The sequence below is a fragment of the Mesocricetus auratus genome, unplaced genomic scaffold (genome assembly GCF_017639785.1).
Source record: "Mesocricetus auratus isolate SY011 unplaced genomic scaffold, BCM_Maur_2.0 Super-Scaffold_100676, whole genome shotgun sequence".
In the NCBI taxonomy this organism is placed as follows: Eukaryota; Metazoa; Chordata; class Mammalia; order Rodentia; family Cricetidae; genus Mesocricetus; species Mesocricetus auratus.
Window position 1 is genome coordinate 115,982,123 of NW_024429266.1, and position 121,896 is coordinate 116,104,018.

Genomic DNA, 121,896 nt, shown 5'->3' on the forward strand with positions numbered 1-121,896 from the left:
TTTCTTAGTTTAGTAGCCTACTTCCTTTCAGTAAGAGTAACAACATTGCCTGCTGTATATGTAGCATGGCTTATTTCTCATCTTACTTACTGGAGAACATATCAGCTCCTTGCAAGCATTGGCACTTAGGAACATAGCTGCTATATACAATTGTGTGTACATTTTTTTTTCTTTTTCTTTTTTTTTGGTTTTTCGAGACAGGGTTTCTCTATGGCTTTGGAGGCTGTCCTGGAACTAGCTCTTGTAGACCAGGCTGGCCTCGAACTCACAGAGATCCGCCTGCCTCTGCCTCCCGAGTGCTGGGATTAAAGGCGTGCGCCACCAACGCCCGGCTGTGTGTACATTTTTTAAATGAGCCTAAAAGTTCTCAATTCACTTGGCTGAATACCAAGTTGCACAATGGCTGGGCTATATGGTAAGAAACTTTTTCGTTTTGTGAGAAGCTGCCAACGTGTCTTCCAAAGTGGCTGTGACATTTTGCATCCCTACCAGCAGTGAGCGGCCGTTCCTGTTGCTCCACACCCTTGCCAGTGTTTGGTGCTGTCAGTGTTCTGGCTTTTGAGCACCCTGAGCAGCGTCTCCTTGATTTAATGTGCCTTTCCCTGATGACGGATAGTGTGGACCTTCTTTTCATATGCTTATGGGTTTGTCGTCTGTACATATTTGTAGTCAAGTATCTCTGAAGGTCTTTGGTCTATTTTCCAATCAAGCCGTATAATTTCTTACTGTTGAATTTTAAGTGTTCTCTGCACATTTGGGGGGTAATAACATCTTATCAGATACATATTTTACAAATACTTTCTCAACCATGGCTTGTCTTTCATTCTCTTGACAGCATCTTTTGCAGAGCAGAAACTTTTAATTTTACTGAAGTCCATTAAAATTCTTTCTTCCATGGCCCCCGCGTTTGGTATTGTATCTAAAAGTCATTGCCACGCTCAAGGTCATTGAGGTTTTCTCCTAATATCCTTCAAGAGTTTTACAGCTTCGTGTTTTATAATGCTGTGATTTCAACGGAGATAAAATATGCACAAATACGTTCTCTGAAGTTGATTTATAATTCCAAAAGATAAGAAACAATCCAGCTATCCAAGAGCTGGCGATGGTTAAATTACAGAACAGAGTCAAGCAGGTCCATATATCTCTAATGGGTTCAGAAAATAACAAACCCCAAAGCTAACGCAAAGTCCATTTCTTGACCCCCCCCCCCACTCCTGTTTTTTAGTACAGTGACACAGTCTCACAAGTCCAACTCAGTGAAAGAAACTGAGTTAAAATGTACTGCCAATGCCGGGCGTTGGTGGCGCACGCCTTTAATCCCAGCACTCGGGAGGCAGAGGCAGGAGGATCTCTGTGAGTTCGAGGCCAGCCTGGTCTACAGAGCGATTTCCAGGACAGCCTCCAAAGCCACAGAGAAATCCTGTCTCGAAAAACCAAAAAAAAAAAAAAAGAAAAAAAATGTACTGCCAGTGTTTTGCTCAGGTGGAGAGGCCACCAATGCCCACAGCTGTCCTCTGGCCAATCATCTTTTCCTGCGTTACCTGTGGAGAAGAGACGTGGGGAGTCAATGTGAATTCCAGCAAGAGGCTGCTCTTCCTGGGTGTAAGGACTTGGGCATTACGCTGGCCTGCCCCGGACACATGGCAGATTGTACTCAGGCAGTACCCTGGTCAGCCCAGGGTTCCTTGACTACTAGTCTGCACGCAGGCGCAAAGGACCCCTTTAAAAGACAAACCCCGCCCACTTACACTCTCTTTCCCTCTTTCCTGCAGTTCCCCTGGGGCAGACAGGATTTTTCCCGTCTCACTCTTCCCTTCTGTCCTCTCTCTGTCTCTGTGTCTCTTTTCCTCTTTCCTCTTTCCCCCTTCTAATAAAACTTCTCACTTAGGCTCTCTGTCTGCCTGGAATGTTTGACCCCCACCTCGGTCACCCTCGCCTGCCATGGAATCCGCTAAGGTTCCCCTCGCACTGTGTCAGAACACTGGGCAGACTGGCAGTGTGTGCAGGGAACTGTGACATACTTCGGGGTGTGGGGATGCTCTGATGACCACACCTGATGCCCACCTTGGCTGAGAACACCAGTTCCTCCATGAGTAGGTCTTATGGGGGACTGCCCTTGAGCACAGCTCAGCTCAGCATCTCCCAGAGAGAGACCACCTGCTTCCATCCATCTCTAATGAGGTCCCTACCTGACTTAACAAGACACCAGCGCTATCCACACTCTTCCTGGAGTCTTTACAAATCTTTGTTTTGAAAGCCCTGGAGAAAAAGGAAGGTGCCTCCTAACATCCTTTTTGTGTTTGATGGGGAGCCTGTCCAGCATCCTCTGTGCTCCCCTACTTTCCTACACAAAGAAAAGGTGATCTTTACAATTCCTCTAATTAACAGTTTGTTTTCATTCTCAATATCTGGTGGTTGATTTAGTTTCAGGTCCGTGGGGATTTACACTACCTGGATTAAAGGGGAGCAGCTGGAAGGTGGCCGCGGTGTCTGCAGTTTCTTCTCTCCCTCTAATTGGTAGCGGCACGCGGTGTAACAAGGTGAGTCTAATTCCATTCTGCTGAGGGAGGAGGAAAGTTTAGGTTTTATTATCTTCCCAAGACTATCTAGCACATTGGTGGTGTTTTTTTTAATATTATAAAAATAAGAAAAGTCCTAGTTTCTTCTCATTCCTGAGATATAATTATGTGGGGGTTATCCACTGAGGAAGGTTATCCACTTGCTCCAGGGTCCACTTTGGCCTGTTTTATCTGGCACAGTACAGGCTTGCCACCCTATCTTCCAACATCTACAGAGCCTCAGCTCCGATAGACAGCTGTCCGACTGGCTCACATGTGCTGGGCCTACACAGCGGTTTCCTCCACCTCTGGATGTTTGAGTTTCACTTCTCCACGAAGCTTCACCAGCCCAGCCCAGGCCAGCAGGCTGCTCATTTGCTATGGAATTCTTCTACACAGTGGCATGACACTGCGCTGTTGGGACTAATTCTACGGGTGTGGCCACTGCTGCATGGATGGCAAGCTTTGCATTGTCACAGGCACAGGCTGTTAAAACAGCCATGAGGTATCCTGGACACTCCTGACCTGCCAGTTAGAAGGCAGCTAGTTCTAACCTCAATGGCGGGCAATTTGATAGCATGAATCCTAAAATTTCAATATCTTGTGGGCTCTTTGGCCCTCCCCCATCACACATCTAGAAGTTCTCGGAGGAAAAAAATGTGAAGGAATGTTCACTGGGAGTTTTAATTCCTTCTAAGTGTTGGAAGTAATCCAAATGCCCAAGAGTAGGAAGATGGCTAAACAAATTATAAAATAGCCATACAAAAGGCTATTCTATAAGCATTAAAATATTATAAAATTATATTTGATGACAGAAAAGATTCAGGTTACATTAAGTAAGAGAAAAAAACCTTCACATTAATGGTAAATTTAACTTTTAATCATCTATCTCCAGCTTATAAGAGCTAAAAACGGAAACAGATAAGTCATAAAATTAGGAGGCAGAGTTCTTTTGATGGTAATGGTCCTTTCCCACATGTCAGATGGGAGAAAATTAAATATAGATAATGTACTGGGTAGTTTTATGTCAACTTGACACAAGCTAAAGTCATCTGAGAGGAGGGAGCCTCCGTTAAGAAAATGTCTGCATTAGATCAGGCTGTAAAGCATTTTCTTAATTATCAGGAGGGCCCAGCTCATGACGGGTGGGGCCACTCCTGGGCTGGTGGTCCTAGGTTCTATAAGAAAGCAGGCTGAGCAAGTCATGGGGAGTAAGCCAGTAAGCAGCACTCCTCCATGGCCTCTTTGTCAGCTCCTTCCTCCAGTTTCCTGTTCAAGTTCCTGTCCTGACTTCCTCCAAGGACAGCCTAAGATGTGGAAGTGGAAGTGAAATTAACCCTTTCCTCCCCAACTTGCGTTTGGTCATGGTGTTCCATCATATCAGTAGTCAGCCTAAGATAAATGAAGGAAAGGGAAATTTGTCTAGATGTGTCTGTCTACCCCTGAAACACAACGAGCATTCTGGCAGGCCTTCCCTGTTCTTGTCGTCTCTGTTGCTGTGACAGATCACCCTGACACAAAGCAACATAGGTGAGGAAAGGTTTTAGATGGCTTAAAATTCCAGGCCCATCAATAGGGGTTGTCAAGATGCGATCTCAAGCAGCCATAGCAAGTCACGCCCACAGTTAGGAGCACAGGAGAGAATTGGTGTGCCCTTGCTTGGTGCTCTTGCTCAACTAACTTTCTTTTTAACTAACTCAATGATTTACTGGAATGTTTGAGTCTGGGCTCTAACTCACGGAGGTCAGGGACTGCCTCTGCCTCCCACTACTGGGATTAAAGGTGTGTGCCACCACATCCTCAAGTTTGGAGTCCAGCCCATGAACTGGTGCCACCTCCATTCAGGGTGTGTAACACAATCTCCCACAGATTCGCAATTTGCCCACAGGACAACCTGACCTGGACAATCCCCCATCCAGACTTTTCCCAGGCGACTCTGGGTCGCATCAAGCTAACAGTCAAAACCAACCTACTCTCCATGTTTCTCCAGGTACATTCTTGATAAAAGCCGAATGGTGTATTGTACTTTTTACCCTCACCCCAAAATGTGTTTAATTTACTTAATCTGCCCTTCTCCTTGTATGATGTTATTGCTGTGCGTTTTATTGTAGAGATGTTATAAATGCCACAAATCAAATCCACTTGCTGTTTGTTTGCATCTCCCACATTCTGTTCCCTGCTCTCCGTTCCTTCTTTATCTCCCACTGGGGTCTTTAACCATTTCCCTTTTATGTAAAGAACATGCTTTAGTATTTTCTTTAATGAAGGTCTACTGGTGATAAAGTCATCATTTAGGGGTTAGAATGTGCATATCTACCCTACATGGGGGCGGTATTTTATTGGGTATAGGATATTTGAACAGTTCTCTTCTGATGTTCAAGGTCTGGGTTTCTCTAGTCCTTCTTGACCTTGTGGCTCAATATCTTTCATCAGTTTTTGAAAACTTTCATCTACTGTCTCTTTTATGTTGATTCTTCTCAGTCTCTCTTTTCTACTTTAGGGATTCCAGTTGTGTGTTAGGTTAGATCTCTGCCGCGGGGTTAGAGATTCAGCCTGGGGTAGAGCCCTGGATTCGATCCTTAACTCTGGGGGTGGGGAAGATCTCTTTGAATCTCTATTTCTCATTCTTTTGGCTTTTCCATCATTCAGGTTCATTGATCTTCTAATTAGTTATGTCTGATCTTCTATTAGATCCACTCAATGAGGTGTTTTATTTTGTTTTTTGAGATAGGATCTTAACTATGAGGAACTCTATGTAGGTCAGGCTAGCCTCAAATTCAGAGACACATGTACCTCTGCCTCCCAGTGATAAGATCAAAGATACATACTTGCAGATCTGGCTCAATGAGTTCTCTACTTAGTGACTAAACTTTTCAGTTTCCCCATTTGACTTTTCCCTACTGAAATCACCTCAATATTATCTATTAGCATATATAACATGATTAAGTTGTATCAGCGCCTTTGCTGTCTGAATTCCCTATGGCTCTGTTGTTTCTTAGGATTTTCATTTGTGGTTGCTTGGGTTTGGTTTTTGTTTGTTTGTTGGTTTTTCCTTGTGTGCCTGGAAAGCTTGGTTTGCTTGGATGCCTAAACTGGCTATAGAGAGTAGTAAAAATAGGTTAGGAAGATGTCACCATTCCTATGGGAAGGCTTGATCTTTGCCTCTGGAAGACAGGTGAAATCTCAGTTGTTCAAATCAGGGAATGAGAAGACTGGATTGGGTCCTTTTGAAAGTTAGTTTACTTCTGGTTCATCATGACTCCAGACCAGGAGGTTTAGCGGCATCGCCATGAATCACTGAAGCACTAGACTCCAGACTCTAGTTCCTCCTGCCCTCCAAAGCTGCCAGAGCCCACTTCCCTTCTCAGTCCCTAGAGTCTCTTCTGGATTCTGCAGAAACACTCCTAATTTCATTGGCTTTCTAAGACTCTATTTGTATCTTCTCCCAAATTGTAACCTGTTAATTCCTGTCTGACTTAGTAGACATTTTTACACATCGTTTTGTCCAGCTTTTCTAATTATCCTCAACAGGTAAGTTGATCAAACAGTCCCAGTCTATACCACAGAAAACAGAAACCCGTCACCTATCCTGAAATTCAGGGTTTTTTTCTTTTCTTTTTCTTTTTTTGAGACAGGGTTTCCTTGTGTAACAGCCTTGACTGTCACTCTGTAGACCTGGGTGGCCTCACAGAGATCTGCCTGCCTCTGCCTCCCAAGTGCTGGCATTAAAGGCGTGGGCCACTACTGCCAGGCCTGAAATTCAGTTGTAAGGGGTCCTGTGACATCAGTTCTTACTCTCCAATAGTTCACCACTGTTTCTTATCATTACCATTGTGTTGGTTCTTCTTTCTTCCTTTGACTCTCAATAGAATCACCAGGTACTACTGCAGGCAAGCGGGGCTGCCTGGGACAGATGGTGGTAGATTATATCTCCCATGTTTTAGCCACCTAGAGCCCGAATTACTGGTTCAAAATCAACCTGGCAAATGAGGCTCAAGATATTCCTGAAACTTCTCAGAAGGCAGGCTACTCAGCTTCTTCCTCCTTGAGGGATGAAAGCCCATAGTGGGTCATACCTGATGTAATTCCAACACCAGGGAAAAGAAAAATATGATCTACAGTTCCACACACCAAAGCCCCAGGATACTCTGGAAAGCAAAGCTACTGATGTTAATAATTAATACCAGCATTTATCAATGCCTTTAAATATTCAAATTTAACATAAATAATTGTGATTAATATTTTAATCTGCCTCTTGCTCTTCCCTCACTCTTTCTGGCAAGGGCTGTAGCTACTAGCCTTCTGTCAAGGACTCACATAATCTCGTTGCTAGCATTGAATTTCTCAGCTAGAAAAAGGACCTAATATTTCTTTTTCAAAGGTCAAGCCTATCACGGTTATTATTTTTCTATTTGAGCTGGTTTAAGAGTTGGAGGAGAGAGGCTAGGATGGCATTCTCTAACAGTGTTTCCCTCCACAGGGCTCCGATGAACAGAACCGGGTCCTGGCAGGAGTTAAGGCAGCCTGTCAATGCCTCTGTCCTGCTTCTTGGAGGGTAGGGCATTGTGGGCTGTTGAAGGACAGAGCTTTGTGGGCTTTTGCTGCCTAATGGTGTATCAGATGCACTGGGTTTTCTGCACCATAATGCCCATGTGAGTTAGTGACATTTGGGCACCTGCTTGACTCATGGGTACCAAAAAGCTTTCACAGAACCAGGAGTATGTAGGCCTGACAGCCAGGCTGGGACTCGGACCAGTGCCTTACTCAGCCATCGTTAGAGAAGCTTCCTTTTGCAGTAGATAGGAACTAACGTAGAGACCCATAACTAGAATAACACGCAGAGAGTGAGGAACCTTAGAGCACTCAGTCCTAAGTGGAGTATCCTCATCAAACCCCTCCCCTTGGGGACCCCACTGACATGCTCTAAGTACAACATCAAGAAACATGATTCAAAGTTGAGAGCTTCTGACAGACGACAGTAAATTCAGGCTTGGACATTTGTACAAACTTCTAAGCACACCTTTTTCTCCCACCTCAAAGTTCATGACTACCTTTTCCTACCTGATCTTTGGGGGAAACATTAAGATCTTAGTTTTCCTTTAAATTTGGTATTATAAATATCCCGACTTAAATCAATATAACAGCTACTCTTTAGAAGAAGTTTCTTGATATTTAAAAAGCTGCCTTCTTCCGAGCTTGCAGTGTGTGGCCACAAGCTGTCTGCCTCCAGTGACATGGCAGCTAGTGTCAGCTGAAGCTCCGTTGGCATCAGGCTCAGTTCATGGCTTTCCCAAAGCATGTCACATCCTATTCTGCCCTGTTCGATGCCCCCTTAATCAAGCATCCTTTCCTCGCAAAGGATACTCTCTGCTTTTATGTTAGTGGAATCACAGCAAAGTAAAGACAGATGCATGGAGTATTTCAGACTGTCACTTCAGCTTGCACTGAATTTTTATTAGGCCTATATTAATTTGATAGACTGTTATTTGCAAACTGTGTGGCTCTAAGTACTGAGAAAGGACTCCTTTAAACATCACACAACCACTTTATAAGGACGGCAGCAGGTGCGCCTCAAGTGCATCCAGGCTTGAGAGAGGCTGATCTCTGCCCCTGGGGACAGCTTGAGAGAGGCTGATCTCTGCCCCTGGGGACAGGTTGCTGGCAACAATAGCTAGTGTTCCCTGGGGTTCACCAGGCAGCACGGCACTGGTGAAGGAAGGTTTGTAAGCGTCTGCTTCTGCTCCTCTCACAAGCCAGGCAGTGTCTCCAGCATCCTTGTAGTTTGGGAGGAATCAGCATCCCTGGCATGCCCATCCTGGGCCAGCCAGGTCTGGTCACTAGCTTAGGACGGAAGACTTTGAGTCAGTCTGTGGCTGATGGCACTCCCAGGTTGTCAATTGCCAGGAACATTCTGTGGCTTAGTATTTCTGTCAAGGCGATCAGTTAAAAACTTCTCAAGAGCAAGAGCAGCTAGTAGAATGGGTGAGAACAGGTGTGGCAAAGGCTATAGACTCCTTTCCATAGCTTCCCAGGAGCCAGATACAAGGCTGAAGACCCCGCAAAGACTTTCCCTTCTTTCTGGTACCAAATGGAGCAGGCACTGGGCACAGGACTCCCTACCAATTAGGTCTCCTCTTCCAGAGCTGACTGCCTAGTTAGGGCTAGCCCAGTTCCATTCACACACACACACACCCCCCCACCTCCGCTGATCACCTTTTGGCCATTTCACTGCTCCTTAGTACTTCCTTCAGAAGGTAGCTTGGGAGAGGCATGATGCAAAAGTTCTCAGTCATCTTCTTGCTCATTAGCAGCTCTTACAAAAGCCTTGATGGATGGGGACCAGTAATACAGTTGGCTGAGTCTGGAGCCTCCAGCCCTGTCCTGTCCAGTGGCCTTCGAGCAAGCATTGCCAGCAATCACCAGAACATCTACTGGGTCACAGAGCACTTTAGATCTATGGACCTGGTTGAGCCTCCTCACAAGCCCTTGAGGTCTACAGGATCCCTTTCTTGCTTTATAGATCTAGAAACCAAGGCTGAAAGAGGTAAATGACTTTGGCCCAATGGTCATATGAACTTTAGCAGAAATCTGGGCCCAGGTATTTTGCTTCACCCTTCTCTCTATGTTGCTACCATTTTCATTCTCAGGTGATTCCAACCTAATGGTAGAAGAATGGAATCACAGGGAGGAAAAGAAGGAAACAGTACAAGAGTTGCAGTTGCACTAAGAATCAGTACCAGGCCCAAACCACTTCGGGGAAGCCAGAGACGTAACTGGATTGGGGAGGGTTTTGGCAGACGGAGACTGGAGGAGATCCTAGGTGGGATGGGAAAGCTGGGCAGATGGCAAAGGAAGTCAAGAGGGAGACTGCAGAAAGAGAAACAAGAGGATGGCCAGCCACGGGCAGCCTATGAGTGCAGGGCTGGGGACCCACCCTCTCCAGGAGAGGCCACTGGGTCACAAGGGGAAAGACAGGAGGAAACAACGAAGCGGGAGGGGGTGATGCTGAAAACCATGCTCACTCACCTTCAGCCATGCAGCAAGCTGTAGGAAGAGCCTGGAAGGACAGGCTCGGGTTTCCGTTATGGTGTGTCCTGGGGTCCGTAACCTTCTAGAAATGTTTGAATCCTTGAAATTCTTAAGAATTTAAAATCTTTTGGTAATTTTGAAACGTGTGTGTGTGTGTGTGTGTGTGTGTGTGCAAGTCCAGCACAACTTCCCCCAAGTCAATTCTCTTATTCTCGAGCCCAGGGGATCCAGCTCAGGCTGTCAGACTTGGCCTCAAGCATCTTTACTCACTGAGCCATCAAGATGACCCTAACTGATAACTTTTAAACAGTTTCTTCGAGGCTTCATAAACTTAGCTGTGCTACACAGTGCTGTAAGGAGTTACAACAGAGGTCCAGTGTCTTATAGATAGCAATGCAGATTTCCACCAGTTAGACTTTCTCTCCACAGGTATGTCTGTGTCTTAAAAATTCCTAAGATGAACTAGCTGTTCAGGGGCTGGGCATGGTGACACGTGCTTTAATCCAAGTCCTGGGGAGACTGAAGCAGGAGGAATCTGAGTTCAAGTCTATCCTGGGCTATGTAGCAAGACATTATTTCAAAACAATAATAGTAATAGTCACAACAACAATAATAAATGTTTCATTCACCTTTCTCTCTTTCCTCCCCTATCACAGATCTGGTAGCAAACAAATTTACAAACCTTTCAATTCCCTTGGCCCAAACTGAAGAGCCAGACAAGAGCTCTCTTCCACGTGGTGCTGGGTTTCCCCTGAGGTTTCCTATAAGCCGTGCTTACATCTATGGGTGCTTGCCCTCCACTTGGGTTCTCTACCTCCTTCTTGATGGGTGATGGTCATTGTCCAGCTCATTTGCATATCACTCAGCAAATCTTGAGTCTGGTCCTGAGCTGGCCTGTGGTGGAATGGGAGGATGTGGATTGTGTAACCCAGATCCCTGATCTTGAGAATTTGGTTTGAGAAATAGCAAGGAAGTCAGACGTCGATGTGGGCTGAAGCCACAAGGAAATGATGATGGAGAAAGTGGTGGCAAGGGCCATAGCCACAGCTACAAGGTAGCAGGAGCCCTGGGGTCACAGTCAGAGGAGAGCATGCTGGCTGTTGGTTTGTTGGTGTTAACTTGACACAAGCTAGGGTCACCTGGAAAGAGGGACCATCATCCGAGGAATAGCCTCCGTCAGGCTGGATTATAGGCAAGTCTACGGGAGCATGTTCTAGATCTGTGATTAATGTGTGAAGATCCAGCACACTACGGGCAGTGCCATCCCTGGAAAGGGGATAGTGAGTTGTCTAAGAAAGGGGGAGCAAACCAGTAAGCCGTGATTCTCCATGGTCTCTGCTACACTTCCTGCCTGGACTTCCTGTTTTGGCTTCCCCTGGTGATGGACTGTAACCTGTAAACCAAGTAAACGCTTTCCTCCTCAAGTTGCTTTAGGTCATGGTGTCTTATCACAGTACTAAAAAGTAACTGCGACAGGAGGAGAGTGGGGCAGACCCGGGGAGAAAAAATAGATACAGAAGACAGCCAATCCCTAGAGCTGCCTCAAGTCTTACTTTCTGAGTCCTGTTCAGGTCCTTGTTTAGCCCATCAGCAAATTTCTGCATCTTTAAGTTTCTGATTTTTGTTTGGTTCCCCTTACCACTCAAGTACATCCTTCCAAAGAGAAGCCTGCCAAGTCCCTAAAACTGATCGCTACATACAACACTAGCTGAACGTGGTCAGAAGCCAGCTGTCTTCAGCACCCACCCCTAAGGGGATGATAAGTATTTTTGGGTTCCCGGTAGCGGGTTTCTCTGCTGAGGAATGAACCAGATCAAATTAAACTAAAAGTCCAGGTTTAATGAGCCAAGCACTGCTGGGTGACTCTCAAGCCCCCCAGAGATGAGACGGGGGGGGGGGTGAGGGCAGGAAGGAGGAGAAATCGTATGGCTGGTCTAGGGACTCGAGCTTAAATTCTCTGTAGACACAGTTTTGAGCAGCTCCAGGGGAGGAGCCTCTACTTGGCCAGCTTTCTGGGGGAGGAGGGGGCCTGAGGCTGAGCTTCCAAGGAAACAGGAACCTTTTGGGGACTGGGCTGTATGGAAGACTCTGAACCAGCATGCTCCTAGGTGATGCCACTCCACTTGTCCCCAGATTCATGAGCAAGAGGTTTGTTGACATATAAGCAACCCTGATGTTCATCTGGAAAGAGAAAACAACAAATAAAACATCAACAACAACAAAAATCCAATGCAATGAGAGAAAATTAATAATCTGTCCAAAAAGGAGACAGCAAAGAGGTAAAATAAAGTGATGTTGCCAAGCTTTTCCCGTCCTACAGCATTAGAAAGGCAATAGAGGCAGATACTCAAATCGACCTGATCAGACTTCTGAAGGTTAAGGAACCTGGAATTCTTAAGGCAATCTTTTGTCTTTTTCTTTAGGTGTTTAAATAAATATATCCTCAGGTATCAACAAGGGTATTAAAAATGGCACTACCCCCCCAAAAAAAAGAGTGGTTTGGACTAATTTCTGTGGCTCTCAGAAGAAAATGCTAGGTTTCAGTTGCTGGTGGGTGAATCGGTGGAGCCTGGTGACCATTCTAAATCCAGGTGTGAGCATCCTGATATGCAGTTTCCAGCAAGCTGCTTTCCCCTGAAACCTCTCCTTAAAGTCCCTGGTGCATTCAAATGAGGAGGCTGACTCTTGATGAGCAACTGAATGCAAATGGTAACAACCATTTTCCTTGCAAATATTTTCCCATTCTAACTGCAGGGCATTACTCCCCCTCACCACCACCAAGAGCCCCCGTGGGGCAGAGGTAACAGTAGCTGGGGAATAAAAGACAAAGGGCATAGTGCTGCAAACAGCAAGACCAACCCTCGGTCTGACTTGAAGAAATCCAAAGTATCATCTAAAACACTAAAGCTTGGTCATCCTAAGGGAGAAATAATAACAAATGTTTTGTGTCCATGATATCTTCTAGGTTAAGCTCTCTGCGATGGCTTTTTTAGTGTAGTGTAATTTGCTAGAATTTACTGCCTGTGATACATTAGGAGCCCCCCCCAGCCCCACCCAATGCCTTTTATTGCTTCAAGTGGGTTGATCACAGCTTTCCCAACTGTAAATGACTTTAGCAACTACTTGGGACAGAAGGAAGTGAACTGGAAGACCCCAGGCCTAGAGGGTCATTTTTTACTCTCCCACTACCCTGGTGCTTGTCTTCGTAGGACACTTGAGGGAAAATCAGGCTTCACCACACCCTGGTTGGCAACCACTCATAATAAAAGCTCCCCTCTCTCCCAGAGCATTCACTACGAGGCTGACCTGTGCCACGCAATCCGTGTATTCTTCTGAGTGCCCCGTGGGCCACAACTTGCCATCACTCCTTTGTTCCTCTGCCTTTAGTAGAATGTAGGCTACAGGCCCGCTGTATATAGCCTCTGTGATGCTGAGATATGCCCCTTCTATTCAACATTTCTCCAAGACTGTTATCATGGAGGGATGCTGGATTTTGTCAAAAGTTCCTGTGTCTATGGAGGTCACCGAGATTCCTGTCCATTCATACAGCTGATAAAGTTTAGAAATGACACAGTCTTGATTGGGTTCATTTTCTTTGCCAGTGAAATAACTAAAAGGCAGGAGAAATCTGAAGTGCAACGTGTAGCAGCAACAAAATCTCAGAGAGAACCAGTAGGTAAGAAAGGTTTGCTGGGAGTGAGGAAACACATATCAGCTGACACAGAGAAAGTTACCCTCGGGAAGCAGAGGGGGTCATTGGGAAGCCAAAACAAAACAAAACAACAAAAACCCAGTCTCTTCTCACTGGCTGGCTGGTTTTAAAGTCTTGAACAGTCTCTCCCCGCCACGCCCCCCCATTTTTAGGGTTGCTCATGTTGAAGACAGATAAGATGGCTGATTGGCCTAGAACTGCTGAGTGACAAGTCCTGATCAAGCCTCGAATTTGTTGAGCCAGTCTGAGAGCAGTGGCCCTCTGGTGGGAGACAAAAGCTGCCAGCCAGGCTTTTCGTCTCCAGTCAAGAAGCTGAGGAAAAAGCTTCCATCTTTATTACCTAGCCAAGGCCCCTCTTCTTGTCCATCTGCCCATCAAAGAATCTCTCTAACACCCAATCCGGTGGTTCTCAACATTCCTAATGCTGCCGCCTTTTAATACAGCTCCTCATGTTGCAATGACCCGCAACTGTAAAATATAATTATATTCATTGCTACTTCATAACTATGATTTTCTACTGGTATGAATCATAACACCAATATCTGTGTTTCCACTGGCCTTAGGTGACCGTCTGTGAAAAGGGTCATTTAGCTCCTGGGTTGAGAACCACTGAACTGATCTCTCATAAGTATTCATGTATATTAACTTCAGAAGACAAGATGAAGCAAAGCTTCTTCGTCCTGTCACTGAGGAACTCTGTTCTTGAGCTGGGCCAGAGCAGCAGCATGCCAGGCCACGACTCTAGGCAGAGTCCACCTGGTAGCATTCAGATGCAGCAGTCACATGACAGCGAGACACTTACTAAACACCCACCATAGGCCAGAGACCACACTACCAGCCTTGCCCAGTAACTGGATACTTGGAGGGACCTTTAACAGCAGCAGCCTTATTTGTAACTCCAGGGCCACTTCCAAAGACAGGGGTGAGGCTTCCTTAGAGCTGGTAGCCCTCACACTTCTGAAGAGTGGGTCAAGCTGCCTCATCATTCCATCTACCCACGCCATCTCCAGGGCCATCAACTCATGGCCACTTTGGCTCTGGCTCTTTTTCCTAGTGATACAAAAGGAAAATGTGAAACAAAAATTTTCCAAATACAGACTTGAGGTAACAAGACCATTGTCCCTGCACTACGGGAGCTCCTATCTGCCTCATGATTGCCTGTGGTGAAGATGCGGGAGATGCCATGCATTGGGATTCCCAAGAAGGTAAGTTGCAACTTTTTTGGAAGTACTCACCTAGAGAGCTTATCCCAGACAAGGGCAGTTTATTTGTAAGAAGCAGGAATAGGCCTACAACAATCTATGGAAACCTCTCCATTAATATATATATATTGTTAGTGAAGAAATCGGCATAGGAACTGCAAAGCTATTCCCCAGCCTAGGACCTCTTCTGTGTTCCCTTGACAAGATTCTCATGACCCATTTTTCTCTAGGGGTGATTGTTACTAATAATAGAACACAAATATAGTTTGATTTTTTTTAAATTTCAAAACTCAAGGGGAGATTTTTCTTAGTTACTGATGGGAAGATTATCAATTCTAAAAATCAAGAATACAAACAGGTGACACACACCAGTAACCCCAGTACTTGTAAGGTAGAGGCAGAAAGATTTTTGAGTTCAAGGATAGCCTGTGATGAACCAGCCTGACTCCATTTTATGCTTAAAAGCTGTCTTATAGTAAAAATAAACTAGGTTCATTCCTGTTATGAGTAAACCTGTTTCTCAAGGACTGGACTATGCCCCTCCTGTAACCTTAACTGCAAATGGTTCTGTAATGCCTGTTCCAGGAAATGACAACTATGTCTTCATTTCAAAAAGTAATTGTAACCTTTTTTCAACCCTCCCTTTGTTTCAAAAGGTTGCTCTGACTACCTCATGATGAGTAACTTATCCTTGTGCTCTGCTCCTCTAACCTAGACTGTTTTGCCCACCTACCTCAGAGCTATTAAAACCTCCCTTGTCTTTCTTACAATGCTGATCTCTTGAACCCCACTTTTAGGGAAAGACATTCCATGTACACAAAAACAACCTTGCTTTAGTTAATTCCTTGCCTTAATTAATTTGGCCATGAAGATTTGGGTTGGTAGTCTTTCTCCACACATCTTTGGGATTAACACGCAGGCTACGTAGAAGACCCTGCCTCAGAAACAACAAGGAAAGAGGAAAGAGTAGTGAGGCTAACAGTACGATATATTCTAGAAATACAGGCCTTGCTACCTCAAGAAATTGCTGCCTCTTGACAGAAGCTTCAGAACCTGTGTTTCAGCTGGTCAGATTCCCTCTTCCTCCAGTCCACTCCTGCTGTGCATGCCGGGAAGGTCCGCTGGAGAGAGCAGAGGTTTGCCTGGATTTAGCACCACAGGGTCCCTGGCCTCGACTCCAAGAACAAGCATTTTTGTATAAATGTTTGTGGTCTGAGTCTGTAGTTTGCCTTTTCCATTACAATTCAGATTAATCGCCCTTTCCTTCTCAAACAATGGGAACGGAAGAAAACCCTTGTGTGTAACCAGGTAACCCTTGTGTAACTCCTGTTCCCCTCACTGCTTACAGTGAGTCAAATTAGTCTTTCCTCATCATTTTCCCATTAGCTGGGGGGTGGACGGGACCACAAGGGTTTTATTTTATATACATATTCTTTCCCCTTCCACAAGGTAATTATCTAAGATTTCCAGCCAACAAATAAAAGTAAATAAACGGCATTCTTTCCAATCTGAAACTGGCATTGGTCATTAAGTTTGAAAAAGTGACTGGGGCTCACTGAATCCTATGCAAATCAATCCTGATGAGCCCTTAACTAATCTGTTTACAAACCAGACCTGCTAGACAGGCCTCGGTGATTTTCTATCAAAGCAAAGCAGGCTCTTTATGGGCATCTGGCTGTCCCTGAATGGGCAGTTTAAACATAGACTCTTTCCTTCAAAGTAGGATCAAAGGCTTTATTACTCCTAAATGAGTGCATTGTTCCCTCACTACCGTCTTGTTTGCAATTTGTGTTTATTAACAGCACTGTCTCAGGTTTACTTTGTGAATTACTAGTTTCTGAAAACAGTATGGCAGTTTTATGAACCACAGTATGCATTTGTGGAGATTATGTAGCATATAATACACAGAATGGCCCATCAGATAGGACATTAGGCAAAGAAAATTCTCTGCAAAGATGGCAATACCTGACCATGCAGAATTCACTTAGGATTTTTTTTTAAATAAAGGAAACCATCTGGCATAACAGAGCTAACACAAGAAAAGCTCCTCAAACTGAAGGGCTAGAGTTTGATTATGCTTTTGCTTGCCTTGTAGAGAATCTTCTTTGACGTTGTGACTTCATTTCTCCCTGAGAGTCAGTCTGTAAAGCTGAACTGTAGATGAGGGGTGTTACAAGGGGAGTTCAAAGAGCAGAACCAGGTATTTCCAGGCAGAGACCAGTTGAGGGCCAGAAAAGGCAAAATTCTATCTCCTGACTAAGGGCACTCCACAAACCCTTCCCTTGTGGTCCTTTGGCTACAGTTTTCTTCTCTCTCTCTCTCTCCCTCCCTCCCTCTCTCTCTCTCTGTCTCTCTCTGTCTCTCTCTCTCTCTGTCTCTCTCTCTCTCTCTCTCTCTCTCTCTCTCTCTGTGTGTGTGTGTGTGTGTCTCTTTCTCTGTCTCTCTCCCCCTTTGTTTTGTTTTGTTGTTTTTTGAGATAGGGTTTCTCTGTGCAGCCTTGGCTGCTCTAGGGTTATAGTTTTCTTATGTGAAACACAGGCCTCCACCTCCCGCAGCCCCAACACTGAGATTAGGACCACGTCCTTCACACACACCTTCCAATTCATCGTTGGAGGATGGAGCTGCCAAGAAAATTGCATCTTTTAAGATTTGTGGTGACACAGGTATACAACAAGCTTCAGGGTGTCACTGACCTATAAAAGGAGCTAGACCAAACTGCTGTGAACAGATGTGATTCAGGGCACCCAGCCTCCAAAGGGGCAGCTTTTAATGTCGCTAGATGGAAATGGGACAGCCAGGGAAGGCCATAATCAGGGACCACGCCACTGTGCAGGAGCTATCGGTTCTTAATGCTTTCTTTTCTGACAGGGAAGCAAGCATACATTCAGCAGGATAAAGACACATTTGTCAGACCCCACGGACAGACTCATCCCAAAACCAAACGGACTGTGCTGAAAGTGTCACACCCCGCTACAGAGAGAGCAAACTCACCGTCAGTCAGTCTCTTGTCACCATCTAAGTGTCCTTGATGGCCCAGTTCTGTCATTGTGACCTGGGGGAAAATCAGACTGAATTCAAATGAAACCCATGTTTAAAAAAAAAGTATCTCTGCCTCCTCAAGACAGGCTTTGAAAGCAGGCATCTGAAGCAGAAGAGATAAAATGTTCATACCCCAAGGCACAAAAGCAACCATCAACCTGGAGATGGGATGATTCCTAGAAGCCACGAGAGGCAAATGATGGGACCAGCACTGCAGTGCCCGCTTCCCTAGCAGCTGGCTCTATCCTTCGCTCCACCTTAGTCGGCACGCTCCTGTCTACGTGAACTGTTTCCACGTCTTTGTCTAAAATACAGACTTTTCATCTCTGAGATGGGTCAACACCAGGTAAAAGCCAAATAAATGAGTTAGAATTTAACTTAGCAGAGCGCGCTTTCATTAGCACAAATAAGCCATTGGGTCTTGCTGGTCATCTTGGCTCATTAAAGGAACTAAACTAAACCAAGCAAGGAGAATGAATCATGTTTGGCACTTATAGAGAGCAGGCCTCAGGTCAGGGCTAGGGTCACTAGGAGCAGACAGACAGAGACACAAGATGAAAGGTACATTTGCTCTTAGCATCTCTGAGATTGAAACTCAAGGGGAAATTTCTGGATAGTCAAATAGTCTAAAATTACCCAGGAACGCTTCAAATTCTATCCCTCAGCGGGATGAAGTTTAAGAGGAAGAAGGCAAGAGTTAGCGAGCAGTGAACTTGTATCCTCTGCTCTGCTGAGGCAGGGGTGGGTGGGGGCTGCAGGCGCCATGGGGATGGGCATTAACTCTTTCCAGGGTATAAGGCTATCTATCTCTAATGAAGTTAGGAGAAGTCTTCCACTTCTCCTAACCCAGACATCTTTTTGTTTTAAACAAGGAGCGACAATTATGTCTAATTTCATCTGATTAAAAGGAAACTTGTGAAGATTTTTAATTTTCTGATTTGATCATTTTAATTTGAAGTTTTCAGCTCTGAAATACTGTTTCCTACTGTAGCAATATTTGTTCTAGCCTCCAACAACCCAAATGCTAAAGTATTTTAGGCATTTATCATTTTTAATAACCATGGCAAATGCCAAATTTTGTCCTTTTGAAGATAAAATGCTATACTCAAAAAGTCACAGGATTTGCATATACAGCCGAGGCCGTGAAACAGGCCCCAAACCTGCCCTTTGGTTTTACGAGTCTGGCTGCGAGGAAGGTTTCCATAGGCTCCCCTCTGCCAATGTCATTACTTTATGGAGCAGCCTGCCAGAGCACAGCTCGGAGCTAAGCCCTGTCAGGTTTATTCAAGTGGCTCAGTCTAGATGAGCCCTCCTGCCACCTCTGTACCAGGCATGACAGAGTATCATTAATAAAAATGTATCGATCTGGGAGTCTATTCCTGGCTATAAAAAAACTTCTAATAAATGAGATGGCTATATGAGCAATAAATAATATGTAACAAGACGGAGTCCAAAGACTGTCAAGAAAACATGCCTCATGTTTTCTTAAATTCTTAAGTAAGAGCATTCATAATTTTAGAGCTGAAACAGACCTTTGCAAGCAGCACAGTACTTTCCTGTAAAAAGAGAGAGCTCGGCTCCAAATCTACACAGTTCAGTAGCGACCTAGGACTGGACTTCAGGTCTCCCGTCCTCTGGTCCAGGGATAGACTTGCTGTATCCAAGGCATTTAAAAGCACTCCCTGCAGGCTGGTTACGAAGTGCTTCTGTTTTGCTCTAGTTTCCTATGAACGTTTTTGAAGGAATCTAGTTCCAGAAGTCTTTTTCCTTTTGAGGTATTCTTGAATTATTAAATGATGAATACAATTACACACTAAAAGGTCATCTTCAATCTGTCTGCTGCCAACAAGAGGCAATTCCACGCGCGCCCAGTAGGACAGACAAGCTAGTTTATGGGTCTGACACCTTGCATGGAATGTTACAAATCCTTATGATGTCCTTAAGCTCCTTCTTCAATTGAACTGAAAGATGGCTAAAAACCCTACTCGGGCTGATGACTTCCCCACCCGCTAGCCATTTGAGAATGATCCGGGTGCAGCTTCTGCAGCTGAGGCGGGCAGTAGCTGTGGCTGTTTTCCTGAGCACAGGCAGCCTTCTGGCAGCAGCCTGACTCGAGTTTATGAACATGGATAAACTTGCTGGATTCGCCTCTCCTTGCACAGCGTGGGCAGATCCTACACGCTTCTGACTGCTTAGAAAGTAAGCAGCCCATGGGCATTGAGAATGGCCAAAGAGACAGCTCGTCTGCGGCACATTCATTCTGATCAGCTCTCCCCTGTGTCAGAGTGTATGTATGGTGTCAGATAGGTAGGATAGAGTCCCCCTGACACAGACGTTAACAAGGAGCTGTGATGGGGAAATGGCTGCTTGAAGTAGCTCCGGAAAGCTATTCAGCAACAATGGCACCTTAGCTGGTTAGTCAGGAGGGAAGGGAGTGGAACTGGGCAGGCGGGTAGGGGAGAGCAGCAGGTGCGAGGGCACTAACTAGAGCGTGAGGAAGACTCAGGAAATGGCAAGTACCAGAGGAAGCAGTGCCAAGGAGGTAAAGAGCCAGAGCACCAAAGGGGCCAGCAGTAGCCCAAGCTGAAGTAGGGGACCTGCATTAGATTTCCATCTTAGAAGAACCTCTCTCAAGACAGTGCGAAGGACGAACTGAGGAAGAACCAGACCAGCAGCCAAGAAGCAGCTGGGAATCTAGAAACACATTAGTGGCTGCAGGGAAAGGGAACGCAGAACCCAAGGGACTTGAGTAAAGAGCGGAAGTACACTTTGTTTATTTTACTCTTTAGGGGCCCACCACCCAGCTCCCAAATAAATACACAAGACTTATTCTTACTTATGATTGCCCGGTCTTAGCTTGTTTCTAACCAACTTTTCTAACTTAAAAACGTCCTGTTTCTCTTTAACTATGTTTTGCCCCTGGGTTTTTACCTTTCTTTATTCTGTGTCTCTTTCCTTCTTACTGGCTGTGTGGTTGGCCTCCTTTTCTCACTCCTCCCTCTTCCTAGATTTCTCCTATTGGTTATCTCTGCTTGCCGGCCCCACCTATTTCTCTCTCCTGCTTTGCTATTGGCTATTCAGCTCTTTATTAGACCAATCAGGTATTTTAGGCAAAGCAACACAGCTTTACAGAGTTATACAAATGCAACATAAAAGAATGCAACATGTCTTTGCATCACTAAACAAATAATCCACAGCATAAACAAATGCAACATATCTTAAACTAATATTCCACAACATAAAAGTGTTCTAAACCAAGACTGTGGCGATGGCTATGTAAGCCTGACTTTACTAAAAGGTACTTTTAGGAAGTGTACAAAAGGAGAACATTTTATTTTATATAAATTCTACAAAGGTGAAACTGTTTAAAAAACCAAGAACAATTATGGGGTGTCCTGAACGCACACCTGCTGAATCTGCATCAGGCACTGGAAATTTAGGTAAGTGTGGATGGAGAAGAATGAGGCATTCTGAGATCTAATTGGAGCAAGGGCCAGGAGATGTAGCATGAATAATATAAACTCAGAGACAGATATTGAGGCTCCAGCTGAAGATCACAGAAGCAAGTGGCCAAGACACCAGAAAGCTCTAACCTTTACCAATGCTCAGACCGAAGGGGCAATCCACCGAACCTCAGATTGCATCTCTAGACTGCACTGCTTCTCACCAAATCTCAGACTGCTCCTGAGACTGCACTGAGCTCCTTATATTCTCTCTTGTGCTGGTATTAAAGGTGTGAGCTCTGTTGCTTTTAGACTGATTCGCTCCCATGTGAATCTCAAAGGCGGCCTTGAACTCACAGAGATCCATCTGCCTGTCTCCTGAGGCCTGGGATTAAAGGTGTGTGCAACCACTGTTCAGCTTCTGATCTCCAGGCAAGCTTAGATCATAAACAATATATCACCACAAGGAGAACTAGGTCTGTAAGGAAAGGTAAGGACCTCTAGGCTTTGGTATGTGATCTGAGACTCTGTGGCCCCCAAGAGCAAGGTTTTCTGAATTCCGCATTATGGACATCTTGGATAGACTAATTCTTAGGTACTACTCTGTATTGTGGGATGCTTAGCAGCGTCCTTGGCCTCTCGCCACTAAATTCTAGAAGTGTGACAACCAAAAACATCTTCAGATAGTACCTTATATTCTTGTGGGAATAGGTGTGTTCCACTTGAGAACAGATTATCAAGAAAGACATCTGCCTACACACACACACACACACACACACACACACACACACACACACATGACACACGACACACCATATTAGCAGTTAACTCCCCAGTTCCCTTCTCAATCCTTGGCAACTACTAATCTACCCCAACAAATCTCCAAGGATTTGCTTTCCTGACATTTCATGTACGAGGAAGCACAGAACATGTGACCCTGTCTTTGCATCTAGCCTCTCTCGGTTGGCGCCTTCTCAAGGCTGGTCGGTGCTGAGGCAAGTTTCAGCATTTTGCTCCTTTAATAGCCAAATAATCTCTCATTGTGCTTAGAACATACAGTGTGCTTATTACGCTCATTCCCAAGATTCTTCAAATCCTCACTAATGACCTGTAATTTGCGAAATCCAAACGGTTAATTTCCAGGCCCTGCATCACTCCACTTACCAGCAGCTTTTGAAACTGACAACTGTTACCTCAAAACAATTTTGATGCAACGTCCAGGCCCCTGCTCTTTTTCTCATCAACTGAGGGGAATTTCTACCATTTTGCCACTGTGAATGCTGCTGCCAGAAGGCTGTTACGTGCACACATTTCCATTTGGGGAGCACTGGATGAGAACATAGATGAGGTGCTGACTTGGAGTTTAACTTCAGAGGAATGTCCAAGGACTATTTCTCCAAGTGCTGGGTCCAACTGACACTCCCAGCAACAGGGCTTGAGTTTCAGCACCTTCATTCTTGTCATTGTCCTTACTCACATTTTTTACTTCCACTTAAACAGGTGTAACCCCTTTATGTACAAGACTAACAGGAGGATGAGTTGCCCGTGTCACCCTTGACTAACATTTATCGTTCATGCTGAAAACCATGTAACTAAAATTCCACTCTAGGCTCCATGGAAGGCCACTGGCAGACTGATAATCTCCTCCAGCCACTCAAGAGTCACTTAGCAAGAGTCTTCTCTTCTGTCATCACTTTCCCACTCCCATCCAAATTCGCAATCTTAGAACTAGGTCTAGCCTTTCCATCCTAATGCTGAATAAACTTCCCGTTCCGTATTCTCTGCCAGGGCCCACCCCGGTGTCATCTGCAGCAAACTAAAGAGTCATCTCTCCTCCTCACCTCTAATTCCTCTCTTCTCCCTCCTTTATGTCTAAGACTTTCTAAAGCCACTAGTGACCTCTTGCCAAATCCAAATGACTCATTTTAGTCCTTGCTCATTTAGAGTAGCTTTTGACAGGCAACCCCCACTCTCTTAAAATCCCCTTCCCTTGGCTTCCAGAATGCCCCTCCTACCTTTCTCCCTGCTTTACTGGTCCTCCGCTTCATCTTCCCGCCCACACAGGGCTCAGTCTTGACACCCACCATTCTTTTCTTACATTAGTAAGCACCTCAGCTAAGCTGACTTTTCCCTCCTGACATCTAACCTTTCTCAGAATCCTTTCCTGAAGACACAGCAATTCCTTCCCTCCTTCGACTTTCCCAGGCTATTAATCTTAGCCACCCTTGACTCTTCTGACCCCATCCTCTAGTCCGTGGCTCCACCTTTACTGTCAGGATCCAACCACTTCTTGTCTCCAACAGCACTGTCACACTCCACCCCAACTTCCACCATCTCTCATCAGCATCATCACAACACTGGCTCCCCTGTGCCCCATACTCCATACCCATGGCCCTGCACCCCATACTCTCCATGCAGCATTGACTATGAACCCTTTAAAAGTGAGGTCAGATCATGTCATTCCAATGAACAAAATCCTTCACACTCACCTTTAGGAAAGGCGATTTGCAAACTGGCACCAGCATGCCCTTCTTTGTATGGACATGCTCAAGTGCTCCCTTCCCAAGGGGACTCTGGCCTTAGCTGTGTGACTTCCTCTGCCAACATGCCAGACGATTGAAAACTGCCTGTGCATGAACTTCAGGAACATTGCTGTTACCAGGTGAAAAGGCTCAATCTAGCTTCCTGAAGGATGAGTGTCTTCTTTGAGAGAAACCAACAGCATTCCAACGGACCCAGCTCAGTGACCTTCAGCTGAGTCAGCCCCATGCAGAAGAACAATAGCCACAGTAGCCATTCTTGGAAAATAGTAACTTTATTGTATTAAGCCACTAAATATTGGGGTGGTTTGTTACCCAGCAAAGCAAACTGATACACCCATCTTTTCACTCACAAGGGAAGCCCATGTCCTGCCATAGCTGCCCCACCCCTCTTCTTGAACTATTTCACTTACAATCTTCGTACAGCCTTCCTGTATTCCTCAGGGCAGCACACTTTGTTCCTATGCTTAGACTATCTTTCCTCAAATACTCATAGGGCTTGCTCTCTGACTTCTATTTTTTATCTGTACTTAAGCATCAGTATATCATCCAAGAGAATGGATGCTAACAAATACCTCTGACACTGCCCTCTTCCACTTCCCTTCTAGTTCTCATGATCTGACACATACATTATCCTTTATTACATCTGCTCCCAAGAAAATGCTAGAATCCATAAGGGTAAGAACTTGGTCTCATTTATTACTGTATCTTTAGCACTTTCAATAGGGTCTGGTTGTTTTCTTTACCACGAGGAAAATAATAAACATAATAATATTTCCACTATCTTGGTGTCTAGGTCTATCACTATAATGTTTCTTAAGGCTAATTAGGAAATGAGGACTGTGGGAAAATGAGGACTGTGCTCCACACTGGTGCAAGTTTCATTTGACTTACCACCTAGAATTGTTCAAGCACAGAGCTGTCAAGGCTTCAGAAAGGAGGCTAGAGGCTGGTATGATGACTACCAACTCTAAGCTCTGTACCCTTTGACCTCGGCTCCTTCTTTGTTTTTTCCCCTTCCTTCATTGTAAAAAACAATTACACAAAACAAAAAGCTCCAAGAAAATGTTATCAGCATAGAAATTTATTTAAATTCAAAATAATGTGACTATAGTTAGAATAATGTAATAATTGTCTAAAGGAAATATCATCATTGGCTCTGAAACAGTCTAAAGATGTTCTGGAGTCAAAAATATGTAGTAAGAATATACAGGAAGCAGAAATACAGAAGCAAGTGTGCTGAGTGTGGAAAGCTGTAACAGGAGGGGCACACTAAGACACTGTAACAATCCAAGCAGGAAGACACTGTCAACAAGCTGTTTTACCTGTCAATCCCAGACAGTAAGTCAGTAGCCTGGAATGAGGGAATAACCCCACTTGGTTAACAGGACAAACTTCCCTCTAATTTGTCTTTGTAATTAACTTCTTTCCTTTTACCATGGATTCCATCTTGTTGACAAAGCATTTGGTTTTATTTGCACAGTGGAGTAAATAAAATATCCTGATCAAAGTGTTCAATTTTGTTGAAGGTGCTCAAGGATCAAAACTTTTAAAAAGGTCAACTGAGCTAGTTAGAGGAAACCATCAGGTACATTTGCTAAACAGATGAAAGCAGCATTATTTAAAACTGGGTGAGAAATCCCAGGGATTATTGTAATGTAGATGATCAAAAGTAGACAGACAACCTTTGATTAAACCCATCACTTAGAGACAGAAGGACAGAGTCTGGTTCCCAAGTGTCCAGAGGGCACATCAGAAGGTCTCCTCCTCCCTCAGATACTGGAACACAGACGAGAAGTCTTTCTTTGAGTAGCCCTTGGCACACATCATCCTGTATATCTGGTGGGCCAGGCTTCCTAGAAGAATTGGGCTCTTGGTGCTGGTGGCAGAGTCTTGAGCCAGTCCCAGATCCTAAATCAAACAGGCAGGAAGAAGCTCGTTAAGAGTGGTGGAAAGATGCAATTTGGAATTGGGCTGCCTATTGCTAAGGGGAGGAGGAAAGAAGGAAGAATAGAATCTGAAAAAAAAAAAAAGATTCTTACGTGCACTATGTGTGTGAGTGTACGTACGTTTTTTCTCTTTTGATGCTGAGGATCAAACCAAGTGCTTCATACAATGGTAGGCAAGCATGTTATCACTGAGCCACACGTCAACCCATATTATTTTATTAAGTGCTTTCGAATAGCTGGAAAAATGCTACAACGTTCCTGATTTCTCAATCTCCATACTCCTGTCCTCTAGCAAACAGGATTATATAAAAATGTTTTTCAAACCAGGTGTGTTGGCACATGCCTTTAATCCCAGCATTCAGTAGGCAGAGGGAGGTGGATCTCTTGAGTTTGAGGCCAATCTGATCTACAGTGTGAGTTTAAGACAGCCAGGGCTACACAGAGAAACCCTACCTCAAAAAACAAAAAGATGTTTTTCAAATGTGGAAGCCTGTATGATTGCCATAAAAAGTATTTTCTAATATGGTCTTGAATAGAGTGATAACATGACAGCTGCAGCCTGCACAGATTCAGTCTACTGAAAAAGACACTCAAGAGGGACTAGTATTAGTTGGGAGCAATACCACCACTATGGGAGCCCAGGAAGCATAGTCTAGGATGCTGGGTAAAGCCTTCCAGAACAAAAAGATGGTTGAGCACAGAGCTGAAAGATAGGTGTTAGTCAGGTAAAAGCATTGGGTGTTGACGGAACAGCAGCAGAGAAGAATAATCCTGACAGAGAATAGTCAGTAGAAAGGTTGGAAATAAGGGAGAAAGAACAATGACTTCAACATGGCTAAAGCAGAGAGAGGAGCAGAACAGGCAGGGAAAGGAGCAAAGGCCAAATCATCAAGGCCTTGTCAGACAAGCTGCAGAAAGGACACTAACCTACAAGTAGCTGCGAGCTATGAAAGGCGGTACCAGAAGTGACACGCTCAGGTTTTCCATTCTAGCCTACTCTCATCATCATGTGGGAAGTGTGTGGAGAGGATCAGGAGGCTCAGCGGGGGAGTCTGGTGGTGTATGCAGATGAGGTTCTGCCATGGTATTGGTGGAGGAAGAAAAAGGATCAGAATGAGTTCAAGACACACTCAGGAAGTAGAGTGGACCAAAGTCCTGGGGAACTCATGAGAGCAGGACAAGCACTGCATTTGAGTGACTGTTATACAACTGTAACGGGGTGGAGGGTGGTGAGCACTATGGGAAACTGGAAAAATTTCTATAGTTGAGATGACAAATGAAATGAGGGCTGTGAGTTGCCTTTTAAATGACTTATTTACACATAAATCCCTATGTACACTTAAAGCAGGAAGATATATTTCAAACCCATGTATATATAACACAAATGTATTAACAACCAGGAAATCCCACTGCTCCCATTCTAAGGAGCTGGTAAGTTAGGGCAAATTTATGATGAAGAGCAAAATTTTACTAGCTTACGTCATACACAAACCCAAGTCCCAGAGACAAATCTCAGCCTGTCCTTGCTCAGAAATAAAATGAACAAAGTAAAGTTGGTTTTTTGTTTGTTTGGTTTGGTTTGGTTTTGGTTTTTCGAGACAGGGTTTCTCTATATTGCTTTGGAGGCTGTCCTGGAACTCGCTCTGTAGACCAGGCTGACCTCAAACTCACAGAGATCCACCTGCCTCACCTCCAGAGTGCTGGAACTAAAGGCATGTACCACCAACACCCGGCACTTTTTTTTTTAAATCAAAGGCAAATTTACACTGTTTTTTACTGGGAAACTGACTCACTATTGTAACAGTTTTGCCTTCTAGGACAGGAACATGCTTTGTTGAAAGGTATGTCTCTCTCTCTCTCTCTCTCTCTCTCTCTCTGTGTGTGTGTGAGATGGTGGGGATTAGACTAGCAAATATTTCTTCTCTCCTTCCCAGTTAATCTCTGCATTTACCTTACCTTCGCCATGAGTGTTGTTCCAAATCCACCTTGATAGTTATTAGATGAGGGGACTCCATCCATCACCCCAGGTACAGGATTATAAGTGTCACTGGACCAACACCGGCCTGAGCTCATATTCAGGATTTTAGCCAACAATTTTGGGTCAAGCCCTGACCTGTCAAAGGTCAAAAGAAAACATTAAATGTCAGAATGTACAAGCCATGCATGACTTACAAGTGAGGACATTCCACCTTTTTGTTCATCACTATAAATCTAAAGCCCACACAGAACTGGGAGGCAGGAGAGTCACTGGCAAATGAGAGCCATCTTGGGACACAGAATGTCAGACCAACCTGGGCTACAGAGTTGGAGCCTACTTCAGAAATCCAAAATAAAGGATGGGAGTGGTGGAGCACACCTTTAGTCCCAGCACTCTGGAGGGAGAATCAGGCAGATCTCTGTGAGTTCAAGGCCAGCCTGCTCTACACAATGATTACCAGGATAGCCAAGGTTACATAGAGAGAACCTCTCTCAAACTCCCAAACAAACCCCCAACAAAAACAAAAACAAAAACCCAACAACAAAACACCATCCTTAAAATCAAAGCCAAGTGAACTATCCAAGCTTCAACTATATATTAAGAGTTGTTGATTAAAGCCAGGCAGTGGTGGCACATACCTCTGATCCCAGCACTCAGCAGGCAGAGATAGGCAGATCTCTATGAGTTTGAGGCCAGCCTCGTCTATAAGAAGAGTTTCAGAACAATAAGGGCCACACAGAGAGACCCTGTCTCAAAAAACATAACTAAAAAATTCCCAAAAACAACAACAAAGAGAGCTGTCAATTAACAAGGTTGGGAAAACCTGCACTGTTACAATAAAGAGGAGAAACACACAACATCACCAGTGTGTGTGGTTTCTCACATTCATGGGTTCTGTCATCTTTCAGATATTACTGCTTTGTCACTTATGAACTTTAAATCAACCTGATAATCTAAATTCTACCCTCACATCCAAACAATCTATTTCAGAAAGGAATACTGACAACTCTGGAAAGTCACAGCAGTCTGGTTAGAGGCATTCTTATGTATGGTTTATTCCTTTGGTTTTTATGAGAGTCAATGCAAGAGATGTAAAATATGCCTAAGAGAAGTTGTCTTTACAAAAGACAGTATTTCCTGCTGCACACATTTCCTTATTTATTAAGCCTTCATTAGATAATCTTGCTTATGAAGCAAGTCTGCCCAGAGTGGTGACATATGCTATCTATTCAGAGACACGCGTTAGAGTTCTGGGTCACCTGCTGATAAGGTTACTGATCCTGATAAAACAAAGCTTGCCCGAGCGGAAACATCATTTGTTCTATCACTGGCATAAATGCAACCCTAGGAACAGCAGCACAATGCTCATCAGCCTTAGTGTAAGGATCTTCACACCACTTGGGAAACCCAGTTTAAGTATCGCTGAATCAAGTTTCAAATAAAACTTCATACTCAGTCGTTTACTGGACTCTTTCATGCAAAGGACCATTATAAAAAACAACTGTCATAAAAGCTTTCTACTTTGTCTTAAAACCAATCTCTTATATAAAAAAATGATTGAAAAGAAACACTTAGATAGATGTTAAACAAACTGCACCTCACTGTACTTAAATTGATTACTGTGTAGTCTGTTTACTGCAAAATCTGAATACCCAAACACTAAAGCAGGGAGCAGAGCTGACAGCAAAGAGTCGCATAGAACCACTGTAACACACAGGATGTAATAAGGCTTCTGAGGTGGTGGGAATGCACAGAAAGCTATGTGCCACCATGAGTTTGTATGCTGGCCCATGTTAAGATGATGGGTCTCTTATTAAGGAGTCTGTCAAACATAAAGATTCCATCTAAATCAGCCATCACACTAATAACGGAGAGAAGCGCAACAGTTTCAGTCTTTTAAAAGTAACTGAGTTTGGCAGAGCATGGTAGTGTATGCCTAATCTTAGCAAGTGTAAGGCAGAAGTAGGAAGATCAGGAGTTCAAGGTTAACCTGAGCTACAGAGCAAGTTCCAGGCTATCCTCAGCTACATTAGTCAGATACAGTTTAAAAAGCCAAAGGAGAAAGTTTGCTGGGTGTGTAGTTGCAACAGACTCTTTCCAGTGTAAATAAAGTCAAGCTATCACTATGACAGTGAGACATGACATGGAAAGACAAAGACAGCATCCTTTTTTTTTTTTTTTTTTTTTTTTTCCAGACAGGGTTTCTCTGTGGCTTTGGAGGCTGTCCTGGAACTAGCTCTTGTAGACCAGGCTGGTCTCAAACTCACAGAGATCCACCTGCCTCTGCCTCCCGAGTGCTGGGATTAAAGGCGTGCGCCACCACCACCTGGCTAAAGACAGTATTCTTAAGGAATAAGAGAAAAAAAAATCACAGATTAGCCATTAGCTAAGTGCTATAACTACAAACGTAATATCTAAGCAAAACATACATCCATAAAGACAGCACATTCCTACTGTCTTAGATTTCTTTTCTTTTTTTTTTCTTTTTTCTTTTGGTGTGTGTGTGATTTTTCGAGTCAGGGTTTCTCTGTGTAGCTTTGTAGACCAGACTGGCCTCCAACTCACAAAGATTCATCTGCCTGCCTCTGTTCCCCAAGTGTAGGAATTAAAGGCATGTGACACCACTACCTGGTCTGTCTTAGATTTCAAGATGCCACCACATCTACACAGGTGGATTGCCTCCTCTCTTTGGAACCTTCCAGGTTATGCAGCTAGTATTGCACAACAATCTTGACTGCAAAGGAGGTTTATACTCTGTTTGCTCAAATGGCAAGTTAAGCCTATTTCCCAAACTTTGGAACACCCTCTGAATAGAACAACCCAGGGAAAACATTGGCACTGGTTTAAGGAAACCAGTTTTGGTGAACATGTCACTATCTAGAGGCACCTAAAGGGTACGCACACATATACAAAATCAAGTGGGAGCTTTTCTCTGCTCACTTTCCAAACCTGATGCTGCCTGCCTTGCATATCCCCTTCAGGAGACTCCTGCTCCCTCCCTGCCCCCACTCTGCAGCAAAGTGTATCATTAAAGAGAGCAAGTGAGGAGTGTTTTGCATTTCCTTTTTCTGAGCCTTCTTTGGCTGGCACACACAGACCTGACAGTTAGAATTAGACAGGATATTAAAATCAGTTACTGAAGTCCTCTGTCTTCCTCTGTGCCCAAGGCTTGTAATGGTCTGAAACCAGCTAGAATACACAGTAATTGTCATTCAGAGAGTCTACCCTAGAACGTCATGCTTCACTGGAGAAGACTGAGTTTCCATTTGAAATCAACAAATTAATCCAAGACAGGTATCTGAAAGGGCAAGTTTAATAGGAAGCAGCTACTGGGCTCTCAACCATGATAAAATGTTATTGCTGCTTCCCTGTAAATTGGCTGGGAACATATGATACTTCTGCATAAGAGCCCCATCGCTGCTCAGGAGATATACAGCTCAAGCCATCAAAAGGATGACAGTCTGTCAGTCCCCATAATAACTTGCCACTGGAGGTGGTTCGAGAGTGTGTGCATGCATGCTTGTGGCTTTACAATTGCTGGGATGTTCTCTGATATAAACAGAATGAATTCATTGCTCTGACTGCATATATAATGCAACTCAAATAAACGTCACTATGTCAAACCTACTCACCTCTAAAACACAAGAACATTAAACGAACTTTTTGAAGTAAAAAAACGATGCATCATAAACTTAAAAAAATAAAAACTCTTTGCCTTCACTATGACCAAAATTTCAGTGGCCAAAGTTTCTACCTTTTAAGTATCTACACTGATGTTTGGTAAGAACAACTGGGTGCTGGTATAACAGAAACAGATCTGGAAAGAAAACATCCAAAGCCATATCCATTTCAATCACTCACTGATTCACTCACACTTGCTCAGACCTGCCATGTGTCAGTTCTAGGCAAAAGCCAATGAGACAACAAAGAAACCAAGCACAGGCTGTGCCTACCAGGGGCAGGAGAGAGGAGATCCACACCCAAAGGCCATGCAGCCACAGTAGAATTGCCAGAGCCCATTCTTTCACTCATTCCCCACCTCCTCTCTTCATTTAGTCAAATCTTCACTCTGAGTGCCTGCTATGCTCTTAAGAGTTGGCCATGCACATACATCCATTATGGAGCTTACATTCTAGATGGGAAAACAGGCAACACACACGCACACACACACACACACACACACACACACACACACACACACACACCTACGTCAGCTTGTGAGAAAGGCTATGAAGGAAAACTGTCCAAATAACAGTCAAATCCTAACCTCAGATATTATTAAATACTATGTGCCAGGAACTACTTTTAAAAAGCTACAAGGGTGCTGGGCGTTGGTGGCGCACACCTTTAATCCCAGCACTCGGGAGGCAGAGGCAGGCAGATCTCTGTGAGTTCGAGACCAGCCTGGTCTACAGAGTGAGCTCCAGGACAGCCTCCAAAACAATGCAGAGAAACCCTGTCTCGAAAAACCAAAAAAAAAAAAAAAAAAAAAAAAAAAAAAAGCAAAAAAGCTACAAGGGTGCTGGGCAGAGGTATCGCACACCTTTTTAATCCCAGTACTTGGGAGGCAGAGGCAGGTGGATCTCTGTGAGTATCAAGGCCAGCCTAGTCTACAGAGTGAGTTCCAGGACAGCTAGAGCTGTTATACAGAGAAACCCTGTTTCAGGGGGGAAAAAGCTACAAGGATTAATCAGCCATCTCAATAACTCGGTGAGGGTTAGTACCATTATCATTTTATAAATGAAAAAGACAGACACCTGTATATAACTGGATGCAAGTCAGACAGACTCAAACCAGTCTGAAAGTCACTGTGTGATTGTGGAAGGTGGTGACATGACAGCCAACCAGCCTATGTGTGGCATTTTATCAGTTAGAAATCCTATCAACATTTTGATTACCAACCTCCTGCAGTCCTTCTGTTGGCTAGGGTATAAAAATAAGAGTTTTGCCAGGTGGTGGTGGTTCACGCCTTTAATCCCAGCACTTGGGAGGCAGAGGCAGGTGGATCTCTGAGCTCCAGGTCAGCCTGGTCTACAGAGTTTGTTCCAGGACAGTCAGGGCCACACAGAGAAACCCTGTTTTGAAAGTCAAATATATAAGTAAGTAAATAAACAAAAGCATAAATAAACATTAAAATAAAAGTTTTAGTCCTCACACAAGAGAAAAGGCAAAATTGAGGTGCAACAATCAAGAAACTGAAAGTGCAGGAAAGGTTCTCTTTGTGAAGAGCTTCCAACTGCAACAGAAGCAGCAGTGTGTACAGTCTCTCTTGGTGCAAGACAACATGGTGGCTGTAGGAGGGGAGTGGGCTTGACTGACCATACAAATCACGTGTTACATCACCAGCGTTTCTTAAAAGTTGATTCCCATTAAAAATGAAACAACAAAATGCACATTCACACACAGGTTATGTGTTTGTGATCACAGAAACACAACCTCTCTCATGTAAGCAGGGAGCTTTCAAGGCTACAGAATGACCCCAGAGTCTTAACTAGGAATCCAGCCGGGAAGGAAAACTATCTAATAAAAAGGAATCTCAAAGTATATTATGTGCCAACATTTTGCACTTTTATTTCTTTAGCAACATTTTAAGATTTCACTAACATTCATAAAGGCTCACTGCAAAAGAGTGAAGGGTCAAGATGATTTTCAACTGCATGATTTTATTCTTCTATTAAAGAGAAACCATATTCCAGAAAAAAAAAACACTGACTTATGAGAATGAAATTAATCAGAAATGATCACGTCACTGGAACAGGCGACTCAATTTGTAAATGTTGACATTAATACTCTAGAAAATTCTACTTGTGAGTGAGCAGAATATAAATGCAGCTGAACCACTTTGATGCTGTCCTACTCCCTGGAAATTTACTACTTGGGATGCCAATTTTCTCTTTCACCTTGCAAAACGCAATAAATCGTGGCCACTTTCTTATACTCTATTAGAGAACAGTCCTGTCATTTTAAACCATGAAGAAAAGACAACAACAGAAGCTCTCATCTTAGGCTTTCAGACCACCAAGGCGCTTGTAATGTGAGAAGTTATGAAAGTAACAGTACAATCTAAAACCTTGAAAGTTATAAATTATTTTAATAGTTAAATAAAATTAACACATTTCTGCCTTGTTTTCAGACTTCTTATTCACATTTTATTTATATTTATAGGTCACTTTCCTCTCTATAACACACACACACACACACACACACACCTGTACATATTTAGAGTTTAGGAAAACTAAATGTTTAAAAGTTTCATATTTTTCAGTTCTGGAGTACTAGGTTCTATTTTCAAATATTACTTTACCATACTGGGTCATGGCCAAAATAAGATAAACAATTTTTCTGCTATTAATGTCCCTATGTGGGTTTATGTCACTTTCAGTAATTTCCTTGAGAACCAACCTAGTGCAGTAGCCAATGGCTTTTACTTCGTTACACATTATACACTGTGTCCTGTTGATGGTCCTGTTGTTCTTTATTGGCTGGAATTTGGTGAATTTCCACAAGTTTGTAAGCACACACGCACACGCACATGCACACACTCCATGATACGTATATGATCAGAGGACAACTCGAGGGAGTCAGTGCTGACCTCCCACCATGTGATCCCTGGGGATCATGCTCAGGCTGTCAGGCATGGCAGCAGGTGCTCTTACTTTTACCTGTTAAACAATCTTTCTGTCCTCAGAGCTTCATTTCAGTTGATTTATTCATTTGTTTGTTTACTTATTTGGAGACAGGGTCTCATCATGTAACTCTGGCTGTCCTAGAACTCACTATGTAGAGCAGGCTGGCCTCAAACACACACAGAGATCTGCCTACCTCTGCCTCCCAACGTCTGGGATTAAACAAATTCACGTACCACCAAATCCAACCCAAAGTTTTGCTTCAGAAGAGCCAATAGTCATCTAATCAGAGTTTTGACAGAGAACTATTCAAGAAATGACAAGAGACACACTGTTGGTACCAAGGAGCATCCTGAGTCAGTGAGGCTCCTGTGAGAAGCAAAGAAAAACCAGTGAGGAAGGGGCATGTCATGAACCTAGGACCTGGACCTAGGTTCATTCACCTAGGCTTTCCTTTCTATGGTTTAGTCCCTTATTTCCAGAAAAATAAAAATAGAATCATATATGAGTATTAACTCTGCTTTTAGCAACAATTAACTTTATATGCAATTCAAGTTCCAGAAGGTTTTGTTTTTCTCTTTCATGAAATTGGTCTAGAGAACAGATGTGAAAGTAAATGGGCTAGTAACAAGTTTTGAGTGTGACACGTGGCCCATGGCCTAAACTGGCCACTGCACAGACATGAGGCTCTGAAGGGCTCCCATGCACAACCGTTTTATTAAGGCTTTGTAGAGACATGGCTTACCATCATATAGACATGGTTCTAAAATGTAAATGGTATGGGATATTGATAAACCAATTAGCGCTGATGCAAAGCAAATTCTCTTTTATCTCAATTACAACATGACAACTTAATAGGTCAAGATAGTTTAACATCTGAGACGGGCAATTCAATAAAACAACAGCATCTTGATATGGTAATTAAGAGGAAATGTGAATCCATTACCATGTTTTAAAAAATAACTCAAGCACTTTGGCTCTTTTTATTGCTTTTATCAAAAGCTGCAGTCCAAGCCACTCCTCTGCTTTGTGCTGTGTCTATCTGACAAGCAGCCTAGGGATATGAAGAAAAGCTATGAATAAAGTGGTCTGTACACATTAGGCAGCTCTCTAAAATTAAAAAAATGTGTATTTACTATATTCATGAAATATAGAACATTAAAATATTAGTTGCTTAATCATACACAGCATTCCTAATCCAAAAGATTAAAGGCTAAAATTAAGGCATTAACCTTAGGCATTCTAGAGAATTATCACTGAAAAGAAAAACAGAATCTCTGACTCAACTTAAGTAAACAATTAGTGAACATTGTATTTTAAAGATACGGTCCTAATGTAAAGTAACCAGGCAAGTTAAAATGAAAGCCCTGTACATGAATTGCACCTTTAGGAACAGAAACCTGGTTATCCTGACAACAGACCACCAAGAACCCTGCTAGTGCAGATTCTGAGAAATATATTTAAAATAGGTATATAAAATTAGTTATACAGCATAACACTTGAATTCACCACACATTAAAAACATGTTTCATTCAAATTTGTCCTAACATTGCCAAAATGTGTTTGAATTTTATAGTTTTTGCATTTCAGTATAATAGAAGATATGGGGCTTCCATATAAAAAGCAGAATATAACTTCAGTGCACACTGCAATATATTTTATGGCTGTGACAAAGAGTGTTGATATTCCCTAGGGTCCTATTGCTTGTCCAATAAGCAAAGTCTATTAAAATTCAATAATGAAGCACTTTCAGCGTGCTCCTGAACTAACTCATTTATCTCTCATAAACATCGTTCTTTTAACATCAAAAATCAAATAGGGAAGACAATGAAAATTGTTAGTATATGAAAATGTTCTCTTCAACAAACCTGATTCCAAGATTCATAGCTTCAGCAGTTCCAATCATACTTATAGCCAACAGCATGTTGTTGCAGATCTTTGCAGCCTGAAAATAGAGTATATATTAATTATCTATATTTTCAAGGTATAATTTCTAGAAGACTTTACCTGATTTCATAGGATTCTCCCTTGAAACAAGCAAACAAACAAACATTCAATGGTGGACTCTCTCTAGTGGCTAAGGGAATGTGGTTCGGCATATTTCCCTCTGAGCCTAACACACTGTCCTTAGCAGAACCTGGGAGATCTTCCACTTGGTTAAAAAAAAAAAAAAAAAAAAGGCACTCTTACTGTGGCCTAACACTAAGAACAACTGATCCATGTGACACCATTGCTCTCAAAGGGATAGATTTACATTCTAATTGGAAATGGGAATTATGTGCTCTACATATGCAAGGGAACAGATAAGAAACAAAAACAATAAATGGTACAGTATGGTGGAGAAGACAGCAGGGTCCATTCAGGAAGAACTGAATGAATGTGTACATCCGTAAGGAGTTGAGCAGGAACAACCGATTCAACCTCAGAGTTCAGTACTAGTTATTTCATCACTAAAAATGGTCATGGAGGGGTGGAACCAGAAATCATCCCTCTGAAGGTCAGGACAGGATGTAATAGGCAAGAAAAAGAAGGGCATCGGGGTAAATGGTAAATGTGTAAGAGGATTAGGCACACAGAAGCATGGAATGAGCCTGGGATTATAAGAACATGACTCATACATGTGTTTTAGGGAACATGGAGAAATTTGATAGTTAAGGGGGGATAGAAAGTTAACTTGACATGGTAGAAATAGGGACCTATTGGCCCTCTGAGCAGCAAACTAGGTATGGGATAATGGAAGATTACACCCAGGTAATGTGTGGAACAAGATGATCAACAACAGTAAAATTCAACACAGCTTACAGAATGGTAAACTAAAGCTCAACAAAGATTCCAGAGCTTTAGCAACTGGGCAAAAAGCATTACAAGGAAGAATGGAATATGAGCATGTGTTAGGAGCAGGACAGGGGCAGTCAGTTCAACTCAGAGTTCAGTACTACCAGTCACCTCATATTTCTAAAGAAGATGACTGTCAAGAAGATTAAAGTGCACCGGCTACTTTTTCCTCATTGAATTGACATCTGTCCGAGCCTACCAACAACAATGAAACACCAACTCACCCCAATTTAACTTAAATCTAAGCAGGAATCCACAGCATGAACCAAGTAAAAACGGGCAAGAATGTAGTCAGAAAGAACATTTTACATTGAGTCATGTCAATCATTGAACGTTACCTGCCCAGTCCCAACAGCTCCACAGTATATCACATTGGAACCCATGCACCCCAGCAACGTTTGGGCCGCAGCAAATTCATCTTCAACTCCTCCTACCATAAATGTAAGATTTCCAGACCGAGCAGCTCCTACACCTGAGTCATTTGGGGAAAAGAGATTGAAGCAAAACTGTTCAAGAAAATACTAAAAATGAGAGAAAACCCTAAAAACCAAAGGGATTATTTATTTAACCCTTGCCTCAAGAATTTATTTCTGCCAAGAATGTGGAAGATCCTCCAAATCTCCACAGGAGTGTTCCAGTAACCGGACATCATGCAGGTTAATCATAAACTCCAAAGACATACACAGCCATACACACTTATACTTTACTGGGGCCCCGGCTGGTACCACAGCGTGCAGAGGAGCCGGCTCTAAAGACAGTGCTTTGAGGTCTGTGGCTCACAGCTCCTTCTCCAGATCCCACTTACTGATGAGATCTGGAGACCTGGCTCTTGGGCCTACAACAAGCAGGCAGTCTGGCGGCCAGGCTCCTGTTGAAGGGAGAAGTGGTTGCTTGTTTAGATTTCTCTCACATGCATTTTCCACTACCATCTGAGTGCTCTCAACTGTCTCTTCCTGTCACATCTCTGAGGCAACTCATTCTTAGTGACATGAGCACAAACAAGAATAAACTTCAGCATACTCTGGCTACTTCTTATTGTTTAACAGGGTTGATGAATTAATTGTCTGATTTGGTTTTTCGAGACAGGGTTTTTCTGTGGCTTTGGAGGCTGTCCTGGAACTAGCTCTTGTAGACCAGGCTGGTCTCGAACTCACAGAGATCCTCCTGCCTCTGTCTCCCAAGTGCTGGAATTAAAGGCATGCTAAAATTTAAAAATTAATGCTTTTAATATTGAGAAGTCAATGTTCATAATTTAAGTTAGATTTTCTTGTTAAAATTAGTAAATATGTGAATAAACTATACCAATGCAACTTCTGTTTTTATAATTATTTTATGGCTTACTTGCAACTAGAAATAGGAAACCATAGCTGTACCAAGATTAGACCTGGCCATTGGAACATACAGCTACAAATGATGGCCTGGTTTTCAATTAACTTACTCAATGAAACAGTTCTTAAATATTAAAATTAAATTAAATTGTAATATAATATGTATATCAAGACAGGGTTTCTCTGCAGTGGCTATCTTGGAATTCACTCTGTAGAACAGGCTGGCCTCAAACTCAGAGATCTAAGTGCCTCTGTCTCCCAAGTGCTGGGATTAAAGGCATGTACCACCCACCACTGCCTGATTTAAATTATCAATATTTTGCTATTGCCAAATCAAATAGCTTTCTCTTTCCTGGTTCATATTATTTTTTAATCATTTACTAAAAGCAAAAGTCAGTGTGATGTAAGCCGGGTGTTGGTACACGCCTTTAATCCCAGTATGTGGAAGGTACAGGCAGGTGGATCTCTGTGAGTTCGAGACCAGCCTGGTCTACTGAGTGAATTCCAGGACAGGCTCCAAAGCAATACAGAGAAACCCTGTCTCAAAAAACAAAAAACAAAACAAAACAAAAATTTTCAGTGTGATGTAAGACAAACAATCGTGAGTGTGCATTCCCTATATAGGGAAGCCTACAATACTAACAGAAAGTTAAATTACATCATGTCATTACATGCTTTTGATTATGTACAAAAACCTAATTATTTTAACATTTTGATAATGACATTTGAGTTACTGTCGTTTTACTTCACCAAGATGGTAAACCATCAATGTTTTACAATTATTTTGCTCAGTTTCTTTACTCATTCTTATTCAAAACACCTAACCACCCTGTTTCCTTATCCTGTTGATCTAACCTGGAGAAATTAAGCAGACAATTTAAGTCAAAGCTTATAAACAAATCCAGTAGTATGCATCATAGGTCAGTAACTCTGTATCTAGATTACAGACTGCTAAATAGCTTCAAAGAGTCATTTATTGAAGGAAAATTCATGCTGACAATGGTTCTCAGCTGGTTACTCTTTTGACAGGTGCACTTTCTCACTTGTTCAAACACATATTTCAAAAGAAGAAATAAGTTACTTAAGCAAGAAAAGCTCACAAGAAAGGTTTACCTTTGATTCAGAAGTTCATGGCAGTCCTACTCTTTCTCTCAGTGGTGTATATGTATTTCTGACCTTATCACAACCTACATCCCAAAGTAGGTCTGATTAAACTGAGCAATTCTTGGGACCAAATTCTATCATCTTATACACATTCCTTTAACATTATCAAGCCTACTCCCAATACAGGGACAGAACTAACGCCTAAGCTATCGTAAAAGAAATGTGACCACTGTGGACAGATGAAAAGGACACCTGAAAAGCTGCAACTCAAAAGCTTCCCAAGACCTCAGACATGGCATAGGATTTTATGTCTATCGATAATAAGCAATAAATGTATTGCCCTATCATGCCGTTTTAATTTGTCTATTTCCTTCCTTCCTTCCCCCCTCCCTTCCTTTCTTCCTTCTTTTTTCTTTTTTTTCTTGAGACACGGTTCCTCTGGAGCTTTGGAGGCTGTCCTGGAACTAGCTCAGTAGACCAAGCTGGCCTCAGACTCAAAGAGATCCACCTGCCTCTGCCTCCCAAGTGCTGGGATTAAAGGCGTCCCCCACCACTGCCCAGCAATTCATCTATTTTCTAAAATAGGACAACACAGAACTAATGCATGCTCAGGTAGCTAGTACTAGGAGAAATATCTACAGGTTTAACATTCTTTCTGTTTTGTTTTTCTAGACAGGGTTTCTCTGTGTAGCCCTGGCTGTCCTGACACTCTGTATACCAGGATGGCCTTGAACTCAGAGATTTAACTGCCTCTGCCCCCCTCCACCCACAGTGGTGGGATTAAAGGTGTGCACCACCACCACGGCAGTTGGCCATTCTTGACTCAACAATCTAAAATATGATACGTTCCTTTTAGAATCCAGCCCTTTTTGAGTACCGACACAAAATCACAGCAGAAAAATTGAGCATCTATCCTTGGGTAATAGGATGTGGTCAAATGCAGGTACACTAAAAATTCTATGTAAAATTAACTTCAGTTTATGAATATAAAGCACACATAAAACAGAAACGAATCCTGTGTTCAGATTTGGGCTTCAATCCCAAGATATTTCCTTACATACATTCAAATATTCCAACATCCAAAAAGTCCTAAATCTGAAACACTGGCCCTACCACTTTAGATATTAAGTCTGTATTTTAGTTTATATTTTAATAATAATAATAATATATAAAGACAAACACTTTTTAGTTCTATAATTATTTACTATACTTCATTAAAATCTTTGATTTTCTCTATCTGATTTTCCCTATAAGGTCAGCATGGGGTCTTGCTTATGTCAGTATTCCTATTATGTAGCACACTACATGACATATTCAATAGACAACTGTTTGGAAAATAAATCAATAAGCATGGCTTGAAGAATAAAGGCTCTAGAGATGTAATAACTGGTTTTGAGGGTGATACTTGCTGGCTGTGTGATTATAAAAAAAAAAATAGCTCCAAGCCAGTGACTAAGATGGGAAAGGCATTAATACTTCTTTACAGAGTAGCTATGTGTACCATTTAAATAGAAGGGCTTTATAATTTGAGTTTGCCAAGTAGGCATTTCCCTATATGGTTATATAAGACATTGTCTCTTCTAGGATAGTTTTAGCCTTGCTTGCTAAATATTAGCTGCTGTAGGCTGATCCCATAAACAAGAGAAGCCCAGGCTAAGAAGTTCTAGAGAAGTCCATGGCTGGTTGGTGCTAAGATCACACTAAAAGCTGGCTGTGGTGGCACAGGCTTGCTATCCCAGAACCTAGGAGGCTGAAGCAGCAAGATCATGAATTCTGACCGATTGAAGCAGCACAGTGAGACCTGGTCTCAAGATGCTGGAAAAAAGCACTTGTTACCACGCAAACCCAGGGTTTTCTTCTGATATGTCTTGTTAAGACCTTTATGGACATGGGCTCTTTGAATCTTCGCAAGGTTTCACCTAGCTGTCCACAAGGTATACACACTACCAAAACATGTTATAAATGATAAACAGCATTTTTATTTACCAATTATATACAAAAAGAAAATCTCAATTTTGGAGCAGTATGACTCTCTGTATGGGACACTGGCATTTTCACTTACTGACATATACACAAACTCAAGTGTGCATGTATGGGGACATTATTATGAAGAGTTAAAGATTAAAAACACGTGATTCAAATTAAGAGGCCTAGGTGAAATCACCACTCAAGTCACACCACTTGAACAAATCCCAGTTCCATTAACTATTGGTTTTTCAGTTTAAAAGGTGCCATACTTACGAGAAAGCAACAAAGAATATAAAGGAAAGATATTTTATATAGTAATACACAAATACCATGAAACTTAAATGTAGTAAGTAAATCTACTCAATCTAAGCATGTCAAAGTCTTTGGTCTAAGAACACCAAAGAGCTGCAATTTGGAAATTAGCCTTACTAAAAACGCTGAACCAAGTGTGGGTAACCTAAAATAACCTCTTAGGAATCTCAAATGAGCTCATTTCACTCACGCCTATCGGAAAGAGGCCTCCAAACCCAGTGAGGGAGAGACAGAAAGCTAAAATGCACATTCCCGCTAGATCTGCCGTTAACACTGTAAAAGCTGGGCTGCCAAAGCACTCTCAGGAAAAACGCAGTAAATCACCTAATTTACTCAAAAGAACTTAAATGTTTTAACCAGTCTGCCATCAAAAGATATCAAGAAGAGGGCCAATGGGACTTGGGCTGCAATGTGAGCTGTCTTTAAAATGCAATTGTTCTAATCATTTTCTACAGATGCAGCCTCACAAGGGGCTGCTGTCACAGGGACCATTTACGACTTGTTATGGTGTCTCTATTGTTTACCAGCGTCATTCACTGAAAAAAGGCGACAGCTGGGACAGAAAGCTGCTACTCAACGAACAATATAATCCCGTGAAAGTAATCAACAAATTTAAGGGTGTTAATTAACTTTACACTTTATCATGTTCAATTAGTTGTCCTTTCTAGAAAAGATTGCCGTGCACAATCAGTTTAGAGCGTGCCATGTTTGATTTGTAAGTGATCACTGTTTCTGTTTCAGAGTCCATGTCAGATGTTCTCCTGGGTTTTGGTGACACAGATGAATGGCTCCGCACATGTTAGGGGTGATCTGGTTTAACATAAGCCAGCATAACATAACCCCTTGTTAACACTACTTCTGGCATAATCCAAGCTGGAAACAAGAAAGCCAAAACGTTCACAGCACTATTCTAGAGTCTGATAAACAAAGTTTGGTTAGCCTTTCCTGAAATAAAGACAAATGCATGGCAAAATTAGCAATTTTTCATCATTAGTTTTCAAAGTAAGATTTCTCTTTCAGGGGCATGTTAGGGATCATTTGCTCCCAGCAAGACCCCAAAGCTCCGCCGCCACATTATGCACAAAGCACTGCTGCAGCCTCAGACTACATAATGCAGATAGGCTTTTCCATAGCCACTGACAAAGTAGTAGGAGTGTGTTCAGTACTGGCCTGTATTCAATTCTAGATTCTAACTATCAGATCCAGAGGCTGCATTCTGTAAGTGTAGGAAATCTGCAGGGAAGCACACTACTCTATGAATGTAATTTGTTATGGTGCCTACCTTTAATGCACCTGTTCCTACTTACTAATAGGACAAGGAGACACTCATGATGGAGCGACAATATATTCACTATTGCATTTTAATGAAAGCCACCACAGCTATTCTGAATTGATAAATATAGCATGTATCAAAATATTTCAAAGCCAATGAAGGGATGAACAAAACTTAAAACTGAGGTCTGACAAGAAGTGTCCATCTTTATGAAAACAAAAGCAATGGGCATGCGCTGATCAATTAACAACAACAAAAGGCTATTGACAAGGAATTTGAAACATTGTCCTAAGTCGTACCTTGCTGTTCTAGACTCTCTCTTGCATAACATACAAATTAAATAAATGCATATAAACAGCTACAGCTGGTTAGCTGGTTATTAGCATTCACAAGGACAAAGCTGAACTTCTTTAAAACAGAAAAGTTGTTAACTCTGAAAGCTAATAATGTCCTAAGTTAAATATTAAAGAAGGAAATTATAGGCTATATCTGAAACAGCTGAAACCACAATACACAGCAGCAGAAAACATTTGTTTTCTGCAGAAGATCTGCAGGGAGAAGAGAGGCGGTCGATAGATCCTTAAATTGGAAGCAATAGCCGTTCTTCTAGCCCAAGTTGGCAGCTGCTACATTTGCAGACCTGGTTCATTATTTACCCATAATGACCATCAAGCTGCAGTCAAAGTCAGATCACAACAACTGTCAGCAGCTCTTTTAATTAGCCTTGTTTGAATTCAGATAAATATCACAATAGCCCTGCTTATGCTGTAAGAGCAACAGAATGTTCTGTGTGTGCTAGTCTGGCTTGAGAAGGACCACTGTGCTATAGAAAGCCAGACAGAAATGCAGAGTGCGGTCTAACTGGTGAGGAATCAAAGCATAAAATGGTTTACCTTCATTTTGAAATCACTGAAAAAACAAAAACAACGACAAAAAAAACCTTCCAGACATTTGCCCAGACTGAGATGGTTGCTCAATGTTGAACTGCAACGAAACTCTAGGCCCTTGAAAGCCACCTATCCAGAGCCTACAGAGAATCAGGGTGATACCCTTTGGAGAAGACTCAGTTTTAGAATTATGTCTTGGGGGCAGAGAGTGGTACAGCACACACTAAAACTGTAAAAATGTAAACTCATCTTGTAACTATCATATCTTTCAGCTTTAAAAATAATTTTTAAAATGAAATAAATCTTTTATTAAGTAGCTTATAACTTTAATGTACTTTTATTTTACCACTTAGAACATTTTAGGAGCTTATCTTTCTGTGATAGGAATTGGTGACTTTCCTATAAATTTCATGTTTTCTTCTCATTAAGCATTAGTAATCAAAGTTTAAAAGGCTAATAATCAAATTTAAGGTAATCTAATTACTGCCATATTCCACATCTATCCGGACTCCACCCATCCCATCCTGTTACAAACTAAAATGTGATAATTAACTTTCCCTCTACTTTATAAAGAATGTGTTGTAGATTTAAAGGAAGAGGAAAGTGATGGCTGACAAGTGAGGAACGGGGATGACAAGGAAAAACAAGCAAAGGGTGAGAAGACGGAACAGCAACGGGAGTAACAGATCACAGAAACCAAGAGAATGCTGAGCAAATATAGTTACTCCTGGCTAACCAGGAGCTCAGCTCCGAACCCATCCCACTTGTAAAGCCTTTGATAATCTCAACTCCAGATTTTGAGGTGGAAGGCCAAGCTCAAGAAGGAGCCACTCACGTTATGAGGTGCTTTCCCACCGTTCTTGCTAACTCCTCATCCATCTTGTCTCATTCTGCAATCATTTCTAATGGTGCATGGCAACCTCAAGGAAGGAACCACCATATTTGCATGATGGTAAAGGACACACTACTGTTTACCGTTCACATCCACTTGGCGATCTCCTTATTGAATAAAACAAAACAAAACAAAACCCCACTTCTATGGGAAGTAATAAAGCAAAAAAAAAAAAAAAAAAGACTACATTCACAATCAGCTTCAAGTACTAATACCTTAGAGTCAATCCATTTATAGCATGCAGTGAGACCATGAGATAAAGGCACCTGTCTATGTGAGTGCTGATAATGTTAAGTGAAGAAGGATATCTCTCCATCTGGTTCTGTGAGAATTACAGCAGAGTCATATTTCTTGTCCTGCTTTCTTTAAAGTGAAGCCATATGTAACAACCTGCCATGGAAAATAGGCTTTCAGCTCTTCACCCTTTAATACAACCTACCTCTTGACTATATGCCCAGCCAAGAGCTACAAGCAACCTGTTTCTTATTGTTGGCCCTCACAAGCACAAGTCAGCATGTTCTATCTAGCGTTGACACTCCTCTTTCTCCTTCAGCCATATCCCAAACTGGTGCTTCTTCAGGCATATCCACTCACAGAAGACATCACCAGGGCCTACATGCTCTAGAAGTTGTAGAGCAGCATTTCCCAAGGGCAGCACCTCAGACCACTAGTTCTATAGGTCACTGATGGAGATTTACAGGGAGAGAAATTTACAGTTATGCTTTGTTTCTGACCAGTACAGTGTCCCATCCTCCTCTTTCTGGTAATAGATTCAAAGAACATGGACAGAGTAACCCATCTGAATGGCAACAACACCAAGAGATTTCTGCTCTGAAAGGTCAGAGTTCACAGGCAGGGTCTGCAGCAAGGAAAACAGAAGCAGAAACAGGACCAGAACTGAAACCCTGGTTTCTTTCAACTTGAGAGATACCCAAAAAGTTCCTTAAAGATTTTGTGGTCAAATACATATGTTAAACAGATGCTAAATAACATAAGCATATACTAAGATGCAAATATATACCCTGAATTTTTCTAAAGACTGAAAGAAGCTTTCTAGCTTATTTTATTTTTAAAAAGTTTTTACTATTGGGGCTAGAGAGATTGCTCAGCAGTTAAGAGCACTTTGCTCTTGCAGAGGACCTGGATTCACTTCCCAGCACCCACATGGTGACTCACAACATCTGCAACTCTAGTTCCAAGAGATCCAATGCATTCTTCTAATCTCCACAGGCAGCAGGCATGCACATGGTCCACACACAAACATACATGCAGGCAAAACACACGTAAAATAAATTGAAAATTAAATAAGTCTAAAAATATATTTTAAAATTGACTATGACGATGTTGATGTGTATGGGCACTTTGCCTGCAGACATGTCTGTGCACCATGTGTGTGCTTGGCGTCTGCTGGGGACAGAAAGGACATCATATCCTCTGGAACAGAAGTTACAGATGGTGTGAGCCATGTGAGTTCTGGGAACTGAACCTGGGTCCTCTGCAAGAACAGGCAGTGCAGTCTCTCCAACTGTGATGATGTTTATTATTTATTAAGGCTTCCCCGAGGATACAGAAAGCAAAGTCAGCCTCAAGCTATAGAGATCAGGCAGTGGTGGTACACACCTTTAATCCCAGGACTCAGGAATAAGAGGTAGATGGATAGCAGTTAGTTCAAGGCCACCATGGCTACACAAGAGTGAAAAGTAACAGAGCTCATGCCTTCGATCCCAGCACCTGGGATCACACACCTTTAATCCCAGCACTAGGTAGGTATATAAGACAGGAACAAGGTCTCAGTATCAGGAATTCATTCTCCAGCCACACTGAGGATAGGAAAACATTGAAGTCTCAGCATTCTGCAGCCACACTGAGGAGAAGTTACAATCTGAGGTTTGGTGGAGCCACAATCACCTTTCATTCTGAGGTAAAGTAAGAGCTAGTGACCAGCTTTTTAGTTTTTCCGATCTTCAACTTGAAGCTTGAACCCCAATATCTGTCTCTGGGTCTTTTATTCATCGTATGCCATCCAACTGCTTACTAAATTTCCTTTTCAATGTATCTGAATGTTTTGTCTTCTTAGGAGGATGGATGGTTAATGAAATATTGTTAGACTCACATGACTTCACTTTCTCCTTTTTAGCTACTAATTTCTATTGATTCCAGTGTGAAATTTCATTTTTAGTATTTTCTGTGTTAAATCTGGCACTGAATTTTCTTTTCTGCTTTTTAATAGATGGTGTCTCTCATAAGCAGTAGAAGGCTAGAGTTTAAAAATATAACTGATGAAAAATGAGTTTAGCCTGTTTTAGTTTCTGTAGTTAGTTATTTAACATATTATTTTGATTTTTGTTTTTTTGTTTTTTGAGACAGGGTTTCTCTGTATTGCTTTGGAGTCTGGCCTAGAACTTGCTCTGTAGAGCAGGCTGGCCTGGAACTTACAGAGATCCGCCTGCCTGTACCTTCCGAGTGCTGGGATTAAAGGCATGCGCCACCAACACCCAGCTTAACACATTATTTTGTAAACACTATTCAGGTTCATTTACCGTTTTCCCTCACTTGCTTTGGTTGGATAAGTTTTCTATTTCCACTTCATTTTTCCTTCTTTCTGTTCTCATAATGGTAATCTTTAAAGCTGCAAAGCATACATCATTAACTATAAATGTTTTAATGAAGTTTTGTGGTATTTTTACATTGCTGAGCATGACATGAACTCTGGTATACTTTAGGGCAGGGAATACATGACATTCCCCACCCCTCACACACACACAATTAAATAGTTTTAGTTTCCCCTTTAATTTCTAAATGCACACAAAGCAAGTTTTTAAGGTAGCTAATGGTTTTATTTTATATCATTTTGTGTCTACTGCTATTAATATTCGATTTTGCTTTCTAGAAAAACCTTTCTTCGTACTAAAATATATGATGTGGTAACTTATTAGATAAGATTTTGTTGACCTTCACAGCCCGGCCTCGAACTCACAGAGAACCACCTGCCTCTGCCTCTCGAGTGCTGGGATTAAAGGCGTGCGCCACCACCGCCCGGCAACCTTCACTTTTTATAAACTCAAGAGTTTTGGTTTTCAGGCTCACTTCTTTGATCAGTTTATGCACCTAGAACATCTGAAAAACATCTTGTTTATTAGAAATTTAGTAAAGAATTTAATTTCAAAATGAATACATCCAATTCTTATGTTAAGGTTAGGTTAAACAGGTCCTTTGTGGGAGAGATAAGTTTCTCTGCGAATAGCCATGTTCTGAGACTTCTACCATGATATGTATCTCTTCGAACAGCCATTATTAACCCAGTGGTATTATGCTACCACTTCCACATATTCACTGGTAACAAGTTTCATAAAAAGATCAAATCCTCATGAATACTCCTTGGAAATGTCGGCCAACATTCAATTACCATGGTAACTTCTTGTCCAGAAATTTCCTCAGCTAAGAAAGGTAGCCCTTACTCAGTGTGTCCTTGGCAAGGCTATGGCTGCTTTCTTGGGCTCATTTCAAATGGAGTGCTTTTTGTTCATGTCACTGGACCTAATACAACAGCAAACTAGACTTTTTCCTTCTTTTCCCCATAAAGAAAAAAGTGATCAGATGATCTTCCCGTGAGTGGTCCTCTTGTCCTGGCATGCCACCTCTGTATGTACTCCCTACTCTGACACCTACCTTGGGCTTACTCAGCTGACACAATTGTGCCTGTTCCTTAAAATTCTGCCAAGTGTTATGCGCAGACCCCTCCCCCAGGCCACAAGAACTCTGTGACCACTGTGCATCACTGTCATGCACATTACTCATCCTCCCTCATTGGTCCCATTATTCTGCTTCTGTTGTTTACCTGTTTACTTTTCCTGGATCGTGAGCTCTTTGTATAACACTCACTAAATAAATCAAGTCTAAGAAACTGACAGAAACACAGGCAGGAGAGAAATAATGTAGAAAATAACTTAGAGAAATGATTAATTGAATTTTAGTTTAAAATTGATTCGTTATTTTAAAAGAACATGCTGAAGAAGAGTCTCAGAAATGAGCATGATCTATTTATAAGATGCTTGTGATTTCTGGCCACTGTAATGTCAGGAAGAAAGCTAAATGCTTTAAACGATCAGAGAGGGGACAAAAGGTTAATCCTTGGACTAAAAAGAATACATCTTGATGACATAAAAGACCCTTTACCTACAGAACAGTATATATTCACATGACAACAGAAGGGCAAGAAAACCGCCTCAACCAAGCTCTTTTATAAGGTCACCAAATCCCATGCACAAAGTGGGAAGGAAGAGAGCCCTCATGACCCAGTTGCTTCTCTTTCCTTTGTGAAAAAGGGGATTGAACCATGGCTTTGCATAGGCTGAGCAGGCACTTCTATACACGACCTCCCACATAGCTCTGTAAGGTATGTCTCTCTCTTATACCAGCACGCTAAACACTAAGCTTTTGCTCCTGAATTCTGAAGGCCACACACACTCACTATAGCACCTACATATAAGAATTCTGTTGTTTGAGGATTAAATAAAATTTTCCTCCCCTATACCTTCCCTGAGTGCCATGGCATATTCCTGTAATTCTAGCACTTAGGAAATGGTTGCAGGGGGATTACAGGTTTTGAAATCAGCCTGGTCTAGACAGGGTACCCCCATTTTAGAAAAACAATGCCTAACCAAATTAAATTCTTTGTATTAAAAAAAAATGTGCTGGAGATAGAACATAGCAAGCAGATACCCCTTTGTTCTCTGTTTTGATTAGTATTAAATAAGTACAGCTTCTTCCTCTTAATTTTAGCCCATCTATATGTTTTTAAAGTGGACCTCTCATAAACCACATACAGTTGGACCTCCTTTAAAAAAACACAATAATTAGAAGGGCTGGAGAGATGGCTCAGCAAGCAGTTAAGAACACTTGTTTGTCCTGATTTACTTTTAGTTCTTTGATAAGAACCATGACTAAAAGCAACTTGAGGAGGAAAAGGTTTATTTGACTTAATTATCTCAATCACAGTCACTTGCTGAGGGGAGTTAGGACAAGAACCTGGAGGCAGGAACTCAAGCAGAGACCATGGAGGAATGCTATTTACTAAGACTAAAGTTGGTACCAGGGACTAGGATACTGCCTATGCCCAAACATGCTTTATTTGGAGGAATTTGGGCTCTGGGCGTTTGGGTTAGGAAAGCCATGGAATGCTTTAAGCACTGAATGGTGCTTGGAGTGATTTGAACTGAGGGGCCTGGCTTAAGAGGTTTCAGACAAGAATTTTAGTGCATGGCTAGGGACTGTTCTTGGGTATTTTGTTAAAGAATGTGATTAATTTTTGTCCTTCTCCAAAAAGTCTGCCTAAGGCTAAAGTAAAGAATTTTGGATTAATTGAACTGGCAAAGGAAATCTCAAAGCAGTCTAGCGTAGATACTGTTGTGTGGTTACGAGTGTTCACTCTAATGAAAAGGAGCAAACTGTGCAAGTAAAAATACAAAATAAAAGGGACACAAGAAGTGGAAAGGAGTTAAGTCCTTTGTTCAAGGAGATAAACAGATCAATGAAAAGCAGATGTTAAACGGAATAAAGGGAGTGGTGACCTCAGGGCAAGACCCCACCCAGCTAAGTTTCCCACTTATGAAAAGGAATTAAAAAAAACTTAGGTCCAGAAGTGGCGATACACACCTTTAATCCCAGCACTTGGAAAACAGAAGCATGTAAATCTCTGAGTTCAAGGACAACCTGGTCTACAGAGCAAGTTTCAGGACAGCCAAGTTTAAACAGAAAAGAAAATCATGGACAACAGAAAGGGGTGAAGATGTAACAGAAGGAGGGGGCCATGTTCAACCCCAGCAAGCAGCAGAACTTGGCAGCTCCGGCCACATGGTTCTGGCTTTAGAGTCAAAGATGTAAGAAAGGGATTATGGAATCTCCCTCTGCCACTGAGGTCAGGCATGTGGCAGGAGTGTCCCTGCAAGGAGGCTAAGAAACTGTGTGAAACTGTGTAGGTGAAGCCTGGATTGCCTTAAAGACCCCCAGCTGTTTGGAGATGCCAGAGCAGTAGGATACCTGCCAAGAAAAGCTGGTAACAGAGAGTGGAACCAGTCCAAAAGAAAGAAGTATGTTGCAATCAACAAAGCTGAAAGGAGCTGGAGATCTGAAGAGTCCTTCAACATCAGACATGGAGATACAGTTTGAAGTTTGCCCAGCTGGTTTCCTTGCTATGCTCCCTTTCCTCCATTTTGGAATGGTAATGTACCATTATATGTTGGAAGTATGTGATCTGCTTTTTTTAAGAGATTGTGTAAGTCTCAGAAGAAACTTTGAACTTTGTACTTTTAAACAGGGTTGAGACTGTTATAGACTATGGGGACTTTTGAATGAAAACATTTCTGCATTACATTATGGCTACAAGCCTATGAGAGCCAGGGAGTGGAATGTGGTGATTTGAATAGGAATGGCCCTCAGAGACTCATGTTTTTGACACTTGGCTCATAAGGAGTGGCACTACTAGGAGGTGTGGCTTTGTCGGAGAAAATGGGTCACTGTGGAGGTGGGCTTTGAGGTCTTATATGCTCAAGCTATGCCCAATATGACAGTCTCCTTCTGTTGCCTATGCATCAAGATGTAGAACTGTCAGCTCCTTCTCCAGTCCATGTCTGCCTGCATGCTGTCATGCTCCCCACCATGAAGACCATGGACTGAACCTCTGAAACTGTAAGCCAGCCCCAATGAAATGTTTTCCTTATAAGAGTTGGTGTGATCATTGTGTCTCTTCACAGCAACAGAAATCCTATGATGCTCTCCCTAGCTAGCTTTCTTACACCACCAGGGACCACCTGCTTAGGGGTGACGCTACCCACTGTAGTATGTAGTTTCCTATATCAATCATTAATCAAGAAAATGCCCACAGATATGCCTACATGCCAATCCAATGATGTCATTTTATCAATCGAGGTTCCCTCTTCCCAGCTGACCCTAATTTGTTGTCAAGATGACAAAAAATGAAAAAAAAAAAACACAAAGCAAAACAAAAAGCAAAGCAGCACACAGCTATTCCTGAGGACCTAATTTCAGTTCCCAGCACCTACACCAGATGGCTTACTATGAACAGCTCCAAAGAAAAAGAATGAGAGGGGAGCAGAAGGGTGGGTATAGGGAAGGGAAGGGAAGGAATCAGGTATGACAGTCCAAGTCTGTGATCCCAGTATTTGAGGAGAGGAGCTGAAGTTCAAGGCTAGGCTGAACTACGCAGAAGGAATCCCTGTCAGAAAAAGCCAAAACAATAAATAATATTTTTTTAAAAACTTCACTTTTAAAGTTTCTATATTCTTAGTAGTGAGACTTGCTATTGGCTCTTTTTTTTCTTCTTCTTCTTCTTTATTTGAAGCACAGCTATTTTAAAGCCTCTGCCTGATAGAAAACATCTGTGTGATCTCATGGTAGGCATCTTGCCTTTTCTCTTGGGAATTTTACAGCCTTTCCTGGTCTTTCTGTGTCAAGTAACTGTTTGAAGCACCACGGACACTTGGAACATAAAATGTTTTGAAACCCCAAAACCTGCTCAGATTCTATGAAAAAATAGTGCATCTTGGATGGGTGAGGAATGTGTTTCATCAGACACCAACCAGGTTAGAGGCAGGGTGCACATTGCAACCTGCTTTCATAGTCTTCCTAAGCACTTTTTGCATCTGCCTCACATGCAAGTCCCCCAGAAGACAGTTTGCCATTGGGAGACCAGTCTTTGGTGTGCTGCTGAGGGTGAGAGTCCTGGTTTATGGCCTGGGAGTGGACCCAGAAGTCCATATACTTTTTTTTTTTTTGATATTTCCTCTTGTACCCTCTAACACTCCAATACCTACCCCCAACCCTCCTTTGACTAGAAAGTCTTGTGTTTTGGTAACTATGCCATCTCTGGGGCCAAGCAGAAAGAAAAAACAAAAAACAAAGTATATTCCCTCAATCTGGACCACAGTTTCTCTGGGCAAAAAATTTCTGCTCCCCTCAGGTTTCATGATCGACTTGGTAATTACCAAACTTAAACTTCAGGAGTGAGACTCTAATGAAAGAGCTGTGTGTGGGGGGGGGGGGATATAAAAATAGATAACCATCCCCCACCCCTATCTTTCATAGGAATCTCCTTCCTACTCTTGGCTAAAATGTTTCTTTTTTGGGAGTCTTCCCGTCTGTACCTATGTGCAGCCGGAGTTTGGGCTCCGGTGGTGAGGACAAGCTGGGAAGCTCACTGCCAGAGCATCTGCTTTGAAGTCCTGTTTCTCCTCTCAGTCTACCTGCCATCATTTACTTTTCAAAGTCCTCAGACAGTGACTGCACACATTCTGTCCAAGATTGTTAGTCATATTCAACAGGAAGAAAAGGGAGGAGTATGTTTACTCCACTGTACCAGAAATGGAACCTCACCACCATCCTGAGGGAACTTTCGTTGGATTGTGTTCTAAATTGACAGTTAACGCCGTCTTTGACAATAGTATTCCACTGTCTTCTGGCTTCAATTATTCTTATCAAGTTTATTACACATGCAAAAGACCACATATTATATGAACTCTGCATGTACACCATACATATTCATAAAATATTTATATTGTAGTCTAGGAAATGCAAAATTAAAGCAATAGCCAATAAATCAGTGTTTACCTAGGGCTAGAGAAGTGGCTAAGGAAAGAAAGAAAAGCAAACTTGCTGGGGGAACAGAAAGTTTGTGTGTTAACTGTGATTGCAGTTCCATAACCATATACAACTGTCCACACTCATCAGTCTCCAGATTTAAAGCAGCTGAATTTCATTATATACCAATCAGCTGATGCACATATGGGACAGATGCATGGGATGAGGCAGACAGGCTTTTGCTACCCGCCTGCTGTCCTGTGTCTTTTCTTACCGCTTGAAGTGTTGTATTGGTCACTTTTCTGTTGCTGTGATAAAACACTATGATGGCCAAAGCAACTTACAAAGGATTTACTTGGGCTTTGGTAATAGAGTGTTAGAGTCCAGCCCCAGGTAAGGTTTTTGCCTGAGCACTTACATATGCTAAACAAATATCTGTAAATTCTGGTTGTCCTAGTTTAAAGGATTTTTTTACAGAGAGGATGATCACTTTTTTTTATGGGAGACAGTTCATACTAACTCTACTTAGAAGCCCATAAAGTTATTGGTTATCTTCCCAATTGGGGGAATAATTTAAATTTAAACTCTATATCAATTAATTCAGAGCTATTTTTGCTATAAAGATTCAAGAGACTAATATGTTGTCTCAAACTTTGGCTGGTATAGACAGACAGACTTCCTCATGAGCCTCCTTGGCCAGCAGGCAAATTATCTCTAGATGATCCTTTCTCCTTAAATGGGTGTTTAGGCTTCTAAAATTTTTGTTTAAAAGGGGCACAGTGGTTAGCTTTCTCAGTTTGTATAAGCACATAGTTTAGGTTCCCATTATCCTGTGATCTTTATCCAGGAGTATTAATTCCCAAAGTCTCTGGCTCCCAGAACTAGCAACTGCTTCCAGGGCAGTTAAACTTCCTGTGTTTATCTATTATTTTGATTTCACATTACTACTCAATTAATCGGCTCTGAATGTGTCCCTTATCTTTCAAGGAATGTGAAATGCATTTAAAAGCATGTTTAGGAAGTGCAGTGTGGTGGCACACACCTGTAATCCCAGTACTAGGGAGGTGTAGGGAAGATAAGGAGGTCAAGTCCAGCCCAAGTCACATGAGTTCCTGTTTCAGAAAAATCTCCGAAGTATTTCTAGGGCTGACGATACAGATCAGTGGTAGAACCCATGTGTGGCATCCGTGAAGTTCTGGTTTTGCCTGTACTGACCCCCAACCACCAAAGTTTATGGTGATTTATGCTGCGCATGGGTTCTTTATGGCAACAGGGTATTTGGATATATCTAAGTAAAGCTCACTCACTTTCTTGTATATAACCCCCACCACATTCTTGTAAACAATCCTACTTAAATTCATTATATTACCAACACACTCGAGTGTGCACATTAGGTCAAAAGTACGTGCATGAACACACACAGAAACTAGTTGGGAAAACAAAGCCGATAGAATGGTAGAGGGAACAAGACAGAGTAATGGCAGAAGTATGATCAAAACACATTATATTCATGCTCAAAAATATCGTAATTGGATAAGCAAGATATCTCAGCTGTGCAAGTCTGATGATCTGAGTTGGACTCACAGGACTAGTGGAAGTGACTCCTACAGTTGTTTCTCTGACCACCATATATATACATGCTGTGGCACACACACTCATGAACATACACTAAGATAAACACATGTAATAAAATTACTTTAAAGTCACTAAAATCATTAGGTATAACTAATACATGCTAATAAAGTTTAAAAAGTATTTATTTGGGGGCCAATGAGACTGGTCACCAGTTAAACATGCTTGTGAAAGCCTGACAACCTGAACTTAATCCCACAAACCCAGAGAACAAAGTTGTTCCTGATCTCCACATGCATGACATAATGAATGAGTCCACTAAACATAATGTACACATATGGTAATAGATAAACATTCAATCTTCTTGTCTGTTCTGTTTTGAGACAGGGTCTCAGCTGTGCAGCTCTGGTTGGCCTGGAAAACTCTATGTAGACCAGCCTGGCCTTAAGCTTGAAGATTCATGTCAGATCTGTCTCTGATCCAAAGATGTGTACTACCACACCCAGTCTTTTTATTATTGTTGCTAAACACTAGAATTTTTTACCTAGTCCACCACACTGTCAAAAGTAGTACCAAGCCATGTGAAGAAACAAGATGTGTTCTTTGGTATCAAAAGAAAGATTGGCTTCCCCCTACTTATATGCGAGGATACTTTCTTTTTTGATAATAAAATAAGCTTCACCTTTATCAATAGGACCAGCATCAATCTAAAACTTTACAAATGAATGCTTCATTTATGGCCTCTACTTCACACAAAATCAAGAACTTTCACCCAACTAGACATAGCAGTCAATCAAGTTAATGATGACTTTCTCTGAATCAAAAAGAAAAGAAATTAGATACTTGGAATTGCAAGATCACTTCAAGTTCATAATGCTCTTTTTGTGTCTGTTCTAAAAATATTTACTTTCTGATTTGCTGATAACTCATTTCTGAAGGTGGTACTGTAAATGTCAAAAATAAAAAATAAACAAAAATATTTACTTTCTGAAAATTAAGTATTTACAAGATATATTCTGTATACACACAAAAATAAGAACAATTTTGGTTCAAGTTGAGCTTGTAATCCAGACAAGAGTTATTGCACTATAAAATAAACCTGAATATAAAGAAAATAATTGTCATTAAAAAGTTAAGATGTTCAAAATTCAAATAAGTGAAATGTCACATTAGGTTATAAAACTTAAAAGTTTAAATAATATCAGCTGGGCGGTGGTGGGGCACATCTTTAATCCCAGCACTCAGAAGGCAGAGGCAGATGAATCTTTGCAAGTTGGAGGTCAACCTGGCCTACAGAGTGAGTTCTAGTACAGCCTCCAAGCTACAGAGAGACCCCATCTCAAAAAAAAAACCAAAAAACAAAAAGAATATCAGATTAATGAAGCCATCAAAAATGATCTAGTATTGCAGTGTGCTTACAGAGACTGACTTGGGCATAGAAGGAAATTTCAGGTGAAATAAACTATGATTGCTTTTTTTCCCTTCCTCCCCTCATACAAGAAGCCCTGGGTTAAATCTCAAACAATGCATTAAAATGTTTTTGGTAGCTAATGAAGCCCATAGGAGGTAGAAACAAAGAGGAAGCAGGATCAGAAGTTCAAGGCCACTATCTACTACAAAGTGAGTTAATCGGTCTGCTACATGAGCTCTTGTCTCAAAAAACAAACAGCATGGAAGAGAGGGTGGGAAGAATGTAGCAGCCAGAAGATGAGGAGGAGTGATGGGAAATGCTGAATTCTGGGTAGGTTGTACTCACAAGCACAAGATCCAGCCAACAAAGACAGTCACTGTTGGAGAAGGAAGCACTAACGGAACCCAGTGGTTACACAGAAGACTGGAGGGTGGAAGGGAGACATCGTGGGGGCTATGCAGGAACCAGTGAGATAGAGGAGTTGCAGTTAAACATGATCAAGACACACTACACACATATATGAAATTGTCAAAAGAAAAAGTATTCTAAAACAAAACAATAAAAACCTGTTACAATGAAATGAAGTAAACTACAGACCCAAATTAACAAGGGGACTGGGAAGATGGCTCAGTAGGTAAGGTGCTTGTTGTGCAGGCACAGGATTTGAGTTTGTATTCCCAACACCCACATAAAAGACAAATGTATGGGACACATCTGTAGGCAGGTACACACCAGGAGCTCCCTGGAGAGATAATCTAACCAAAAGGTTGTGCTCCAGTCTACTGAAGTTAGTATGGGACTCTCTCCAAAGGGGGGGGGGGAAGGGAGAGAGAGAGAGAGAGAGAGAGAGACAGAGAGTGCCAATGCCCAACTACACACACACACACACACACACACACACACACACACACACACACACACACACACACACAGAGGCACGCACGCACGCAGGCTAGGATGAGGGGTAGGAGTGGTAACAGGATATCAATGAGACCAAGACATAAAACATAAAGGCATAGACTTAAGAGATTTCTTTCTCCCTGGTCTGCTTCCCCCAATGGGTCTCAGAAATCATTTTATACAAAAACAAAGATATATTGGAAAAGAGTGTTTACAATGAAGGTGTATCCCAAATATCTACCTGTTTGAGTCCTAAACAAAACCAAATCTGAAAAGTCAGTTTCTATGGTCACAAGGTATATTTGTATGTAAGTTTGGACACACAAAACTTCTCTTCAAGGAGAGAAAAAAGAATGTGCTATGCATGTCTTCTTTTCTAATAACAGGAATCTATATACTCTCCTTACTCACAAGAAATTATACTTGAAAAGAATTTTAAGAAACACAAATTTGAGTTCAAAAATCCACAAATCTTCCATGTTTTAAATTTTGTCAAATTGTAAGAAATTTGGAGCATTATGAGCCAATGGTTATTTTAAACTAAACTCTCAATTTCCTCAAAATAAGCTGTACAAATGCTTGCATGCCCAGTGATTTTAGAGAGCAGATAAGTAAGGAGGACATTATTCTCATGTGAACTGACAAAACTCAAACTAGTAGACAAAGGTCTGTCTTTTTGTGAAAACGAAACACACCCTACAGCTTTCACTAATGTCACAACATAAAAAACTACTTAGATATTCTCAGAATAAAGCCAGGTACTATCAAACATGTCTTGCATAGGTATTAGGATACAAGGGGAGAGAGCAATGGGCTCAGGGTGAGTGTCACCTCTGTGTAAGGGCAGGGGGCAGGCAGATGGGGGCTTGTTAGGCTTGTAAGTCTGATAGCTAATAGGAAAAATTACAATGCTAATTTAACAATACATAAAGAACGATGTTCTTAAGTAAAGTACACTTTAAGGAGCAGTGACCCACTTTAAGGAGCAGTGGACCCACTTTGGCTAGAACTTAAGACTTAGGGAAATATCAACTTTAGAAAAGGAGTTAGATCCAGAGGCCTGGAGTGGCAGTTGAAAAGACTGGCCTGGATTGCACAACCATCAAAAACCAGAGGTTTCTTAAATGTGCATCAGAAGTGACCCAAGGCACACAACGCAACCCTTCAGAAGATGAGGTAGCAGCTGTGTTCAGAACTGCAAGGCCAGTCCATCTGTGCAGCAATGTATGATGTGCCCACTGTCTAAGCAAGAATGCACACAACTGATTTCTAGAAACAGAGCTGTGCGTATGTTCAGTTCTTCCCTGTGACTGGGAGGCCTCTCTTGGACAACTTTTCTTTTAACTACATGAGTGGGAAAAGCTGCCTCTTCCTGAATGGATTCCTGGTTGGACAAGTTTAAGCATCTCAGCAACAAGAGCATCTCCATCCCCATCATTCTACTTGGCTCAATTCAAGTTGCCCATCCTGAGATTCCTTTAACATATTCAGGGAAGTCATTCTCCTAGGCAGCCAATCAAGGTTGGAAAGCTTGAGAAAAAGTCACTGACCAACAGAATCACATTTAAGTGAAAAGGGAATTCAAGAGAGGGAGAAAAGAAACCAGATGAGAAAGAAGTAAGAACAGAGCCGGGGGCAAAAGAAAACAAGAGCGAAGCACTAAGCCATAGGAGAAGGAACCCATCAGTCATTACACTAGTCACACAAACGGAATGCATATGTACACTCAAGCTTTATTTCTAAAAGAATGAAGGTGTGGAAGTGGTAGCAAAGTTAATTATGGTTTACAATTGGTAATTAAGATTAGAAAACAAAGCCTTCCATGATATGCTACTCAAATGACGGAGGACCAACATCTGAGATATGTAACAGTGTATTAGCATAACCACATATGCAAAGTACACAGAACCATTTCTAGTTACCTTGTCATTGAATGATTAAATATGAATTCATAATTAGAAAAACCCACACTGTAATTTACTGGCTCCTCTGACTGTTCTGGTTCATTAGCAGTTGATTACTAAACAGTGACCTCTAGTGGCCCATAACTTTCTAATGCTGTATTACTTCTCAAAAGAGCAAGATTTGAAGAACCTATTTACCCTAAATAAAGCAATTATTTTTCACTGAAATACTCCTCTTTCCTGCTTAAAATAATTATACATGACAATATAAAGTCCACCTAAAAACTACGGTTTCTACTCAAGTGACACACATGGTTTACTAAATTATGAGTACCAGGCTGAATGATTAAGGTAGTTTATTAAAATGTAAGAACTGACCACTAATTCTTTACAATCTAACCCAAAACTAAAGCAATAGGAATAGAGCTGTCATAGTACTGTTTACTCACTGTGAATACACACAAACATGCTAAAAGTGTACTTTAAAATTCAAAGATACCAGTGCACTACATTCTGAACTGCTATTTACCTTACAAGGCAACTGATTAGCAACTATGAAACAAATCTAACAGGCTGAGGGTAAAACTCAAAGTGGTAGAGCAAATGTGCCAATACATGACCTGGGTTTAATTCCCAGCATTAAAAAAATTACAGCTTATGTCTTAATTTTCACTTGGGTTTTGATACAAACATCTTGTTCATGAAGTCTATGTCGATCACACATGTAAACTTCCATCTCTCCCCTTCCACCCTCTCCCTCTTAAAGTGAACATATACTGTTAAAAGGTCCATATATTCACATCAATACTTTAAGTTAAAATACATTTTACAAATCTGTGAATGTACTTGCTTTTATTACCTGCAACTCGGGTACATTCATTCATTAAGATACGGTTTCAGAAAGGCTAGACATGAAAAGACTTGGACTGTTACAAAAAGCATCATATATTTTTCCATTCTCTCATATCAGCCAAGCTATTGATTCTGGTTTTCTAAAATAATGGCAAGGCTGGTGCATTCTTTCAGATGTGACTCAGCCTCTAATAGATCTAAGACGCAAACAAAAGAAACAAACATATTTCCCTTACACACCACTGCTGCAGAACACATTGGTGTGGGTGCTGGTGGTCCCCTGATGATTTAATGTGCTATCTGGATAATGAGTTGAACCTTCTGTAACAACTGAATCACCATTTAATGCTACTATCAACAGTTCATGACCCATCAGGAAGAAATGTCAACCTGATTAATCTAAATACTGGTGACCTTAAAAAGCCAAAAGCTGCCTTACTCTCCACAGCAGAGTACTACCATAAACATCTACTGGTTTGAGTATGAAGATACACCAGCAAAACTGTTACACAGAGACAACACCTGAGAGTAAAGGAGCTACTTAAATAACAGAATCTTATAGGCTGACAATAGTTAACTATGAAGTTTTGTTACAACTAAAAGAAACATATTTTTGAAAGTATACATTCTCTAAGTTCAGCATATTATTTAAAATATTTACCTTTGGCATATAAATTAATATTACAGTAAGATGTCATTTGGTTATCAAACTCTTCATATGTTTCAAAAATAACCAGACTAGATCAGAATATCTATTTCCTATTTCTTTTTATAGATAGAAGAGAAGCTAGTGTGAAATATTTCATTGGAGAACATTCTTTTGCAGTTTAGCCTGTTTTTGTTTTACACAGGGGCCACTTTTGAAAGGATATAAATCTGAAGGTGGCACTAGAGGGAATAATTTAACACTGCCATTCCCAGATCCTAACAGGGATAGAAACCCACAAATCCTACCGTTAGGTTTCAGAAGGGTGACTGCAGCATAAGCCAATATTTACTAAAAGCACAAACAAAATTTCTTATCACAATAGTTTTTTTCTACCTGCAAAAAGTTAACTCTATTTCAGCTTCCCTACACTAGAACTCTTAAGAAAAACATCTGAGACCATGAAAAATTAGCCAAAATTTTCTACAACTGAATGCCAAACTTTTTTTTTAAATACAAGCACGCTCTACATTGTTACCTGAAAGATTTAACCTGAAGCTAATAATAAGGAAACAGACAAATCCAGATTGGAGCAAAATCTATAGGGCTCTTGAGAGTTTATTATCATAAAAGGTTTTTAATGGATGGAAGCATTAGAACTATTCTAGATTAAAGACAAATTAAGAAACAAAACCAAATGCAATGCATTAACTGCTATCAGACTCTGGATCAAACTTGTGGGATCACATGGGAAATGTGAGCTGAACGCTACCCAATTGTTGTGGGGTATCTGTTTGCACTGACACTCCAAACTGCCAATATGGTTTACTTTGAATCAGAGGGCAGCTAGTGACTAGCTGACCAGAATTAGCCATAGAGGTTTTGGAGCCCAACAACACATACAGAGAGACACAGGAAGTAGTAGGGAGGGCTTAGAAAGATTTATGGCCTTTTGGATGGGGCAAGGCAAGAGGAGGTCACTGTTTGCTTCTCTGATCAATGAGGTTTTCATGCCATATCTGACTCGGAGTTTTATTTAATAATAGAACGATATAAGTAAGTGCTTCACCCAATGACACTAAATAACCAATGCTATGGAATATTTTATTGCACTGTCAAACTCTGAGACTGTGTTAATAAAAATAACCTTAGATCAGGGGGCACAGCCAGTGACTAGTCAACATAATTAGCCAGGAGAGGATGGAGGAGCCAAGAATATGGATAGAGAGATGCATGGGAAACAGTAGGGAGGGACTTAGGGGATTTGCAGTCTTCTTGATTTGGGACAAGAGGAGAGACATTCTGTTCTTGCTGGGTCTCTGACCAAAAAGGAAAGTCAGCTGGTTGCTTCTCAGTTTCTCTGATATAGCAAGTTTTCACCCCCAAAACTTGGTTCCCAAGTTTTTATTGGTAAATAGAATAGAGACTTAGTTAAAAACCCACATTTGGTGGTCTCCCAGACGGGTAATCCTGCCAGGCCATGGTCTGAGCAGCAGGGTGCAGACAGTGGCTAAAATATCAGTAGATTCAGGTGCAGCCACTAAGCTGACAGGAAAACAACAAACCAGCAAATTCTTGAGTATGATATCAGTCTTAAAGTTACACACAAGAACCACTTTTCAGGAGACACGGGGTTAAAGTATTTAAAGGTAAATGCTTTGGCCAAAGAGCAGAAGGTGTGTAAATGTGGGAGTCAAGTATGGAGTGCACAAAAACTAGGAAATAAAAAAAAAAAGAACAAATGACTAAATAGCAGGGGGCTCTATGATAACTATTCCATAATAATATATTATCAACTCATAATTCATGAAATCTGAGTATAAGTGGAACGTTTATGCTCATTCAGAACTATTTCCTGAATTCCATTTTTACTGTGACTTCTAGAAGAGCAAGATGGGAAAGAGAAAATTCTGACCCAAAGATCAATGGAAGTAAATTAAGTATCTCTTGATTTACACATCACCTTTATGAAACATTGGAGTCAATTTCTTTTTTTATTTTTGATGTACCTCAGATTGGTCTCAAACTCTGGATCCTGCCACCCCAGCCTCTGAGATGCTGGGATTCCTGGCATGGACCAACATGTCTGGCAAACAGAAAGTCTCTCACGGGCAAGTTTGTTGCTTTTATTAGAAGTTTAGTTTAGTTTTTTTGAAGCACTAGGAATTGGACCCAGAAGGTCCTGCACTCCAGGCACATGCTATACCACTGAGGTACATCTCCAGCCTATTCTGAGTCAAATGCTAACAACAGAGAGAGTAAGTACTCATCGGCTGACATCTTACCATGCAAAGTTGTTCTGGAAATCTACTAGAGCATTACACGAACAACACCCTCCAGTTCCATATTAAGATGGTTCAGCTTCTTACCAAGTAAGAAGCTGGTATTAGCTGATATAGTGAGAAACAGGATTCCTAGACCGATTCCATAGCACACTGTAGTTGATGGGGAATGTCCTTCTGTATATATTTCTCTTACTAGTTGATAAATAAAACAATGTTCGACCAATGAGGCAGGAAGATAGGCAGGACTAGGAGATGAGAATTCTGGGAAAGGTAGGCAGGAGCCCGCCAGAGTTGTGATGCTGCTGGGAGAGTAACAGCATGCCATGCATTACCAAGTAAGCCACAGATAGAAATGAGTTATTAAGAAGCTCTAGTCATTGGCCAACAGTTTCATAATTAATATAGCATCTGTGTGTTTATTTGGGGGCTAAAGTGGCGGCAGGACCAGCTGGGACAAAGAGCCTTACGTTACAATGAATTAGAGCTCATGAAAATCCAGGGCTTCCTCCATGTCCAAACTGCACCACACACGGCATACCGCATGCATACTGTGCACACATATCCTTAAGCAGCAAAGGAACAGGATTTTATAACTATATTTCTACAAGTGAGGACTTGTGGGACAGAGAGATGAGGCTAAATTAAATATGCTTGGCTATTTTCTACAATGATACCAGCCCCCAAACAGAAAGGTCAAGGAACCAAACATGCTTCCTGTGACTTTTTTTTTTTTCCAGACTGGATCTTGCTATGTAGCTTAAGCCATCCTTGAATTCAGAATCACCTCTACCTCCAAGTGCTAGGATTACATACTACTCCTGGCTTCCTGTGATTTTAATTAAGGAAATGCAACCCTTATAACGAGATCATAATAGATATCACTTAATACAAAAATCATCATGCCCTATCTCTTTGATAGATGAGAAACAGTGATGGAGCAAACAGTTACACAGGACTTCTAAGAGGTGACAGTAAACAAAAAGGACGGAAGCTTGGGTTTGTACAGATCCAAATCATCAATGAAATCCATGAGGAGAGTTAATGACTTAGAAATCAGAAAAGTCAATTCCCAGGAGCCAAAATCTGTCCCAACAACCAAAGCTAAGGTTCAAAATTTTCCAATGGTGATCTCTATAGTAACCAAGAAGAGAGCACTTCAAGCCAGCAGTTAGAGAAATATGTTTATCAGTTTCCAATTTGAGAACAGGATATAGAGAAAGACTATTAGGTATGCTTTGTGCTCTTCAAGGCAGATACTACAATTTATGTCTTTTCTTTCTAGAAAGATTCAGCCATTTACTTATTCACTTACCTGCTTATTCTTCACAAGTCAGGTGCCAACTGTGCATGGGTATTGTTACAGGAACAGACAATACATCAATCAGCACAAATAGAAACAAATTCTGGCTTTACTAGAGCTTACAATCTGGTAGTGTTGGTATCAATCCCAACTATGTATCAAGAACAACTATTAGAGATTCTGATTTTAATAGGGAGAGAGCAAGAGAGGTGACAATCAGAAATAGAGGCTGAGTTTAGAGATCACTGATGCCATTCCATGACAGGAAGTCAGAGGATATGCAAATAAAGGCATGGCATTAGTAGACAGACAGGGTGGTGGGATGTCTTGGGTATCTTTCATAAATGTGAGTATTCTCTAGTGAAAGGAGGAAGGCCACCAGCTGACACTGAGAAACAGTACCAGAGGTCTAGAGACAGAAGAAAGTACGAGACAACAGTGCAGACAATAGAATGAGGGAGAACTTGTCCAGCAGCCCCATGGTCCCACTTGCAATCAGGGATCATAAAACCAGGATGGCCAACCATTCATTAAACACATTTACCCACTCAAGGGCAAACAGCACTTGGATTTGACTATGAGAGCATTAGACTGAAGAGGCAAAGAACTTGGAGCTGAGGCTATGTAAGTATGCAGAGTGGAATGTTAGTACAGTAGGGGAGGGGAGGACCACACGAGGAAGGGTGAGGAAGAGGCTGCCTCACTTCCAGGCCTCCATCCAGGTGACTAACTTTAACTACTTACTATCTTAACACTGAGACTCTTTTCTTTTAAAACCGTTTGCTTTCTTTTGCGGAAGGTAGGATGCCTTTCTCCATAACTTTATCACAGTTTAATTATCAACTAAAAAGTAAGTATTTAAAGTACACGTTATTGTGATGAATGTGTACCTTTTATATCACATACATATCATTTCCCTTGGTTATTTTGGTTCAGGAATGACTAACCACCATGTTCCTAATATCTATCACAGACTGGGAGAACTTTGTATTTGTGTGTCTTTTGGTATTTCAAAGACCACAATACCAAATAGCATTTTTTTCTTTATTCACTTGGCAACCAAACTGCTTAGGATTAATATTCATATATTTCAGTAGAGAAATAGTATGTTGATTACAGAGGACTGCCTTGAACTCTTTTGGAATTAATGTGTAACACAGAGTAAATACAACTGCTGCCTAGAATTTAAGAACAGCTCACATGACTTCCCAGTGTTAAGTAAGGGAATATTGTCCTACAGAACTTAGTGTTAGAATTTTTGTAATAATTTGCTGTAGGGAGAGGTCTACGTACCCATAGCGCTGACCACGCCCATTTGGGTGTGTTCACATGTATGTAGAACATACAGGGAATAAAAAGAGCTAGGGGGAGGAGTCTCTCTCTCTTTGGGTTCTGGTTCAACCTGGAGAGCAGCGTGTGGATCTTTGGTTCTCAGCTTTCTTGGCTTCTCACATGATTTCTCTCTCAATACAATGTTATAGGACATTCCTATTTTGTGTATCTTAATATTTCCCACATTAATTTGCTTCTGATTACTGACTATTTATGATATACATGGTGCTCAGTTTTATCTCAATTTAATTGAATATTGTGAATGAATCTTTACTCTCTAGATAGTTGGGAGTATTTCAACATTAAACTAGTCTGTGTCTCCCTAAAAACCCATCAGGTTTCCTAGGGTTAGGAGCTGAGTTAGCTGTTTCTTGTGCCCTCCTTACTCAAGTAGTGTATCATTTGGGTTAAAATGGCAAATCTAATTAGCTGCACCTCCACAATGCCTAGGACAAGTATCTCAAACTCTTCACGGACCATTTTCACTTCAGTAAGATGAATGGTATTTAAATCAAAAGCAGTTATAAGAATTACATGGGATACAGTCTGTAAAACACTCAGCAATGAAAAAAACTTCTATTAGCTCTTTGAGAATTTAATACCCGTATTTTTTGTCCTATTTACCTCCTTCCCTCATTTCTCCCAGTTCTACCCCATTTCCCTACCTGCCTAACTTTGTGTCCTCTTAAAAAACAAAAGCTAACAAACAAAACCAAGTACAATTTGTGCTGCTCATACACTCTTGGGTGTGCAGCCTTCCACTGGAGTATGCTACCTAGCAGGGGTCACACTCCTCTGACTCTTCCTCTCTAGCAGCTATCAACTGCCAACAGCTCCTTTAGCTAGGTACTTGATCTAAGACTACAGATCTAAGGCAACTGCAGCCTATTAAATCTTAGTTTACTTTACTTTGAGTTATAAGGAGTATTTACATAGTGACATTTCCCTTCTACATTACAGCTACTATTCAACAAAAACTCTTTCATCCCTGAAGTAAAATGAAATTCATATGCTATGATCCTCTTGTTTTCAAAGGTCTCCAATTTTGACTTTAAGGGAAGCTTTAAAGGCACTGAGTGTTACAAATTTGTAACTTTCATACAGAATTTTACATCTAAGAGGTGACAGAGGGAAATATATATACTAAAAGGTATTAGAGGCCTCAAAAAGTCTGAAAAGTAGTTATCATTGTCCTGGCTTACAAAACAGCAGAAAAAGGGATTGGGTTGAGTAGCCTAGCCAGTATCACAAAACTAATACAGAACATTGTCTTTGTCAAAAGCTAGGAGGAAACAGTATCTTGTGATGCAGCCTAATATTTATCCATTTTTTTATTTATTTTCTTTTACAGTGCTAGGGATCAAGCCCAGGGCTTTGTGCATCCTATGCAAGCATTTAGACACACTTACTCCTGGACACACACACTTTCCCCCTTAAAAATGTTTTATGTACCTTTTTTTTTTTTTTTGAAACAGAATCTTATTAAGTACCCCTGCCTGGCTAGCAACTTTGGTCTGTATACCAGGTTGGTCCCAAATTTGTAGTAATCCTCCTGTTTCCATTTCTCCAGTGCTGGAATTATAGGCTTGTGCCACGAAGTCTGGTTTACAATGCCTTTTACAAAATGTTTCCTAGCTTCCTCTCCAGAGAAAACTACTTAAATTATACATAATTATGCATATCAATTTTGTATAAACCACAACATTACTATAATCCTATTATATATTTATAATAATTTTTAAAAATTGAATAACTAATTTTTAAACTTGTTTTCACAACCTAACGGAAATACATTTAAAATATTTAGATTAATGCCAGACATGGCTACATAAGAAGTAGAGACCAGCCTGGGCCAATGACATGTCTCACAAAAACAATTTTTCCATATCAAGTATTTATTTATATTAAATCATAATACAGATTAATCCATTCATTCTTATTGGACATCTGAGATATTTCCAAGTCATCACCAAGTTACATCAATGGTTTCTAAATCTGGTCTTGGGATCCCTTCATTTTATTACTATCAGTGAATACCCAAAGCTTTTGTTCATATGGGTTACATATATTCCATCAGATTGTACAACATTAGAAATTAAAACTAAGGAAAATTTGAAATATTCTCTTTATTTACTTAAAGTGTTAACATATTTTTATGTTAAAGAAGAAAAGCATTATTTTACAACTGCAACTGTCTTCAGTTCTGGTATAATGGAAGGCAGCTGGATCCTTAAGGCAGGTTAAATGTAGATATACGATGCCCTCAACTGAGTGGACAAGGAACACAGATAACACTAGAAAAAGTGCAGTACTAAATAGCCTTCCACAAAACAGCCTATTCTGCATGACAGCAAACCAGAATCTGCTGAATGTTCTCTGCAGGGTTAGTTACAACATGGGATCTGAAAGAGCTACTAGGAAATTTCTGTACTGACACATTAAAATCAACAGTATTATTTTACAACACTAAATAATGATCATTTGGAATATATTAAGTTGGTGAATTGTACAAAGCTTCAAAAATTCCCAGTACAGTATGAAAAACTTGGGTTCTTTCCTTTTTTCTTTTTTTCTTTTTTTTTTTTTGTTGTTGTTGTTGTGGTGGTGGTGGTGGTTGGTTAGTTGGTTGATTGGTTTTTTGAGACAAGGTTTCTTTGTGTATCCCTGGCTGTTCAGTCCTGAAACTTGCTCTCTATAGACCAGGCTGGCCTCGAACTCACAGAGATTGCCTGTCTCTGCCTCCTGAGTGAGGGATTAAAGGCCTGGCTAGGAACTTGTGTTCTTTAATAGCACTTCCAAGCAGGTCAAAACATCTTAGGATTCTCTCAAAATTTCAGTCAGATATAAGAGTTCCAAAAGTATAATTTTTCACTTGAGCAAACTAGTTTTACAACTGACAACAAATATATTAATGTTTTTTCTTGAAATTAAAGGCTCTGCTAGTTCTTTTTCTAAGACCTCATTAGTCATTTTTACAAGTAAAATGATGTTCTACAAAAACACCCAGCCAGTTTAGCTTGCAATTACACATTTTATTAAGTGCAGAAGATCTTAGAGCATACATGCCATTTCATAAGAGAGAACAATGACAAGATGCATTTAAAGTCAAAATTTGATAAAAAAATAATTATAATTTCTTCATTGTAGATATTCTTAAGTGAAACTATATCTGAATAGTCATCAAGAACACAGTGTGGGATTGAGAATGCAGCTTAGCTCACCAAGTGCCTGTCTAGCATGCATGAGGTCCTGGGTTTGATCGCTAGGACCACATAAACTGGACATGATGGTGCACACCTGAAATGCCAGCAGTTGGAAGACAGTGAGGATGGGTAAGAAGTTCAAGATCACTTCAAGCTATAGAGAAATCCAGGAATACACGTGACCCGGTCTCAAACAACAACAAAACCTTCAAAGTAGTCATCCTGATTCGTGCTTGAAGGCAGTGGTACCTACTCTTCCTTTCATGAGGATTACTGTTTCTTTAGGAGAATGGTCTTGACTTTATGGTCCATCTGGAGGAAGGGCTATGGGTAGGACATCAGGAACCAGTGTTTTCAGAGATGGAAATAGTAGCTCAGGAGTCAAGAACTTGCTTATCATGTGTGAGGCCTAGGGTTTTAATGCTAAAAACACATGCTTATCAATAAGTATTTATACACATTCCTAATGTAGTAATTACTTCTTAGAAACAGAATTACTACATAAATTATTTGTATAATTTTTGGTTTCTATTTTTCAAGACAGGGTTTCAGTTTGTGCAATTCTGGATGTTCTGGAGCTCACTCTGTAGACCAGGCTTGGCTCAAACTTAAGAGATTCACCTGTCTCTGCCTTCCAAGTGCTGGAATTAAAGGAATGTGTTCATATAATGTTTAAAAACATTTGATGTATACTGTTAAACTGTTTTCTGATTTGGCTGAAAGTTTTTTTTATTTCCAAAGCTATCTGTCTCTCTATCTGTCTCTCTATCTGTCTATCTATCTATCTTTGGAAATATATATATATATTCCCCAGTCATTGCTAAGAAATAAAATTATGCCTTTGTCAATTTAAAGGTTTTAAAATTGTGGCTTTTTTGGGGGTGGGGGAATCATCCTTACTGTCATCAAATGCAAACTATCCCACAACTGCCAGGCAGCTCTGCTTATTTGCCTTCTTTATGTTTCCATTTTATCTTATTAAAATAGAAATTTTAATCTACCTTCTGTAATTCACTGGGCTAACATAAGGACTAAATAAAATACAAGAAAAAGACAGCACACCACACACACACAGTGACAGAGACAGAGACAGACAGAGACTAGTTAGATGATTCAGAGGGGCAGATGAAATTTTAATAACACTCTAAGGAAATAAATGAACCTTTTTGTTTCACAGAATTTTGTTACATCAAAAGGAAATAAGCGTGTAGGCTTAGATTAACAAAAATTTTCACTTATAAGAAAAATCTAAGCAGTTTCTTCCCTTAAAATAAGTTATAGTATTCTGTCACGTGATATTTTAGAGTTAAAATGATACAAGAAAGTGAAATTCTCTCCTGAAGCACAAATGTAGTTTACTAATGGCAGATCCAAGCCAGCCTCCTCTAAGTCAATTCTAGTCAGAGAAGATGGGTAGGTTAATTCCTCCACACAAATGCAATCCACACAGACAGAGGGGTGGGGAAAGTCACCTGAATGAACTGATGATCCTCAGTCCACTGTGTAGTTTACTCTTCAAACATGGGGTTTTCTCCCATGGATACAATGTCTTTGTTTCAAATATACAAAAGCCCAGAGTGACCAAGTATAGAGCAAAGGAGGGCTATCACTCCAGGAGGTCCTAGGCTGTGGCTCAACAGTGCCACCTCTACATCCCTGGGACTTCAGCTTAACAGCCCTCACTGGTGACTTGTGACATTGTCCTGCCAGTCCCTGAAGGTCCAGTACCCTGACAGGCCATTATGAAAAGGCTCTCTAACAGGGCCACTGGCTGTCAGAAGCCACCAGCTGGCCTGCCATAGCCCTGCAGTCGCCAGGGTCCAGCTGCCAGACTGGGCGGTGCTGTCCATGCTGAGCAACATACCACCCAGCTGCTGTGTAGTCACGTCCATCTGGAGCTCTCCAGCTAGACAAATCTCTATGCTGTCAGATCTCTTCGGCAAGCCTTGTTATGCAAATCCAATTACTCAAGTGTGCCCTGTAACTGCTGGCTAAGTGCTCCTAGAACCCATCTCACACTGACAGTCAGTTCACATTTTTTTTCCTCACCAAAAAGTACCTCATTTATTCTTGCTTTGCTAGGCCCTTGTATCATTAGAGAATAGCTAAACTCAATGGTATTCTAACCTCTCTGCAGTGGGTTCCTGTTCTCCACATGGAGTTCAGAGAAAAATTAATTACAAAACAAAATCTTCTAATTAGACACAGAGGTGTTCAAGCTGCAGATTCCCTAGATTTGACAGAGGTGATTCTACTACTAGAAATGTGAGGCTTAAATTTCAATGATTTGGACAAAAGTAGAATTATTAGAATAAAGCCATAAAGTAGTTTTTACAAATATTCAATTTTATATCTTATAAATAGGAAATATTTTACCACAGAAAGTTCATGTTGATGGCTCCTTGCCCTTTCTGAATCCCTTTCTCCTCTGTACCCTCTCCTGGACATGAACCCTCTATATGAACCCCAAATGCACCCTTAATTTCTTTCTCTCTCAATAACTCATTCTAAGCAACCACTTATTTGAAGATTATTTGGAAAGTAAAAGTCATTTAACTATTTCTACTCCAGTCAACTAAGGAAAAATCCCACAATGGTAAAGCTACGATTTAAAGAGTCTCACCCAAGAAATGTCATTATAAAATTAGACACTTGAATAAACTGAGGGGGAAGATGAGTGAATCAGCAATTTTCAGGATCCGAGTCCAGCAGTTAAGAGGGAAAGGTCCTATGTCAAAGTCTGTTTGTCTATGAACACTGTAGAACCAGCATTATGAAAAATATTGATATCTGGACTTCAGTCCCTCAAAGAACATAACTGGAGTAAATATTTTTAGGTTCTTTACTCTGGAGGTCACAGTTCACTGCTGGCTGCAGACATAAGCCAGATTTACACACACTTCAGCTTTAAAGACTCAGGGATTAGTCTGCTACATGATGTTACATGGTTATTGGTTTGCTTTATTTTCTAAATGGATTTGGAAAATGAGTAAGAAAGAATATCATGCAAGGAATTATGATCAATCAGAATACAGCATCTTAAAATATACCATGAGACCACTTTGTTATTTGCTAAGACAGTTTCACTAATTCACAACTCTTAATGTTTCTAGAGATAACTAAACTTTCTTCAAATTATACTGACACTAAAAAGAACAAGAGCTTCTATTCTTTGTTTTACCCTGATCCTGATCAAATAAGAGAAAGGCATAGTAGCCCAAACAAGCTACTTGACAACTGCTTTTCAAGTGTCCATCTCTAGGTAATTTTATTTGTTTTGTTGTTGTTGTTGTTGTTTTGAGACAGAGTTTCTCTGTATTGCTTTGGAGCCTGTCTTGGAACTCAATCTGTAGACTAGACTAGCCTCGAACTCATAGCGATCCTTCTGCCTCTTCCTCCTGAGCACTGAGATTAAAGGTATGTGCCACCAACACCTGGCTCTTTATGATTTCAAACGGCACCACCTTTTAACTCTTTAGAAACTAAAGTGTAATAAGAATTATCTAAGTTGGAATTGAAAGCAAAATTTTCAAATGTACTTAAGAGCATAAATGTATTAATTAATTACTATTTGCATTATAGGAATAAAATCTACCCTGCAGGTATGATATTATTTCAATGTGGAAATGTGAATATTAAGTAATGCAGGTACACTGAAAAGATATGTTTCTATCTAATGGACTCATTATACCAGCAAGTGATCTTTCTATTTACATATTCAGGTTCACAAAAAGGACAAAGTATATTTCCACTGTGGTAAAGAATATTTCTATTATTATCTTTTTTCTCTTTTAAAGATTTATGCATTTTATGTATGTAAGTACTCTATTTGCTTGTGTTCCTACACAACAGAAGAGGGCATCAGACAGAAGCGGGCATGAGAGCCCATTATAGATAGCTGTGAGCCACCAGAGCAGTCAGTGCTCTTGACCACAGAGTCATCTCTCCAGTCCCTCTACGATTATCTTTAAAGTCACAAAAACACTGGTTAGAAATAATTCAGGATCTTTTAAAACTTTTCTTTACAACACTAAATGCAGAGAGGGGTAAATTAGTCTCGTCTATGTCTCTCTGTCTCTCTGTCTCTGTCTGTCTCTGTCTCTATCTCTGTGTCGCTCTCTCTCTCTGTCTCTGTCTCTCTCTCTCCCTCCCTCCCTCCCCCGCCCTCCCTCCCTCTCCCTCACTACAGTAGCAGGCCTTGAACTGGCTAGTGATTCTACTGCCTCAGCCTCCCGAACACTAGGATTAGAGGCATGATTCTCAGTGTAAGTAACCACTCACTGTGTCCAATTCCCTTCCAAACTAGAATTAAATACTTTGCTGTTCATCCTGTAATTGGAATTTATTGCCTAGGCAAGTCCCCTAGTTTCCAAACCATCAACAGTTTCTTCTTGATTCTTTCAAAACGAAGATTTTTTCATACAGAACAAAGTTTAAAAAAATCACTATATGCAACAAACCCAACTTATAGATTTTAAAGCATCTGTCATTGCTAACTCCCACCCACTTCTCTTCAGCGCTCTTTCTTACTCTCACTCTACCTCAGCTGTAGCCTTCTGAAGGCACCGCTAATCCTTCACAAGCCCACACATAGGCCTCACTTTGTTCTGCAAACCAGAAATGCTCCTTTCTTCCAATCCAGCTATCTTAGCAGCAACTGATATTAGAAGAGCAATAATTGGGGCTGGGGGATGGCCAGCAATTAGGAGAGCTCATTGTTCCTGTGGAGGCCCTGGACTGGTTCCCAGCACCATACTGGTGGGCTTGTAACTGCCTGTTACTCCAGTCTCAAGGGATCCGAAATCCTCTCCTGACAGCCCAGCTTTTGCAGGCACACACCATAGATGTAAAAATATTAATAACCAAGTCTTTAAAGGATGGAAAGCAATCACATTTAAGAAAATACCATCATGAATGGTTAAGTTAAATTTTACTTCCAGCCTTTCAATGAGGTACTCTTGAGTTTCAATCCTTGACTGTAACCCCAAAGAATAATCAATGAAAGGAAAAACAGTTTTAAAAAAAAAAACCAACACTACAAAAGATCCATTTTAATTTTTCAAAATTTTATAAATACATACTGTAGGAGTGAACCCCACAAAGCTATCCGCCCATGAGGGTGGGGACAAGTAAATTAGCATAGGTAGATATAAAAGGAAGCGAAAGGAAAAGAACTCTTTTTTCTCTCGGAAGCCAGACACGCTTCTAACTCCTAGCTTGTGTGACTCTCTCTCTGGTAAATAAATATATTGTATCTCCTATAACATCGGCTATCATCAATATACATACCTTCATATAATATTATACTTAGGTCTTAAATTTTAAAATTTAAGCTTCATATTAAGCTTTTCTTCAACGGAGGTGCCACATAAAATAAATTACAACACAATACAAATTATCATCTCTCCCCCCCGAAAAAAACCCTTACACAAGCTGGGTGTGGTGACACACGCCCTTAATCTCAGTACCTGGGAGGCAGAGGCAGGGGGATCTTTTGAGTTCAAAGATAGCCTGGTCTACATAGTGAGTTCCAGGAGCTACATAAAGAGATCCTGTTTCAAAAACCAAGACAAAACTCTTATAATAAGGTGAAGAGTGACAGGGGAAAACAGGAGACATCTGCCTCTGGCTCACACAAACACAGGCATGAACACATACATTCTCCACAAATCTCAAGTTTCTCACTAGAAATAAATGAATAGTTTGGTAAAGACCCACTTAAGCTCACTGAGAGAACTGCCAAACTCACCACAAGTTCTGATTACTTCCACCTAACAAAAGTAGATTATTTTTACCATTTGCAACTATTTACATATAAGTTAAACTGAAGGATGTGTTTTCCTTTAAAATTTTAGATCAATTTAGTTGCTAAACTGACACCTTGAAAGTCCATTCATCTCTTTCTCTAGCACCCAGCAGAGCACAGAAGTGGGGCGAGGGGGGGCGGGAGGCAGGGGGAGACGGGACAACGACAAGGAGGAAGGGGAAACTTAACCTAACTGGCATTTTGAGGTGAGGCCTTTAGGAAGTGATCCAAACTAGGTAAAGGTCACCATCTTCATGACTGAACACTGGTATGAATGTTTTCTAAGAGAGAGGGCGAACAGAAGAGGCAGGTGTGTATGTTTCCTGACTCTTTTATGTGACCGCCCATATGCCATGGGGTTCTGCCAGCAAGAAGGCCATGGTCAGATATGGCCTACAACCTGGGACCTCCAGAACCATGAGTCAAGATCAAACCATTCTTTATAAAGCTATCCAGCCTCATATACTCCTAAATTAACAGATAAAAGGACTAGTAGTTCTCAGTGTTTACTGGATGTAAGGGTATCTAAAAATAAAAAACGGGGTTGCAAAGATGGTTTAGCAGTTAGGAACCTGTATTAATTTTCTTGAAGGATGTGAGTTCAATTCCTAGCATCCAGGTCAGGCAGCTCAGAATTGCCTATAACTCCAGCTCCAGGAGACCTAATGCCTCTGGCATTCACAGGTACCACCCACGACCCATCCCACTCCCCACCGAAAGTCACATACACAAAAATATACACAAATTAAAAGTAAAGCAAGTCTTCAAAAAGGAATAAAGAACAGCAATCTACTGAGACAACAGGAATCTGATACTTCCTTGGTCAAGAAACAAAAAGAAGAAAAGTGTTAAGTCAGCATAAAAGTAACAACAGCTGACATTAACCCAAAGTACCTGCACTGGGTCTATTTAACCTTCGATAACCTTGGTGCGTTTCATAGGCTACTGTGGTGATTTATTATTTATGATTTATTAAAACTTGCCTGAGGGAACAGAAAGCAAAGCCAGCCACATTAGTTAGCTATAGAAGTACACAGCTTTAATCTCACCACTTGGGAGGCAAAGGTAGATGGATCTCTGTTAGTTCGAGGCCACACTGAGCTACACAAAATTGATCCAGTCCTAAAGAGAAACGCTCACACAAAGATGATCTCAACACTTGGGATCACATGCCTTTAATCCCAGCATTAGGGAGGTATAAAAAGAGCAAAGGGTCTCATGTGGAGATACATTCTCCAGCCACACTGAGGAGAGGCAGCATTCTGCTTGGTGAGAGCTTGTGGAGACAGGATCAGCCCTTTCAGCCTGAGGTAAAGGTAAGAGCTACTGGCTTGGCTGATTTGCTTCTCTGATTTTCAGCTTGAAGTTTGAACCCCAATATCTGTCTCTGGGTCTTTTGCTATTTGTGTTACAGGCTACCTTTTATAATACCTAAAGTACTTCTAGGAAAACAAGTGAAAAATGTTATCATGTCCCATGACAAGTACAAACTAGTATGCTTGGGCTGTTACAAGAGTGTCCCCAGGTACCCCAGATTACCCTGGGGACACTCTTACCCTGCCTGAGGTGTTTCCCACACCATAGCTGCTATCATCTTTTAGAGATTCTAGTATGATCACACGCCTTCCTGCTTACAAGTTTACAGCTTCTCGTTGTTCTGGGCATAAAGAACAGAATGAGCAGCGTGTCTAACACAGTTTAGCCAGCCTCTCCTCCCCTTCTGACTCTAAGGTAGACTTAGTTTTGTAAACATGCCAATTTTCTATAAAGTCCGTGTAATCCCAACAAAATTGTTAACAGGATGCTTTTAGAAGAACATAATAAAATCACTCCCACATTGTTTTGGAACAAGAACCAAGTAAAAGTTGTTTGGAAAACTTAGAGAATTTCGGGGGGGGGGGGAGGGAAAGAAAAGACTATCCCTTCCAGATAATAAAACACAGCAATACAAAATAAAACTGTCCTCTAGGAAAAGAATCAGCCGTGACCTATCAACAGAATCATACAGAGAGCTAAAGAACAACATCAAATATATATGGAAATTGACAGCATGAAATTACCAGAGTATTTGATATTAATGAAGGAAAGATTTTCATTTCATTGCATGGATTTTGAAAAAATACTTTTATTTTATGAGTGAAAGCATTTTACCCGCATATATGTCTGTGTACCACATGCATGCCTGCCTGATTCCCCACGGAAGCCAGAGAGGGTGTTAGACTCCCTAGAACTGAGTTACGGACAGTTGCAAGCCACCACATCCATGCTGGATACTGAACCTGGGTCTTCTGGGAAATCATACAGTACTCTTGACTGCTAAGCCTCTTCAGCCCCCACTAAGTGGATTTTTAAAAGAAAAAAGTAACATAGATCTCTACTAATATTCCCTCCATCAAAATAAACCACATATAGACCAAACAGTTAAAGTTTAAAAAATAAAATCCTAACATAAGTAAAATAAGATATGCATGAATTTTAAAATCTTTTTTGTTTTTGTTTTTGTTTTACGAGACAGGGCTTCTCTCTATTGTTTTGGAGGCTGTCGGTCCAGCCTGGCCTCGAACTCACAGAGATCCACCTGCCTCTGCCTCCTGAGTGCTGGGATTAAAGGCATGCGCCACCACTGCCCAGCTGAATTTTAAAATCTTAGAAATGAATAGGCAAAGTCTTTATAAATAGGTCATAAAACTCAGAAGGCATAACAGTAAGACAAAATAAAATAAAAATCCAACTATGTAAGTGATCCAAAATTTTGTGCTTTGAAAAGTACCATAAATAAAGGACAGATTGACAGAGAATAATTTTAACACTTATGTTTCCCTCATATTCATACCACCTACAATATAACGTGTATAGAGAAAGAGAGAATGTGTGTGTGTGTGCGTGCGTGTGTGTGTGTGTGTGTGTGTGTGTGTGTTTTCACTGCTATATTCCTAGGCTCCTAGGCCTGGAATAATACTAAGTACATGACATATACTCTGTAAATAATTGCTGAATGAATGAATGAATAAGCCCTGATATTCTTATCTCGGCTAGAAAGGGTCAATGCCTAAAACGCCTCCTGACACACTGAAAATTGAACCTAACAGCAAAACATAGAAAACCACAATCACTGAAAAATAAAAATACAAACAAAGCTTACAATAATAACACACATTTTTTCCTAGTTATGTATTCTATGTGTGTTTATGTGTGTGGTGCATGCGTACTGGATGTACAAGCACACACATACGTGCAGAGGTGAGAAAAGGACATCATAGAGTCTCTCATTCTTACTGCCTTGGGGAATGAAGTCTGCTGTTTGGGCCAGGCTAGTTTCCAGGACCCACCTATCCCTGTCTGCCTGCTAATGCTGAGGTTACAGAAACATACAGCCACATAGGGCTTTTTAAAATGTATGTGCTGGACATTCAAACTCAGGTCTTCATCCCTGCACACTCTTACCCACAGAGCCCCACCCTCACTGATAAACATTCTTAAAATGCCAAATCATATAATTTTTTAATCTCTCGGATTAGAAATGTGAACATAGTTTTCAATTTTGAACAAATACTCCCTACTGCTTTGTGTTAACAAATTATGAGATGGCATTATTTATACAGGGAAAAAAGTTTTCTCAGATTGTTTTGAAGGACAGAAAATTTAAGATGAAACACCAGCAGGTTTGTGGTTAGTAATGGACAGATCTCTACATCCTATAGAGGGAAAGAATGTCATGCCATCCTTAACAAGGCAGGAAGTTGAAAGGCAGAAGGAGACCAAACTCCCTGGGTCAGACCCTTTCATAAGGGCACTAACTAATTTCTGAGTGCAGTGCCCTCAACAACCCAAACATCCTACCCAAGGCTCCAGCCTCCCCACACTACAGCACCGGAATGATTTTCCCAGCACATGAAATCTGAGGAGCACATTCAACTCAGATCACTCCCCACACCACTTGTGTATAGACTGCTGAAACACCTGGCAATCTCTACCAAATCCAAAATACAGATACCCTGCTAGCTGTGGCAGCACATGCCACAGTTCCAGCACGCAAGAAAACAGGCGGGAGGACCTCAAGTTCAGGGTCAAACTGATCTGCAAAAGCAGTTCCAGGCCACCCTGCACTACACTCAAAAACCACCAACACATTAATCAATTTAAATACAATACATATATCCTTTGACCTGACAATTCCATTTTTAAAGAAAAACACATGGAAAGATCTATGCTCATGAATATTCAGAGTTACTTTTGCAACAGTAAGACTGTTCATATAATAAGATACTTAGTAGTATTGAAAATGATAAAGCAAATTTACTACATAATAAAAGACATTAAATAGAAAGGTGATTTTTAAAACAGAATCCAACTTCCTTTTTAAAAGGTGTACATAAGGCAATCTTCAATACAACACAGAGAAACAATTTGGTTTTTTGGTAATCCCGGTTGGCCTCAAAGCTGGTACGAGTGGAGGATGAACTACTGATCCCTGTCTCCATTCCATGTATGCCACGTTTATGTGATGCCGAGTTTGAATCCAAGGCTTCACAAAAAGGACTGTACCTACTAACCCAGAAGCTTGCAGAACACAGGTAGGGATTCTTCATTACATTTAAAAAAGAAAAACACAAGCAAAGAGGAAAAATTAAAAAGTAAACATTAAGAAAACCCATGGCCACGACGTCATGTTTATAATGAATACCTTTACTTTCAAATAGGATTTTTAGGTTTTTTCAAAGATGGCATAAACATGTGGACTGGTGATGAGGGATATCGAGCCACACCAAGTGTACCGGGAAGGGAAGTCGTAGATACTTTTTTAGAGATAGAGAAGTCACTTACATGAGAAGCCGAGAACTGAGGTCAGCGCTCTGCTGGTCTCCGACCTCGACGGCAACCCCAAAAACACATAACCCCTCCTCCTTTGACCTTTATCTCTGCCTCCCCCCACATATCTGTGACCACACCCAAGCGGGCATGGTCAGTGCTGTGGGTATGTGAGATCTCTACCTACACTATAGTACTGAAGAGAGAACACAGATCTCTCCAATTCACCAGTATTGGATCAAGATCTGGCAGAGGGAGAAAATGAGGTATCTTAAAAGTAAAACATACAAATGAAATGGAAATCATACAGAAAAAAGGATGGGAAAATGATTGTTATTGAGTCCAAAAAATGCAGCAGGCCTCCTGACATCCCTGTAAAAAAGCTCCATGGTGCTGGAAGTCACTAATCTTCCAACAGCTTAAGGAGCTACAACACTCTGAGGGAAACTGCCGGAATCTACTGGGCAGATGCCTCTGCATGCTGTATCTCTAGAGCTATAAGCCCAGTCAAAGACCTGAGTGGACTCCAGACACCACCAAAACCACCTATCATTCTCTCTCTTCTCTGTTTCAGACCGACTGAACCCAAGGCTTTGGGCATGCTAAGCATGTCTACTAATTAATTTAACTTCCAGGGCAGCTTGGGATATATAATGATACCCAATCTGAAAAAGTCAAGGGATAGAGGTAATAACTAAGTACGATGTGAACTTGCCCAGCATGTGCATGAACTCGGATTACATCATCAGCACTGGAAAAACCAGCTACCCAAAACAACAAAAGAGTGTGAATGCTATTGGGGGGGGGGTTCTCTGTGTAGTCCTAGCTATCTGGGACTCACTCTGTAGACCAGGCTGGCCTCAAACTCAGAGATCCACCTGTCTTTGCCCTCTGGGTGCTGGGATTAAAGGCAGGAACACATCACCCAAAAGTTATTATCTTTCTTATATTGTTATTCATTACCAGGACTATATAAAAACTAGAACATAAAATATAAAGAAGTTTGAAGAGAGAGTTCCAGAGCCAGGGACATCAATTTTTGATTGCCTCTGTAAAGAAAAGGAAATACTAATACACATAAATGAAATGTGAGAATAATTTACAAATTACCCCATATATCCAACTGAGCTTATAAATTTGCCTTCACCTGTATCAAAGCATCTGAAGTATGAACTAACCAAGAAAGAAGAAAACACTGTCTTCAAATACCACGTAACTTGATGATATCTCTTAACCTGTTTTTACTAACATGTTTATTTGTTAGAAGAATTCAATCAGAAATGTATTTCAATCCAATAGCTAGGTAAACGCTAACATCTACAACCAACACTGACAAGCCAGGACTGCATAAAAGCTACAAAAGTGTACAATTACCTTAAAACACCACTAGTCAGACTAAGCAGAACTAAACAACAAAGACAGACAGGGAAGCATATCCTAGTACATAAGAAAGGATTACAGAGAAATATCTTGGGAGAATACAACTAAGAATAGCTATGCTGTGTTAATCAAGGACCTCAACATTTTGTCCCTGGGCCAATCAGACTTTCTGCTTTTCCTCCTTCTTTGATAAAATAAGGATGGTCCTTCATTATCTAGACATTTCTCCCTGGTAGTTCAGGTGGAAAAGGTCTCATCATCTCTACCACTGATACAGCTTCAGACAAAACTGGTATGTCATTAGTGGTCTGCATCCCTATTTTAAAGGAAACTAGACATGCTAATCTGACGAAGGGCTTGGTGGATAATCTGAATACTGTGACTCCATTTTCAGGAAACAAAAAGTAATCCTTTCAGATCCAACTTCCACCCTGGGAGTTTTAGTACAGCATTTATCATACCTAGCAAACCCACAAGAGAACAGTTCATCTGCTACAGCAGAACAGAGGAAGATAAAGGTCTCCAAAGCCCTAATAGCACTTTCCCAAAAAGGGGCCATAAACTTAACACCACTGACAGCCAAATGCAATCTGCTCTTTGCAGACCTAGACAGGAATTGCTTCAATACTATCTTTTCCCCTCTTCCTCACCATAAAAACTACCACTCCTGGTTGAGATGCACAGATCTACGTCCCAAGACGCTTAGGAGATTAGGATCCCACAAATACCAACAAAGACAGGAAACCAGGGCTTTGTTCCCACAGCTTTAGCGCCATTTCACTTCAGAAATGACGCATCCACTGAATACCGAAAAGCAAAGCAGAAAGTCTGCCCCAGCACAGTCAAGACAATCCAGATGTAACAGCATCATCTCTGCCAGATAAAGGTTTAGCGCAGAAGACCTTAAGGGGACATTTACTTGATCCTGTCCATCCCTGTAGAACATCACTGAGAAGGAATAACTAGAGAGTTCTTCAGAAAGCGAGTACCATACAAAGGCGTGTTCATATAATACTCCAGGCTCCCCAACTTTCTCCTTTATTCAGTAAGAACAGAGTTCTACTGCATTCTTCACTTCTTTCACTATATCGCTAGTTTTCCCACATCATCTTCCCTTCCTTGAAATACCATCCTAGGTTCACACCAACACACCTTCTGGAAAATCATAACTTTCTTTAAATTGTACCCTCTCAAAAAGCAACAACAAAAAATCACATTTTAAACAGACGCATTTATTCTATTTATTTATGTGCATGCCACAGGAGTTTCCATGTACTACATGTGTGTAGGTGTCTGAGGAGGCCAGAGAGCACAGTTTGGAGTTGTGGGTGCTACTGATGCATGAAGAATTGCCCCTTCCTGTCCCATGAATTTGCTATCATGGGTATTCTGACAAGAAAAGATAATATACATCATTGATGCAAATTTTGTCTTTGGTGTTCCTATAACCACAGAACCCACTGAAGCAGTAGTTCTCAACCTTCCTAATACAGCTCCACATGTTGTGGTGGCCTCAACCACAACATTATTTTTGGTGCTACTTCATAACTGTAATTTTGCTACTTTTATAAATTGTAATGTAAATACCTGATATATAGATGGTCTTAGGTGACTCCTCTGAAAGGGTAGTCTGACCACCCCCAACAGGATTGCAACCCACAGGTTGAGAACCATCACACTAAAACACCCTTACAATCCAACCAACAAGAAAGAGCAAAGCCATACAATAGTCTTCACGGGACTTCAAGTCTCATCACTACTAAATGTGTAACTTTCTATTCAGTAATAATCATGATTTCCTTGGACTATCACCCTAGGAATCAGAGTCAGAACATATTCATCTCTAAGTATTTGGGGGCTGGCAGGATGGCTCACAGTAAAAACACTTGCCAAGCAACTGTGTAGACCAGAGTTTGGATCTTCAGACTCTATATAAATGATGAGTAGGCTTGGCAGCCTGCCTGTAATTCTAAGCCTGGAAGGTGGAGACAGATGATCCCCAGAGCAAGCTGGTTAGCCAGACTTGCCAAATCAGTGAGTTCTTAGTTTGACTGAGAGAGCCAAGCCCCAGAGAGTAAGATGAACAGCAATGGACTCCTGACATGCATGAAGACACACATGAATGCATGTGCACTAGCAAACACTCTAGCATACATACATGTGCTCACACAAAAGAAAGGCTTTTCCTCCAGAAATTCTTTGTTTATCTTCTCTCATCTTTTTCTTCCATAGCAATCCATATAATAAACATTTCTGGAAATAACGTGGTATATTGTAAACAGAAAAGTCTAGAATGAAATATCTGCATATGTTATTTCCAAAACAGCCTGGGGACTCATAGCAGGCTCTTTAGTGCTCCAAGCTGCAGGACTGTTACTGGTTTGTTTCCGCCTTTGAACATACAACACAAGCTGAAGAAAGGCCTCCTTGCTCTTCATTCCAAACTGCTGCCAAAATTCAAAGAAAATCTCTGAGTCACAAAACCAGGCTCATTAGGATAATTAAGCACGTGAAATAAGTCTTAGACTATGCACACCTTTAATCCCAGCACTCTGGAGGCAGAGCAGGCAGATCTCTTGAGTTCAATGCCAGCCTGGTCTACAGAGTGAGTTCCAGAACAGCCAAAGCTATTACACAAGACAGACAGACAGACAGACAGACAGACAGACAGACAAAACGGGTATCTTTGGCTAAGCGCTATGATTGTACACCTTTGACCTCAGGAGCTCCGGAGACACAGGCAGACTGATCTCTTTTGAGATGCTGTCAAAAATAAAAGTAAGGTATCTTAGTTGCAGAACTCACAAAGGCTAAAGTCTTTCATACCACTTGGCCAATTTAATTTGCAAGTCTTCTCATTTTTACTCTTATTCCTAATGTTTTCTTACATGCCAAAAAATCCACTGGTTAATTTTCTGCATCCCAATTCACTTCTCAAAGACCCATCCCAACACCCTACAACACAAAGATCCCAGCATTGTTTATGTGGTCTTGAAAACAATCACTTCCCACTGCTGGTTAATTGACATCAGACACCGCCAGGCCCAGCCAGGCAGTTTTGGTCATTTTAGCCCTCCTTCTCCCAAGCAAGAGCACCCTCACAATCCTTTAAATTACTCATTTTAATTTTAAAACTTCTGGATGCTTATTATCATGACAGCTTTACTTTTCTCTGGATGGATTAAAAGGTAAGTTTAAATAATTTCTGTCTTTTTTTATCCCCTAATGTATTTGATGACTAGAATCCAATGTTACAAGTGCAGTGATTATGATCTTTTTACCACACTAACTCACCACATCAGCACAGCTCCTTGCTATCTGTAACTTAATAGTCTAGCTAAAATGTGACCTTGCATATACTTAAAATTAGTTGATCTCTAATCATCTTTCCTAGCAATGACACCTAATTATCCTATATTTCTAAAGAATCTAAATCTATTTAGTGCTTGATTTTACTGCTATCATTTCTTGTTTTATTTTTGCTTTTACTATTATTAAACATTCAGTATTGTCATTTTCTTGCCTAATATTTTAAAAAATTACTAAAAATATCTAATTTTAAAATCAAATATTAAAAAGACTCTATAAACCTCAATGCCATCTTTTCATTCAAAGCCACAATAACTGTCTCCTGACCAGCTAGTTCATTATTTCAGATACCAGAAAAACAATGATAGGCATTTTCAATAACTGAAGCCATTTCAAAGACCACAATGCCAACTTTTAAACTAACAAATTAACATGAGATAAACATTTTTATCCTAAATCAAATGAATGTATTTCTCATGAATGCAGCATTTAAAATGAAGTATTCAAAAACTCTCCCAACGTATATAAATGAAAAATAATTCAATATATTTCAAATCCTGAAATGTTTCCTTCCATCCTCAATGGCTCTAACACTTAATAGTTGAAACTGCTTTCTTTCTATCTCAACTGAACTAACCACCCCCAACCCATAACCACCAATGCACATGGAAAGCAGATCATCTAGGCCAGAGTATTTACAGTGTCCCTCCTCTGGCCTTAGACAGTCTTGTCTTTTATATCTACATGGATGTTCCCATGGCAACATTCATTCGAGCCAATACTATTTCCAAGTGAAATGAGAGCAGCCAAAACTCTAAGAAAATGTTTCAATGCAAAATAACACACATGCTAACAAGAAAGGATTTTCTTCCCACCACTATTATTAATGAAAAAAATTAATCTCTAGAATTTCAGCAAAACAGCTAATGCTATAGAAATAACTAGATAAATATAGTCATTGTAGACAATTTTTTTATTACATGAGATTTACATTTACTTACTCTTAATACATAAAGCTGATATGCTGGGCCAAGAAACCTGCTTCAATTAAAATTATGTATAGTAAGCACATTTTTTATAATGTCAGTTGACTGTATCAAATTTGATTTTTTTTAAATGTTGGCTATAAATCTCACAAAATCTGTGCAAGAAATTCTGACGACAAGCCAAGAAGCAATTTGTAGACAGCAGAGGCGATTCCAGAACACAGGACACATAAGCTCCAGAGGAACCACAGCAGCTTTTGGATGTGAAGTAAGTAGAAATATTAGCATACAACAAAGCAAAGAAACAGACTGTTGTATCCGTTTAAAAGTAAAATACTCAGGGTCAAATGTCACAACTATCAAGGCCTAGACCACTTTAAAATGTGAAGTTATAATTTTAACACAAAGAAAGTCTCTAGTAATATGGAATATATTTACTTTTAGTACAACACACATATAAACCAAATAATTCACAATATAAGAGAGGTAATAAAAGAGGGAAGACTTTTAATAATTCACCATGTGAAAGGGAAGAGTTTTATTTTGTTGCTAAATGGGAACATTGAGGTGGAAGGTCAGGCATTTACTTTGAAAACATGTATGTTTCTTATAAGCTTTGCACATTAAGAAGCCTCGGAGAAGAGGCAAGAGTATACAGTGAGAATATTTCATAAATCACCCTAATAAATGATCAAAGCCAAGTATCAGCCACCTCTCTGCACAGTAAGTACTCATTGTCATAGAGTAAAAATGAAGAGAATGTACAGGGAACTGCATGTATTCCAGCTGGACATTTGTACTAAATAATTCAATTGTTTTGGGTAAATTTATTAATTTATATTTAGTGGCTCATAAAAATACATGAATATGCATTATAATGAAAATATATCATTTTTATAAAATTTATAATGAATGCTTTTTATTGTTTTACATTATCACTTTTAAAAATGAGCTGATTCAAAAAGCTATAAAGACTTGTTGAAAACCAATACAGGAAAACCAAGAAATTACTTTTCTCAAAACAACTTTTAAGACACGAGCATGCACAGCCTAGTGAGTTCCATAGTTAGGCTTGTGAAAAGGACCAAACTGCACCTTTCAAAGGCCTCTCCATCCTTTTCTAAAATTACTGTCAGTGCAGCCTGCTAACATTTTTATCAGGTGTGTGCATGCCCATGCATGGCACATGTGTACATTAAGGGTGGGGACTAATTTGCAGCACAAAGGGGTTTTGAAATATTTGTGAGCATTTTTACAAGCAGGATCCCTCCTCTATTGTTCAGACTAGTTTAACAAATAAATAAATAACCAAACACTGTATTCATCTAAAAAAAAAAAAAGAACTATCTGTAAATGTTCATTTTGATTTACTTTCAGAATCAACCTAAAAAATACATTATCTGTAAAACTCAGAAGTCTTTTCGGCTCTGAGGACACTTAATTAACCTTACTATCAGATGTATTTTTAAGCCAACATCAAAAGCAAAAATCTAGGAAATGTCTTACATCATCTCTAACAAAAACTAATGCATCTTAAAATCCTTCCTTCTTTACAAGCAGGTTTGGATGCAATGCCCCCTGGTGGCACAGATGAACTCTTAGCAGGACTTAACATTTCCACAAGTTGAGCATTCCTTGAAACATCAACTACCTCTTTCAACTACTCTACCATCTTCCCAAATGAATTCTTATCCTACAGTTGAAAAATAATTTGTATTTAGGAATTTTAAGGCCTTTAAGCAATTAACTGCATGAATGCACATGACAATTTTCTCAGTGTTTAAATCATAAGAGGCAAAACATGTTTTCACAAATCAATTTTGTACTTAAGTTTTTGTTTTAAATAAAATGTTTAGGGAGGGGGTAAGGCTAGAGTAACCAAGTTGCTTTGTAAAATTACACTGTATAATTAATTCCATGGTAAGAATGTTTTTATGGTGTGTTTTGGTGACCTTTTATTACCATCAAGTTCACAATGCTGGTGGGCTGCCTTTTAATCCCTCCGCAGACAAAAGCCCTAAATAAACACAGATCCCTTCCTGGGAAAAAGTCCACTCAGTTAAATGGTAAGGAAATGAGTAAATCATTAGTAATCTTTAAAGCCAAAGCTATAAACTCAAGTTACCTTCAGCTGAAATGAAAGTGTCCTGCAAGAGTTTCAAAGTTCTGTCACAGATAGAAATCTCCAGCTCTTGACTCCAGACTAGGCGCCGGCTGATAAACAAACAATTTAAGTCAAGAGCTGGAGAATTCCCAGCTTTTTCATTTAATGGCCCTGGCCAAGAATATTTATTGCCTCCAGTTTTATTCTCACTTAGCTCTAAGAGGGAATTTAAACTCATCATTATCTTAAAGCTCACACGGGCAGCAGGCAGCTCACCTGAGGCAGCTCCTCTTACTGGGTACTAGTTTGAGCCTCTACTAGAAGTGATGTAATAATATAAACTAATTAACTAGTTTTATGTTGACTTTTTAACAAGCTAAATAAATTTTGTTCAATATAGTTTATATTCCCACTTGGGATAGTAACAATTCCAAAAAGTTTAACTTTACAGTTTTCAGAACAAACCCAGCAGCTGAAATGGAGGGGCACAAGGCCTGCCTTTACCTCCTGGCAAGTTTGTGGTCCTTCTCTCTCTCTCTCTGCCACCCCACTCAAGCCATCCAAGGAGCCCACGTCTGCATCAGATGTGGACTCCTTCCTGTTAACTTCAACGTCTGTTTCTGAATGGAACCGAGTCCAAGGTTCTAAATGTTGGATCATGAAAACTTGATTTTATATGAGTACAAATAAGAATATCAAAGTCCAACCCAATTAAAAACCATGTGATATCATCAAAATGCTGATTCAAAGTTTGCTATTACAGATTCCAAAGCTTAAAGACAGTTATATGGTTGCTCTTATGTCTTTCTTAAAATTATCCGAGTTTTAGAAAACTCTCATCTCTACCCAAGATTTTGAATCAAAATAACTCTTCCAACAATCTGAATGTTTACAGATATTTAACAATTACAAGAAATAAACTATTCTTTCTTCAGATGCTTATCTAACATAACAAGAGAATGCTAAATGAAAAACTTCTATAGCCTAAAAATAAAGGGTTAATATGTCATTAGTTAAAAAGAAATATTTTCCTCCCATTTCTTAATTTTCAGAAAGTTTTACAAACCTGTCTTGGCTAGAAAAGCCAATTACCTATTTCAATATCTGCCAAGACTTTTTTCTACTCTTATTATATGGACATAGCACATTAATAATGTTGGCTGCTTGAAAACAAGTATTACTCCCACACATAAAAAGAATTACAAGCAATGAAATTAATTAATGGTAAAATTACTTGGATGCCAGGCCTTATGCTGTTTTATTTTTAAAATTTCTCTAACAACAATGCCCTCTCAAAGCAGCAAGGGATAAACAATTGTGATGACAACAGCTTGTACTGCAGCAAAACAAATGTCGACTACCATGTTTAAATTTCCCAATGAACACAAGAAAAAAACCCTCTGTTTTTCATATCCTTGATGGCAAGTTGAGCTAAATACAAAACAACAGCCCACCATCAAGTCAGGTTAAAATCCGTGTGAGGCAAGAAAGGGAAGGCAAGACCACTACTGTTCCTGTCCCAGCAGGAAGGAAGACAACTGTTATGAAATCTGCATGCAAATTTAAAATGTTCCCAACTAGAACACCCAAAGGGATGCAGGAAAAAGATACAACTGTAAGGCAAATACAAAGAGACTAATTTAAACCTAACTTTGTATCATTTTTATCTACCAACATTACCAAATTACTTTAATAAAATCAAATATCTGGAGAAAAATAACTATTTTCATAGTACTTACAAGACTCTTATCAAATTCCTAATTCCATCTTTTCTCTCACCTCTGCCCAAGTGCTATGCCCAGATCAAACAAATAAGGATATGTAAAGCATAAGGGGACTAATTTCATGCTGTTTAGAAATCAATAATGCTAAGGATTAATAAATTACACACAAGCAACAGCTTCAGATTTATTTGGTAAGTGTACTTCAGTTTTACATAAACAAAGGTAGGCACTCCTAACTGTGTGACCAGACCCAACTGCGTCTGGTCTCACTTACATCCTGAATGGCAATTAAAAGACATTAAAAGTACCCTAGGATTACTGCAGGCAGGACCCCCGCCTTACTGATGTGCTTTCCTGCATAGAAATGTGAAGAGAACATAGTGCCCCTCCAGCACAGGCAAGGGCCTGCCAGGAACAACCTTTGTAATGAGTGAGTTTTCAACTGAAAATTACAGTGCAATTAAAATGTGGCCTCTAGATGTAGAGAGGAAGGAGTCCCAAAATGAGAGAATAAGTATATAGAAAGAAAATAGACCACCAGTAACAGTGACTATTGTAACAATGGATAGTGACAGCAATAATGAAAACACTGAGGAACCACTTTTGCTCTCTATATCTCATTCTCCCATTCTTTTCTTGGAGATGCAAACCTAGCAGAGCTATCATTACCCTATCTCCTCTTTCACTGCATTAAGAACTTACTAACAATGTACAGGGGGACTCTTGACTACAGCAACTGTTGCAAAGGCGTCTTACTTTGCCAAAGAAGATAAAGAGATTTTTATCGGCACCACTTCAGAGTCCATTTCAAATAAACTCTTGAAATGTATTTACAAACATTTCTGACTACCTATGTGAACTGTAGAAAACCCCCACAAAAAGGATACTTAATGGACAAAGGGTGATCATAAGAATTTCAGGGGATGAAAAGACTAATGTAATTAACTCAATTTTGTGTATTCCATTAATGAATCTTAAGTCATTTCTAAGGAAATGGAGCTGGCTACCAAAGCTTAAGTACATTTTAACTATTTAAGCTACTAAAACAATCAAAATCTGACCAAGGAGAGTATTAACACTTTGCTAATATTTTTAAAGACAATAACTCAAGTCTCTCATTCTAAAGTCAATGCTATGACACATTTTTACATTACAGTTAATAAACGATGAGTTTCCAATTAGAGAGTAACCTTAAAAATACATAGCAACAGTAATGTAACTCTTGGAGGAGAGAAGCCTAGACAGGTGAGGTACCTCACACCTGTAATTCTGGCCATGTCTGAAGCAGGATGCGGCAAACTGAAGCCCAACCTAGACTAAGGAGCAAAACACAGTCTCAAAGGAGAGTAAAAAAAGGAGACCTATGAAAATTTAACCAATTTATTTCAAAATAAAAATTACAGTAACCTTACTGAATGATAACTGATAAACCAAAACTCATATTTAATGAATAAAGCGTCATCAGTATGAAAATAAGCATATGTTGTGAAATAATCTTTTTGCACACTGTGAAGGTGTGTCTTTGCCAAGGTGCCTTCTGATTGGTTTAATAAAGAACTGAATGGCCAATAGTTAGGCAGAAGAGGTTAGGCAGGACCTCCAGGTAGAGAGAGAAAGGGAGGAAATCAATCTAGGTGTGAGAGAGACACCAGAGGACACAGGGAGGAAGCAGAAGGTGCAAGATGGAAGAGAGGTTAAAAGCCACAGGGCAAAAAGTAGAATAATATAAATGGGTTCAGTTATAAGAGCTAAGTGGGACAAGCCTAAACTATAGGCTGAGCTTTCATAATTAATTGTAAGTCTCCATGCTACTTTTTGTTTAGTTTGGTTTTTGTTTTTATGAGTTTTTTGTTTTATTTTGGTTTGGGTTTTTTGTTTTGTTTTTTTGTGAGCTGGTGGCCCAAAGAAAAATCCATGTACACAAGCATACACCCATAAACTTACCACCGTTATCAATGTATAAAACATCTATCTTTCAAAGTTTCCACATCCTTATGTCTCATTGTTGCTGTTTGCAGTAGCAACACTGAACAGATCTACCTTCCAATCATTTTATTTTGTTTTTGAGATAAGGTCTCACATGTAGCTCAGGTTGACCTTGAAGTCATGATCCTCCTATCTCTGCCTCCAAAATGCTTGAATTATAGGCCTGTGCCACCGTGTCTCGCTCTTTTGTTTGTTTGGTTTTGATTTTTCAGGGTGGCTTTGGAGGCTCCTAGAACTAGCTCTTGTAGACCAAGCTGGTCTCGAACTCACAGGAGATCCGCCTGCCTCTGCCTCCCAAGTGCTAGAATTACAGGCCTGCCCGGCGTGTGTCTTGCTCTTCTTGTTTTCACTTGCTTATTTCTGTGTGTGTAGTGTATGCACATGTGGGAAGGTAGGAAGGCACAGAGTCCAAGGTGAGTGGTGAGTGTCCGTCTCTATCTTCTCACCTTGTTTCCTTGAGACAGGGTTTCCTGGAGCTCACATTTTTCTTGCAGCCAGCAAGCCCCAGTGATCATGTGTCTCCCTCAGTCCACCAGACTGTACAGGACCACACCTAGCTTGTTAGAGGTAGGATTTGAACTACAGTCTTCATGGTTTCATAACAAGCTCTTAACAACTAAGCTGCCTCTCTGGCATCCCACTTTAACAAATCCTTAAGTAAAGAACACAGAATTGTTAACAATGACTGCTGTGGTGTAACAGCAGATCTCTAGAACTCATTAATCTTGCATAACACCAATTCTTACTGAGTTAAGAACAAAATGTAAGGATGAGCCAGTAGGTGAGATAGCTCAGAGGTAAGAGTGCTCACTGCCAAGCCTGAGTTTCATGCCCAGGACCCACAGAGCAGAAGAAGAGAAGCAACTCTCCCAAGCTGTTCTGACCTCCAATTGCAGGCTGTGGCATTCATATTCAAACATACACTCACACAAAATGAGTAAATAAATGTAAAAACATTTCTAAAGAATAAACAACATCATATACAACATTACCAAGCCATATGTGAAGCCATCAGGAAAAGAACTACTATATCATCCTTCTCCCTCAATACAGCAGACACATGAAACTTGATAAAAAGAATTTGCTTTGGAACAGAAATAGCAACATTTCAGCCCAAAGTCAAGTAAGACTGCCAAGTTGTAAACTTTTCTAAGAAAACACTGTAACCAAAATGCCAACAGACCCTTACTATAACAGCACCGGTGCCAAAACAGAAATGATTCTTGGTTTTGTGGTCCTTTTACTATAAATTAGATACAGATCTAGTGGAAAAACAGTAGGTATTCCGTTCAGTAATAATGAAAGCCAAGAGTGCATACGTGATTTTTAAATAAAAATGGAGACTATATGAAACTTTCACTGAGATAGAGCCTGCACATCTGGCACGCAAGGGCCACTCCCTAAGAGGTTTCTGTGCTTACTACTTCACAATTTAAGAACGCCTCAAACTACTAAAACATAACCCAGTCAAGAAGAATATAAAATCAGGTTTCCTGGTAGGGAACTGTTACACAAGTTCATTTATTTAATTTTCACATTAATTCCTAAGTGAAACAATACAGTTTGGTGTGTCAATCAGGCTTGGCAGCACAGAAAACCTGGAACTAATTGCAAATGCCACTTCAAAGCTGCCTCAACTCAAGTTCTCTGAGGAAACCTATAGACATATTAAGCAACAGGTGAGCTTATCTTTAATTATTCAAGCACAGTTAAGTACCATAATGATGATGGTGGAGCAGCTTATGAACATGGTCATTAGTCATAAACAATGATTTTAAATTTGTCATCTATACCAAAAATGAGTTGACTAAACTGACCACCATTGTGGCAGCAAATACACCCCCACAAAAGACGTGCATATCCCCAAAGTAGTGTGTGTTGTTAAAATATCTAGGTTTACCCAGTAACGAGACACAGACCGTGACTCAACGATCCCACGTGGAGTTTTATTGGTGGACAGGGAAGGAAAGGGGGGGTGAGAGGTAACCAACCCGTGGGGGGGGGGGGGAACAGAGAGAGAGAGAAAGACAGAGAGAGACAGAGACAGACAGAGAGAGAGACAGAGACAGAGACAGAGAGAGAGAGACAGAGAGACAGAGACAGAGACAGAGAGAGAGAGAGTAAGTGGGGTCTATCCTTTAAAGGGGTCCTTTGCACCTGCCTGCAGACTGGTTCTCATGGAACTCTGGGGCTGGCCAGAGTGCTGCCTGAGTGCATCTTGCCAGGTAACAGAGCAGGCCAGCGTAATGCCTGAACCTTTCAGTCTGATGACTCCAAGCCTCACAAAGACGTGTGATTTGCACAGGATAAAGAGATTACCGCAACATGCTTCAGATGGGTATCATGGTTTAATTAATACACAGCCTGGTTAGCATTACTTTAATAATCTTAAATAAAGGCTGGTATGAGAAATGGTAATAAAAGATATTACTCAATTCATCAAGCAGGTACCAGTAACACCCTAGTGTTACTGTATAGGAGACTGCACAGTAAAGTCTGACGACTGAAACACACCACTCTCCTGGGCCTCTATATGCACATCTCTGATTAAAATGTCCCTTCCTCAGAAAGGCATCCATCTCTCTACAGAAAAGGGCCCTCTCATTAGTCTCTATCTCCCCTAACAATACTTTTATTTAAAAGTACTAATTACTGTAATTCCCTTTATTTGGTTACTCCTTCTATTTCCACTAAACATATGCTCCAAGAAGAAAGGCCTTTAATCCCAGCACTTGAGAAGCAGAGGCAGGTGGATCTCTGTGATTTTACGGCCAGCCTGATCTACAGAGCGAGTTCCAGGGCAGACTGAAAGGGCAGGCTCCCATGATGTATAAAAATGCATGTAATTTTTTTAAAGCCCTGGAAATAATCCAAACATGCATCAGAGCAGAAAGCTCGGAGTGTGATTATTTATATTGACTATCACACAGCAGTTAAAATTAATGAACTATATGTAATGAGACATGCATGTACTGTATGTGTCCTTTAGCCAAACAGGTAAGTAGAGGCTGACATTCAATCACACTGTTTGGCAGGCCATAAACTCTGATGCAGGGTGACATCTGCCCAAAAACGAGTGACTTTTTCCTTGAAAAATAGTCCCTTTGGAGCAGGGTGTGGTGGGACATGCTGTAATTCCAGTACTAGGTAGCAGAAGCCAGAAGATGCCAAGTCTGAGGACAGCCTAGACTTTGCAGTGATATCTTAATTCAAAGACAAACCAGATGCTGTTGGCTTACCTAGCAGTTTTTTCAATACTGAGAAGGCAACTCTTTCTAATTCTCACAAAGGAATGGATAGCTAATGCCTCTTCTAACACCATGGATGACACAGGAACAGGACAGAAAGCAGCAAAGCAATTCACAGAAGATGCTCATGATTCCACTTCTAAAATGTTTCAAATCACACAAAAAAAATGAAACTTCAATTTAGTCAACTATGAAGCAAAGCAGGATGTAAATGGGGTGTAAAATTCAGGACGCTGGCTGTGTGGTCAGAGAAGAGGATGGGGGAGTGCGCAAGAACAGCAGTGTCTTAGCTGACATGCTCTCCACTACGTGGGAATGACTAGACACTCGAACAACACTGAAATGTCACCCTGACCATAATAATGAGCGAGTACTCTATTAATTAAAAATAATTAATTTTCCAGGCGAGGGTGGCTCATGCCCTTAATCCCGGCACTCAGGAGGCAGAGGCAGAGGCAGGCAGATCTCAGTGAGTTAAAGGCCAGCCTGGTCTACAAATCAAGTTCCAGCACAGCCAAGACTGTTACACAGAGAAACCCTGTCTCAGAAAACCAAAAAAGTAAAATAAAATGCCTTTTTAAAACGAGAACTTTGAGTGTAGTAAGCAGTAAAGGTCTCCCTTAAACTAGGCAGTACCTATCCACTCAGTATCTACCTAAACTTATTACCTTCCCCAGCGCCTTATGAACAAAGAAATTAGATAAAAAACAAAAAAAAAAACTCCACAGTCTCAAAGAAATAAAACAAAACCTGAAACAAGTGAACGAATGTCTAGAAACAACAGAATGAGATCTGAAAGGGACACGTACAGTTTGGAAGCTTTTTAAAAAGCAAAGAGGTGAGATCATGCTGAAGTGCTCTTCAAAATAGCCCTGACACTGTATGGTAGCAGCCGCACAAGAGCGAAGTGAGTCAGACACTATTGCTTTCCTTCTAATAAAGATGAGGTATATGGAAGTCATCAAACCCAACCTAGGAAAAACCTTCAGTCTGCTACTTCATGGCTTGTGAAAATAGGAAAGGAATGATCTTCCTTTGTTACTCCCCAAAATATTAGTGATGAGGGGATGATGGGGGAAGTCATCGGCATCTTAAACACTATACAATTTCAATCATGGTATAGTGCAGTTTGTATTTGTACAGTACTACATTTATATCCATATATAAATCTATTTAAATGCATTTTTATTCAAAATATCAGGGGGTGGCCATATGGCTCAGTGGGTAAAGAGCTTGCAGTGGAAGCATGAGAACTGGCGTTCTTAACTCCAGCACCCATGTAAAAGTCAGGCATGGTAACAGACATCTGCAACTCAAGCACTGGGAAGGCAGAGACAGGTGGCTGCTCGGAACCTGCTGGCCCACTAGGTCAGCTGAAATGGAAAGCTCCAGGTTTAGTGAAAGATCCCATCTCAAAAAGTAAAGGGGCCAGCTAGAGTGCTCAGTGAGTAAATGCACCTACCTACCATTGAGCCTGATGACCTGAATTTTGACACAGTGAAAAGAGAGGCCAAAACTCCCAAAGTTATCGTCTGACCTTCAAATGCACACACACACCAAACAAATAAATAAATAAAATAATAAAGAACAATAGAAGAAAATAATCAAAGTCATTCTCCAGCCTCTGAGACAGATATAAAGAAAGGGATACAATGGAAGAAAAAATTTAAGGTTTTATTCAAATGGCCAAATATTCCATATTCTAAAACTGATGAATATAAAGATTCCATAAAACTGGGTTAACTCCAGGTTCTTGAGCTATATTTACCCCACATTCCTTCTCCCTCGTTTTATTTGGGTAAAACATAATGATTTTTAAACCTGCCTATGTAGTACACAAGTAATCCTTTATTTAACTGAGAGAACACAATCTTTTTGTTGTTGCTTTTGAGACAGGGTCTCTCTCACTATGTAGCCCATTCCGACTGGGTCTCACAGTATCCCTCCTGCTGCATTTTCCCTACTCCTAAGATTACAGGTGTGCTCAGTTTAGAGTCACTTTCAACAAACCATATTTATACATAAAATAATGAGATAATCCATCATAGTAAATATCTAAAAATAACTGCAAGAACCATATAAATATAAATAAGCTGCTATTATATACTAATTAATCTCATAATGATCAAGTGTCAAACAAATTAATTATCACAAACTATCCCTATGCAAAGCTTTTCATCAATAACAGTACAAAGTCGGATGCATTCACTGTTGTATTAGGACTTAAACATTGCTTCATAAAAAGACTATTTCAGGTTAAGGGGACAGCTCAATCAGCAAAGTGGTTACTGCATGAGCATAAGGACCTGGGCTGGTTCCCAGGTCCATGTAAAAGCAGGCACCTGTCTGCAGCCCCAGCACTAAAGAGGCAGGGGCAAGCAGATTCTGCTTGCTGGCCTGCACAGCCAGCAAGTCAATTAGCTCCAGGTTCAGTGAGAGACTATCTCAAAAAAAAAAAAAAAAAGTAAGGCTAGATGGGCTGGCAAGATAGTTTAGTGGGTAAAATGGCTTGCTGCCAAACCTGAGTTCAATTCCCAGGATCTATCGGTGGAAGAGAACTGACTTCCACAAGTTGTCCTCTGCTTCTACACATGTGGTGTGGCATACATAAAAGTCACACACACACACACACACACACACACACACACACACACACACACACACACACACAGTAAAAAACATTAAGTGGAGTCCTGTAGGACGTCTCAATGGGTAAAGCACTTGCCACCAAGCATAGTGATGAGTTAAATTCCAGAGACCACACAGTGGGAGGAGAGAACAGATTCTGCCAAGTTGTCTTTTAACTTCAATATGCATATTCTCTCTAAATAAGTAAATAAATAAATACAGAAATATCAAGAGTTTTTTTTAATTAAGGTGGAGAGCAATAGCAAAAAATATAAACATCAACCTCTGGCCTCTACCCGAACATGCACACGAGCACACACACATACATACATACATACATACATACATACATACATACATACATACATACATACATACCCTCCCCACCACCACTACCACATACAAACTCCTGGGTTCTGAGGATGTGAACTCAAGTCCTCATGCTTGGGCTGCCAGGGCTTCTCTAAGCCCTTGTTGAGTGTCTGCTCCTCTTTTAAGAAGTGCTGACTTGTAACATGTAGTCTTCCCGCCAGCCAACTGGGCCCTGCTGAGCTGTCTGAACCCCCAAATAACACAGGACACTATAATAATTATGAAGCTGTTGACCATTTGCTTGGTTTCTTACTAGCTAACTCTGACTTCATTGTTAACCCATAATTGCTAATAGTATTTCCATGTGGTCTTCACAGGGTCCGGACCTCTTACTCCTCTGGCGGTAATATGTGCATTCTGGCCAGAGCCTCAGACAAGAGCTTCAATCAAGATTAGAACTCCAGTCAAGAACTTCAATCAAGCATCTCCCGCCAGAGCCTGGGTACAAATGTTGTAGCCAGTCCACTCAAGAATTTCACTACACTAACATTTTTTTCCTACAGGATCCCATGAGGTTGTCATCGTCCCATCTCAGCAGGAAGTAGTTCTGAAAATACTACGCCCCCTTTCCCTACTGTTGACATTACATGATAATTTACAACTGCTTAGAGTTAGCTTTCAATTGTTTAGGATTGGGATTGAAAGGAGGTGTTCAGACTTGGGCATCTCTTTCAGATAAGCTTGGGGCCGGGCGTTGGTGGCGCATGCCTTTAATCCCAGCACTTGGGAGGCAGAGACAGGCGGATCTCTGTGAGTTCGAGGCCAGCCTGGTCTACAGAGCTAGTTCCAGGACAGTCTCCAAAACAATACAGAGAAACCCTGTCTCAAAAAAAAAAAAAAAAAAAAAAAGCTTGGGTTAAGATGGAATAGATATGCTTAGGATGGGATATAGGTAGATTATCTTCTGGTAATTTATAATTTGTTTATTACAATTCATCATACCGTGTAAAGTCTTCTTTCCATGTATAAATACCCTTCTCATCTTCTATGTATATATGCATTACATATGTTTGAGATATTTTGTATATTGACACAATTTAGTTTTAAGTTTAAATATCTTCTTTAGATTAAGAGGGGAATTGTAAGGAGGGATTTTAAATACCTGTGCCACTGACCATGCCCACTTTGGGCATGGCTAGAGGCGCCTACAAATGTGGTAATAAAAGGCTGTGCAGGAGAGATGCAGGTTCTCTTTCGGGCTTCTGGTCCGGTATGAGACAGCTGCTGACTCACCTGGGCTGCCAGTTTCTCTTGTAAGTACCTTCCACAATAGTTACCTATCCCCTCATCAAGTGTGCGGCTTATTTTACAGCAACACTGACTGGTATGGGGCCATTACTCACTTTTTAATCAGGTTGCATTTTCAGTATTGAGTCAGATAATGTGCAGCTCTTTTTTCCCATCCTATAGGATAACCCTGTTGACTATTTTCTTCAGCATGTGATTTTGTTATTGATGGATCCAGAAAAGGCCATACAAACCAGCAGGCATCTCTAACCCCAGTGTTACTGTAACATCATGGGAAGAAGAGAGAGGAAAATCCTCAATAAGAACTTGCCTATTATCCCATTCAAAGAAAGAATTGCTCAATTTTAAATTTAATTCACAGTCCCAACATTGTTAGTATTTTACAATCAACATGCCTGAATCAGACTGGGGGGATAGCTTGGTGCATAGCCCTTGCTGTGCAAGCATGACGACCAGAGTTCAGGTCCTCAGCACCCCCACATAAACACCAGGTGACCATGGCAGCTCACCTGTAATCCTAGCACTTAGAAGACAGAAACAGGGCATCCTGGATAACTAGAGCAACTGTATCAGTGAGCTCTGGGCTCAAGGGAGAGACTTACCTCAGTGAAGGTCATGAGCCACCAACAAAGACACCCAAAAGCAGCCCAGGGTCTCCATCTGTGCACACGCTCACATACTCACATTTATACTAACCTGCATACACACACCACATATACTGCACACTTTTAAAAATACTAGGCCCAAGAAATGGCTCAGTGAGTAAAGCATCTGTCACACAGCTTGACAACATGATTTGATCCCTGGAATTCACTAGAATATGGAAGGGGAGAACCAACTCCACAAAGTCATCTCCTGACCTCCCCACACATACATCATAAACACATACTAGTAATAAATTTTAATTTTTTGAAGTGTCTAAGTATTACTGCAAATCTTTATACTTAAATCTTATGTAACTAATTCATTGTAACAAGAAAAGCTAACAATTATTTATTCCTTCACCTACACTCAAAAATGACTCGAAGATGAACATGATAGTAAGTGTGTATAATACCAGCTTGGAAGGTAGAGACAGGGAAATCAAGGCCACCCTGGGCTAATACATAAGACCCAATTACAAATAAACAAAATAACAAAAAGAAATAAATTTGGAATCTAATGTTTTTATAGAAAAACCATTAGTTTACAAAAAATAAAAGTTGACTTAAATTATATTTTACTTTTTATTTTTAAAAATCCAAAGTCACGCTTAATATAATTGGAACAAAAGTTGTTGTTGCCTACTGCTACAAATGTATACTTATCTTTACACATGGAGAAGCACAAACATACACAAAAAGCACTTATTACATTTTTTTGGAAATGACAGAAATCCATACCCACAACCCTACCCTCCCCACGATCCTTCCAAACTGGCAATCCTGCTCTCCCTACACATCTGCCATCCCATACTCTTACCATCCCCACATGTCTGCCAGCCTCACACACCTAGTCCTGTTTCTATTTGATACAAAATTAAGTTTTAAGAATTTTATTAGTGGGTCCTTCGCTTCTACAAAGATTTTCATTTAACTTTTATGCATGTTACCCACAGTGAATTTCAATTACTGACTTTCTAATATTAAGCTATCTCTACATACAGGCAACATAGAACTTGTAATGCTTGGTTTCTCTTATTTATGGTTGGACTTGATCTGCTAATTATGTTTTTAAAGGTTGAACTTCTATGTCCTGACTGAAATTCACCTATCATTCTCATTCTCCCTGCTGATTCTGTTTGCTTTAAGTAAGAGAATTACAAGGTCTTCCTTACAGAATGAGTTGGGAAGTATTTCCTTATTGTCTACTGTCTGGAAACATTTACATGAAATTTTGATGATCTTTGCCTTATATTTTAGTAACAGTCACCTGTAAATCCACCTGGACCTCATGCTTACCTTGAGGGATCAGACAGTTTTGTTTTGTTCTCCCCCCCCCCCCCCTTCTTTTTTAAATCACTTCTTCAATTTCTTGAACAGTAGAGTCAGTCAAGCTGGACAATCACATTTTCCAGGTTGGCCTCAAACCCCCCTATGTAGTGAAGGATGACCTTCAACTCCTGATTCTCTTGCCTCTGCCAACCAAGTGCTGGGATTACAGACATGCGCCAGCACATGTAGGTACATGGTACTGGGGATCAAACCCACTGTATGCTAGGCAAGCACTCAACAACTGAATGACAGTCCCCGCCCCAAACTAATTATTTCCTGAGCCATTTCCTAAGCTTCCAGGAAGTGATCTACCTTTATCACATAATAACTCAACCCCCAAAATGTGTAGCTTTTACACGAATTTACAGGAAACTTAGCAGTGTTGTATCAAGAGAGCACTAAATATCATGCCACTTTTATTTTGTTCTTATTTTAATGGGAGATGATGAATCTTTACAGATCTAAAACCAACTGTAAATACCTTGGATGGCACAAAACCAAGAATGCTTGCTACTCTTGACAAGCAGAAATAGGTGTTTGTGTATTTTTGATAGCACTTACCACCAGAAACAGGAGCATCCATGAAAACAGCTCCCATTTTCTCTACTTCTTTCGCCAATTGTTTTGAAACTGAAGGATCAATAGTACTGGAATCTATTAATAATGAGCCTTTCTTCACTTTTCTAAATAGAAGTAAAAATATTCAAGTTTACAACTCTGCATACATACTTCATGCAACTAACTATACAATCAGAATCAACTAAAAACAGCTGGACCAACAAGAAAGCTTCTGGCTTAGCATTGAGATAGTTGAAAAATCTCATATTTACTCATGTTCCAGATCAATCTCAGTTCAAAGTAAACCCATATTCATTCAGAAAAGCAATAACAAAATAAAAATCTAATACAGTAATTGGTAAATTCTGGTATTGGTGAAACACACCAGCCATGCTAACAAGTGAAGCTAATATCTAAGCAATTTTTAAAACCTATCAACTTTAAAGGGGCATTTAACAGGATTTTTTAATAGAATCACTGGGTCTTAAAAAACTTACATCTTTAGTAAGCTGTACAGCAAACTTTCCAAATCCATATCATTTTCACTAATAATAAAAACAAACAACTGAAATATAGCTATTTGCTTCATGAAAGCATATTCTTTTAATAATGGAAACATTTAAAATAGTATTTTTAATTGAGAATTTCAAATAATGTATTTTGATCATATTTACCCCCTCCTCCAACTCCTCCGAGATCCACCCTATCATCCTATCAACTTATTTCCTGTCCTAATGGAAACCTTTTAAAAACACAAAATATTAAACAGGCAGAAATGGAAATAAAGGGCTGAATCTAGAACATTCTTGGGTTTTGTGGCAAATTAAAATGCATATGTTGGTTAAGATGGAAACAGGATCCCAGATATCTTACATAAACTTTTATCATCCTTACAGTAAAAGATTTCTGTTTATGCTATGAGTTCAGGACATGTACCTGAAACAGTTCCCTTATATCTAGATGGCAGTACTTATTCTAGTTGCTAGGAAACTCTGACCTACATTATACTTTAGCTACCTGGTCTTAGTGGTCCAGGCCTAAAATTTTAACTACTCAAGGAACTTAAGTAGGAGTTCAATATCTGCTTTGAAGTAGGAGTTCAATATCTGCTTGAGATACAATGTGAGTTCAAGGCCAACCTAAGCAATTCAGTGAGATCCTGTCTCAAAAGTATATAAAAGAAAAATAAAGAGATCAAGGATAATAACTAATAATTATATGCAAATTTCCCAAAGTTCTTATTTATTATTAGTGTATGTGTATGATGTGTGTGTAGCTGTGCATATGGAGATCAGAGGACAACTCTGTGGAGTCAATTTGCTCAGCAAGGGCTCTACCCAAAACCATCTCAGTAGCTGTCAGTTTCCTCAGTTTCTCCCTGTAGGTCTGTCTACTCACCCAGGGATACACAGTCAAGACTGGAAAATCAGAACTCAGTAAGTAGAAATATTAAAAAAGAAAATTTGGAAAAATCACTGTTTTAAAGAAAAGACACTAGGGCCAGGCGTTGGTGGCGCACGCCTTTAATCCCAGCACTCGGGAGGCAGAGGCAGGCGGATCACTGTAAGTTCGAGACCAGCCTGGACTACCAAGGGAGTTCCAGGACAGCCTCCAAAGCCACAGAGAAACCCTGTCTCGAAAAAACAAAAACAAAAACAAAAACAAAAAAATAAAGAAAAGACACTAGAGCCAGGAATGGTGATGTGAGCCTTTGATCCCATAACTTGGGAAGCAGATCTCCGAGTTCAAGGCCAGCCTGGTCTACAGAGAAAGTTCCAGGACAGCCTGGGTTACACAAAGAAACCCTGTCTTGAAAACAAAAACTAAAAAAAAAAAAGAAAAAAAAGAAGCATTGTAGACAGGTCCACCAGAGTATTTGGGTGTACTCCACACAAGAGATATGCCAAATGCTAGTAGAAATCACTTCAGCCCCAAGTCTTTATGTAACAACAAAAAAAATCAATAAAATAAAACCTACCAGTCTTCTATGGTATTATCACTTTTAACAACTTTAAAAATAAGTGAGAAATCATCTCAAAATTACTTATGCACTACTATAGATAAAGAATCCTGATTGGGGGAGGGGGAAACAACACATCACTGAGAAGGCAATTATAGTTTAATATGAAAACGAAACTCTTCCTAAGCACTCCCTAGAAAAAACACATCTGGTAGCTGGCACGTCTTCTAAAGTAAAGGATATTAATAACTGGTGTGTCACTACACATGTTTTAGTAACTTTTCCTTGAGAGGTAAAGCGGGGCCATAACTGAAGCAGGCTAGGTAATGAGTCAGCCAGGACACCTCAGGACCACACACACACTGTGGGCCTGCTGGATCCACCCAAAATGAGTGCCACTCAACCATCCCTGAAATCTAAACATTTATCTTATCAGTTTTCTGTCTAATATCAAATGTCTTTTCCTTCCAAGTCTGTTAGCTTTCCAAAGCAATTCAATTTCCCCAAACCTTAAATTTCACACACTACAGTTTTCTGAAAGTAAACCTTGCTTTCTTTTAGCAAGCAAGCATTATCAGGAATCACTGTGTAAGTGACTCGTGTCTACATGGCATACAATTTTGTACTCTCTCTCTGTTTAATCCAATACAAAGTTAGAAATAGGAACCAGAAAGCCTAGAAAATGGAATCCAAGCACTGTCATTCTGACATAAACACAAAGGTTTGGCAGTAAGTAGCAATTGACCAACTTTACTCAAAGAGCTACTGCTAATACTGAATTCCAACTTCCCAAAGTTCTCATTAAAGATGGACTAATTCAGAGGACATATAATAACTTTTTATTATATAATAAAATCTTAAATTACAGTGTTCTTTCCAATGTTTGGCTTTATTTTTCACAGAACCCCTTTTCTAGATTTCTGTACACCATAAGAAAATTATGCCTTTAAGAGTAGTACAATTTAAAACACAAGCTTTGAAACTCTCTTAATTTAACATGTTACCAGTGAAAGTAAGTTTAATGCAAGAGTTAAAGGAAAGAAACAAGGTGGGGGGGGGGGCTTATTCCCAAAAGTCACATACTTGACTCTGGTGTAGAAATTAACCCTTTACTGTTCACTTTATGAAATAAGAAAATACCCCAGGAAGATTTAACCAACAGAGCTGCAATGCCCTAGCAGTTCTAAAAAATGTGAAACCAGGAACTACAGCAAGAAATACAAGCATTTGAAAAGTACATACTTTAGAATCCCATTTGCTCCAGAATAAACTTCTACCGAATTCATACTGGTGGGCAGCATTGTGATAATCCTGTCCGCCTTTTCAGCTACATCTGCTGGGGAAGACTCTACCTTTAAAGAAATCGCAAAGGAGAATTGTTTAATTCAAATGTAAACAGTTCCCAGACCTCAGACAGGACCGGCAACTATTTGCTGGCAAACAGTTCAAGACCATACACAAGCAACAAAGCTCAGCGAAGTGAAGTAACAAATGGAAGCTATTGGAGTCTTCAGCCTCTACTGAACTGTCTGGAGACTATGGGTCTCACAGGAAGCCCCCTTACATGCCCCCCTCCACATCACTGAAGTAAATACAAAGCCAAACAATGGCATGTCTTCTTCCAACTGAAGCTCTTAGATCACTCCAAGATATGAGCCTGGAAATCTACGTTAGGCATCCCCTTAGAAATTGAGAGTTCTCTTCCATTGAAAGAAATTTAGTTCCATCTAGATAACTCCTTCAAAAGTTCCCTACAGGGTACCAAGAATTAACTCACAGATCTTAGGGTGCTACGTATCTCCAAGCTTTTCATGCCTATGAAGTGGCAGTGCCAACTCGTCCAACTGCCAAGTGCATGGGGTGGTTCATCGACCCCCTGCATCCCTAGCATCTGCTTCTCGAGATGCTTGGTTTGCCAGAGCACTGCTAACCCCTCAATTACATCAAGTAGTGTCAAAGCTCACAGATCTGGAAAAAACACACACCGATAGTGATAGCAAGAATGTCACCACTCTACTGGACACAACTGCTCTGTATCTAATGACTACAGACATTCAACATGTTATAACAACAATGTTTGATTTGTACAACAAAGGCATGTTCCTAAGACACATGCATTCAAATGATCTTACCACTGATGTGAGAACCTTAAAACTCTGAAATAATAACTAAAAATTTGGCCACAACTCAAAAGCTGAGAGGAAGATGTGACACTAACCACAAAAGCCTTTAGAAGACAACTAATTAGAATTCCTCAATTACATTTGCTAACTGACTGGGTTAAAAAAAAAAAAAACAGCATGGATGAAACAAAGGAACACTTATTTAGGGAAGCCAGAGATGCAGCTCAGCCATGTAGTCAAGTATGATTTTGTGCAAATCATTTAACCTCACTGGCTTCAGTTCTCCCAATCTATAATGAATAACAGTACACTGATCCTGTAATCCTAGGACTCAGGAAGACTTGTGTTAACAAGAGAACTGCAAATCTGAAACCAGGCTGGGATGCAGAGGGAGACTGAGGCTCTGCTTTATAAAGAAATGACTCATTTGTCTTCATTCTTAACCTGAACAAATCCTTTGTATTCTTCTGTCCTCTGCTTCCACAGAGAACCCTAAGTGCCCTCTTACAAACAAAACATCTAACTTGGCTTCTACCTCCAACATAAAATTGTACAGTTGGTTGCTGTACAATGACACTGAAGTCATCTTCTTCCTTCTATCTATTTACTTATAATAAGGAAGTGGAAAAGAGAAAACCTGGTCACTGCATCTATGTCCTGGAGTCTCTAAATCCTCTGTTGGAAGGTAAGCGAAGATCATATGCAATATTTTTCTGTAGTTCTCTACTAGAAATGAACTGTTTGGAGTTACCTGTCTTTTTCTCCTCAAAAATTGTCTTGGCATTTTATTTATAGTTGCATTATAATTTGAATAGAATGCCACACGAGACCTCTTGTCACTCTCAGGCCAATACCAACTACTACATATAACAGATACCCAAGTTTTATCTGTTGGCCAAAAGCAGCAAATACCTAACAAATGGAGACTGAGGTTCTGCCTTTAAAGAAATGATTCCTGTGTCCTCATTCTTAACCAGAAATTTATTGTCACAGAGCTGAAGGCAGAAGTCTGAGTCTGAAAGCAAGGAGCCAGAAGGGCCAGTTTCCTCCAAAGGCTCTAGGAGATAGATGCTCTTGCTTCTGGCAGCTGCAGGAGGCTACCGGAGCTTCTTGGCTGGAGCAGCACAACTGTAATGCCTGCCTCCATCTTCAGAGCACTCTCCTGTTTGTGCCTTCTTCCTTGCTACGATGGTTTGTCCTGCTTGTCAGCTGCCACTAGCTACACCCCTGGTTCTCACTTTTAAATGGCTTTACTGATACACACACCACACAATTTTCCCATTTAACATGGATAATTGGTTGGCTTTTACATATTCCCACATAAGAGTAACCATTACCATAGTCAAGTTTTTGGTATCTTCAAAAAGAAACTATATCCATGAGCTATACCCCCTGTATGTCCAAAGCTGTCTATCTCCTCCTCAGCACTACGCAACTAATATACTTTCCTATCTCTATTTTTCAGATAATAGGAGATAACATAGTGCATAGTCTTTTGTAACTGACTCTTTAACTTAGTGTGCTTTCGTAGTTCATCTGTGACATAGCAAATATCAGCACTTCCTTCCCCTTGACTCCTAAATAGTTCGTTACAGATGTGACACTTTGTTTACCCATTCATTCACTGATATATATGAGTGTTATTTCCACTTAGTTATTATGAATAATGCTATTATACAGAAAGTTATGTGTAGATATATGTTTTCATTTCTCCTGGGTATGGACGCAGGTTTGTTTTTGCTGTTTTTGTGTTTTTTGTTTTGTTTTGAAACAAGGTCTCATTTAGTAGCTCTGGCTGTCCTGAAAATCACTACTTAGTGACCAGGCTGGCCTTGAACTCACAGAGATCTGCCTGCTTCTGTCTAACTTAGATGCAGATTTTCTTTTATTGCTAGGTCAGGAACTGGGGAGACACAGAGCTCAGTGAGTAAAGTGCTTGCCATGTAACCATAAAACCGCGTTTATACCTCCAGCACCCAAGTAAAAGGCAGGTATTACAGCATGCGCCTGAACTATCACTTTCTGAGGCTAGCACCTAACTTTTCCATGCATCAGTCTTGACCCCTCTCCTGGTCTCTGAGGGTGCTGTACTCTCTCATTCACAGCCATACTTAAAAATAAAACACAAACAAATGAGACAAAAATCAAAATGAGAGTGGATGAGCTGCTCTTTGTTGTGCCACAAACCGGTACTCCAAACTGTTAGGCTGAGGCGGAAGACTGAGATTTAGAGGTCAGCCTGGGCTATACAATGAGCCCCCAAAACAAATAAATAAAATACACAAAATACTATCAAAAGACCTGAGACACAGTAGTTTCTCTCACTAAATATTCGGTCCCTTTTTCTTTCTTTTGAAATGTAAATGTCTCCTTCATTCTAATCTTTCCTCAGGTCTATTTGAAATTCGCAAAGAACATGAATGTTATTGGGGATCAGAGATCACAGGGGTAACTTCAGAGAATACAATAATTCAAGCAGAACACCAGAAAGTCTGGAAGCCTGGGGAAAACTGAAAAAATATACAGTGCGGTGACAAGACTTCAGCTGTTCCAAAAGCAGGCTGTAAGTTCTACAGGGATGGAGGGAGGAATGGCTGTGGGCATTTAAAAGCCCCCGGGTTTCTGCTCTGCAGTCCATACTCTAATCCAATGAAGGATCTCCAGTCAACCTCTACCATGCTTTCTGGATATATTCTGTATTTAACTTAAGATATTCCCTCAGTTTAGAGATCCAAGTAGCACTGGCATATACATGTTGCCATATAGTGTCAAATGTCAAATATCAGGATTATCCCCAGAGTTAGTATCTATCTCCTTAAATCAACTAGCTACTAATTGATTAACCCCAGACAGAAAACCAACTTGGAATACTTACTATATCTAAAGATAATAAAAGGACAACTTCTCTGTGTTCTCTAGTAAAGTAAGTTACCACGAGCCCAAGTTACTTGGGTCACAGTCCTAAGGAGTGCAATGTCAGTCTCCATAGACAACATGGGCATGCGCAGCTTCAATGCAATACTGAAAAGTGCCAATATCACAATCACATTCTCATGTACTACATCCAGTAGCATAAAGCACAGCCAGGAAAGACACAGGGTGTTCAGCTCTGCAAAGGTCTTCTAAGTCACTAAACCTATTTCTATCTCAGGATTGCATTTCTCAGTATTTCCTTTCAATAATAATTTGGACATTGGTTATTTTTGCTTTATTTTGTTCTCTCAATTTTCTGTTTCTTAGGAAGCTTTTGGTATTCTTCCATATAGAACACCCATAGTGTTCTACAAATTGTACAAAATTCTCTCCTATTATAGAAAAAGCAAATCTACAAAATTCAGAGACTAAAACATGGTCTCTTGTCACTTGAGGTACTAATACTAATAAAGTTTGACAAATTTAAACAGAACAAGGCTCGCCCAGAAGATGCTACCATCAAACACGATAAATTCTAATACTACAATTCTTGAAATGTGAATGGCAGCCTAAAAGCAACATACTACAGTTTGTTCATAACTCAGCTCCATATCACAGCCCACAATGTTTTTAGGTTGTCTCCTGGTTTATGACCAATAACTAATTATGGACTCACAAAGTGCTATCATGCAACATTGATAAAGTATACTCACATATATTTTCTCATCTGGGCTTCATAATCTAATGACACAAGTAGTTAGTCATCATTCACATTTTACAGATGTGGAAGCCAGCTGAGGGGATAACTTGCCCCATTAAGATATCATATAAGTGTTTGATCTGGGACTTGGGCTCAGCTTTGAATCGCAAAGCAGATTCCTGTCCTAAAACAGTCATTCCTTACTTTAACAAGGAAGCGATCTCCACCTAATAACTGCATCATCAGCATAATCAGCTAAGACATCTCAAAAATGACTAAACAGGAAATGTTCAGCTCACCTAGCAGAAAACAGACCCCTCTCAGCAGCTATACTAAGTGTTCTTTAGATGTGCACCCAAATGTTGAATTAATGTGAAATTCAAAATGAAATACAACTAACAACAATTAGGTTTTACAACTCTGTTAGGTATATATACTTCTAAGAAGTACTTGACTCTTGGAAAAAGAAGAAAATGTATTTAAAAAAAAAACAAAATCTAAAGAAAATCCAAAGACAAGCCTTACCTGTTCACCAGCCTCTTGAAACTCTTTGCATGCATCAGGGAACACGTCATAGAGAATGAGTGGATAGCCATGTTTTATGAGATTTTTCGCCATAGGATTCCCCATGTTTCCCAGTCCAATGAACCCAACTGGAGTCTTAGAAGCCATTGACCTAGAACACACTGATTTCAATATAATTTATAAATAAAAATATATAAATTTGTAATGGTTTTTGAAATTTCATTGAGGGCCTATAATTCATAGCAATGGCTTAGTCATGCATAGACATGCATGCCTATAATATAAGCACTCTGGAAATGGAGGCAGAGGATCCAAAGTTTGAGGTTACCGTCATGAGACACTGATTCAAAAGCAAACAGGGTCAGTAAAAAAGCTCAGGAAATACACACTGACAACCTGAGTTACATACCTAGAACCCATGTTGCAGGAGAGATTACCCTCTGAGCACCACACTTATGTGATAGCATGCGCGTGTTCACACTTACACACAAACACACACACACAGAGTTTAATAATGAAACAAAAATAGGAGCTCAAGAGATGGTTTAGCAGTTGAGTTCTTTGCTCTTGCCAAGGATCCTGGTTCAGTTCCAGCACGCACATGGTGGCTCACAATCATCTGTAACTTCAGTTCCAACATCTTCTTCTGAATTACATGGGCATCAGGCATTCATATGGTACATACACATGGCAAAACACTCATACACATAAAATAAAACAATCTAAAAAATTGTTTTAACCCCATAAAATAATGCTTTCAAAAGTGAGATACAATTTCTCCATTTCACAATGACATTCAACAAATACCACTCAGTAAATGTGCAGTGCATAAAATAATGACAGGGTTTAGAAAGACAAGATACAGTACTTGTTATTAAAAGTTTACAATCTACTGACAGAAGAAAGAGAAATAACTCTACTGGCCATTGCATTTGCAGGCTTTATTCTTCCTGCTCCTTTCAAAGACTGTGTCTTTGAGACTGTATCATGTGACAGCTAATCACAGCTATTTTTAAGTTCCAAATGCTTTCAATGATTGTTCCTACTCACCAGGAACATATGTGAGTATGATAAGATCCCAAAGAAAAATTATTTGAAGCTCTGTGCTTAATAACAAAGTTCATATTAAGTTTATTTAGTTCCTTTTTATGACTGACTCCTCCATTTCCATTAAACGTGTCATTCCTATGCAAAAGCACATTGCTGCTAAGTTTTACTACATACACAGGAACCCTTTGTCTTTATAGTCCACGAAGGTTCAATGACAGAGAAATGACACCTAATTGAAATTTTATTTTGAAATTAAATAGAGTAAGAAGCACATTTTATAAAAGCTCTAATTCCCATAAGCAAATTAACCAAAAGAGAAAATGGAGCCCTATTATATCAGACCACTGTGTTGAAGTTGGGAAAGTGCAATTTAACAATCCAAAAACATTACAAACAAGGAACACTGAATTTTTAAAGCAGTTAATTTAACAGCAACTACTGTTAGTCAGATAACAAGCATGACGGCAAAGTGAGGATTCAGTCACATAATCCACAAGCATTAAGTAGCCACTTCAATGTATTGTGCCAAGGGTGACCTCAAACTCTGATCCACCTCAGCTTTCAAAATGCTGGCATTATAGGTATGCACTTAGCCACTGAACATACAACTGAGATACAGTCCTTGCCTTCCAATAACCTTAAAATCCAAGAGGACATAAACTACACAGTAAAACATTAATACAAGACAGGTAAAGATAAAATGTAAAAAACATGCTGGCATTGAATTCATGGCTTAGAAATTTCAAGAAGGTACATTTAACTTGTGTATTCTACAGTAGATCAGGTTTCAAACAGAGCAGGAAGAAGGGAATTAAATCAAGAAAAGGAAGCATGAGAACATTCAAGAACAGGAGAGCCAGAAGAAATGAACAGTAACAGTTAACATTTATGGCAGCTTCACTACATGACAGACACTGAGTTATCTAAGCACGTTACTGATAACTGTCATCACTTCACTTCTTTCCTAAGAATCTAGATGCTTAGTGAGCTTAAGTCAAATGGCCAAGGCCTTATCTAGTTGGGCTCTGTGTGTTTGATCTGGTTTTGGATTTGCAGTGCTGTGAGTTGAATTTATGCTAGATATGACTTCTGAACACACTCGTGCCTTTGGACTTTACGGAAGTTTATGATCATTTGGTCTAGTCACATGGTGGAAACGTTCTTAATCTTCTGAAATACACACTGTCATAGTAGGGTATATTATAGTGGCTGTTATTGTTTTTCAAATGATGCAAGCTGGATAAGTATACATGTGGAGAGAAATAAAGGAAATAGCAAAATTAACAAACTGGACCCTACACAAAAGACTACTCAAAAATCCCTGTATTATACTCTTACTACTTCCCATCTGACATTTTTCACAAGGGAAAAAAAACTAGCATATTTACACTTAAAATATTTTAGGTAATAAAAAACAGGTAACTAAGAAGAGTACTGCTAGCACAGAATATAAACAGGATTATTTTATACCCAAATAACTTAAAATTCTGTAAGTCTATGATGACTCTGATAGGCAAAAAAAAAATCACAAAAATAACAGCAGAAAATGACAATTCTCTTCAGAAAAAAAATGCTATGAAGATACATTCAACTTGTCACAATTAGAGAAAATTAGAACAAAGAAATATGAGACTACTCTTCAACTGTTGAATGGGCCAACTTTTGTGTCTTAGACAAAAACTATCAGCAAGTAGAGATTGATGAAAATGAGTATTCTCATACACCATCAAATATCAGATCAGTCTTTTTGAGAATATATCTACATTTTAATTTTAATTTAAAACAACTGCCTAAGTAATTTTACTTCCCAGAAATTTACTATTTACAAGGGGTCATAAACTTTGTCTTAAAAGGGTCAATAGTAAATTACTTTCAGCTTTGCAAGCCATAAGTCCTGTTACAACAAACCAGCTCTTGACGCTGCTCTAGTTTGAAAATAGCGATAGATAATAAACAAAAGTGCATGGCTTATTCCAATAAAATATTGTTTAAGTATGGTATATATGAGCATGCTCACACCTACATGGATGCATATGGAGGTCCGATTTTGACACTGAATGTCTTCCTAGATCCCTCCCACTTTATTTGCTGAGGCAGATCTTTGAAGTATGAGTTGACTGAATTAGACTAACCGACAAGAACAGCAATGGGACTGGGAGAAGGGGCTTGGCATAGGTAGGCCACCACAGCCACACACTTTTATGTGTGTGCTTGGAATCCAAATTTGGGTCCTCAGCTTTGAATGTCAAGTGCTTTAGCTACTAAGCCATGTCTTGAGCCCTCAAATACAATTTTGTTTATAAAAACAGATACATGAATATGGACCATCACTTGCTGGTTCCTGCTATGCACTAAACTCTGAACCACACAAATAGTTTATTAAAGCACTATTTGTTACAGCAGAGAAACGTAAATCACTAATAACATACTACTAGAGTACTTAATTCACAATAATTCGCCGTAATTCACACTAACCCAATGCAATGAAATATTACTCCCATATTTAATTTAAAAGAACGTGAACAGTGGAGTGGGACAAGAAACAGCTGGATGCTCCCACATGCAGCAGCCTGGGTTCCTTTCAGAATCCTCAACTGAGGGGAAGCTTGATTAGGATTCTTGGCTTTTATTAAGAGAATTTAACACAGATTCAAGCACAGTGGTCATTAGAGAGGCACTCACAGAAAGGACAAAATACACCAAGCTGCAATTGTCATGTATATGACTTTGGTAGCTCTCAAGGTATATCTCAAAGGTTGTTAACATCCCTCTCCATTTTCCCTCTTTTCTAAAATGAAATCAGATTGCTCCAGGGATGATTTGAATAGTATTGAACTCTGATATGATAAAAACCAGGGTCACAAGACATACACAATGGGTCAAGGCATGTTTTTCACTGTAAATGAGAATTCTGTGAGAGTCCTTGAATATTGTAGGTTTATAGCTGGGAAAAGGAGAAAGACCACACATGGAGCTGATTAACATGTTTAGGTCTTAAGCGTGGCTGTCATTTAAGTCTTATTTGACATAAAAGGAGTATTGTCTCTTATAGGTAACTGTCACTGAAAATGTTAATTGTGCTAGATTTCTTTTATAACATTTTCAATTTTTGAGAATTTCATACATGAGGACAGTATTTATATCATTTCTATCCTACCTTCCCTTCTCCCCATTTCCAGCTCATGTGTCTTCTCCACTCACTCAAATTCATGACTTTAATTATTGCTACATACACACACACACACACACACAGAGTCTGCTGAGTCCATTTAGTGTTACTCACTTGTGTATTTGTTAGAGCTGACCACTGAGATTGGATAACCTAGCCAAGGGCTCGTCCCTGAAGAAGCTTGGCTCTCCCTCTCTTAGCAGACATGAACTGCTACCTACAGCTTCTTCATGCAGGAGTGGGGCCTTCCAAACTTCCCCACATCTTGACTCACTGTCAAGTTTTAACCAGTCTAGAGTGAGGAGATTTCCCTTCGACATTTCCTTAGCTGTCTTTCATTACTGTCCTACCTGTCTGAAAACCTCCAGGATAAATTACCAAATAAAAAAACAGCAAGATGCAGAGCAGTAACACAAGAATATACATCTCGATCTATCCTGTTCTACCACAGCATACCTGTCTAAGGCACAGGAAAAACCTCCAGCATAAAAACCAAGGAATAACAGCAGATGTAGAGCATTAATAGAAGAATACGCAGAGAAAAAAATACACATTGACTTATTTTTCTGGGGTTTTGTATGGATTTTTTTTTAAATCATCACAGTTTAGATGTCAAGGAGTCATGGGTCTGATTTAAAGGAATGATTTTTTTTTATTAAAAACCTTCTGTTTTCCATATGCATTTAATTTTTATAACTACATTTGTAAGAAAAGGAAATAAATGAATTGGCACAGTGAATGTTAAGTGCTATGTGAATTAATTCTAACTAGAGAGGTTTCACTAAATGGACACATGGGGATACAAGCCAGTTCTGAAGCAATTACAGAGTAACAGTGGTGATAGAGTAGATCCAGCCAATGTGAGCTGTGTTGCTGCAACCACTACAAGGTTAACTCTCCAGCATTCTTCATCCCAGATTCAGGCCCCACCTGTCTAAACAATATGCAGCGATGCCACTATGGCCAAATGTCTGGTCCAGGGACTGCCAACCCTGTCAACGACCTGGAAGTGCTATAGAAAATGTAATAAGTAATGAACAAGGGATTAATGGAAGCATTGTAAATGTTAGCAGACTACAGTAACTCTCAAAATCACTCCCTAAGTGGCAGCCAGAGGAAGGGACAGACCACAGATAATACTCAGAATTTAAGCAGGAGATTAAGAAAAATGTAGCACGAATAATAAAATCCCAGAGACAGACATTGGAGTTAAAGCTGAAGATCAAAAAGCAAAGTGCCCAGCCACTAGAGAGTTCTCACCTCTACCAATGCTCAGAAGGGAGGAGACCACCAAACCTCAGACTGCACTGCTCCTGTCTCATCTTGTCTAAGATTCCTCTCTAGCACGGGAATTAAAGGCATGGGATCCCAAGGTCTGAGTGGCCTTTGTTTGAGCTCTGTGTCTCTTAAGACGGGATCAATTTCATGTAGCCCAGGGTGGCCTTGAACTAACAGAGATCTGTTTGCCTCTGTTTCCTGAGTGCTGGGATTAAGGTGTGCACCACCACTGCCTGGCCTGTATGGCTAACTAGTGTGGCTAGCTTTGTATGCTGATCTTCAGGCAAGCTTTATTTGTTAGATCATAAACAAAGTATCACCACAGAAAAAAATTAAGATACTGTCAAAGACATCAGTAAAATTCCTGCTTATAAATAAATTTCAGGCTGGATACAATCAAAGCTAGAGAGGTACTTAATGAAGGAACAAGAGTACGCCTACCAAGTGGGTCAAACAAAAGTGTCAATGGGCCAGGCATAAAATAGGGAAGCAAGATGGATGCTGGCAGAACAAGAGTCAGAGGGTGTGCCAGCCACCAAAAGACTTGTTCTTGTGAAATTCCAAGTGACAGGATACTAGAAGAGCTGGGAGGACAGTGCAGACCTTTGTCACAGAAGATTAGGAGCCAAGGATAAGAAGGCCTATGTTATCTAGGCCAACTATGTATATATCAAGACAGGTTATCAATGATGGGCTCAGTTCTCTTCATTTCATCATTGGAGCAAAATAAGACACAGGATAGCATTAAGTATTGCTCCAAGAGAAGTTACTCACTGGTTATGACCAAATTTAAATTCTAGTAGCCAGAGGTGTTGGCACATGCCTTTAACCCCAGCACTCAGAAGCCAGAGATAGGCAGATCTCTGAGAGTTCGAAGCCAACCTTATCAACAGAGTGAGTTACAGGACAGCCAGGACTGTTTCACAGAGAAACCCTGTCTCGGGAGGAGGGGGGTGGGATTTAAACTCTAAGTTTAGGAGATCCAAGTGAAGCCACCTTTGAGAAGTATGTACTATCACTGAAGTGACAAGTTACTTAACTTCTCTGGGTGTTTTTTATCAACAACAGTACATACAACATCAGAAGGTTACTTAAAAGATTATCTGAAATAAGATACATAAAGCATTAAACCATGCCTACCACGTGACAGTCAGTAAACATGGGGTCAAGAGGCACCACTATGGAGCAAGCCCTATACCAAATGGCCTTTCTAGCCTAGTGGGCTATCGGGAGAGAAAGACTAAAGGTGGCAGAGATCATTTAGGGAACTACAAGCTTTCAGTGAAGATGGGAGCTTCTGAAGGAGTGCTTGGCACACAGAACTGGCTCCCAAAGGTGCAGGGATCCAAAGGAGTTTAGTGAAACTCTAAAAACATTCAGACTGACAACAGAAAAGGTCTTCCCTCGAGCAAGTCTGACAGTAATCTGTGGAGACTGCAAAGTCAGATGACACACAAAGATCAAGCTGTCAGCATAAGGTGATACTGGTTGACTGGTGAAGAAACTAACTGGAAAATTTGACACTTGCAGATTATGATCTCTCAAATGTAATATGAGCAAGATTTTACATATAGCTTGGTACCTAGACCTGCTACCAGAAATCAGTATACTCTGTGTAAAAAGATAATTTTACATTTTCCAAAATCTTCCTTGTCAAAGGAACATATTTATTTTAGATTATCCAAAAATAATCACATAAAGCTTCTCAATGAACTTTCCACTGTGTCATAGATATTACAGTGTTCTTCCCTTACCTGAAGGAGATACAGTTCAAGATTGGATGTCTGAAGTTAGGCAATGTCAAACTCTATAAATATTTTGCTAGCCAGGCGTTGGTGGCGCACGCCTTTAATCCCAGCACTCGGAAGGCAGAGGCAGGTGGATCTCTGTGAGTTCGAGGCCAGCCTGGTCTACCAAGCGAGGTCCAGGACAGCCTCCAAGCCACAGAGAAACCCTGTCTCGAAAAAAAAAATTTTGCTAAATATATATGTTTCTTTTTTTTTTTTTTTTTTTTGGTTTTTCCGAGACAGGGTTTCTCTGTGGCTTTGGAGGCTGTCCTGGAACTCACTTTGTAGACCAGGCTGGCCTCGAACTCACAGAGATCCGCCTGCCTCTGCCTCCCGAGTGCTGGGATTAAAGGCGTGCGTGCGCCACCAACGCCCGGCTATATATTTGTTTCTTACCAGGCCTAATATATGAATTATATATGTCCCATGACAAAATTATAAAATATATAATTATATATCCCCATGATAAAGCTTAATTCATATATTTCATATATATCCCCATGATAAAGCTCAATTCGTAAACTAGGCACAGTAAGAGATGAATAACAATAATCATAATATAAGAACAATTATAACCATACAATTTTTAAAGCTATGAAACATGTGGTCACTCCCAAAATGACTTTCCATGCAGTATTTTCAGTCTAAGGGGTATCATTTCCAGAATGGTATAGCCTCCGGGGACTAGCTGGAAAGAAGGGGTTTAGAGGGAATGGGAAAGGTGTAACAAAGAGCAATGGAGGCGAATATTATCACAATATGCTGTATCTATGCATGAAACTGAAAAGGGTTTAAGCCTAAACATACAAAAAGCAAGTATAATCCATATATACAAAAAGCATCCGTGATTTTTTTTAACTCAGCATTGCAACTTTATATACAATACTATTTAATTTTTCCACCCCATCTTTGGTTTAAAATGTCCTGATACCACTTTTTCATGTACATGTTAAGGAGTCTGAAGAAGTTAGTTGAAAAGTCTATATCTGTATTGTAAGCATTAGGGCTCGGACAGAAAGGAATTCTGGCACTCGGGAGCCACAGAATACTAAGTGTTACAGCTCAGATGGAAAAGTATTCTAGGACTCAGGTCAAAGAATACCACAAGTCACAGTAAGTGTAGCAGTTTACAACCCTGCTTCAGGGAAAGGCTTCCTCAGTGTAACAGCTCTGCTCCAACAGAAGAGGGTTTCCTCAGTTGTTACAGTTCAGCTCCCTTCCCCCAAAGTAGAGTATAACAACTCTGTTTTGCTAGAGGAAGATTTCCCCAGCAAAAAGTGTTACAGCCCTGCTCCCTGTATCTCTGCCCAGAATCATCTCTGCTCTAGCAAAAGAAAGTCTCCACCCAAACCTCATTCAAGACATTTATTGGGAGGGAAGAATCCAAAAGAGTGGCTGCCTCTGCCAGGGTGGAAGAAGACAGCCACAAACTGCACAGGCACAGGGTTTACATAGGGCTTCTTAGGGGTGGAGTTTTCCAGGGAAAAGATTTCCAGGGTGGGGATTGGTCAGATTTCAGTCCCTGAGCTCAGACTGGCTAGATATCGTGCTCAGGGATTGGTTGGTTTTCTGCTTGGGTTCAGGGTCATATTTGGCTCTGGTTTCAGAGCCAAAGTATGTTTCTTTCACTGATCCTTTTTAGCCTTTTGGCTCTAGTTTTAGGGCCAGAGTGTATTACTTTCACTGGTTCTGATTCTAGGGACAAAGTGTGTTTCTTTGGCACTGGTTTCAGGGTCAGGGTGCATTTCTTTGGTTCTGAATACAGAGCCAAAGTGTGCCTCCTTGGCTCTGCTCAGGATGTGTTTCTTTGACTGGCCCTTTTTTTTATACATGTATATTTTTGACATCTTTACAAAAATAGACCTGAGCCAGGCATTGGTGGCGCATGCCTTTAATCCCAGCACTAGGGAGGCAGAGGCAGGTGGATCTCTGTGAGTTCGAGGCCAGCCTGGTCTACCGAGTGAGTTCCAGGACAGAGTTCCAAATCAATACAGAGAAACCCTGTCTCAAAAAACCAAAAAAAAAAAAAAAAAAAACCTAAAGTTAAATAAAATTACCTTTTAAAATAAAATATAAAATCCGCTTATTAAATGAGTTATGAGACAGGAAAAGTGATTATTTTTCAGTTTCTTCTGGGATGAACTAAATTTGTCATAAACTGACAACTTGGGGTGTCTCATTTTTAAAAAGCATATGATCTTTATAATATTACCATATACATGCTATGAACATCTTCAACACGTAATAGAGGCAAATAAATTCAGAACATAAAATGTTAGTAATTGAACATGATTCCTTTTCTTCATTTTCCTAGACTTTAAAATTGTTTGAAGATGTGTTTTCGCCCCTATTTTTTTTAAGATTCAAATCTCAAAGAGTTAACATTTTTGTAGTTAGTTTACTACTTGTAATGGATAATATTATTTTAACACTGGCATTTAAAACAACTCCAGAGTAAAATATGATTGCTCAAGCATTTTAAACACTTCACTAAAGAACTACTACTTAAAACTGTTCATGTATATATACACATACATACCTACCTTTGGGCCAAAGCACCCCAAGTACAAGATGGTTTGTTATAGCAGTCTAACCAGCATTGAGAGATAGGTCCTTCCAGCTGTCAGAGCAAAGTATTACATTCTTTGGCCTCAGATTCTCCTATCATGAATTATAAGAACTTCATAACTCTTATAAGGTACCTTAAGAGTTCATTGGAACACCTTGTAAACTACTAAACAGCAAATACACCATCCTGGGCTAATCAGATCTAAAAGAATTGTGCATCCATGTGAAAACTGCTGCTCCCTTTAACACTATGGGAAAGTGATTTTTAAGAAACTATTTCCACAATCATGTGTTTGCATCTTGCTACCATGATTCCTTATCTGTCATCTGTTATCTGCTATCACACAGATACTCTTCCAAAGCAGAAAAGAAATAACAGGTTTTCCTGAGAAGAAAGACTGGGGACAGTTCAGAAATCAATTTCCAACCTATTTCTTATGCAAAAATTAGTCACCCGGGATCTGCAGCCCCTTGCATGCTTGGCAAACACAAGCAGGTTGTTTATTTGTTAATCCATAAACTTTTACATTAAAAAAAATCCTTCAGCAGCCCGCATAATTTAACCAACTCTTAGTTAAAGAGGTGTCTTGGTGTCCTAGAAAATACAAGAATTGGGAAGAACCAAGGGTCATTTCGTAGATCTTGTTGATGTCCCAATTTACTTATCCAAGGGCCTCGGGAGTTCCTCGTGTGAAAAACCAAATGACTGAATGAGTTCTCCAGCATTCATGTGACTCTAAACACGGCATCTTCCTAAATCCCTAGTCAGTTTCCATACCTTACAGCAGAACAGGAGTTAGTCAGATAGGTTATGACCACAATTTTGAGGTCGTTTAAAGAGTTGTGCTTAATAATTTGACATAAGTTCACCACTTTCAGGCAGCACAGTTTGTTGTTTTGTTTTGTTTTGTTTTTTCCATAATGGAGTAAGCCCGACTTGCTGGTCAAGGGTGACAAACTTTACCAGAACGCTAGGATAGCACCATGCCACCGAAAAGGGAGGTTAAACACAAATCGGGCCTTGCAGTTCGAGCCCGTTTCAGGTGAAGCCAGGGAGCTGTAAGGCTAGGAGTGGCCGAGGTGGATGCGACGGGGTCACCCCTGGAGCCGAGCCCTCCAAATGTCCTAGGAGCCCCAACTCCAAAGCGCACGCCCCAGACCCAAACACTCCTCCCCCTCAGGAACTCAAGCTGTTCCTGGGTCCCGCAGAGGACACTGAACAATCTGGAGCCCGGCCAAGAGCAGGAGGCTGACCCCTCAGGAGACAGTCGCAGAGGGGCCCCGGGCCTTGACCGCCACAATTGTCGCTTTTACCCCTCAAACCAACCGCAGCCCTTGGGGACGAAAAGTCCTCTTCCGACGGCCCGAGGAAAACCCGCGGAAGGGGCGCGAGGTCCTTACCCGCTGCAAGCCTGGCCGCGGGCCGCTGCCGACCGCTCCAAAACCAGAGACCCGAGGCTGCTCCTCGGAGCCCCAAGGAGGCTGCCATGCTGCCCCCGCCCCGCCTCCGCGCCGTGAACTCGGGCGCCTCACCCTCGGCCTGCGGACTGCGAGTGCGCACAGCCCCGCTACCAGGCACCGCGGCGAGGACAGCTCGCGCACGCGCCTACGCGGCTCCAGGCGGGCTCCGCCCAACGAGGAGCGGGGGCGGGGGGGCGGGGGGGGCACGGTGTCGAGAGGCGTGGCCGGAGAGGTGAGAACGGACCAATCAGGATTCCCAGATCCTCAGACGCCCAGCCTTGCCTCCGGCTGCAGCGAAGTGAGCAAGCCGAGGGGTTTGGAGAAGGCTTGTTTACCCTAAGCCGAGGGGTGTGTAGGAGGCGGTGGCTGTCGATCACTACGGCCTCCACCGAACACAAGTCCTCGGGAACTGCCTTTTTTTAGGGCTGGTTACTGTTTTTTTCCTCCTCACGGACAAGAACGCAGCTACCGCAGCATTTAAAGTAAAAAGCAGAAATTCCGTGTTTCCTACTATAGACTCTTATTTTTAGCTTCAGTAATAAATACATGGATCTCCCAGTGTTAACGTACATTTTTTAGTTTCTGTTGAAAAACAATCTACCATGTGTAGTTACTAAGACGTATGTGATCTATGACTCAACGGTTTTTCCAATCATATTTGAGAAATAGTAAGTAAGTTAATAGCACTGTTCTCTTTGAAGAGTAGAATTTCTAGGAACCTGCTGAGTTCCCAGACACTTTTTTTTTTTCGAGACAGGGACCTCTCTGTGGACCAGGCTGCCCTCGAACTCACAAAGATCCTCTTGCCTCTGCCTCCTGAGTGCTGGGACTAACGGCGTGCGCCACCACCCAGCTAAAGATACATGTCTTTAATGTTTGAAAAATCTACAATCTGCATCTATCTTGAAACCAAAACCTAACGATATGTTAAAACCCAGAAGGAAGTATATATGTATATCATACAAACAGATACAGTTGTCCTTATTTGAATGATTGGTATACATATTTGAATTTCTGTTCCTTGGGAATCATGGCAATGCTTTCTATATCTACTGAAGGATTTTCACCTTCAGTACCCCAAACAAGACTTGTAACCTTCGAAGGAAAGTAGGCCAGGAGGGAAAATTGAGGTTTGAAGCAATAGCAATCCCTGGATGTCCACCTCCTGGATGTCCACCTCCTGGATGTCCACCTCCTGGATGTCCACCTCCTGGATGTCCCTCCAAGTCTCTTTACGTTTTGACTTTTTTAATTCATTTCCCTTTTATTGTACTTGTCCAGCCTAAAAAGCAGAATCAAATTCGAGTTTGACCTTTAAAAGAACAAAAACAAAAGCTCTTCCTAGAGGATTTCTTTGCAGGCTCTTACAGTTCTGGCATGGTGTTAATGTTTCCAGGAAGCCATACAGAGTGCAAGTACCCATTTGTAACTAGTAGGAAAACAATTCCCTTCATTGATTGTCCTTCTAAACAGTCCTCTGTCCTACTGTAATAGAAAAGAAGAAAGGCAGATGTGAAGGAAAAGTTAAAAAAGAAAAAGTTCTAGCTATTGGACAG

At 40.5% G+C, this 121,896-nt stretch overlaps 1 protein-coding gene and 1 long non-coding RNA gene across 2 annotated transcripts; both read right to left on the reverse strand.

Moving 5' to 3' along the window:
- Positions 1-11,405: 11,405 nt before the first annotated feature.
- On the reverse strand, positions 11,406-15,823 carry LOC121137246. The gene is made up of 2 exons (XR_005874489.1): positions 15,517-15,823; positions 11,406-11,768 (listed from the first exon to the last, which is right to left on the reverse strand). It is a non-coding gene; the product is annotated as an uncharacterized LOC121137246 (long non-coding RNA).
- An 8,766-nt stretch (positions 15,824-24,589) lies between these two features.
- Hibadh (3-hydroxyisobutyrate dehydrogenase) lies at positions 24,590-120,475 on the reverse strand. The gene is made up of 8 exons (XM_005085868.4): positions 120,281-120,475; positions 109,028-109,188; positions 104,009-104,118; positions 100,810-100,931; positions 37,250-37,383; positions 35,945-36,021; positions 27,429-27,585; positions 24,590-25,434 (listed from the first exon to the last, which is right to left on the reverse strand). The coding sequence occupies exons 1-8, from the start codon at positions 120,366-120,368 to the stop codon at positions 25,276-25,278; spliced, it is 1,008 nt and encodes a 335-aa protein (XP_005085925.1). The 5' UTR covers positions 120,369-120,475; the 3' UTR covers positions 24,590-25,275.
- Positions 120,476-121,896: the final 1,421 nt, after the last annotated feature.

Coding starts and splice junctions, on each gene's coding strand:
- Hibadh (XM_005085868.4), bottom strand. CDS start 120,368: ATGGCAGCCTCCTTGGGGCTCCGAGGAGCAGCCTCGGGTCTCTGGTTT. Junction 109,189..120,280: donor CGCGGCCAGGCTTGCAGCGG/GTAAGGACCTCG, acceptor TATTGAAATCAG/TGTGTTCTAGGTCAATGGCT. Junction 27,586..35,944: donor GCTATGAATCTTGGAATCAG/GTTTGTTGAAGA, acceptor GACCTTTGACAG/GTCAGGGCTTGACCCAAAAT.